Source organism: Urocitellus parryii, chromosome 4 (assembly GCF_045843805.1).
Source record: "Urocitellus parryii isolate mUroPar1 chromosome 4, mUroPar1.hap1, whole genome shotgun sequence".
NCBI lineage: Eukaryota > Metazoa > Chordata > Mammalia > Rodentia > Sciuridae > Urocitellus > Urocitellus parryii.
The window spans coordinates 66,677,472-66,819,605 of record NC_135534.1 but is presented as its reverse complement, the minus strand read 5'-3'; the positions used below and the strand labels follow the sequence as shown (position 1 = coordinate 66,819,605).

Below are 142,134 nucleotides of genomic sequence, written 5' to 3'. Positions count from 1 at the left end.
GAATGATAAATTTTTATGCTCCCTTATCTTTTTATATATATATATATATATATATATATATATATATATATATACTTTTAGTTGTAGAAGAACACAATACCTTTATTTAATTTATTTAAATGTGATGCTGAGGATCTACCCAAATGCCTCACATATGCTAGGCAAGCAACCCCAACCCCTCCCTTATCCTTAATAGTTTATTCCTTCTTTCTCTCTACTTTGTTTAGAAAACTTATCAATAAGGTCATCTAATCCATTAGGCACATTTTCTATTTCCATGTTATCACAAGTGACAATATTACTAGAATTTCTTCTTTTTTTCCCTTTTGCAAAAAACTGAGGATTTTTTTCCTTTGCTGTACTGAGGATTGAACCCAGGCTAGACAAGCTTTCTGCCACTGAGCTACAACTACCACCCCTTTTGTTTTTTGAGACAGTCTCACTAAGTTAATCAGGCTGGCCTCAAATTTGTGAACCTCCTGCCTTAGTAGCTGAGATTACAGGTGTGCTGTACTATGCCCAGCTGCTGACAGCCCTTTTGAAAACCTTTAGGTTTTCTCCAAGACAATCCACTAACACTGGTCACAAAACTATATCTTAGATATATATTATAAGAGTATTCCACTCCTGGTATCAAAATTTGACCTGGTGATCAATTGCTGCATAACAAAACAACATTTTCTGGCCCCAAATAGTAAGATTTATTTTCACCCAAGAATCTGAAATTTGATCAGGGCTTGGGAGGGACATTGGCCATTTTTAGGAAATGCAAACTGCAACAGTCAAACCAAGATTTAAACTTAGATCTGATTTCAAAAACACATGCTTTTCCCACTGTATCTGCATGATACAATTGTCTTGCTTTTTAGATGGATGAATATTAAATTTTAAAACCAAAATGATCTGTGTGCAAAAGAAGAATTAAAGGGGGAAAGATATAATCTGGAAACAAACTACACAGAGCTGCCAACCAACTCCATACTAATATGGTGAAAGCAGTTAGTCTCTGCTTTTACTTGCTGTAAAAAAGAATTGCATTGAATAAGCAAGGGAATAATTCTTTAAGGTTAGATGTGTCATTTCTCTCCTAAAAAATGATTTCAGTTAAACATTAAAGAATTTGCATATTAGTAAAGTTCATTTTTTGTTTATTATTGAGTACTCACTGAGTGAAGCAGTTTGCCTGACTCTGGAGAACAGATTAATAAACTGCCTTTTGAGATCTCATAATTTACAGAGGGGAGACAGATGTATAGATAATTGCCATAGAGATGGTGTCTGTGGTTTTATGAAGTTGTGAGTAAAAGAGTTAAGGAGCCACTCACTCTTCCTGGGAGCTAGCAAGAAAAAGTCACCAAAAAGACAACACATAAGCAGGGCCTTAACAGATAGGATTAAATAAGGAACAGATACTCAAAGCAGAGAAAGAAATAGCAATGGCAGATTCACAAGCATAAACACTGGAATTTGGGGAAACACAAGCATTTCAGTTTAGTCAGGGATTTTTGAGTCGCCTCATCACTAATCAGAGATGAAAGTTCTGACTCTCACTAAGCCTTATCTGATACCTTCCCACCAGAGAAGGAGAGGGGCACTACATTACCACCAGGTGCAGATAGAAATCCATGGTCTACATGTGGCATTTATTGAGAGGGAAAGGGGGAAGTATTGAGAGAAGGCCTTGCTACTGCCCTTTGGGGTTTTTTATATATATATATTTTAGTTGTAGTTGGACACAATACCTTTATTTTATTTGTTTATTTTTATGTGGTGCAGGGGATTTGAACCCATTGCCTCATGCATGTTAGACAAGCACTCTACCACTGAGCCACAGCCCCATCCCTTGCTACTGCCCTTTGAGAATGATAGGCCAAGCTTCCCTGTCTTCTCTGACATGAACACAGGAGTGGGGAGAGGGAATTAGTTTCATTTCAGCCTGGCTAGGGTTTGGCCTTTGTGGGGGAAGAGGGTGTTCTGTTGTATTCAGCTGGAGTAAAGCACTTTAGTCTTAGCAGTTTTCTGTCTTGTGAGGCTGCTCCTTTCCTAAAGTTTCTTTTACAAGAGAGAGCTAGACTTCTCGAGGCTTAAAAAAAAAAAATCTACCCATTGGGCATTTCTGAGTAGTAACTTCTTCCTTGCCCACTCCAGAATACATGAGATAAAAAGAAAACCCAAAGAACTCAGCACCATGGTATTCTTTGAGTATTAAGTTCTGCGCTGGCCAATCTGCTTCTCCACCTTTCATAGTTGTTGTTGTCGTCGTCGTCTTCTTTTGGTAATTATTTGTTCTTTTTAGTTATGCATGACAGTAGAGTGTATTTTGACATATTTTATTTATGAGTCAGTGTTATGTTTATGTGTGTTTTACATATAATATTTTAAATGTAATGTCCAGGATTTTTAATTCTACCTAGAAAAAGGAGTAGAAGTAAATAAACTACATCTTCCTGTAAATGAAAGTCTCACTTGATTTTTCATAAAGGTGTGAAGGCAATGCTGTATGCAAGAGACCTCAGAGAATGAAAAGGCAGGCTGCATGCAAAACACTTTACTGACAAAAATAAACAGCCCAATTTAAAAATAGGTTTAAAAAAAAACAAAAAACCTTGAAAAGACTCTTCACCAAAGAGAAAAATATGCACACAAAATGTGCTGAACATAAGTTATTAGAGAAAAGCAAATAAAAAATCACTATGTGATACCACTAATAAAATGGCTAGAATAAAATATCCTGACAATGCCAAATTCTAGTGAGGATGTGGAGCCACTAATTCATTGCTGGTGGAATGCAAAATGGAACAGAAGGTTCAAAAATACACTTATGAAATGCTATGGGATTAATGCCTATAATTCCTGCAGTGTGGGAGGCTGAGGCAGGAGGATTGCCTGTTCAAAGCCAGCCTTAGCAACTTAGCAAGACCCTGTATCTAAATAAAATATTTTTTAAAGGGTCGGTGATGTAGTTCAGTGGTTAACACCCCTGGGTTCAAAATCCCCAGTACAAAAAAAAAAATTCTATGGGAGCAAGAAAAGGATTCTTCCATCACAGAGGGATTCGTAGCACGGTAGCATTTAAACTGTGCCTCATAAAATTATCAGGTGTTTACCAGGCAGAAGTGAGGGGAGAATATCAGGAGTCTCAAGGCAGGGGAGTAAGAGATGCAATGCACAGAAACACAAGAGGACATACAGCACGGCAACCTCTAAAAGCAAAGTGAGCTGAATGTGATGGCACAAGCCTACTATTGAGAGACATAGCAAAGAGGATTGTGAGTTCAAGGCCAGACTGAGCAAGTTATCTAGACCCTGTCTCAAAAAAAAACAGCATAACATGAGGAATGTTAGATTCTTCGTAGTCCTCAGCTGGGAGTTTTTGCCAAATAACTTCAAGCCCTCTATCAAAAACTGTGATGGACACTCCGGGATGAAAATCTTAGATGTCCTCTGAGCTGGTTTCTATGCCCTAACAATTTCTGGGTCTGTAATTTCCATAGTACCTCACGGGAGAGCACAAGACTTAATAACACAAGTGATTGCTATTTAATCCATGTTGTAACCTGAGTGGCAAGAATTTTGCCTGTGCCTTGGACAGTGATTTGACACTGATTAATGACTTGATTATTAGGAAGCCAAAGAGAAGGCAAATGAAAACAGAAATAAAGACACAGTTTCACACATTGAGTTTTCCCTTAGTTCATTTTGGAAAAATGAAAAAAAAAAGGCATTTTTTTTAAGGTTCACCCAAGTGCTAAGATTCCTCAGATGAAGAGCTGATGATAATCAGTAATTATCCAAGGTGAGATCCAAGATATTTCATAAAGATGGAAATAATAACCCTGTCAGAAATGGAAATCAGCTATTATGGGGGAGGGACCTATAAATCCAAACATAATATCCAACTTGTCTTCACCTCAGAGAGTTTCCAGCTGTTTATGATGTTCTGCTATGATTTGCCAGAGATGAAATGCATTTTTTAAAACTCTGCTGTAAGCCAGCTGAACGTAAGGCTTGGAACCATATTCTTTTTCAAGAAGTGTTGAGCACTTGTGAAGTCTGCAGAGAAATGGTAGAAGGTGTCCACTTTCTTGTCAGTTCCAATTAAGATCTTTCCCTTGTGACCCCAGCGTTGATCATTATTTTCTAAGTGAGCTAGTAGAAGATCAGGTCAGGTCTCTCTTGGGTTGAAAGGGCACTTGTTGAGAAGCTGTGGGCTTTAAAGGTATCACTTCAAGGCCAGCAGTTCATATCCAACCCTTGTTGAAGGCAGAGGTAATAGAGGAACACACGCTTATGGAGAGCTCAGGGAGTATATTGTTGAGAAATGATTGCAGGAAGGAAATGATCCAAGTAATGCTTCTATGAGTATGTGCACATGCACACAAACATCCTGCATATAAGGCAGTAGTAACAGCAGTTATCTTACCATATTATGTTTAGTTGGAGACTCCTTGAGAGCAATGACTGAAGCTTTTAAAGCTCTGAATCCTCAGCAGTCCAGAATTAATAAATGGAGTGTTGAATCTGAGAAGGCATGTGGCAATGTTTTTCCAATAGTCACACCACCCTACCTGAGTTCCCCACAAACAGGCCTTGCCCTTCATGCCCTACCTTGTGGCTGTATCCCTCTCATTCATTCTCTTCTTAGAATATTTTACCACATCCCTTCTTCCACCTCTTTACCTTTTTAAGTCTTTCAGAATCCTTGTTCTGTGTAGTCATCTCACTGTCTTTTCTTTTTTAGATTTTAGATTTTTTTTTTACCTTTCTTTTATTTGTTTATTTTTATGTGGTGCCAGGGATCAAACCAGTGCCTCACGCATGCTAGGCAAGTGCTCTACCACTGAGCCACAACCCCAGCCCTGTCTTTTGAAAATAATTCTCTAAGCACAAATGGGAGCAGGGAATGTTCTTAGAAGTCAGAAAGTTCTAAATTTGAATCCCAGTTCCACCATTTTTCAAGTTCTTTACATCAAGTTCAAGTTACATAACCTCTTTATGCTTTAATTTCCTCCAGATGGGTTTTTTGGAATGATTTTATGTGATAAAATATGTAAAGCACCTTGCTCAGTGACTGATACAGGATAGATTATCAATGAATAAATGTTAGCCTTGCTCACCTTCCTGTATGAAACCCAGGTCAGTTTATTAAGTATTAGTTTCCTCTGCCTATACATTATTTGACACCTCTCTGGTTCCTATCTCCAACTTCTCCATTTCTTTATCAGATACATTTACCACTTTCACCATTCCAGAGTTCTTATTTATGCCTCTTTTCTGGAACTTACTTACTATAGGCCAACTTGTGCTGTAACTTATTGTGTTTCCCTCCCCCATAGACTGAAAATGTCTCAAGGGCAATATATCCAACATCTAGTATGGGGACTAGTTTAGGATAGACATTCCATAAATGATTGTCTAATTGAAGTAATATTTAATCCTACATTCCACAAGGCAAATGAACATGTAATGTGTCTTTTCCCAACAAGTGCTGCATGGTCTAAGTAGCAAGGAGAAAATTCCCTGGCAATTAAGTGGTTTACAGTTGATTGCAGTCCATTCAGACCAAGTAAGCAGAGCCTCAATTCCCAAATGTCTTTGTTTCTCTCACTTCTAACCTAGCCAGGCCAGGGAAACATTCCCATAAGAGTAACCCAAAATATCTTCTTTTGCTGATCTGATTATAGAAGAAATACTTTCTTTGGAGAAAATGCACAAGAGTAAATTTTTTTTCTGCACCCCCCACCCCAAGGGTAGAAAGTGGAGAGAGGAAAATTGAAGCCAGGGGAAAATCTCAACAGAAGAGATGAAGAACAGATATAGCCAAGATAACAGATATTGTTCTGGGTCAAAACTTCAGAGTCTAGCCAGGCATGGTAGCACATGCCTGTAATCCCAGCAGCTTGGGAGGGTAAGACAGGAGGATCACAAGTTCAAAGCCAGCCTCAGCAAAAGTGAGGCGCTAAGCAACTCAGTGAGACCCTGTCTCTAAGTAAAATACAAAATAGAGTGGGAGATGCGACTCAGTGGCCAAGTGCCCCTGAGTTCAATCTTTGGCATCCCCCAAACCCCCCTAAAAAAAATTAAAAGAGTCTAAGCCATAAAGGATTAGATCTATACCCTTGAATTGATCTTAGGAAAAGAAACAGAAGCAAAACAGAATCTTTCCCAGAAGCTATTCTTTGCAATGATATCTGCATTAACAACTAACTGGAAGTAATCTAAAACTTCAATTCAACAAATATTTTCTGAAATACCAAATACAGGGCACTGGACTTGTGGAAATGTAAACCTAATTTTAGTCTGTTATTTTGTGAACTCGATTATTTTCTTCATTGGGAAAGCACAGCGTTTTAGCCAGTGTTCAACTAAAGAAGCAGAACTACTGTGAGTTAAGGAATAAAGGGTTTATTATTATAAGAATTTGAACTTTTATGACTGTGAGAGTAGCTGGGGAAAGCATACTCTGAAGGTAGCTGGAAGCAAGGATCATCAACTAGTTAATTCCAGAAGAAGCCAAGCACAACCAGCTGTCATTTAAGGGCTATAAAAGAAGAGCTGATGGAAACATCTACAGAATCTTTGGATCCGTAGCCAAATGTCTGGTGGTGAGCTTGAAGCAGGTCAGGAGTCAGGAAAAGCTGGGTGAGTTGAGGAAAGTGAGGACAAGTTGGAAACTTCTGTCACCTCTTCATCTGTTACTATTACAAACTCCCATTATTGTCAGAGCACAATGGCTGTAAATTCACTTCTCCTTCCCAAAACTCATGCAACTATTGCTTTTTAGTCAATTTTAATCAAGAACCATACAGTTGCAGCTTACCCAAGATGACCACTTCCATAACCATAAAGTCATTTCTATAGTGGAAAATAATTCACTAAAATGGAAAAAGTCTGGACTTTTAAGTCCATCAGGCCTGGGCTCTAATCCTGGTTCTACTCCTCTAGCAGTATGACCACAGGTAAATTCTCATTTGGAGGACTTAATGGATCAGGCTTCCTTCCTCTATGCTGCCATAGTCCCTGTGCTTCTCTCTGTTGAAACATTTATATTGTTTTATTGTCATTATCTGTTAGTTTATATGTTCATTTTATAAGAGTTCATAGTTTTCTGTAAATTCAAGCACAGTGGTAATATCTGGCTCCTCTCTGTGTTTATCATGTTTGAGTGCCTAGCACAGTGTAAATATCCAATAGATAGATGTTTCCTTTGACAATGAGTTTTTAAAACAGAGAATAGAGGGGCTGGGGTTATAGCTTAGTTGGTAGAGTGCTTGCCTAGCATGCACAAGGCCCTGGGTTCAATCCCCAGCATCACCGAAAAAGAAAAAGAAAAAGAAAGAAAGATTGAAACAGAAACTCATCAGACTATGAAGCTGGTAGTGGAACCCAGTACTAAGACATTAAGGTAGTGAGACCCATATCTCTGTCACACTATCAGCACCCTATAAAAACAGGCTCCAGACACCCTCACCCCATCAGTAGCTTATGTCTTAAACCATTCACTGCATCCTACTTCTCAACTCATAATCATCCCATTTTCAGACTCCTTGGCTTGGCTTCTGTTTATGACCCATTATCACCTCTTAGACCTTTTACTTGAAATATTCAGGCCTTGGATCTCTCTCATTTGAGTTTTCATTTTCCTCTTTGATTAGCTATTTTTACTTTGTTGGCATATTTTCCACCCCCTACCTGAAGTTCTTAGGTTAAATACTATGAAAGTCCTTGCCTTCGTGGAATTCTCAGGCTGGTAAACGACAGAAAAGGAGGCCAGCAGTTTCAGGACAGTGCAGTAAGAGGTCGGGCTGAAGCATGTCCAGAGTACTGTGGGCAGATAGAAGAGCACCTAACCTCTCAGAGAGAAAGCTAGCCCTCAGAGGAGGGTAGTTTGATCTGAGTCTTGAGAAATTGCATAGGAAGTTCCCAGACAGAGAAAGGGAGGATATGCCTTACAGAGAGTAGCGATGCAGAGGTGTGAGGACAGGAGAGATCAGAGTTTGGGAGACCACAGATGGCTTGGTGTGGTGAAAGAACATGACAACATAGTTGGCAAATGGAGGAAGATGACTAAATTTCAGGTCATGAATGTCTTCGGTTCCAAACTAAGGAGTTCAAGCCTTACCCAGTAGGACAGAAGTTGTAAATTATCAAGATGATTTGGCCCAGAGATGTGCTTTATTTGCCCTACATAATTTTTGTTTTTTCTTGTTTTGTTAAAATTTTTAAATTGAAAGCTCTCATAGGAAGTTCTGGATCTCTACCTTCTGTAGAAAAACAAGAAGATCTGGCTAGACTCTCATACATTCCCACATGAACTGAGTGTTGTTTGTCTTTTTAGATCCCATATGTGTTTTGGAACTGCTACTCTTCACCACACCCTTTGTCATCATATTTGCACTCTTGTTCTTCTTTAAAGGGAGAAATAGTTCTGAGTACCACTGTCTCTTGAAAAGAAGAGAAATGGAGGTTTAGACCATAGGAGCCAGGCATTTCACAAAATGGGAAAGATGCATGTCTCTGCATGGAAGCAAAGAAACTCCCCGCTTTGAAAGACTTCACATTTCTCCTAAAACCAGTTCTCTTCATTTGTTTGTTATCTGAAGAGTGATGACTTCACAGAGCCACCTTACTTTCATAAGATCTTGCAATACTCAGACCATCAGGAAGGAATGTGTCGGGTGTGCTAGTCTTAAAGAAGGTGTAGGAGACATGTACATGTCTGGGCAGAACTTGTCGAAGAGAGGCCAGCACTTGCTCTCAGAGCCTCAAATAAGTGATGAATCAAATAGAAAGAAATTGAGAAGACACAAAAGAGCTTGTCCTGGGCCCCAAAGCAGCTAATGGCAGGAGTTCTCTGCAGCCAGCAACAGCCCAGAGGGAGTGCAGTACACTCCCAACCCCTGAAACTAGGGCCAAAAGACTGAGCTGCTCCCCTATAATTGGGGGCCTGGGAACTTCCCAGTTTTTCAGTAAGAGGGTTACTGAATCCTTCAGGCCACCGCCCACTCCCCCCAGCCACCCCATCCTGACATCCTAGGACTGCACTTCATTTCTAAGTATCCAGCCCCCTGAGATACTTGAACTCTTGCTTCTGCGCTCCAAACAGCTGGTGAGAGAAGGCTGCCTTGGGCTCCTTGGGGGCCTCCTGTCTTCAGTGATGATTCTCTGTAGCTCAGCTCTGGCAGTCTTACCTCCTGTCCCTGTGTAACTGATCCCAGTCCTCTGGTTCTGTCAGCGCCTCTGCGATGTAAACTATGACATGTGTGAGCCCCCAGCTGGGCGGGAACCCTAGAAGTGAAGTGTGAGTTTCCTCCCAGGTCATCAAAGCTGCCTCTCTGCAGCAAGCCAGATGCTTGGGATCCACTAGTCTTAGAAACAGTACTTTCACCAGGGGGATCAGGGAGAAGGGATCCCCAAGCTTTCAAATTGATCTCCCTGCTTCCCAACTTTTCCCACATCAATTCTGCTTATAACTGCAGAGTTAACATACATTATAGCACATGCTACATATGCCATGCTTCTGGTCAAAAGCCTTCAGCAGGTCCTCATTTTCTATAAAATTAAAACTAAATTATGTATCCTAGCATATTGGGCCTTTCCCAGGATGACTCCAAAATGCTTTATCTGGTCTTATCTCCCACTCTAAATGACACATGTGCCAGCTAGAGTGACATTTGGCATTCTCTGCAGGCATGGAACTTTCTTGCCCTGGTTCTTCTCTTCTTTCTTGCCCTATCCATCCTATAAATCTCATCACAATGCCACCTCTTAATGCTCCTAATAGCCTAGTCACATGTTACTTCTTTAAGCTTGACGTACCTGCAACACATCCTGAGTATAGTCTACTTATTTTAATTATATGGACTTATAATTATATAAAAATTATAATTTTAATTATACCTTAGCCTTTTTTTCCAGACTGAGCTTTGACAATGGGTCAGATATCATTTATCTGTATCACCATATCCTGGATAGGGCCTGGTGAATGCAAGATGCTCAGAAATATTTACTTGAATTGGTTGTGTTTCCCATTCCTGCCATATTTTAGGTGGATTTGAAAAAAGCTTTCATGGTACCTCTCATGTAACCCTATATTCTTTAGCAAAGGACTAGCTCCTAGGTGTCATTTTGTCAATCCTTAATATTAGGAATCTCCCTGGCATCCTTTCCAGGGGATGATGTCAAGTCATTTTCCATCAGGACACTCAGAAAGTGGTTTGATCCATCAGGTGGAAATAAATTCCTGGGACAAGAGAGGAATTTTGTGCAGAAAGGCTCCAGATTTAGTCCCAATGTGTCTCACTGGGGTCTAGGCTAGATGTTCTCAATCCCCAGTGCCAAGAAAAGCCCAGACTGCTAGCAATAGAGGACTAAGGCCAAACCAACTCATGTGTTACTTGCAGCAAAACTGCCCTGTGTCCTGTGACTGACCCGCCTCATCCTTATGGGGGGCATCATGTTCTAAATACCAAACATCAAAGATTCTATGAAGTTCATCCAGAAATCAGTAGGCAATGAAATGTGAAAGAAAGAGCATGGTCTTTGGAGTCAGCCAGACTGAATTCAGTTTTCATTGTCTTGTTCAGTATGATTGGTTAAGAACTCTAGGGTTAAGCAGAACTAGGTTAAAATGTTTTTCTGGTATTTCCTATCTCTGACTTTGGACAGATTATGCAACTTCTCTGTGCTTTCATTTTCTAATATGTAAAATAGAGATAGTGACACCATCCTCATTGACTTTTTTTAAAATAGAACTTTTTAAAAATGTTTTTTTAGTTGTAATTGGATACAATACCTTTATTTTTTTTATTATTTTTATGTGGTGCCTGGGCAAGTGCTCCACTGCTTAGCCACAACCCCGGCTCCTCATGACTTTTGGTGGCAATTAAATGAGAAAAATGTGTATCAGCCAGGGATGCCTCAGTTCCAAGTAACAAATGAGAACTCAAAATAGCCAAAACAGTAAAGACAATTTATTATTTTACATAACAAATTCAGAAATAGAGAATTCTCTGGATTGGCTCATTCTTTTTTTTCCAATGGCTTCTTTATCTTTATTTATTTATTTTTATATGGTGCTGAGCATTAAACCCAGTACCTCACACATTCAAGGCAAGGCAAGTGCTCTATCACTGAGCTACAGCCCCAGTGCCTCATTTATTGCTTAAGTCAGTTTTTTTCGCTGCTGTGACTAAAGGACCCGACCAGAACAAATGTAAAGGAAAAAAGGTTTATTTGGAGGCTCATGGTTTCACAGTTCTTAGTCCACAGAAGGCCAGCTCCATTCCTCATGGCTTGAGGTGAAGGAGGAGAGGGTAACAAAGGGAAGCAGAGAGAGTCCACTCCCCAAATACAACTTTACACCCAAAGCCACACCTCATTTCCCACCTTCTCCATCCATACCCTACCACTTCAGTTACCTCTCAGTTAATCCCTATCAGGGGATTAAATCACAGATTGGATTAAGACTCTCACAAACCCACCATTTCTCCTCTGAACCACCTTGCATTGTCTCACTCTGAGCTTTTGGAGGATACCACATCTAAACCATAACATTCATTAAGACCCAGGTTTGGGCTGGGGATGTGGCTCAAGCCGTAACACACTCACCTGGCATGCGCAGGGGCCCTGGGTTCGATCCTCAGCACCACATATAAATAAAATAAAGATGTTGTGTCCACCGAAAACTAAAAAATAAATATTAAAAAAATATTCTCTCTCTCTCTCTCTCTCTCTCTCTCTCAAAAAAAAAAGACCCAGGTTTGTTCCATGGTTATCCTCTACACTAACCTCAGTGTGAAGGCTTTCCTAGGCTAGATTTCCTCATGATCTTAAGTGTCTGTTACAGTTCCAAGCATTACATACAGACCCCAATATGCAACAGCAGAAAAAGGTCATTTTTTTCTTTTGTATCTAATAGTGAGAAAACCTTTTCCAGAAATTCCTTATTGATGTTTTCTCCCACATCTTTGACCAGAGCTGGGTAATAAACCTGACTTTAATTCAGTGACTGACAAAGGCGTGGCCAGTCATACTGGAGATAGAGTCAGTTTTCCTAAGGAATGAGTATCTGAACAAAATTAGGATCATGTTAGCAGAGGGCTAACAGAAAGACACCTAACAATGCCTGCTAAAACATTAAGTCTGGCACATGGTAATCATTGAATATTTGTTAGTTATTCTTGTTATTTATTCTTATTCACTATACAAACTTATTCAAGTCACAAATCTCCTAAATCCCCTATTTCCTCCTCTATAAATTAGGAATAGGATTATCTAATTTGTTGAATGGTTATAAAATTAAATGAAATCACATATGTAGTCTTTGGTGCTTAGTAAATAATAGCTAGTTACTATAATTATCTATAACTATTGTCAGAATACTTGGACTACAGATCTCCTGTGAAGGATCTTGGGGTTGGTCCCAGCCTGGAAAAAAACTCCGAAGAATGAGCACTAGTAACAATTTATAATTATTGTTCTACAGTTGTGATTCTGTATATTAATGTGCCAGACCCTAATCCAGTAGGTACAATTGTCCATTCCCAGTAGTTCCCCTTTGTTTCAGGAGGTCCAATGACACAATGATCTGTGCTAGGTGGTCCATTCCCCTGGCTTCCTTGCCCTTAGATGGTACTAGAGGCAATCCCACCTCCCCTACTAAAGGGTTCAATGGCCAAGACTAAAAAGCCAGATCACTTTGAGTCCTCAACTCAGGATGGGAACTTGATGGGCAGGAAGCATCTCCTGTCTCCTTTGCTTCTCCACAGCACCCAGGACCATGGCTGGGTGACCATGATCTGACCATGTGTCAGATCCCAGCTCCTATCCCAACTCTGTCACTTCCTGGAAGTGTGACCTTAGGCAAAGCATGTTATTCTAATTCCCAATATGTGTAAAATGGATTGGAGGGTCATCTTTTGTCACTTCCCCTCAACCTCAAGCCTCCAATCCTTGCAAAGACTTGGTGTTCCTGAATGACCACACTGCCTCTCCCCATCCTTTACCTATGCTACTTCCTCTGCTGAGATCAATGCCAACTTCATTACTATTCTCACCTGAGTCACCCCTCCTCTCCATTGAGGATGAGGTTCAGGAAAGTACTTCCTCTTTCTCCACTTCCCATCCACAACTTAAGTGATCCTAAAGCACCTTGCACTCAGCTGTATCACTGCATTGATCTCCCAGGATTGTAACTACTTTTCTGTCTTCACCACTAGATTGAGAGCAAGGTCACACATACACACACCCCTGACTTATTCCCTGCTTTACCATCTGATGAGTAAAGGGCATTATCAAGTATTATCACTGCACTGAAGTCTTAATAAGACTTCAGGGAGCTCTGCAGTTCCCAGTAAAATTGCCATGGGTGTTGCATGGAGCCCCAGATAGCACCCTGGAATCATTCCCCCTTCGTCCTTCTTCACTCCTGGAATCCCAACCACAGCAAAAAAGCATGATGACTTACTTCCTGAGGAGACTATCCCGGAAAGTGGAGCATTTCAATAAACAAATAATAAAAGTGTAGAACAAATGGAAGAGGGAAATATAGGCCCCCAAGAGGAGGATTGGAATCAGACTTGGCAAAGGGCTACGAATACATCCAAAGCTGACAGATTTATAATAGGGAATTTTGTGTTTCCACATGGACCTCTCCTGCCTCTAGTACAATAACAGGCAGGATGGGACATAGCAGCAGAGTGATTTGGAGGAGGTAGGACACCTAAATTCATTTTACTTGGAAAGAACTCTGAATTTTTACAGTACATCTTCAAACATACGAATCTTGAATGGTCTTAAGGGGATACAGATACCTTAATGCCCACATGTGCTCTCACTTTCTCTTCCTACTCTCTCCCCACCCCCCTTCTTTTCTTACACGCTCACTCTCTTTCTCCCCACCCCTCTCTTCCTTTTGTAGGGATTAATTTAAAAAAAAAAAATCATGATCATATTCCCATCCTTCTCCCAACAAATTAGAAAAGAGACACTTAGCTTATTTTTTATATTTCTGGAGCTCAGAAGGATTTAGGCATACCAGATTCTCCTATTTGTCTGAGTTGACCCAAATGTCTTCATTCCACATTTTAAGGTCCCATTCCTTCCAATCTGGTGCCTTAACTTCCATGTAAGAAGCCTGAGGAATTTATGATTCCTAATAACATTATAACTTTGTGCCCAAAGGATCAAAATTTTCAATTATATTAGTTCTACATAGCTCAGACTTTTAAAAAATATTTTAGAACTATAACAGAAGCTCTCTGTTTCTTTGAACACACTTAGAACTAAGATTTTAGAACTCTAAACATGTAATTCTTTTTATGAGATCTTTGACACAATCAGAAGCAGCCAGTCCATTTAAAATCCTTTTAATTAGCCAGTGCAATGATGCATGCCTACAATTCCAGTGACTTGGGACTCTGAGGCAGGAGGATTGCAAGTTCAAGGCCTCAGCAACTTTGTGAGACCCTGTCTCCCAAAAAAAAAAGAAAAAAAAAATGTCTGGGGATGTAGCTCAGTAGAAAAGTACCCCTGAGTTAAATCCCCAGTACCAAAAAAAAAAAAAAAAATCCTTTTAATCACAAAGACTTGCCTTCAACAAGCATTTCATCCTAGGTACTCACATGTGAGTTTAAATAACTTTTCTTTTATTATTGGTTCTCTTTAGTTATACATGACAGTGGACTCCATTTTGATATAATTATACAAGCATGGGTATCTTATTCTAGTCGGGATCCCGTTCTTGGGATTCACTGTGATGTTTTTATAAATGTACATAGCAAAATTAGGTCAGATTCATTTCACCGTCTTTCCTTTTCTTATCCTCCCTCCCTTCCCTCCATTCCTTATTGTCTAATCTACTAAACTTCTGTTCTCTTTTGATACTGCATGCCATGTCATGGACTATTAATTGTTGGGAAATGAAATTCACCAGAGGCTTCCAGATATGTCTTTGTATAGCCTCATAAAATGTGCCAAACTGCAAGGACTAAAATCCTCTGGCCCTAAGTCATTTCGGTATAGTTACAAAGACAATAAGATAGGTCAAGGGGGTCACAGCATGGCTGCTATACCAACTGTTCATTCCCCAGGGAGGAAGATGTGCTTGTTGACTGCTTGTTAAGCCCTTGGCCTAGGCTTTATCCTTAGGAAGAGCACAACCTTACTACATGTAGTTGCCATGTGGGCCATTGCATGCCCCCTGAGACTTATTACTCTTTGCTATCTTCCAGGAGGTTAGGGCTCTTCCCTGACACAGTGTCCCATTTTCCACTGCAATGAGGTCATCACTGAATTCTAGCTTGCTAAGGTCATATTACAATTCCAGATTCCCATCTTTGAGGGTCAGTTTCCCATGACCACTTTTCTATCAGTGAGTGTTCCATCAGGAAAACAATCATTCTAGATCAGTGTTAGCCAATATGATAGCCATGAACCCAGGGGCACTTTACCCCTGGACTACATCCCCAGGCTCCTCCCCATACCCTATTTAAAAAAAAATTGAGACAGGGTCTCTTAAGTTGCAGAGACTGGCCTTGAACTTGAGTTCCTCCTGCTTTATTCTCCTGAATTGCTGGGATTAAATGCATGTGTCACCATGCTCATCTACCACATGTAGCTATTTTCATTTAAATTATTAAAGAAAATGGAAAATTCAGTTCCTTAATCACATTAGCTACATATTGTTAAGAGGCACTGTATTGGGCTGCAGAATTAGGCTGTTTCTATCATCACAAAACGTTCTATGGGACAGTGCTGCTCTAGATAATTTCAAGCAGAAATAGATTTAATGCAGGAAACTGTTTACAAAGATGTTGAGAACTTGAAGGTGCCCACATTGGAAAGGGCATGAAAGGTTAGAGGAGAGATGAGGAAGGTGCTGCCACCCTGGGTGAAACGGTCTCCTGTAGATACTTGTTTACCAGGGACACGCTGCTGAGAAGGCATAGTGGCTCTGGAGGATCCTAGGAGCTGGTGCTGTTACCACTACTCCTAGAGTTGCCACCAAAAAGTAGAACAAAACAGAGTTTCTTACCCCTACACACTTTCACTCCCACCAACACCTTCTATCTAGCAAGGGGGTTCAAAGAATATAATTTGCAAGTTTCTATACTTCCTGTAATACTAAGGAGGGCAGAGAGGGTGGGAATGTATCTTACAACAAATAGACAAATAACTGCAAAGTGGGGATTTTATCGATATTATTAGGACAGGAAACAGGGTCCCCTACCTTTGCTTATATTTATTGGCTTAGCTTTAGTAACAGCTCTTCCCCTTCATGCTCCAGCATATAGAACTTCTTTCCATTTTTCCTATCACCTGGAAACTTGTTCCTCTTCAGATCTTACACTCTTCTTCTCTCTCTCTTTACATGGCTGGCTATCCATATCCTTCAGATATCAGTCAGATTTGACTTGCCCAGAGAGACCTTCCATGACTTTGCCAACCTGCCTAAAATAGCTTCATCTCTTGACCTCCTGTCCAACCATCTACCATCATGGCACTCTGTTTATTTTACAATTCTTGTTTTATTTTAAATTATCTTCTGTGTTTATTTTCTGTCTCTCCTTACTAGAATGTAAGTTCCAGGAAGGCAGGAAGCTAACTGCCTTATATTGTGAAGTTCTGTATTCTCAGCACTTATAATAGTTCCTGGTATATAATAGGCACTCAGAAAATATATATTACCCGAATGAATAGTTTTCATTCACTCTTCAGGTGTGAAATCTTTCCTCTCTCCCTAACTGGGTGAGGTATTTCTGCCATATGTTCCCAGAGAACCCACCCTTCTGTCATTATAACAATTATTACAGATGGCCCTCTGCACCCACAAGTTCTGCGTCCACAGATTCAACCAAATGAGATTCAAAAATAGTTGAGGAAAAATGCATTTATAATAAAAATGTACAGATTTTTTCTTGTCATTAGTTCCTAAGCAATATGGTATATAACTATGTACAGAGCACTTATATTATGTTGTGTTTATAACTAATCTAAAGATGACTCAAAGTATATGGGAGGATGCATGTAGGTTATATGCAAATACTAGTCCATTTTATATAAAGAGCATCTGTGGATTTTGGCACCTGTTAGAGTGGTCCTGGAATCAACCACCCATGAGTTCCAATGGATAACTGTGCTTCATATCTGATCCCTTGCTGGACTATAAACTCAATGAAATCAGGGGCCATGTCTGTTTTTCTCCTAGATGAGTCCCTGCTGCCTAGCATAGTATCTGGGTTATGGCTAGAAATGATAAATACCTGATACTGTTCCATCAAAGAGTTTGGAAGAAGATTTAGTGATGGTTATACAGAAACTAATCAAAAGAAAACAGTAAGGCAGTTATTAACTCTAGGAAAAAACTAAAATCTTAACAAGAATGAAAACTTAACTATAGAGCTTTACACAACTTGATTGTGACTAATATTCATAGAGTCATAATCAGAGCCAATAAGACTGTGCTAGTTCTGTTGGACCTTATTAATTGTTAAACAATTGAAATATTTCTATGCTGGTTAGTAGACACTAACTACCCTGAACTCTGAGTATTCTGCTGCCACTGCCCTGGCTGCCCCTGCCCACACTTCCCTATCTTAGAGCTCTCTAGAACTTCCCAGGATCTAGCACTAAAAATACAATACCAAGTATAGCCAGGGGCTCTAGAACCCTGCCCAAAAGGCCAGCATCTGTTTAGATCAGTTAGTACTTATACCATCAGCCTCTAGTCCCTTCTGGGCACTGCCTTTGGCTCCCTCTGAAGGCCTATGTCAGCCTTACTTGCTACACCTGCCTGCCCAGGTACCCTGCATGGGAAACATCTAGAGTCTGTTCTGGTGCCCCCTGCCAGTAACTAGCCTGCCTCACCTCCCATGCATAATCTCAGGTCCCGAAGTATTCTGCCTGCCCCCAGCAGGTTTAGACCTTACCAGGAGAGACAGTAATCCTAGAGGGGATGCTGGCATCTCAGAGAAAAAAAGATTTTTCATGGTAATTCTGCTTATAATATGTAAGTACTGAACAATTATTTAACCAAAAATTATGATATAATTATAGGTCTAGTATACTGGATTATAGGCAAGAAAATGAGAAATCTATTGTCAAAGTCAGCAGATAATGTTTGAACTTAAGATCAGGAGACAGCAGTATAAGTATCTTTTGGGAAAATGGAAGCATATACCAAAGAAACAACTGAATGAATTAAAAAGTATTTTGTTGTCTCTGAGGAGCAAAGTTAGAAGTGGAGAAGGATCGGGCAGGACTCTACTATTTTTATTATAAACCCTAGAGACTTTTGAGCTATGTGCATTTACTCTTTTAAAAAAAAATTAAATTTAGGAGATGGTTGCAAGAATCCTGATAAGAGGCAATAGCCAATAACAAAGGTAATGAGAAAGAGAAAAGTGGATCCAAGAATATTTAGATAATTCGGTATAACGTGGTGATTGTTCAGTGCAATAGGTTGAGGAAGCAGGGAGAGAAAAGAGACACAGATTGGTTACCTGGGTTGGAAATGATTCTTTCTCAGTGAACACTTGGATGCCAAAGGTCCCTCTAGGCATCACATATAGCAGAAATGACTAACCCTTTTTGGGAGAATTGGAACTAGTTCACAGAGAATCAGAGATTTGAGCTGAGTCTTCAGGGAGTATAGACATTCCCAGTTCCACAGGGGCTGAGCTCTAGGTGAGAAGGCATTATAATGGAAGTTATTCTTGGACAAGGGTGGTAATGATCAATAGGAAATACAAAGGCACAAAAGCTTCGGAGCATCATTTTGTGGGGGAAATAGTCAGTTGTCCCATGCAGTGTGGGTGTTTGGGAGGCAGTTTGGGAGAAAAAAAAATAGTATGAAACCAAGCAAGAAGAGAAGTTTGCAGCCAGAGTGGTCCTCTCCCTTGAACTTACGGCAGTGTAACAGGCACAAAGCTTTTGGGAAACAATTTAGAAATTTACTTTAGAGGCCATTAAAAATGTTTCTAACCTCTATGTTAGTGAATCTATTCCTGGGAATTGTTCCTAAGGAGATGCAGTTTTTAAAGGATGGGTGAGCACTATCCACTAAAATATTTATTGTATCATTATTGAAAATAGTGAAAGATTGGAAAACAACCAAAATTTCCATCAGTGGAGAATATGTAAGTAAAGGATGGCACGTTCACTCAATGAGCAATAAATATGCAGACCAATATGCCTGTCAGAATTTGGGTGAGCTTCCCAGGAGTCCTTTTGGGCCTGGGGAAGGAAAGGTAGTCAAATGTAGACAAGAGAGAAAAAAGCAAGGTGGATGCTGGGTGAACCTCTATAAGGGGAGCTACCTTTTTTGAGCATTTCCTTTTGGTATCACTTAATTCTTTCTGCAGTCCAATACAGGTGGTACTAAAACCATATTCATTTTTCAAATAAGATCCTAAGAACTCAAAGAGATGGAGTAATCCACCTAAGAGCTTGTAGATTCAAAGTAGAGGAGCTGAGATTAACTCAAGTCAATGTGGTGGCAGGGCAGTGTTTTTCCTTTGCAACATGATGCTAATCATCAATAAAGATCATGTTATCTAAGGGAAGTCCCTTTTACATGGCTACTGGCATTTTTGTTCAGTTTTGGGTAATAAGGGCAAGACTGCATGGACACTGGTGAATAACAAAATGGAAAATACTAAAATACAATGCTGAGCAGTAAAAATAGAATGTGTGAGGATCACGAGTTCAAAGCCAGCCTCAGCAACAGCGAGGCACTAAGTGAGACCCTGTCTCTAAATAAAATACAAAATAGGGGATGAGGCTCATAGTTGAATGCCGCTGGGTTCAATCTCTAGTACCAAAATCATCATCATCATCATCATCATCATCATCATCATCAAAATAGAATGTGTAGTTGTACCAGAGATAAAAGCAACCAAAAGCAATTATGTCCCAGAAAAGGGCAGAAATGAGCAAGGAGAAATGGGAACAGGTAATGTGTGAGTGTTCTTTTTCCTCTTTCTTTTATTTTTAGGGTTTCCATTCTTATCACTGTATCATTTGCACAATAAAAACCAATTTATAATGAAAGAGGGAAAGGACGGAGAAAATGTGAACCTCTGGGGTGGCCCACAGCATGCCTGGAGTCCATCTGTAGCTGTGGGTCTTCCAGAGTCATTCTGATGGCAGCACTGGTAAAGAAGCTGGCTCCTCCTGGACAGTGGAGGGAAGGAGAAAAATACAGCATGTGACCCAGGCTAAGAGGCTTTGGTTCTCTGCAGTGTTGGTGTCATTGCCACATTGACATGAATCTCTTGCCTGGCTGGGGAGGTACAGCTGGGATCCAGCACCATCTAGCCTAGGAGTGTTTTCATCTATTGGTTCCCTGTCATTTTTCATATGTCATTAGCTTTCCTGGCGGGGGCTTTAGTTAACTGCACTGGAGGAAGGGCCTGCTTGAGATTCTAATTGAGAGACAGCGGCCAAGGTGACATCAGCCAGAAAAGCAAAATGCAACAGCAATGCCCATGCCTGGGTTTCTTTTGTTCATATTCATATTCATACCTCACTTGATTTCATTCTGTCCTTTAGGTCACCATTCCTTTCCAGATGCCACACATTTGCCCACATTGTTCTCTCAGTCTGCAGTGCCTTTTCTCCTGCTTCTTGAGAAAGCTAAACCCTGTTCATGCTTTAGTACCATTTCCTTGATGAACCTTTTCCCAATGTCCTTTTGGGGAATGAATCATTCCCTCCTCTGGCTCACAAAGCGCTTGACTTGTATTTTTCCTATGGCAATTGTAATTTTTTTTTTTTTGCAGTACATTATAGTTATTTATGTCTATGTCTGTTTCTCCTACTAACTAGTGAGCTTCTCAAGGTGGCCAAGGAACATGTTTTATTCAATTCTGATTCCCCACACAGCATGGCCAAGTCTGGCATATGGTAGATGCTCAGTCAACATGTGGAATGACATTAAATTACAATGGCTGAGTTCTTCCTCTTTATATGTGATGGACTCTCTGGGAAAGCTATTGGGATTATAGGCAGATGACCAATTGGTTTTATATCCATTTCTTTCCTGTGCATTCTGAAAGAGGCAGGAAGAGGAAGAGAGTTATCTGTAGATCCATATTCTAGAGATTTCAGCCAGTGCTCTTTAGAGGGGGTGATAATATGATTAAAAACTAACATATACAAAGACTCTTATTCTGTCATACCCATTAACTCTGTCAAGTCTCACAAGACACTATAGGATAGGAAGTAGGCTGGGTGGGCAATATTTGCTTGTTCTAGTTTTACAGCTGAGGAAACTAAAGCTCAGAAAAATGAAATGATTTGCCCAAGATTATATCAACTCAAGGTAGGGCTGGGATTCAAATTCATATCTCTGATCCACGTCCCATTCTCCTGGCATTGTTGAGATGACAATGGCGTAGGCAACCATTCTCCCTGATAAAGGTTTGCAAAGGGAAGGAAGGAACCCCGTGGTTTAACCTTGATAGCATATATTTGCAATCCAGCCCCAGTTATTATCCATTTACCTGCTCCACTAGTGGTTTAATTTCCCTTTTCCTTTCTCTCTCTCTCTCAAACTCAGGTCTTTGGCAAGCCCCACACTTTTGCTGGGTCTTGGTTTTCATGTCTATAAATGAGGCTGAAGTTTAAATTGGGTCACATTTACGCCAGCGCCCAGCACAGATTCTGCCCACAATTTCCATCACCCTCCCAGTGGACAACTCCCAGTTCCAACACTAGAGGCCTCCAGGACTCCAGCTGACATGATGGAGTGTGGACCCTAAATGCTGAACCCTCTTCCCAGGCTGGCTGTGGAAACTGAACCTCCTCCAGACAGCAGGGCTGCTCCACTCACGCGGATCAAGTCCAGAGCCTCATTAGTCATGTCAGATGACATAGTTAACACTTGGGGCCAGCACAGCCAGTTCATCAAAAGCCCCTATGTGCCTGGCTCCATCACTGCAGCTGAGGAACTACTGTATGTAGAGCAGGCAGCACATCAGAGGAACAGCGCCAGAGTGCTTCCAAATTGGTTTTGATTAATTGCATAGACATGTCTTTAATTGATGCCAGGATAGCGGCCAGAGAACTTATGGGAAAGCAGGATGTTATGCTTTCATTCCCTGATGTCCCATAAAGCAGTGAAAGATGAGGAACAGAATCACTGCTCGTTGGAAATTTATCGACCGTGCAGACCCAGAAAATACAAATAACTATCTGAATCGAAACCTAACCTCATTTTCCCAACTCATTGGAAACCATGCATGTTCCCCTCTGCCCTGCCTGCCCGCCTGCCTGCAAAGATGTGCAGTTGAGCAAAAGGTGTGATTTCTAAGAAATGAGCTAGACCTGAGACAGTGTCCTCAGCTTTCTCCAGGTCCTCCTAGAGAAGACCTGGAGATATCAGCCCCTTGAGAAGTTCCTCTTCCTCCAGCTCAACACCCTCCCATGAACTGATATCTGAAGCATTCATTCACACGTTCATTCTTTCTTTTCTACCTCTTGTAGGTTTAAGACATATGTACTGAATATGTACTGTTCTGGTGCCAGAAGGAATATAGAATGGAGACAAGTACAGAGCCTTCCTTTGGGAAGTGGTTCTTTAAGAGAAGACAGATCCATGGATGAACTAATGCATTGCCAGTGGTACCACATAAGAGATGAAGCATTGGAATTTGGCATCAAGAGGACTTGGGCTTGAATCTCAACTCTGATTTATATTACTAAGCTGCCTCAGGTAGTCTCTTTGATGGTCTGTGTTTTAACTACAGAATAGAATAACACTGCACATGGCAGTTGTGAGGCCAGTAAAAGCACAAGGCCTGGCAGTGATCAATAAATGTTGCCATGTCTGAATAAGCACCATCAGGGAGGTTCTGATAGAGTGCTATGAGACATTTCATATATTCCAGAAACAAATGGTTACTGATCACAGATCCTGTGCCAGGCTCTGTGCTATGCATTGGAAATTTACATAGGAGCTCAGTGCTGTCCTAAAGAGTAGCAATGATTTGGAATGGTAACAATGGCGGAGCATTACACTGTGCACACACAAGTCACTCAGGATTAATGGGGAGGCAATGGTCACTTCTACCTGGGAAATCAAGATAGATTTGCCTGAAGAGGCAATACTTGAATTGAGTTCAGATGCATGATAAGATTTTCATTTGCAGATAAAGGAGGAAGGGTGTTCCAGGCATACTGCTATTGTTTTCTTCTGCTATGGTCTAGATGTGGTTTGTCTCCCAAAGGTTCATCTGACTGTTAGCTTGGTCCCTAGCATGGTGGTATTGAGAGGTGGTAAAAACTTTGGCTGCTTTGTGCCATGTATAACCTGATATTTTCATATTTTTAATTTGTTTATTATCTGTCTCTCCCACTAGAGTGACAGACAGGTTCATGAGAACCTGAGATCCTGGCTGTCTCTTCCTCCACTCTGTTAAAACATCTGGAGCATTGCCTGTAGGTGTTCCATACATGTCTGTTACATGACAAAATAAACAACTGGAGGCACAGGAGTACATGCTGCAGTCAAAAAACCTAACATAAGCATGGGGCCTGGCACACTACAAGCACTGGGTTTTTTTCATGATATTAATAAGGCAAGAGGAATTGAGGTAGGTGGTAACAGAAGATGTGACCACTGAGCTGCACCCTGAAAGCAGAGAAGTATAACAATGTGATGGGATTGTTGATGGGAGGACCAGGAGGAACAGATCAGAAAACTTTGAAACCCTTTCTAATCTCGAGCTTCCAAGAATTTCTCCAGAACAGATCATCTCTTACCACCCTTCCTGGTCCCCTCACTCACACCCCTTCTTTCCACTCCACCCTGTCTGGAGGCTGTAAGACATCTGACACATCATTTCCTGCCAATGTAAATCACAGACTGATGTGTGATACTCGTTCTCAGTTTTTACCATCCCCCAGGTAGAGATGGCCCCATAGTCAGGGTGGAGGCCCCAAGCAAAGCCAGTCTTTCCACAGGGTGGCAAACAGAGGGGAACTGTTTACCCACCAGCACCTTCCTGGCTCTGCTCCCAGATAATTTTATGTCCTTTGGTCCTGAATCTGGGCCTTAGTTGGATGCACCTCAGTTCACTTGCTGGAGCACTGACGTGTGACTGTTTAACTGCTGCTGCTTCCTGTCCCAGCAATCCTGTGCTTCAGGGACCATGGGAAAGAGACAAGAAAGAGAGCTTTATGTGAGGTAAGTCTTGGCAGTAATAATAAAGGCCAAAGACTAACTTCCACTTACATAGTGCTTAACAATTTACATAGCCTTAGAGAACTCCTATTCATCCTTCAAGACCCTGCACAAATGTTTTCTCTTTTTACCAAACTTCAACTCTATCAGGTAGAGCGTTCCCTCTATACTTGGTAAAAACTCTGTTGTTGCCGTTATTGCCTTGCAACACTCTTTATTTGTGTACCTGTCTGATTTCCTCCATTAAATCTTCAATTCCTTGGATGTAGATGTCTTCTCTCCAAGTAAAATATATTTCTTTATTTAAAAGCAATGTCAATGTTCATTATACATAATTTTCTAGTTATTAAAGTAATATTTATAGTCACAATAATAAAATTGTATAAAAGTATAATGAAATTTTAAATCCTCTATAATTTCATCACCCAGATAAAACCACTATTAACATTTTGGGTGTATCTTAAGCCTTTTTTAGCATATAAGAAGTAAAAATGAGACTATACAATGTATATGTTTTTATAGTGTGATTTTATTACCTATTGTGAACATCTTCAAACAACATGGATGATTCTTCAAAAATATCACTTTAAATGGCTGCATTATTTTATTCAGTGTGTATACAATAATTAACCTAACAATTTCCCAATTGTGGGGCATTTTCTTTTTACTCTTTTACAAAAAAATGCTGCAATGAATAAACTGCATATGTATACATGTACATGTCTTTGTTGGCATCTCTTTTCCTAAGAAGTATTCCTAGAAATGTTTTTTCTAGGCCAACTGGCTTAAACTCTTTTAAGGTTCATGATGCTCACTGCCAAATTGCTCTGTGAAACAAAACCAATTTATAATTCCCCCATTGCAAGAGCATGCCCATCTCTTAAAATAAAGTGTTGTCTGGTTTGCAGCCAATTTTCAAATAAAAGGTATAGAAATTCTTAAAGCAATGGAAGCACTATTCAAATAAATATACCCTTTTAGGTTGAAGTCTTGGGAGAAGGCAACTCTAAGCTTGGTATAAATGTTGCTAAGTTTAAGAAAATTATCCTCCTCAAAGGAGCTTGGAGATGTTTCTGGATAGTGGGGGAAATACCTGTTGGCCTCTACATCTTTCTAGAGGTTCTCAGGTTCATGAGAACATGGCTTCCCCTGTTTGCTTTCTACTCCACCCTCTTCTGCTCCCAAAACAGCCTTACCTAGTAAACAGGAGAAACCTCTTTCAGAGTATCTGCTCAGCAAAATGCCAGTAAAATTGTCCATAAAGACTAATGATGGAGAGAAACCAAAGGTACCAATCTACCCTTAAGATACCTGGAAGTCTTGCTTGAGATTTTATGGACAAACAGACTGAACACAAAACCTGTTTACCCACTTGAAGTCTTATGGCTTTGGCAATTCAGACAATCTTTCTGAGTGGTGAACTGGGTCTCCACTGAATACTAAAGCATAGAAGATGGAGCTTCATTTCCTGCCAAGTAAAGTAGCTAGAAATGAGATAAACTAGATTTTCATTTATATGAAATTTCCGGGATAAGCAAATGCACGAAACAAAAGTAGATCCGTGGTTTCCAGGGACTGCTGGAGTAGGAGAAATTGGGAGTGATTAGTAATGGTAAATGGGTATGGGTTTGTTTGTTATTTTGGAGAATGACCACAATGTTCTAAAATTAGTGTTGAAAGATACACAAAATTTTCTTTTATTGTGGTATTTGTGATTAAACCCAGGGGCTCTCTACCACTGAGCTATACCTTCAGCCCTCATTATTTCTTTTTTGAGAGAGAGTCTTACTAAGTTCCTGAGGTTGCCCTTGAACTTGTGATCTTATATTACTATGCCTGGCTAGTTACATAAATTTTTAAATATATTCAAAACTATAGACTTACATTTTAAGAGGGTGAGTTTTACTGTACATTAGCTGTATTTCTATAAAAAGTAAGCAAAGAAACTGATACACAGATTTGCAAATATAAACAAACATTGGTTGTTAAAACATCTAATTGTGGGGTAAGTGGGTAAATGGTTAAAGTAAGTTAGAACTAAAATACTGAAACTCAAATTGCTTAGATGTTAGAAGAGGGTAGAGATCAGAAATAAATAATTCTAGGGACTGGGGTTATAGTTCAGTGTTGAGCACTTGCCTAGCATGTATGAGGCACTGGGCTCAATTCTCAACCACTGCATATAAATAAATAAAATAAAGGTCCATCAACAACTAAAAAACTATTTAAAATAAATAAATAAATAATTCTAAAGCTCCTGAAATCTTTACAATGAACTAGAGATACTGATTAACTTCATAGTGCTAAGTCAAGTATCTACATTAATCATGTTGGAACACCCATAGAAAAAATAGAACTAGAATAACTTTCAAAACACTAATGAGAATAAAAGGGATTAAATAAAATAACCATATCAATAGAAGGCAGAATAAGAGAAAACACATGGCAATTAGACAAAACAAAATGAGGTGGAATATCCCCCAATATATCATAATAATAAGAAATATATAAACTTGCTTAAGAAAAAGCAAGTATTCTCAGATTGGATTTTTTTTAAATATCAGTGGTACATTGATTACTAGAATACATTAAAAAACAATGACACATATTAAAAGAATGGGGAAAATATACTAAGCAAAATAATGCAATATTAATCAACTTTATTACCCTAACATTGTTAATGATAAATGGTAAAAGAAAATTCATCAAGAAGATATGTCCTAGTAGAATGTGGTATGAAGACAGGTATGAAGACACAAATTGGTGTGAATATACTATGTATACAACCAGAAATGAAAAATTGTGCTCTATGTGTGTAATAAGAAGTGTAATGCATTCCACTGTCATTATATATATATATATATATATATATATATATATATATATATATGAACAGAAATACCAAAAAAAGTGCAGAGGGGGAAAAAAGATCATTCTAATATCATATACTCAGATAATAATAAAAGTGAAGTACATTCATTTTTCAAAGGTCACATTTACTATTCATGGACCCTTGCTAAATGACCATTAAAGAAATTATATCAATAAAAAATGTGTAATAAAAAAAAGAAGATATGTCCTAGAACCTCTATGTACCCACTGGCAACATTGCCTCCAAATATATAAAGCAAAAACTAACAGAATTACAAAAAGAAAAAATAGGTAAGTCCATATGATGAGATATTTTTTAAAAATATTAATTTTTTTCTTTAGTTTTAGGTGCACACAATATCTTTATTTTATTTTTATGTGGTGCTGAGTATCGAACCCAGTGCCAGGTGAGCGCGCTACCACTTGAGCCACATCCCCAGCCCCTGATGAGAGATTTTTAACATACTTCCCTCTATAACTGCTAGGGTAAGCTGACAAAATATTAGTATTGAAAATTTGAACACTATGACTATCAAGCTTCTAAGACTTTCCAAACTTAAGTTCCTAGATCCTGACAGTCCTTCTTCCCTTTGCCAAGGCGTGTGGAGGCTCCCTGTACAGTGCCATTATAAACCTTACCTCTGGATTCAGCCAGGGGAAATGTACTGCGATTTATCAGTTATGGTGAAATCACTTTTACTAGATTGAGCTCTGGTAGGAAGTTATGGGCTTATTTGAAAGGATGGTACAGAAAAAAATCCTGGGGAATGGATCTCCATACTGGTACATTATTCAGATATCATACAGTATCTACTTAATAGGAATCTTGGGAGAAAAAATTGCAAAATCTGTGTTTCTCATGAATAAAAAGTTTTGGTATAGTTAACAGGCACTAAATTCTTAACTAATATTTCTACTTTGCTAGGATCACTGGGAAACTCGCAGCCAAAATTCGGTGACTTTATTCAACAAGTTATAAAAAATAATAATAATACTTAATATCTATTGAATGCTCCACGCACTATTCCAAATACTTTGTATGTATTTAACATTCATCTCCTGCCAATGAAATAGGACTATTATTATTCCCATTTTAAGATAAGAAAATTGAGGTCCAGAAAGATTACATAATTGACTCAGGATATATAACTCATGAAGAACAGAACCATAATTTGAATCCAGGCAGTCATCCTTAAGCACTATTGACGTTACCTCTTTGGATCCTCCAATATGCACACCTGTGTTCCAATAGTGGCCTCTGGCTCTAATAATTCCCTATGCTTAGCTTTCACTTTTAGCCAAGATTTAGAAGTAGGAACTAGATTTATCTTCCTGCATGAAACAGCTTGAAATCTGGACAGAACATAAAATATAATGGTTTGAGCCAGCAACAGTGGTATATGCCTGTAGTCCCAGCTATTCAGGAGACCAAGAAAGGAGGATCACTTGATCTCATGAGTTTTGAAACAAGCCTAGACAACACAGTGAGCCCCTATCTCAAATATTAGTAAAAAATTATTATTTTTTATTAGTAGTAGTAAAAAATAATAATGATTTTTTTTTTTTAGCAGTTCTGGGGATTGAAATCAAGGCCTCACACATGCTAGGAAAGTGGCTTTTTACCATTGAGCCACATCCCCAGCCCTAATAATAATGATTTTTTTAAATATCTTTATTTTACTTTTACATGGTGCTGAGAATCGAACCCAGTGCCTCATGCATGCTAGGTAAGCGGGCCACCACTTGAGCCACATCCCCAGCCCTAATAATGATTTTTAAGACATTGAATATCATGGTCATCCCTGAGAACAAGGTAGAAATAAGGTCAGCTTTAAGATTCTACCTGTTGATTTCCTGGGGAGGGTTTCTAGAAGCCATGATGTTGGGGGTAAACCCAGAATGAGCCTGCCTGATAGTTTATGTGAGTTGAATCTGGGGAAATCAATGTGGCTAGAGTTTATAGGGAAGAACACCATAGAGAAGAGAATTGCACAGAAAGAAAGCTATGTCTATCTGCTGAGGATCCCCCACAAGTCTTCAGCATGTATAGGAGTAAACTACCAAAGGCCAGGGAAAGAACTAGAAGGGCCCTTCTCAGAGATAACAATGATTCAATTCCTGATTCTAACACTCAGCATGACAAGATAAGAGTTCACAAGAAATCAAGTGGGTTTTGCCACAACAGGTTACTCTGGTTCCATCCAACAAAGCTCAAGAGTAGTAGCCAAAAACTATTTCCAAAAAGCAAAAGGGCCCTGTTATGAGGAGAAAAATCAATCAACTGAAACTGAGGGAAATAGGTAGAACTGATAAATCAGGACATTGTCACGTTCCTCACAAGTAAAACACTCAGGGTCACTCCAAGTGAACTGGGCTGCATGAAATAATCACACAGAGACAGAGATACCTTTTTCTTCGGGATCCTGTGATAGCTCCTCTGACCCTGGGGGTCTGCAGAAGGAGAAAAGAAAGCATGTGCTGAACACTTTTATTGAGGAGAAGCCCAGGGTCAGGTTTCAGGGAGTTGAGTATAGCTTTGTGATGTCTGGTGTCAGCAGGTTGACTGACATCTAGGAAGGCCACACCCAAAGGCAGAGCAAGAGAAGGGGACACAAAAAGGGAGTTTCCATGGAACATTCTATCCCAAACTCTGCAAAGGGGTAGTATTACAAGGGAATAGGTGAGTGTAATTCAATCCATGGGGCGACACACTTACATCTTAAGACATGCCATCAACTTCCTGGACTGGGACAATGTCCAGGTCACTACAAAATGTTAAAAAAAAAAAAAAAAAAAAAAAAACGCTTCAGGATGGAAGGCGCAACTCATTCAGAGTGGCTCCCCACAGACATTAAAATAGTTAAAAGTATTACATGTAATCAATAATCTACAATAATCTAAAGACTGGACTTGTTAGTAGAGACACAGAACATATCAAAAAGACCCAAATCCTAGTAGCAACAGATACACACAGTGTCCATATCTTGGTGTCTAAAAATTTTCAAATAATATATTTAGATATCACCTCTTGCCTTCCAGGACATGAAACTTAATCCTTTCCCTTCCCCTGAGTGTGGGCTGAATGTGGTGATTTGCTTCCAGAGATGAGAAGGGGAAAAGAATAGCTTTACAGAAAGAAAAAAAAGTGGCAAAAATTTCCTTAAAGTTTTTATTAGCAAACTGGGTGCAGAGTGGCACAGGTCTATAATCCCAGTGACTCAGAGGCTGAGGCAGGAAGTTTTTGAGTTCATAAGCCATCCTCAGTAACTTGGACCTAAGCAACTTAGTGAGACCCTGTCTCAAAAACAAAACATTAAAAGGGCTAGGGATGTGGTTCAGTGGTAAAGTGCCCCTAGGTTAAATCCCTTATACCAAAAAAAAAAAAAAGTTTTTATCATCCAGTAACTAAAGTTAATATCATCAATGTTTTGTGGCTATTATACTTTCTATTATGATAATAAGAAGGGTATTTCAGCACAAGGCAGTGAGTTCAATGCCCAGCACTAAAAGAGAAAGGAGGAAACCAGTGAAACTCCACACCATGTACAACCACAAGAATGGGACCTGTTTCAGTAGGCTTTTTCACGGCTGTGACCAAGGTTCTGACCAGAATAATTGTAAGGAGGAAAAGTTTATTTGAGGGCTCATGGTTTCAGAGGTCTTAGTCCACAGAAGGCTGGCTCCATTCCTTGGGGCTTGAGATAAGGCTGAACATCATGGTGGGATAGTGTGGCAGAGGTAAGCAGCTTACATCAGGAAGCAGAGAAAGAGAGAGAGACTCCACTCTCTAGATACAAAATACATACCCCACAGTCATGCCCCTCAAAAAACCTTTTTCTCCAGCCACACCCCATCTGCCTTCAGTTACCACTCAGTTAATTCCATCAAGGATTAATTCACTGATTGAGTTAAGACTCTCAAAATCCAACCATTTTTCTTTTGAATCTGTTTGCATTGTCTCACTTGTGAGCTTTTGAGGAACACCTCACATCCAAACCATAACAGATCCTAATTGGAATAAGTTATACTCCATGTATTATGTATAATGTGTCAAAATATACTCTACTGTCATGTATCTAAAAAGAACAAGTAAAAAATATATATCCAAAAAAAAAAAAAGAAAGAAAGGGAGGAGGAAAAAGGTTACTTCTCTTCTGTTATTCTTTCCCCAAATCCATAACCTCAGTCTAATCATACCATAGTATCAGACAAACCCAAATTCAGGGATATTCTATAAAATATATGATCAGTATGCCTCAAAACATTCCAGATCATGAAAAACAAAGCCTGAGAAACTGTCAGATCAGAGGAAAATAAAGAGACATGACAATTCAATGGAAGGTGGTATATTCTCAATTGATTTTGGAACAGAAAAAGGACTTTAGTGGAAAAACTTTTGAAATGTGAATAATGTGTGGAGTTTGTTTTGTGTAACACAGTCAAAAAATAGTAATGTACTTTTTTGAAATATATTTTTTAGTTGTAGGTGGGCACAATACCTTTATTTTATTTTTATGTGGTATTGAGGATCGAACCCAGTGCTTCATATATGCTAGGTAAGCACTCTACCACTGAGCCACAACCCCACCCCCTAATATATATATATATATATATATAATATACCTAGGATTGAACCCAGGGGCACTTTATCACTGAACCACATCCCCAGCACTTTTTTTTCTTTTTTTGAGACAGGGTCTAAGTTGCTTAGGGCCTTGCTAAATTGCTGAGGCTGGCCTCGAACTTGAGATCCTCCTGCCTCAGCTTCCTGAGCTGCTGAGGCATGCACCACCACACCCAGTAGTATCTTACTTTTGATAATTGCGCCACAGTACTATAAGATAAAACAGAGAGAACTGGAACTGGAAGAGAAATCACTTTGTGATTGTGTGTGTGTGCTGACGATTAAGCTCAGGAGGGCCTCCATGTGCTCTAACACTGAGTTATATATCTCCAGTTATATTACCTTTGCAAATTTTCTGTAAATTTGAAATTATTCCAAAATTTAAAATATACTAAAAATCCAAATCAAACTTCCTTAGAGATGGAATCTACAATATTTGAGATGAAAAATATACAAGATGGAATAAAAATAGAGTAGACATTTCAGAATGAAAAATCAGTAAACTTGGAGACATAGCAAGAGAAACTATACCAAAAAAGTACAAAGAGGAGACAAACAAAATAAGAGCATCAGTTAGCTCTGGGACAACTTCAAGTGGTCCAAGGGGGTAACTGGAGTTCCTGAGAGGAGGGTGACAGAACAAAATTATGGAAATAATGGCCACAAATTTTCCTAATCTGATGAAAACTTTAGGCCTACAAATCCAAGAAGCTCAATGAAACCCAATCACAAAAAACAAGAAAACTATACCAGGACATATCATAATCAAGCTGCATAAATCCTTAGAGGGGAAGGAGACAGTGTGTACAGAGAAAGATAAGCATTTTACAGACTTTTCATTAGAAACAATGCAAGCCAGGGGACAGTGGAACAATTTTTGTGGTACAGAAAAGAAAAAAAAGGCCTGTCAATTTATAATTTGATCAAAAACAAAGGTGAGAATGGGGAAAGCATAGTGTTTATCAACAAGTGGTGCTTGGACAACTGGCTCTCTACAAGCAGAAACAAATGAATATGGACACTTATCTCACATGATATACAAAAAACAAATTCAAAATAGTTCAAAGACCAAAACTAAATAACTCTTAGACTTCATTAAAATTAAATTTGGGGGGCCTCAAAGAATACTATCTACTAAGCAAGGAAATCCACAGAGTAAAAGAAAACATTTGCAAATAATATATCTGTTAAAGGTCTCGAGAACACAGAACTCATACAACTCAACAACAAAAGACAAAAAAATAAAATAAATAAAGGACAAAGGACTTGAATAGACATTTTCCCAAATCAGATATACACTTGTCAAACAAGCACTGGAATAGATGTTCAATGCCATCATTAGGGAAATGCAAATCAAAATCACAATGAGATATCACAAGTGTTGAAAGAATATGGAGAAATTGGAACCCTCATGTCCTACATTGCTGTTGGGAATGTAAGATGGTACAGTGGCTATGAAAAATGATCTGTGAGTTCCTCAATAAGATAAACATAGGATTACCCTATAATCCTTCTAATTCCATTACTCCTAGGTATATCCAAGGGAACTGAAAACAGGTATGCAAACAAAAATGTGTACATATATGTTCATAGCAGCACTATTCACAATAGTCAATGGGTGAAAGTCAACGGAGAATAAAGCATTAATATGTACTGCAAAATGGATGAACCACAAAAACATGATACCAAGTAAAAGAAGCCAGCTGCTAAAGGTCACATGTTGTATAATTCAATTTATATGAAATTTCCAGAATAGCAAAACCATTTAGAAAGAAAGTTGATTGATGACTGTCAGAGGCTGGGGGTAAAAGGGAAGGGGAGTTACCATCTAATGGGTATGAGTTTTCCTGATGAAAATGCTCTGGAATTACATAGTAGTGATGGCTGAGCCACACTGTAAATATTCTAGATGCCAATGAAACACACTTTAACATGGTTAAAATGGTGAATTTTGTTATGGGAATTTTACCACAACAAAAAGCAATTACTATAAAAGTCCCTTCTTTCATTCATCCATCAAACATTTATTCAGCAGTTCCAGGCAAGATTAATCCTGGATGCCAGAAATACAGAGAAGAATCAGATGTGATGGAGAGAAAACCCATCATGCAAACAATTAAGTTCAGTTAAGTGTTACAGTTTTGGTTTTTGGTACTAGGGATTGAGCTCAGGGGCACTCAAGCACTGAGCCACATCCCTAGCCTCTTTTTGTATTTTATTTAGAGACAAGGTCTTGTTGAGTTGCTTAGCACCTCACTAAGTTGCTGAGGCTGGCTTTGAACTATGATCTTCCAGCCTCAGCCTCCCCAGCCACTGGAATTACAGGCATGTGCCATTTCACACAGACAAACATTACAGTTTTTTAACATAAGAATATGCATTGTGTACTGGGGATGACTGCTTTACCAATGGGGTGACAGGGAAGATGTATGGTAAGGCTGAGACTTGAGTGTTGAGAGGGAGTCTGCCAGGTGGAGGGCAGCAGGAAGGCATTCCGAGGAGAGAATGGGGCTGAGCCAGCTCAAAACACTCGTGTCCAAGTCTCTGGTTTTTAACAAACTCCAAATCAAATAGCACAAGTGAAACATAGGGGGTGGATTTCAGGACAGTATGGCGAAAGGTAGGTGATAGTAAGAAATGATAGAAGAGTGACACAGACCCACCCAGATGTAAGGGTGAAAGAAAATGTAATTCTGACTGGGTCACTTGGTGGGTGGCACCCACATAACAAGTTGAGTACAAACAATGTTGTGCTCTTGGGACACACCACACTAGAATAGAATATATAACCCCTTTCCCTACTACCTCACTTCATCTTATGTATTCTACTACTTGTAATAGTTTTAATTATTTTCTTTCTTTTTCTTCTTCTCTTCCCTCTCTCCTCCTCTCCTTTTCACTGAAACCTTCTCTTTTCTTGGGTTCTCTTTGTTTTCCTGTTTGAAACATGTTACTATGGAAATGTCATGGCACACTATACTGGCATTACAAGTGAAGTGTAAAGAATTTTTAGAACATGTAGAAATACAAGATCAGGGTATAGGGATGTAAACCTTAATTATGTGATAGCATCATGACTTCAGACATCGTATCATAAATACAAATACACTTGGAAATCTGAGATAGCACAGAGGAGATAGTCGAGAGTTTTATTAAGATTTATGGTCCCAGACTTTAAGAACGTATGTGAGAAATATTAAAAACCCAAAACATAACACATCACTTGGGAAGAACATCTGGAAAAAAAAAGAATGACAGAATTCCAACATTTACTTAAGAATACACACCTCTGGAAGAAGGACCAGGGGACCTAAACACCCCAAGAAAATTTAGAAAAACCCTCTACCATGTTGCCATAAATATACTCTTTAAAAATTGTGTATAAATCAACTGTTAGTAAATCATTTGTTAAATGCAAGGTTGAACATGATTTTAATGCAAGATTTAACGTGATTTATAAAGGAAATTATTACCAACGGTATAACAGAAAAAACTCACTGGATTGAGAAAGGCTTAAGGTCCTTCATTATTATGCTGGCTCTGCCACCAACTAGATGTGTGATTCAAGAAAAGTCACTCAACTTCCCTGAGCCAATTTCCTCATCCAATCGGGGTTATAATTCTGATTTTTCACTTATTAGCTTCTTCAAGCAAGATAACAGGGGTACTGACCCACAGCCTAGTGTCCATTTTCTTCTGAGAGATGATATGCTAAGCCAAATCCTTGTGGATAGAGTTCAGGTCCCTTCTAGAAGAGTTAGGGGTGGCACAACCAGAAACCAGTTATCAGTGTGCTATTCATTTCACCTGTTCATACCACAGATTTCTCATTTCCACAAGTATGGTAAGTATAATGATTCCAATTTTTTTGTTCCAAATTATTTACAAAAGCTTGTTCCTTAGACAGTCCTCTGGGAAAGATCTGTGGTTGGAGCCCCTCTGTCCCTTCTTCCCCTAGCTCACAAAGGTGGGTACTGTCTCAGGCAGGGGCTGTATCCTCTGTACCTAATACAGGCCCAGGCCTAATGAAGAAATTCAGTAAATTCTGTTTGCTGGATATTTCTGAAAGAGGAAACTAAGACACTGAGAAAGACTTGAATACCAGAGATAAACTTCTGGCTGATTGTTCATACATTTCTGAACTTTTCAATTTTTCTACAGTGAGCAAAAATACCAACAAACCACAGATGTTAAAGCTTCCTTTTCCTGGCCCCAGTCTCCTACAAATAATGTCGTAGCCAGTCTCGTAACACTGCAAGTTTTCCTCAGTTTTCCAAAGTCTGGCATAGGACACAGGGCACACGCTTCTCTTTAAGAGAAACAGTCATTAATATGTCTTCTGGTTTGTTTTGCTTAAAAAGCAATTATAGTGTGCATTTGTCTTTGTGGACTAACACCTGCCATTCAGCCCTACTCAAAGACTCCTGCCAACTAGTTCCAGAAAAGGCCATTTCTAACAGTATTTAGGCACCACCTTGATTATTCTGCCATACAGGGAGTACAAAAATAACTTAAGAATTTGTCTTTTTAGGTAAAAGCAGATTTAGGCTTATTAACTATCAGGAGACAGAAGGCAATAATTGCTCAGGCCTTTTGCAGATTGCTACAATCACGTAGAATAATTCAGGTGCTGGGAGGAAGAAAAAGAAGCAAAAGATACTATCTACAGAGCACTTATTACATGCTAGGTCTTGTGTCGTGTACCTCATATACTTTATTGATATATATTATTTAATATAAGCTTCACACTTAATAATCACTAACAAATATATGTATAATGTGTATAGTTTATTGTTTCATTTGCAGTACGGAGGACAACTTGGGGTGCTCTACCACTGACCTACATCTCCAGCCCTTTTTACATTTTATTTTGATAGGGTCTCACTAAGTTGCTGAGCCTGGCCTCAAACTTCTGATCCTCCTGCCTTAACTTCTGAGTGGCTAGGATTACAAGCCTTTGCTACTGCATTTGGTTAATATACTATATTTGACTCATTTATCTTATTGCTTGTCTGTCTCCCTCTCTTAAATGCATGCTCATGTGGAGAAATATATTTTGTCTTATTTATTGCAGTATTCTATGTCTGGAACGGTGTCAGATACATATAAACACTCAATAAATACTTGTTGAATGAAAAAATGAACAACTTCATGAGATAAATGGTATTATTTTACTGTCATGGATGAGTAAGCTGAGATACTTGGAAGTTGCAAATGAACTACCCAATCACCCAGCTAGCTAAGGAACCAAAACTAAGCCCCAAGTCTCACTCTTGTCCTTTATATAAACGAGGGACTTACACTTTAAGATTTTGAAGAATTCATCTAGCTTGACAAATTTATAAACTATGTCTATAAAACATGTATTTACCTTGTATACATATTTGAAGGCTTGAAACTTCACCAAGGAGATATATTTAACATTTTAATGATAATCATTTTTTAAAACAACAAGTAAGTACATGTTTTCCCACCAGAACAATTTCATCTATGGGTAGGCATTAGCAATATAATATCTCACTTTAAAATCCTACAATGTAATTATTATTCTTCAGACATAAATAAAAAGTACAATAATTTTGGACACCATTCAAAATAACATTTGCAAACCTTAAGAGTTTTGTAAGTTACATTAAAGATGATTAATGATTTGCATGTAGCATTCTCAATGCTGAACATAAATATTCCAGTATATATATATATATATATATCCTTGTTGCTTGAGTGTCCCTGTATGGGAGGAGGTAGACTTGGCACACTGAAAGCTATTCCTATACTAAAGAAATTATATGGAAGGCTCAGAATTCTTCAGAGAATAAGCTATAATAAAATCCATGTTAAGAATTCATTTTGTATGAGAGAATGTGAGAGTAAAATCCAAAAGAGGTTAATTTTACCCAGGAGAGAATTTCATATCCTTTTTCATTTGTCAGAATATACTTGATTCATAAGTGTTCTTTCACCTACCTAGGGCCACATAACAGGAAATTCCACTCATGGTATCTCCTAATAAAAACTTTGGTTTTTTGCAGGCATTTTGGTCACTTCCCCTTCTCCTCCAGGGCAGGTCCTTTTCCCTTCTGTTGCAAACCAACACAATATCATACAGCCTCCATGTTGACCCAGCCAATTAATTTGTTCATGGATCACACTGCGGATGTAGCCTTACTCTCTATCGCCAACTTTTGATGCTATTTTTTATTGATAATAAAAGTAACATTATTTGGAGAAATATTCTTTAGAAGTATAAAAAAAACAGAAAAAATTTAAAACACCCATAAAATTCAACCACCCAGAATTGGCAGATCCTTTCTAGCCATTGGGGGAAAAAACATTTTGGGGTTCCTATGTACAGTTTGTATCACTCTTTTCACTAAACATTATAAACACTTTTGCTGTGCTGCTGAATCCTCTTAATAAACATTTATTATGTTGACTGCATACTAGGTCTATTGTATAGTCATGCTATAATTTATTTAACCGATTTTCTCCTGTTGGACTTTTAGATAAGTAAGCATAAATTTTGCTCACATTTTAGACTATTTCTTTAGGACAGATTCCCAGAAGTGGAATTAGAGGATCAGAGGATATAAAAATTTTTAAAGTTCCTCCTAATAGATACTGCCAAATTGCTTTTCAGAAAGCTGTTGCCAATTTACACTTCCAACATTGCCAGCATGTTTTTCTACCAATATAGATCCATGTAAAGGATAATAAAATTTAAGTGGAGCATACAGTCCTCCCATTATTAATGCAGTTGGAGAAGCATCATGACCACGGCACAAAGTCTTGGGGCAAAAGTCATACCTATTTCCAGGTTTGCAGTTAACAAGAAGTTAGTATGAGCACATGGAACAGTGAAGAGTAAAGAGTCATATGATTAGATTTCAGACTGTCCAATGTAAGGCCTGTGTCTCTTTTGTTTATTGCTGTACCTCAGCACACAGGACAGTGCCTGGTACCTCAGCTACTCAACATTCATTGAGTGAATTAATACAGAATCTTCTTTCAGATAGCCTTTCAGCCTGTGGAGGGTTGATTTACTCCTAGTTCAAGGGAAAAATGATTGGCTGATCACTCTTTATAAAGTTCTGTTCAACCTTGAGATTCTATTGCAACTTTGGAAAATCAGCTTAAGTGAGGTGATACAATAAAGATCTCTTTAGAGGAAAAACAAGTATACTCATCTAAAAGTACATACTCTGGCACCAGTTACATGGTTAAAATATATATATATATATATATATATATATATATATACACACACACACACACACACACACACACACACACATATACATACATATATACACACAAATATATATATACACGTAAATATACATACATATACACACCCATATATAGTATCTATTTTTATAAACTTGCAAAAAAATTTGTGTTTTGCCACCTCCATAGTACACACTTTAATAGGTGATAACATATTCAAATGCCATGGTCAAAGTATTTTCAGAATTACCTTTAGTTCATTCCATTATTGCCAATTGCAACTTGGCACCATTTCTAATATTGCCAAAATATGTTTTGAGATATTACATGGGAATAACACAGGTGGTAGTTTGCAAAAAATCATTTTTAATCAAAAAGCACAAAATTCATTTTGTGAACTGGAATATGGTCAAGGTGAAATAGCCAATCATTCAGTCCTAGGTCATTCTCTTGGTCTCAAGATTCCACAATTTCTGTATAGTAAATCGTCAGACACTGACAGATCCACTTGGCCTTAACGATGTTATTGATGGAAAACAAGCTATCACCTGTCATACACACACACACACACACACACACACACACACACACACACACACACACTAGATCAGGGGTAGGCAAACTATGGCCCATGGGCCAAGTCTGGTACACCACCTGTCTTTCCATGGTCTATAAGCTAAACAATTTTTTTATTAAATATTTTTCTAGTTGTCAATGGACCTTTTTTTTTTTTTAAATTTATTGATACATGGTCTGAGAATCGAACCCAGTGCCTCACAAATGCTAGGCAAGCACTCTGCCACTGAGCCACAACCCCAGCCCAACAATTTCTTTTTTACATGTTTAGATGGTTGGGGGGAAAAAAATCAAGATTATATTTTGTAAAAACTATGTGAAATTCAAATTCTAGTATCCCTTTATAAAGTTTCATATGGAACATAGCCATGATCCTTTGTTTTCATATTAGCTTTGTCTGCTTTAGTACTAACATGTTGAGTAACTGCAACAGAGATGATAGAGCCCACAAAGCCTAGGATGCTTTCTTTATAGAAGTCTGCTGACTCTTCAGTAGACCCAAGTGGGTCCTTGGAGGTACTGAAGCTCCCCACTAGATTGTCTCTGGATATTTATACTGGGTGATACAACTTGCACAGTATTTGTAAAGATCTGATAAGGCAGAGACTAGAGAGAACATAAATATAGAAGGATTGCCTCCGATAGGATGTAAAAGCCTGGTAAAAATCTAGGAGGGCTGATTCCTGCAGCAGTAGTTGAAGAATGCAGAATAACATAGTTCAGGAGCAAAGGGAGGATCTCTAACAGATCCTGGTGAGACGTAATCCCAGGGAGCCTAGCAAGGCTTGCTGGTGATGATGTCTGCAAAGAGCAGGCAAAGTGAATCGTGTATGCAACTGAGTGACAGACAGTTCCCCAATAGTGATCCACTCCTTTAGTAGGTGTTCTTAAGTCATTTAGAATCCAGACTTATCTGGGCATCTCCCATATCAAGTGTGGACTTTGACAAAGAAATGGATCTGAAAGGAAGGCTCTGGAAAGTAGGTCCCAGGTATACATTCTCCCCAAAAGATAACATTTCAAAAAGGACTCAGAGCCAGGGGCAGAATTTAGAAGACTATAGAACCGTACTTGTGTTTTTCTCAGAGATTGGTGAAATTTTTTTCTCTTTTTAAAATAATTTTTAATGGGGTAAATGGAGCAGGGCGGATAGTGAGAGAATTACATAAAATTAATGATGGGATGATCTGCCCCAGGAACAATCTATTCCTCTTGGACTTTAGCTGTGGCACAGAACATTCCATGTGGACTCTGAATCAAAATGGGAGTGAGAATATGGGTGGGTAGGGGAAGATCTACCTAAATGCCAAAAAGATTCACTGATTGTGTTAAGCTTGAGAATTATGGTCAAGGTTTGCAGATTGCCAACTCTTCTCCTAATGTCCCACAGAGAGCCATGCTTGATCTGCAATTAGGTGAAACGTCTCCTGCCAGGCAGAATACAGTGGCTGGGAGAATGGGATTTGGATGTTATAGCTCTGAATACTCATGATTCTCAGGGCCAGAGATAAGGAGATTGCTTCCTTGAGAAACTAGTTGCATCTGGGGAGTACAACCAACAGTGGCTAAGAGAGGCAAGGACCTCCTCCCATCCTCCTGGGCACCGATGCCCCTTATAAAAAAAAAAAATCCAGAACATATATTCCCCTCGTTGCCCTACCCACTTCTTGAGAGGTGGGTAGGGGTAGAGCAGACAATTTCTGCTCCAATGGCACAGTGGCTAAAGCAGAGAGCTCAAAGAGGGACCCAAAATTCAGAGAAATAAGAGTAAATTAAGTGAAAGACCATAACAAAAGAGCAATTCAAGGATCAACACACCAAAGTGGCCAAAAGGTGCTCTTGGAGGTGTGGTCCAGAACCAGAAAACAAACTGGTGAAGAATAAATTGAGAGGGGTATATGCATGAGCCAAAGACAAGAGCCTTGAGTGTGATGCAGGCCTGGATTTGAGATTACAAGATCAGGAGCTCAAGAGACCTGGCCCACAAGTGCAGGCCAGGGTAAATGTGGGTCAGCGATGGAGTACATTTGGCAAGTGGGTACATAAGGAGTTCTAAGAACTCCCGTGGATACTCCAGGGCAATCATGTGGAAGTCTTGGGTTTAGCGATTTGAGTACTATGTGAGACTAGATTGCTCTGGATGAGTTTCAAGACAGAAATTTTACTTCTCAAAAATCTGAAGCATGACATCATCACTGAATATTTTATGGGAAGCCTTGCAAAGGGACAATGGGTTCAAGCAGTAGTTCAACTAATGACTATTTAGGACATCATCTAAGGATATAAGCTGTCCATTTCATGACAGACACTTGGAAAAATTTGAATTCACACTCCCAATTACCTTACTTCCAGGTGTTCTGTGTTCAAACCCTATCTGGGCCAACTTCGCTTCTGGTATCCTACACTCCTGCATGGGTCTTGGTCCGGCATCATCACCAGGGAGTGGCATCATTACCCCAGCCCTGCTTACAGGGAATGCAATAAAACCCAGAAATAAGTTCTTGCAGGACCTCTGTGTTATTATAGGTTGGAGTTAATGTCTTCAGGTGTTGTGGGATTCTAGCCTGAGCCCAGGAACATGTGATTGTGCAATTATTACAACAGGACCTGAGCAAGATAAATAAATTCAGCAATAAAACTGCAACAATGAGTGGTGGGGATTTGCTCCTGAAGTCCAGTGTGCTTTGGGGAACCGAGGACTTTGTCAGAGGTAAGAAGACTTAATGGTCCTAAAACAAAATGTCTAGAAATTGTAAGTACATAGAAATCTGCTAGGTTTAAGAGTTTTCTTATTATCTTTTCTTTGTAGCACAAGGTCTAGCTTTCAAAGTTTCTCCAAACTGACAGGTATTCGAGAGGAGTTTCTAACTTTTTGAAAGTGGTAGACAATGAAAGAACAGAACTAAAAGTTACCTGTGTGGAATGAATAAGTGTGGAACCTCTATTATTCCCCACTTTAGATTAGTTCCTTACTTGTTAAAGAGGAGCTGTTGTGTCAAAATCCTTGGGTAACACATAGACACCAACCAATGCTGCGAAATGCTATTACCCCCTGGCTTCTCCTGTTCCCTATCAGACATTCTGAGACGTTGCTAGTTTATGTGGTAATAGTTGGAAGCCCCTGGGGAAAAGTTCCGATCCATAAGTCCTAGCAGAGCAGCAGGAACACAGAAGACAATTTGGACACAGAGAGACTACTTTTTGAGGTTCAATGGGAAAATCAGATAACCAAAGAAATGCATTATCATAAACCTACACACAGACTCGGGGAAGTAATTTATAAACTACCAGCAGGCATAGAATTGAGGACAGGGGAGAGAAAGCAAATTATCTCCCATTATTCATCTTCTGCAATACCACCACCTTCCCCTTTAATCTTTGTTATTTTAGCCAAGTATCATCACTTTCTGCGGCCACTTTCAGGTTGCCAGCCTCATGCTGTTTCACTGGCCTGGGAAGTGTTCCCTAATCTCACAGCCCTTTGTCTCACCCTTCCTCATGAATCCAGTTCAAGAACGAGCTCCTTTGTGAAGCCCAACTGCACCTGGTGATCTCATTTAAGAACTTTACATTGTCACTGCCCAGAAGTGTTCTAAAAACAGCAGGTGCTCAAAACACACCAAATAGACTGCGGACTCCCTTAATTTAGGATCTGGAGAATCATCTGGTCTTTCTCCTCACATGTCAGTCTTGGCCTGCGTCCCCTAGTTTATATTTCCTAGGATCAGATCTTCCTCTTCCAGTGAGGGGAAACCCAAATAAATGGGGGGCCAAAACCCAAGACTAGAATGAAACAGATCCAGTTGTTCTGTGAAAGGGAGGTCCAAAAGAAGATCAGTATTGGTGGCCAACCCCCCCCCCCCCAGTTCTGAGGGGTTCCTACCCAGTCATTTGGGCCTTTGACCCAGATTGTTCAACAGGTCCACAGGCCACTGCCTTCTGTACCATACCTTAGGCTCTGACTGCAAAATAAATGAAACAGTAGGCCTTTTGGGGTCCTCCCAGAAGACATTTCTCCCTGTGCACAAAGATATGGATGATCCCCTGAGGCAGAACGTTGAGAACAAAAGAACAGGACAGCCACAACAAATTGACGTATGGGCAATGAAGAGATCCAAACTTGTTAAGCAAGAGAAATATAAAGAAGCAAGCAACAGAAGTCAACAACCAAAGCACTTCAAAGTGGTGAAAAACAAGGGAGATGGCCACAGTCCAGCATAAAATAGGAAGGCCATGCCAGCAAGGAGGAGCGGTAGAGAAGACCGAAAACAGGAGCAGCAAATGAAGCTGCCCAACAGTAATGCAACTTCCTAGCTCAGGTTCAGCTACCCTCAGATTCTTTTAACCAGGGTGTGAACCAATCCTGGGCCACTCTGATGGGAAAGCTGGCAGAAGATGATGGCTGCAGAAGTTGGTTGTCAGGGTAATGGATTCTGGGACCCGACACAGACAGAGGCATTTCCCCACCAGCTTCCCCCTGCAGATGACTCCATGTTTCAGAACTTGTTAACTTCTTCTTCACACATGAGCTGTTTTTCCTAGTGTCCTTTGACAGATGTGATCGCAAATCAAGTTTTCCATGTTTAGGCTCATCTTTCAAAATACCTGATATGACTTTGGCAGAAACCTTCCTCATGTTCAAGTTTTCTTTCAGAATGAGTCTAACGGTTTCTTTATCTAAATTTAACTCTTCAGCCATCATCCTCACGGTTAACTGCCTGTTTGAACAAACCAAGTCCTTGACCTTCTGGATATTTTCATCGGTCCTGTGGGTGACAGGCCGACCACTTCGTGCATCGTCTCGAACATCTTCCCGCCCTTCTTTAAATCGTTTGTGCCAGTCAAAAACTCGGGCCCTTGACATGACTTCATCCCCATAGGCTTCTTTTAAAAGATGGTGGGTCTCACTTGCAGACTTGTTCAATTTCACGCAAAATTTTATACTAATCCTTTGTTCTAAATAGCGGTCACTCATTTTGGCAGTATACACAGGAAAGTTAACAGGCCACAATTATAAGGGGAAGACAGAGGGACCAATCTCTATAGGGCTATAGGCATAATCACGTCGCTATTCTTTCTCCCCTGAAAACCCCGTCAGGAAAGAGTAATTGCTTTTCTGATTTTTCGCCCCTTAACGTCTGATCTGAGAAGCTAACGAGGCCAAAGAGGAGCTGCAAAGTCAAGAAAAATCAAATCCCCTGCAATCCACGTCTGCGTCCAAATCGTACACGCAGCTCTGCCTGGAGTTTACAAATTGGTAACCAAGATCGTCCCAATTCCGCGGCTCTACGACTTCTGCCACACACGTCTAAAGTGGTGGCAACTTGAACAAGCAAGGAGAGATGCAATGGTGATGTAACGTGCAAGCTCGCCCCAGATCTGCAGAAACCCGCACACGCGAAACCTACCGGAGGAACCTAGCGCCCGCCAGCTACAGAGTCCCGAGAGGATGTCCCGCATGCGCAACTCGCTCCCCGAGGGTTAGGCTGTGCGCAGGCGCACTACGGTAGCCTACGCCAGGCCCCGCCTCCGCCTTGCCGCACCCCGGCAAAGGCGCGCTTCCGTGCGCGTGCCCGGCTGCGGGGAAGTCGACGGAAAGGAGGGCGGGGGAGGAAGACTGAGGGAAGAGAGGGCACCCCCGGGCGCCAGGGTGCATTGTGGGAAGGAGGCGGCAGCGTCCCGGGCGGGCGGGAGGTGCACCAGCGGCGGCGGCGGCGGTAAATCCTCCCGGCCGCTCACAGCACTGTGGAGCCGCGTCCCCAGCCCGGCCTCGGACCGCGCGCCCCTCCTGCCCCTCGCGGCTTCTCGCGCGCCCGCCCCTCCCCGCGCGCCGGTCCTGCCGAGCCGGCCGGCCGGCCTGGCTCCCCTCCCCGGCCCCGACGGGCGGGTGGCTGCCCTGAGGAGGCGGGGAGGGGAGGACTGGGCCGGCCGGCAGGCGGGCGACGATGCCGAACTTCTGCGCTGCCCCCAACTGCACGCGGAAGAGCACGCAGTCCGACCTGGCCTTCTTCAGGTTCCCGCGGGATCCGGCCAGGTAAGGGCGCCCTGGAGCGGGCGGCCGGGCCCACCTGCGCGGTGCGCGCTGCCAGCTGTCGGCCGCAGGCTCTGGGCCGAGGGCCCTGGGAGGTACCGCACACTGTTGTCCGCTAGTCTTGGACCACAGAAGGGACTCGCTGCTGGCCGGCGGGTGGAGGGGACCTCGGAGCACGTGCGCTGGCTGGGGTTTGGCGCGGAGGCGGGATGAGGTGGGCTCTCACCCTGATTGACTTGCTGTGTGATCTCGGGCAAGTCGCCTTCCTCTTTGGACTTTCATTTCTTGAGCTGTCAAACTGGGACTTGGACTCCAGTTGTGGTCACCTGGGCCTTTCTTTCTCCTTGCCATCCCCCACCCCAAGACAGCGTTTATGTTCGGAACCCTGCCGCCCGTCTTTGATCTCGAGTCTGATGGCCACTCTTCCTTTCTTCGGACTTGTCATTACACAATGATAAAGTTCAGGCTTTGTCCGTTACTCATAATCTCTCTTGGTTATTGTGGGGCTATCAGGGAATACACGTGAGGGCGTGGGAATTGATTTTGAAACCTTTTTGAGGTAACCCACATACCGAACTTACATTTAGGAAGTGATAGAGTAGGGACTGTTGGAAAGATTGAGAATGTTGCATAAGCCTTTCTTGTTGATTCAGTCATTTAAAAGCATTGCCTACTATGTGCCGAACACTAATGTTAAGTGCTGGGAATACAGAGGTGAATGAGCCAGTGTCGCTGTCATTGGGGGGAATATATCAACAGGCGGTTACGATATAGCTATAGCATGCTATTTATTAATTCAACAAATATTTGTTGAAGGTCTATGTGCATGGCATTGTTTTGAGCACTGGTGGGTACAGTTGAAAAAAATCAAAAGTCCCTACTCAAGGAGATTGCGTTCTGGGGGTGGGGGGTGCAATCATGTAAAATATATACAGTAGTGTGTCAGATAGTAATAAAAACCATGGAGAAAAATGAAGCAAAGATTGGAGGGAAATTAGTGGTAGCAGGGAAGGCATAATTGCTATTTTACGTTTTTATTTATTTATTTTTGTAGTTGCAGATGGACAGCATGCCTTTTTTTTATTTGTTTATTTTTATGTGGTGCTAAGAATGGAACCCAGTGCCTCACACATGTTAGGCCAGTGCTCTGCCATTGAGCTACAGCCCTAGTCCATAATTGTTATTTTAAGTAGAGTGATCAGAGAAGGCCTTGTTAAAATGGGGAAATTGAGCAAAGAGCTAAAGTAGGTGAGGGGGCCAGCCATGAAGATATCTTGGGGAAGAGCATTCCAGACTCAGCAAACAATAAATGCAAAGACAGGGCATGCTTGTTGATGCAACCAGAAAGGGTGTGTATAAGAGTAACAAATTGTATAGGAAGTTGTAGTCCATAGAAAACTTTGGCGTTTATTCTAAGATAGGGTTTAGAGCAGAGAAATTTTAACAGGATCACTAACTGCTTGTTAACTTGTAGAGAGGCAAAGGCAAAGTGGTAAGACTAGTTAAAGGCTATTGCAATAATCCAGATTAGTAAAAGAGGAGATGGCAAATTGTTTCATTTGAGATAAGATTTGAAGATGAAGACAATAAGAAACAGATTTAAAAAAAAAAAAAAAGAATCAAGAATGACTTCTGAAATTTTTAACCTGAGCATTTACTGAGACAGGAAACACTGGGAACAGTAGAGTTGGTGGTGGGATATTAAAAGTTTGATTTGGGTCATGTGAAGTTTGAAAGGCTTGATATTAAAAAATAGATGTCTATCTTCATATCATATGCAAAAATGAACTCAAAATGGCTAATATTTAAATGGCCTAAACATGAAACTAATACCATTGAACTCTTAGAAGAAATTGTGGAATTTGCAACAGATTCTTAGATATGAAACCAAAACACATGAAATAAAAGGAAAAATACATGAATTGGGCATCATCAAAATAAACTTTTTTTTTTTTTTTGATACTGGGGATTGAACCCCAGAGGTGCTTAACCACTGAGCCACATTCCCAGCCCTTTTATTTTTTTGAGACAGTGTCTTGATAAGTTGCTTAGGGCCTCATTAAATTGCTGAGCCTGGCCTCAAACTTGTGATCTTCCTGCCTCAATCTCCCAAGTCACTGGATCATAGGCCTACATGACCACATCTGACTCAAACTTTTGTTTATCAAGAGACATTACCAAAAGGCGGAAAGAATGAAAGAAGAAGAATAGAACGGATGAGTCTAGAATACAAATATATTTTTTTAAAAAAACTCTTAAATTCAACAATCAAAAGACAAATAACCCAGTGAGGAAATGGGCAAAGGACCAGAATAGATATTTCTCCAAAGAGGAGATACAGATGACTAACATGCACTTGAAAAGATGGTCCCTACCAATAGTTATTAGGGAAGTTTAAATCAAAACCATAGTGAGGTGACAGTTAAACATAGAATTACCATACTACCCAGCAGTTCCATTCCAAGGTATATTGCCTAAAGAATTGCAGACTGGTGTTTAAATTTTTTTTTAAAAAAAAGCACATACCATACATTCACAGTAGCACTGCTTACAATACTCAAAAAAGATGGAAATAACCCCAAGTCTGTCAGTGCTTGAATGAACAGACAAAATATGTACTAATACAGTGGAATATTGTTCTACCATAAAAAATAATGAAGTACTGCTACTGTTGATATATAGAAGAACTTCAAACATTATGCTAAGTGAAAGAAGCCAGACATAAAAGATCATATATTGTATGATTCCATTTATATAAAATATAAATATATAGATTAATCCATAGACAGAAAGCAGATTTGTGGGTGCCAAGGAGTGAAGGACAGGAGGAATGGGAAACAACAGATTAAGGGATACTAGTGATTTCTGTCCATATGTAATTGAGTGCTCTTTTCATTATATTCAGGGAAATATGGTCTATTGGGGATTATATTCTCAGATTTGGAAGGAATTTTAGGTCTAGTGGAGTCTTCTTGGAATGCTGAAATTCCCTCAGTAGTCATGGCTTTTAACCTTCTTTGGAGTTATTGTCCCTTTTGAGGATCTAAAATAAGGACTCTTTCCTGAAAACAAAACAAATCCAGTTTTGCATTTCACCATAAAGGCACTCATGGACTCTGGAGAGCCATATGCATTCCTGACAGGTGGTATCTGCTTTTGCTAAAATGCTCCAGGTTTCTTTGTGAGAGACATCTAGAGGTCCTGGACAGCAGCAGCTATTGTTTCTACCGTGTTTTGAGTGCAGATCTGCCTCCTGTCATTTATGCTTTGGAGATTTAGTTTTGTCCCCAGATTGACACTGAGCAAGTCTGTTCCCTGTTTCATGTAAGAGCCCTTTGAATAGTTCAAGACCAAATAATAAACTTTTCTGAACTGTTTTTTAAAAATATCTTTATTGAGATATAATTCACATATAATTCACTCATTTAATGTGTATAATTCAATGGCTTTTGGTATATTACATTATTTTAAATTTTTTGGTGAAGTATATATAACAAAATTGATCATTTTGACCATTTTTATTTTTGTGGTATTAAGGATCAAACCTAAGACCTTACACATGCTAGCTCTACCACTCAACTATACCCCAGCCCCATTTTAACCATTTTTAAGTGTACAGTTAAGTGGTATTGATTATATTTACAATGTTGTGCAACAATCACCACCGTTTCCAAAACATTTTCATTATGCCAAAAAAATACCTCTGTAACCTTGAAGTGTCACTTCTCATTATTCTGTCCCTAGTCTCTGGTAACCTCTAATACACTTTCAGTCTCTGTAAACTTGCCTGTTCTGGGTACCTCAGATAGGTGGAATAATAAGATTTGTTTTTTATGTCTGGTTTATTTTATTTAACATAATGTCTTCAAAGTAACTTTTCAGTTTCCTTTTCACTGTGCCCACAGTTAATCTGTACAAAGAAGTAGTTCTTTTTTTTTTTTTTTTTTTCCTATAAACGGGTAGTAAGGAAGGTTGATAAAGGGTGTGTTACCAACCTACCTGTTGAAGTTAATTGACATTGTTAACTGACAACTAAGAAAATATATTTAATGCTATTAAACAGTGCATTTCCCATCTATCATATTTATAAATTCCATGTACACTTTTAGGAACAGATATTTAGAAATAATTAAAAACTCAAGAGCATAATCAGTAATGAACAAAATGTACAATTTTACATAGTTCTTATTGGTTTAGAAAAATGCCATTGATATGCTTTTCTTTTTTTTAAGTGAAATTATATGATCAGCTTAGCTTAGGGCAGGAGCATGGAGGTCACTGATTACTGAAAATTAAAGTTAAAAAATTATTGCCCGAAATTTTGGTTGTCTCAGGGTAGCTTGCCTAAGCAGAGTCTTGGCAGGAGGTACCAAGTTAATTGAGAGTTCTCTGTCTTGTAAAATTGTAAAAAACAGTGGTTTTCTGGGGACTCACAAAGGTTTGTATTTTAGACCAAGTAATCTGTTAATCAACAAATTTTATAACAAAATACCTTAGACTGGATAATTTATAAACAACAAATTCATTTCTCACAGTTTTGAAGCCTGGGAATTCTAAGGTCAAAGTGACAGCAGATTTATCTGGTGAGGGGCTTGCTTTCAGCATCATTGGTGGGTACCTTGTTGCTGTATCCTAATATGACAGAATGGGCAAACAAGTTCTTTTGGGTCCCTTTTATAAGGGCTCTAAACCCATTCTTGAGGGCTCTGCCCTCACGACCTAATCACTCCCAGATTACCCACCTTCCAAAAGCACTGCACTGGAGATTAAGTTTCAACATGTGAATTTGGGGAGAATACAGACATTCAGACCTTAGCAGTTCCCAAGACTCTCAGGGAGTCTGCAGTGTCAATGCTATTTTCATAACACTGATGTTATTGTTCTTTTTCATGCTCATGCTCTCAGGAATATGCAGTGGAATTTTGGGGGCTATATAACACAAAATGGCATTATTGCTTGGATGTTATGTATTGCGCTTTCTAGATTTTTTTTAAAAAAATTTTAGGGTAGTGGGGGGTTGAATGCTGGGGCACTTTGTCACTGAGCTACATGCCCCAGTTCTTTTATTATTTTGAGACAGGGTCTCACTAAATTGCTGAGGGTTTTGCTAAATTGCTGAGGCTGTCCTCAAACTTGGGATTACTGCTTCCTCAGCCTCTGGATCGTTGGGATTATAGGCTTGTACCACCACATCCTCCAGGGAGGAGGTTTTAATAGCCTTTTAAAATTGCATATTAAGGGACTGGGATTGTGGCTCAGTGGTAGAGGGCTTGCTTAGCATGGGCAGGACCCAGGTTCGATCCTCAGCACCACATAAAAATAAAGGCATTGTGTTGTGTCCATCTACACCAAAAAAATAAATATATTTTTAAAAACTGCGTATTAATATAAGGCTGGATTCGTGGACATATTAAAAACAGAAGCAGAGCTGAGAATGTATCTTTAAGTTATATATTAAAGAGAATTGCAGAGATGGAAAATATCATTCTCACTAAATGTGGGATTTTTTTGTTGTTCTAAATTAGTTATACATTTTGATACATCATAAATAAATGGAGTATAAGTTCTCGTTCTTCCATTGTACGTGATATAGAGTCACACCAGTCATGTACTTGTATATGCACATAAGATCATAATATCCTTCCAACCCCCACATCCTCTCCCCTCCCTTCCTTCCCCTCTGTCTAATCCAAAGTATGTGGTTTATTTTGAAAGTATATTTCCATTAAAATATTCATATGTTAACATGAAAGGAGGTTATTAATGAATTAATAAACATTTTTAAATTGTTCTCAGTTTTAATGTCTATAATGATATATATTGATAGATAAAAAGGTATTAGTGATGGAAAGAAATATGTGAATCCACTTTATTAAAGGAAAAGCCCACAGTCTGGAATACAGGAAGCAAAACAATGACAAAACTGGGAAAGGGGAGATGTTGGTAAAAATGTGAGAGGTACTTATATAACTGTGTGAATGTATGTGTGTGTACTACATGTACACACAAATATATAAATCATATATTAAGAATGTATACATGTATGTAGGAAAGACTGTGATCATAAATAATTTTTATAACTTTATTGATGTGAAAACATGCACAGATCACAAATCATAAGCCTACATCATGTTTGGACTTTCAGAATGACATGTCCATGAAATTTTTTTTAAAAATAGGGTATTGCTAGCACTCCAAACTCCTTTTCCTCTGTGGCCCTCCTAGTTATTATCTCATTTGCTCTAGCAATAACTACTTTAGATTAGTATACTTTCACATAATTTAGGTAAGCTAGGTTTTGGAGGCAGGGAGAAGAATGAGGAGAAGCTTTTTTATTTGAGATACAGAGCATTACTTGGATCCTAGAGGCTTCTTTTATGCCTACTGCCAGTTGTTACCTCTCTCCAGTAGTATCTACACTGACTTTCACTGTGTTGGGGAACCCTAAACCACTCCCTCTTTGGAGATTCATAGGAAGGACTCATGGGACTCTCCACGTGGTGGTACTCACAGCTAAGATATATTACAGCATTATAGTAAGGGTATACATCTGAATCATGAGTGGGAAAGACACCAGCAGAATTAAGAGGAGTTCATTGAGGCTTCCTTATACTTTATCCTTCCCATAGAGTTCAGAGACCATTTTCCCCCAGGAAATGCAGCAGTCTATGGGCTACGTTTCTCCCTAGAGTAGTCCGTTAGCGACTCAGTGCCCAGGGTTTTTATTAGGGCCTGGTCAATAAGCAATTTCTGCCTAGTATATTCAAAAGTTCCAGACTCCCAGAAGGAGGGCAGTTATTCATTATAAATCATATTGTTTGCACAGTGTAGGCACAGTGCCACCTTACCAGTTAGGAAGTATTTTATATCAGTGTGGACAACTATTTACCAGCTAATTTCCCAGACACTCTTTAACAAGCCTTTCTGGGGAAGGCAATTTTAGGCATATGATCAGTGTTAACTTTTTCTGAACAAAACCATAGATGAGTTTTGCCTGTTCACATAATAGGTATTTTTGGCTTCTTCCACTTAACATGATTTGTGTGATCCCAGGCAGTTTGTTCACTCCATCGGCAAGTCCCATTCCATGGAATAAACATACCAGTTTATCCTTTCTTTTGTCCATGGGTAAAGTTGTTTTACCTCCCCAACATTTGGTATTATGCCTTTTATACTATAGTCATTCTTTTGGGTATATAGTAATGTTTGGTTGTGCTTTTAGTTAGTGTTTTCTTTTTCTAAAAAAAATTTTTTTTTTTTTAGTTGCCAATGGACCATTTATTTATTTGCAGTGCTAAAAATTAAACTCAGCGCCTCACACATACTAGGCAAATGTTCTATCATTGAGCTACAATTCTGCAAATAACCTCTTAGCTAAGCACTTAAGAGGACATGGACTTTATCTTGTTCAGGATCTTAATATTTTCTGTGTGTTGGATGGTGTAGACACAGTTGCTGTATTCATGGAACTTGTAATTTAGTTTGTGTATCATTTTAGATTAAATATAGTCTTCATGCTTCCCCAGGAAACTCTAGTTATATATTGTACTTCTATCTGCTAATTTTCTGCAGTAATGGTGTTGTTTCATTTGCTTAATTTCTGAAAGGAATATTAGACTTTTGGCCTTGTACAACTTTTTCACTTTTACTGCTGATGGTTGAGTCCTCTCCAACGATGTTGCTGCTGAATTTGGACATAACTAAGTACATTACTTCTTAATCTTGTCTGTAATCAAAGGGTTCATACTATATGATGTCTAAGGTCCCTTCCAACTCTCACTTTGTTATTAATCAACTTCTCCAAATTATTTTCTAGGGGAGGGGAGCAGGAACTCATTGTTATTAATATGTATTTGCTTTAAAACCAAATGCTGAAATTTAAACGTTTAGCTCATGTTTTGTGATTGTATTTTGGTTTTATTTATAGATGCCAGAAGTGGGTGGAGAATTGTAGGAGAGCTGACTTGGAAGATAAAACACCTGATCAACTAAATAAACATTATCGATTATGTGCCAAACACTTCGAGACCTCTATGATCTGTAGAACTGTAAGTAATAGGAGAACTTGGTTTCTTTCTCTCTCTTTCTGTCTGATTGGAAATGTAAGTTTTAATAATTGAAAGGTATCCCTCTACCCCACAATTATTATTAAAAAAAAAATGAAGATAAATTTGGAGTGGAATAGCTTCTATTTTGTTCTAAAATTTCTGAGGTTTTCTTAATTCCCCTATTCCTGATGCTCCTTTCCCACTCACCAGAGGTGACCACTTTTAATCCTCTAGTCAGTTCTAGATAATCATAATACTGTGTTTAAGATGATGTTTTAACTTGGAGCAATTCCTCTAGAACTTTTTCATAAGTGATATCTTCATCTATGGGTAGTGCTCTTTGTTTTCATGTTTTTGAATGTACTCTTAGAACCAACACTTAATTAATTTTTACATGCTAGATACTGTAGGAAATAAATCACAGGTAATTTGGAAAAAACATTTCCATCAGCAATTTGAAGCTTTCCATTCAGACCTTCCCCTTTCTGGGCCCCAGTTTCTAATGAGATTAGACCAGACCTAGATTTTTAACCCTCTAGGATTCTGTTACTGCTGTGATGCATAAAGGGCACAAATAGGTCAGATTTGATTGAAATGAAGCAAAAGTGAAACACTTTATAATTAGTAAGGAACAAAGTTTTGGTAAATAATATATACAGTGTTCTTGTTTAGGTATAAGTAATGTAGCATCTCAGATATCGAGATAAACTTTATTTGAAGGTACACTATATATTGTTATGCAGCAATTTATTTTGATATTTTTTTCAGATACATTTTGCAGAGGCATCAGAAAACTAAAGAATGATTGGGTTATTTTATTTCTCAAAATTAATTGAAGCAGATACTTGTGAAGTCATTGGGAGGTGAGCCAATTCCGGTTCAACAGTTTAATCACGAATATTTGAGGGATATTTTTTTGCCTTGCTTTGTTAAGAGCGTAATAATGATCAACCAAAATAAGAGGTTTTATATGTTTAAAAGGCAAACTGCTTTTATGTTCTTGACACTAAGTAAAAATATCCCAGATTATTTAAATGCCCTATGCATTTTTATTTTAGTCATAAATATGGTTTTTTAATTGGATAATTCCAACCATATCAATGTGAGAAATTTAAAATGTAGTGTACTCTTGTATTCTTGTTTAGTCAGAGCATAGAACAAAAAGGTGAGATTTTGTTTTTATAATTTCTGAATGATTTGTCAGTCTCAAATAAATTAACCCAAATGTGAAAAATGTTCTTTATCTGTATGTATAAGATGATGCTGGTATTAAAAGCTGGATTATCTGATATCTGTATTAAAATGTTTAAGAGTTTTTGCCTCATTAGTTTGGCATTTATGTACTCATTAGTAAATATTCATGACTAATTCAGCCAAAGCCAAATGTTTTATTATCTTTGATGCTAGAGTTAAGATTAATATTCAGAGCATGGTGGTGCACACCTGTAATCCCAGTGGCTGGGGAAGCTGAGGCAGGAGGATCATAAATTCAAAGGTAGCCCCAGCAACTTTGCAAGGCCCTATCTCAAAATAAAAGGGGGACAGGCTAGGGATGTGGTTCAGTGATTAAGCGCCTCTAGGTTCAATCCCTGCCACCCTCCAAAGTAAAGTAAGATTAATACTGTTTGCACAAACCTTAAATCAGCTGGTAAAAAGATTAAATCTTGATACTGAATTAAAATAAATTGCATATAACTTTTTTATCATATATAATTATAAATAAATATTTATAAAATGTCACGTTTTTGACTCATTGTTTTCTGGTCTTTGCTTTAATTGCTAAAAAAAAATAGCAAATTAATTCAAATTTTTAAAATTCATTTACTGTTTTATCCCTTCCTTTACTTAATAATTGCTAACATATCAAGAGTTGACTGTATGTGTGTATATGTTTGTTTATTTTTAAGGCTTTGGCTCAATGGGAAAGATGGAAAGCTTAGGATATCCGAGGTTTTGCTCCTTTCAGTGGTTGTGTCTCTAACTGATTCCTGATCAACCTCCCCAGTAGACTCAGGATCACTAGCCAGGTGCTAGAAGGGTGTCATTAAGAAATCATATTTCCTTCTTTTGTGTTTTTTTGTGATGCATGGGATTGAAGTGGAAAATACTGTCTCTGAATAGAAATCCTTCTGAAGTGTAGTATCTTTTGGATAAAACCCAAGATCATTTGTTCCATTTAGATACATATTTTCCCTTCAGTCCTTTCTAACCTCTGTTCTCTGGATGAAAAAACTTATTTAGAAGGGTTATTATTTTTGCTTGATATATTTGAATATACTTCAATAGTCAGCTTTGAAACAATTACTGCTCCCAAGAAAGTTTTAAAATGGGGAGAGAGAGAGAGAGAGAGAGAGAGAGAGAGAGAGAGAGAGTGTGTGTGTGTGTGTGTGTGTGTGTGTGTGTGTGTGTGTGGTGTTTTCCATAGCAACTTAAGGGAGAAAGTAAAGTTAGTGTTTCTTTTGACTAGCCAAGGGTATAATAGAAGTTATTCATCTGTTACCCTCTTAATAAACTTCCTGTCCCACCTAGTTCTGGGGCCAACTGTGGAAAACTGTCACCATCTAGGTATGGATCCATCTTCTAGCTAAGTTGTATTAATTAACAGGAAGTAAAATAGAGAATAATCATCCTTCAATAATAAGATCATTGGAGCTAGAAGGAAATTTAAAATACCCAGTGTAGGGTTTGCAAAAATGATTATGTATGTGAGTTGTTGCTCTTGAGTCTATTTTTATCTTAGGATTTTATAATATGTATTTATAATATAAATAGCCTGTTAAAGGTTATTCTTACGGTTTTGGTTGCTTAAGACAGGGTTAACTAAATAGATTGTATGGAAGTGATAGTGGTACAACTGAAATGGCAAGCATTCTGATCACTAATGTGTGCATAGTTTCATTTTGAGAAATGTTGATCTAGTCAGTACCTGAATCAAAAGAGGAGGTCCACAAAAGGAAACTAATTTAGCTAAGGGGCTATTAGTGAGTCACTAGTTGATTTTGGATTAGTTCCTAGATCTCCTGGGTCCCAGTGCAATATTATTTTCACTGTGCCTTGGTGCTTCTCAGTAATATTAGCAAAAGTGATGTGAACAGCAGGTAAGGAGGGAAGCATTGTTGTAGGACATATAGGAGGGTAGGTTATTTGGGAGATTTGTACATCCTATAGCCTGGTGGGCTCATGGAAAGATAGAACAGATGAAGTGGCTGAGAAACTGAATTAGAAATATATGTACAAAATTTAAGTACCTTTTTTTTACCTACTATCAATTCAGATTCTTAATTTATAATAGTAAGATTACCAAAGGGGCAAATACAAAAACAGAAGTATAGACCAACTTAAATTGACATCAGATACTGCAAGTCTGTGTATTAGAGCTAAAGAAATACTGGAGAAATCTTTAATATAGAATTTTATTTTTTCTGAAGGACCATCTCTGAATTAACACATTTTTCTTTTTCAGAGTCCTTATAGGACAGTACTTCGAGATAATGCAATACCAACAATATTTGATCTTACCAGTCATTTGAACAATCCACATAGTAGACACAGAAAACGAATAAAAGAATTGGTATGTCTTTGTACTTTCAGATTTCCCACCTCCCCATAATACTTTGAAGTCAAATAAAGGTGCATTTATATTAAAAATTGACGCAAGTTGTTCTCTATTTCAAAGGTAACATAATGGGAAACAAATTCTATGATTACTAAGTAAAACTGGATGTAAGATAATTAATCTGTTTTGGTACAGTTGAAATTGGAAAACCTCCCTTGAATTTAGCCAACCAGTTGATACTAGTTGACTTAGGCTCAAGTGTGCTGCCACTTTCAGGCCACTAGTTCATTTTATTCTTGGGACTGGGGATAATCAGAAGAGCTACTTTTTCTTTGGTATTAAGGAAAATGGAGCTGAGGTAGGTTTCCAGAATCAAGCACAAAGGGATAAAGAGAAGGAAGAGATAAAAGTTGAGGCATGGATTGTTTTAGAGATGAGGATTCTGTCACTATTAAAATATTGACAAGGGTTAGAAAAGCTTTAAATCTTTGAATACAGCTTAATTTACATGTATTTCTATATTCCTTTGATATTTTTCAGTTCTGATCATTTTCGGTTTTTGTTGACCTTAAGTGAACAAAATTAAGCTATTCAGACTCCTTAAGTCCATGGCTTCTGTTTCTCATTGCCACTGGCAAGGCCTTTATTTTGTTTTACTGTGTTTCCTTCTTCCACTATTATTTCCATTTCTCTTAGGTAGTTAGGTAGTATATTTAATATATGTCATTATCAATTCATCTATTATATGTTTTTTAAGATAATATCTAATTTTTCTCATTTTCTTCTGTTTACATTTCATATTTAGATCTTTGGTCCATTTGGACTTTGTATGGTGTCCAAGTGAAATTTAACTTTATATTTCTCCTTATGAAAAATTAGGTTTTTTGATGTGGCTGTGTTAATTTCCCATTCCTATGACAAATATATGGGACAACTGAAAGGTTTATTTGGGGCTCATGGTTTCAAAGGTATTAGTCCATTGTTAGCTGGATCTGTTGCTTTCGAGCCTGTGGCGAAACAGTACTTTGGGAGGGAGCTCATGGTGGAGCAAAGCGGCTTACCTCATGGCAGTTTGGAAGCAAAAGGAGGAAAGGGCCAGGGTCCTACTGTATTTTTTCTAGAGCACGCCCCCAGGGATCTAGATTCCTATTACTAGGCCCTACCTCCTAAAGGTTCCACTACCTCCCAGCAACGCCTCAGACTGGCATGTGAGCCTTTTGGGGACATTTAAGATCCAAACCCTAACAATAGTCTTGTTAATGAATTCATCCTTTCTTTCCTCCAGTGGTATAAAAAATACCACCTTCGTTATATACCGGGTTTTTTTTTTTTTTTTTAAAGAGAATTTTATTTTATTATTTTTTTTTGAGAGAGAGAGAAAAAATTTTAGTATGTATTGTTTAGTTTTTTGGCAGACACAACATCTTTGTTTGTATGTGGTGCTGAGGATCAAACCCGGGCCACACGCATGCCAGGCAAGCACGCTACCGCTTGAGCCACATCCCCAGCCCTATACCAGGTTTAACACAAGGCTGCTTCTGGATCTGTTCCACTGGATTGTTTGTTTACATCTGTGCCACATTGTTTTTACTACTATGGTTTTGTAATATATCTTACTTTCAAATAGAGTGACTTTTAAGCTCTTCTTTTTCAAAACTTTCTTAGCTATTTGTGAACCTTTATTCCTCCATATGAATTTGAGAATTCTTGTGTCAAGTTCTCCTAGAAATCCTCTGGGATTTTCATTATATAATTGCTTTGAATTGACATTTTTATTATAATAATTAGTTCTATCCATGAATTTAAGAAACCCAATAAAATAGCTGCCAAATAACAGCAATCATTGATAAGTCTAAATGCTGGTTCTTTGAAGAAACTATTAAAATACTTTTAGGAACACACAAAGTCAAATTTTTGAAAATGTCGGATTTTTTTGGTGCTGAGGATTGAACCTAAAGCCTTATGTATGCTAAGCAGGTGCTCTGTGATTGAGCTATACCCCCATCTCAATTTGTGGAGGTGGGGTGGTTATATTTTTTTATTTGACATGTTACTAAGTGATGCATTGAGGGTGCACATAGTCAGTGGGAGAAGATTCTGCTTAGTTTTTTGGTTTTGTTTTGTTTTAGTTGTAGATGGACACAATATCTTTATTTAATTAATTTATTTATATGTGGTGCTGAGGATCCAATTCAGTGCCTCTCACATGCTAGGCAAGTGGTCTACCACTGAACCACAACCCCAGCCCTCTCCCTAGTTTTTTGCCTTCATTCTTGCTGTTGAAATCTGACACCAGCTTTATTTCTATTCTTTTTGGGTGATCTACCTTTTCTCTCTCAAAACTTTTATAATTTTTTTTATATTTGACATTTAAAATTTCATTGAACTATATATATATATGTGTGTGTGTGTGTGTGTGTGTGTGAATTTTTTTCTTATCCAGCATATTGACCATTTTCTGAAGTCTTATGTCTTTATTTACAATTTCTTTACGTATTTATTTTTTTGTGGAACTATGGATTAAACTGGGGCCTCATGCATGCCTGATAAACACTCTGCCACTAAGCTGCTTCCCCACCCTGGGACTTATATCTTTTAAATTCTGGGAAATTCTCAGTTTTAATTTCTTCATGCACTTCTTTCCTCTGTTATTTCTATTTTTCTGAAACTTCTTATACATAAATGCTGACATATTATTTTAATGAGTATTTTCAAAGGGCCTTTTCTTCTTAGTAATTTGTACCAGGGGTGAGGAGCTCAATCACTTCCTGTCCAGTAGCTGTCATGCCCCTGTAACTCTCCCTCTTAGGAAACATCAAATACTTCATAGCAGGCACACTTCCAGGTCTTCCAGCCTTGTAACTGGGCAGCCCACCAGTTAAGGAGGGAGTGTTGCAGGTTGACCTGCCTGGAGACATTCTTATCAGCAGAATGTCCAGAGCTGTTCAGTGGGTACTGTGTGGTCCCAGCTATAACTGGCACTGGTACTTTCCTTCCACAAAAGTAATGGGTGGGTTGTGATCTGATTATCACTGAGGTTTGGAGGGAGAGTAAAGGACTCAGCTGGAAAGTTCCTCCTCCATCTAATCCTGTGTAGGGGTCATAGTGCATAAACTATGCTATATGCATTCATTTCTTCTCCATGCTGGCACTCTGTTAATTCTACATCCCAGGGAATCCTCATCATTTTTGTTATTTCTACAATTCAGCAGCCTCCCTCTTAGGAGGCATCTCCAAGGTTAGATTGGGAAGGGAGATAATTTACTTCCTCTTGAATTTGATTTCAAGTGCCTTGGTATACTTTTCATTCCCTTTATTATTTAGTAAACACTTATAACCTAAAGTTAGGGTTTTTAGGGAGAAAATAAGTGATATATTTTTCCCCTCTAGGACTTTATTATAAGCTTGGAGTAATTAGCAAATAATTATTATTCTGGATTTCTTATCATCTGTTTGAAGAACATATTTAATATAAATTATGCTCTTGAAAGAGTAAAACAATTCAAAATAGGTTTTTATTTGAGTTTAAGATGATACACTAGAGGTCAATTTTCTAAAACATGGTTTTTTTTCTTTCTTTTGTTCATTTTTTTCTTTCTTTTTTTGTTATTTAGAGTGAAGATGAAATCAGGACACTGAAACAGAAAAAAAGTAAGTGATAGTGTTAATGACTCAGCTTCTGAATGCCTTTTTAAAAGGCCTTGATCTGGTAAGAACAAATAAATATGTTTTATGTCCACAACCTACCTTGAGAATGGATGTAAGAGTGTGTCAGCTTTGTCCTGTGGTCTGAAATTATCAGAGACTAAAGTCTTACTTTAGTTTGTCTTTGTTGAGTTCTGCCAAGCCACACACTTTGCCCTGTGCTGGCCTTGAAAATGTGTTGCTTTCTATGTGGTTCGGGTGTCAGGAACACAGACAGTATCCCAGGGCAGGGAAGGAAGGGCAGACATTTATGTCTACCCAACTTGTGCATAATAGGTTTTTGGTAAACATTTAAGAAATAAATGCTATGGGGGGCACTTGGTGTGTTGGATGTAGTGGCAGGTGCTGATGCCTAAGCTTTTGCCAAAGAATGGCAGCTAAAAGTTGTTTTTGTTCCTGTTATTACTATTATCTTCTTCGTCTCTCTCCTGTTGCTACAATTAACATAAACTATTATTGAGGTCAAATCATCATTTTAAGTACTTAATATTAATTCATTTAATTATCACAGAGCTCTGTGTTAAGTAATATTTTAATTCTTCCTTTATAGATAAGGAGACATGGACTCAAGCAAAGAAAAAAGGGAAAGATTCTATACAAAAGTAGAGTAGCATGAAATAGGGTGCTAGATTTGGGAAAGAGCCCTCACTTTGGTGGTATTAGAATTTCTGGTAAACCATGATACTTAGAAAATGAACCCAGAGGAGACCATAGAGGCCAGAATTTGTAGGGCGTGGCAGTGGGAACCATTGAGGAATTTGTAAGAAGGTGATGGCATGAACCTCATTTCATGTTATGTGGAACACTGTTGGAAGTAGGAAGAGTAACACTGTTGGCAGGGAAGCCAGGACTCAGGACTCAGGGAACTTGTAAACAGATGACTTACTTACGAAAGATGTCCAAAGGAGAGTGACTAGCTTTTCACCTTATGTTTTTGCTCCTTAATGAACATCCCTTTAAAAAAATAAAACAATAGAATTAATACTTGTTGATTGAGAGTAGAGAAGTATTGGAGGTCAGAAGGAATATAGGAAGGAGGAACGGAGACAGGCTGTCAGGCAGGCATCCAGGATAACCTTGCTTTCTGGATGGCAAAAACCTGCATAGTGTTGAAAACACTGTTTGCTTTGTAGTGTATGATGAATAGATGGCCTCTGAGCTGAGGAGGGGTGAGGAAAGAGTAATCCCTGCCCTTGCTCAACCCTGGTGTTGCTCTGGCAGGCCTGGAAGCACAGCTTACCCAGCCTCTAATCACACCAGATTTCTCTTTGTATTTGGGTAGCCCGCTTCTCTGTTTTATCTTGGTGCTGTTGCTGGAATACTTTCTACCAACTGAAGTGCCCTCATGTCTTCTTATCTGGGTCAGAATCAAATGCAACTTCTCTCTTCTGAACTTTTTTCCCTTCCCCCAGTGAAAATGTATAGTTTTTGGTGGCCCTCTCATAGTCTTATATAAGAGCTAGGTTCGATGATTCTTCAGATATGGATTATTTTCCTAGGGCTGCCACTGACTAGTATGACTGTTGGCAGGACTCTTAACCTATAGGGCCTCACTTTTCTCATCCAAATATGAGATTAGGTGAAGATTTCTAATATTAGCCCTAACAGTTACATGAATCTATATTGGATTGGTTTGTATAACTGTCTCATCTCTCATATAAAAGTGTGGCTTAATGGTTTGGTAGAAACAGCATCTGTATGGACCTTGGAGCCAGACAAGCTTGAATTTGAATTTCACTTTTATCCTTATAAATGCATTTGTGGCCTTGGGCAAGTAATTTATTGTCAAGTGGGGTTGATAACCATCTGCCTGAATAAAGATTAATGTGATACACACAAAATGCTAAACACAGTGTCCTCCATAAATATTTACTTTTACTTCAGAAGGCATGGACTGTCACTGTTCTGTATAATATATATGTTAATTAAAAATCATTCCAACTTTATTTACACGTATAATTAAAATCTGTTCCCAGTGTTTCTCCTTCTATTGTCTTTGTTTTATTCTGTCTTCCTCTGTGGTCTAGTAGATAGATGCTGTGAATGTTGGATGAATGAATTTATGGTTTTAAAATATTAGCCAATCCAAAAATGTACTTTGTATTGTGTGATTTCTTATGGGATTATAAAATTAACTCTCTGTTTTCCAGTTGATGAAACTTCTGAACAGGAACAAAAACATAAAGAAACAAACAATAGCAATGCTCAGAACCCCAGTGCAGAAGAAGGGGGTGATGAACAGGATGAAGATATTTTGCCTTTAACCCTTGAAGAGAAGGAAAACAAAGAGTACTTAAAATCTTTATTTGAAATTTTGATTCTTATGGGAAAACAAAATATACCTCTGGACGGGCATGAGGCTGATGAAATCCCAGAAGGTCTCTTCACTCCTGATAACTTTCAGGCCCTGTTGGAGTGCCGGATAAATTCTGGTGAAGAGGTTCTGAGAAAACGCTTTGAGACCACAGCAGTTAACACATTGTTCTGTTCAAAAACACAACAGAAACAGATGCTGGAGATCTGTGAGAGTTGCATCCGGGAAGAAACCCTCAGGGAAGTGAGAGACTCACACTTCTTTTCCATTATCACTGATGATGTGGTGGACATAGCAGGGGAAGAGCACCTTCCCGTGTTGGTGAGGTTTGTAGATGAGTCTCATAACTTGAGAGAGGAATTTGTGGGCTTCCTGCCTTATGAAGCTGATGCAGAAATTTTGGCTGTGAAATTTCACACTACCATAACTGAGAAGTGGGGACTAAATATGGAGTATTGTCGTGGCCAGGCTTACATTGTGTCTAGCGGATTCTCTTCCAAAATGAAAGTTGTTGCTTCTAGACTTTTAGAGAAATACCCTCAAGCTATCTACACACTCTGCTCTTCCTGTGCCTTAAACATGTGGTTGGCAAAATCAGTGCCTGTGATGGGGGTGTCTGTTGCATTAGGAACAATTGAAGAAGTTTGTTCTTTTTTCCATCGATCACCACAACTGCTATTAGAACTTGACAATGTAATTTCTGTTCTTTTTCAGAACAGTGAAGAAAGGGGTAAAGAACTGAAGGAAATTTGCCATTCTCAGTGGACAGGCAGGCATGATGCTTTTGAAATTTTGGTGGATCTCCTGCAAGCACTTGTTTTATGTTTAGATGGTATAAATAGTGACACAAATATTAGATGGAATAATTGTATAACTGGTCGAGCATTTGTACTCTGTAGTGCAGTAACAGATTTTGATTTCATTGTTACCATTGTTGTTCTTAAAAATGTCTTATCTTTTACAAGAGCCTTTGGGAAAAATCTCCAGGGACAAACTTCTGATGTCTTCTTTGCTGCCAGTAGCTTAACTGCAGTACTACATTCACTCAATGAAGTAATGGAAAATATTGAAGTTTATCATGAGTTTTGGTTTGAGGAAGCAACAAATTTGGCAACCAAACTTGATATTCAGATGAAACTTCCTGGGAAATTTCGTAGGGCTCAGCAGGGTAACCTGGAATCTCAGCTAACCTCTGAAAGTTACTATAAAGAAACCCTAAGTGTTCCAACAGTGGAACACATCATTCAGGAACTTAAAGATATATTTTCAGAACAGCACCTCAAAGCTCTTAAATGCTTATCTCTTGTACCGTCAGTCATGGGACAGCTCAAATTTAATACATCAGAGGAGCACCATGCTGACATGTACAGAAGTGACTTGCCTAATCCCGACACTCTCTCAGCTGAGCTACACTGTTGGAGAATCAAATGGAAACATCGAGGGAAAGATATAGAGCTTCCATCCACCATTTATGAAGCCCTTCATTTGCCTGATATCAAGTTTTTTCCTAATGTATATGCTTTGCTGAAGGTCCTGTGTATTCTTCCTGTAATGAAGGTTGAGAATGAACGCTATGAAAATGGACGAAAGCGTCTTAAAGCATACTTGAGGAACACTTTGACAGACCAAAGGTCAAGTAACTTGGCTTTGCTTAACATAAATTTTGATATAAAACATGATCTGGATTTAATGGTAGACACATATATCAAACTATATACAACTAAGTCAGAGCTTCCTACAGATAATTCAGAAACTGTTGAAAATACCTAAAAGACTTTTTAAATGGGTTTTCTCTTATATTTGATATTTGGAAGAAAAGCCGTAAGGTATATGTAGGTCACTTATCACTGAATATCTTTGCCTACAGGCCTCATGAATACATTAGCCATTGGTAATCTGCCTATGTACATGGTACCTGTTTGAGCTCTCGTGCTTTGAAAAATTGTCTGTTCTTCCAGAAGACTGCATTGGAAGTACCACATTTCACCTCTGCGTGACCTCTGCTAGTAGCACTCTGAAATTGTTTTAGTTAAGTCTTTTAGGTTATAAAATGTATTATTACCATGGATCCAGTTGTCAGGTATTATTATCAATTTTGAAGAAATAAATTTTGAGGAGGTATAAGAAAAGAATGCATCTTATGAAATGTTACAATGAAGCCTACTGTTGACCTTTGACTATTAGGAGTTTTAAGTGTGTTAAAATCTGTAATGGACAATTAAGGGAATTAACCAGAGTTGTGAGCTCACCAAACAGATTTCAGTATAGATTTTGTCTTTATCAAAAGAACTTAAAGAACAAGTTACAGTTAAAATTTGAGTGGAAGAGCTTGCCGTAGTTGTTCCACATCTGGTTGTTGCTGTTTACATTCCTTTGTTGAGCCTACGTCTTCATAAGCCTACACCTTCATTTTAGCGGGTAAATGGTGAACACTTCTGCTTCACGGTCAAGACAGAATCAGAGGCTGTGGATATGGGCAACTTGTCTGTTTTCTTTTTCCATGACTATATCTACTGCCTCGTCTTGATTTATAAGCAAAACCTGGAAAACCTACAAAATAAATGTTTCGCGGTTTATCTAGAAATAATACAGAAAATATTGCTGTTATTTTTGGTGAAGAAAATCAATTTTGTATAGTTTATTTCAATCTAAATAAAATGTGAATTTTGTTTAAAGTTCAGGTACATTATTTTTTGGGTCCAAAACATTCTTATGGTAAATTATTTTAAACTATATTTGATAACCAGCTTCATGATTTTCATAATTTCAAAATGAAGGGGCTGGGGTTGTGGCTCAGTGGCAGAGCGCTTTCCTCACACATTTGAAGCACTGGGTTCAATCCTCAGTACCACATAAAAATAAATAAATAAAGATATGTTCGTGTATAATTTTTTAAAAAATGAAGTGTTTTGTGGGGTTGTTGTCTTGGTATGTGTGTTTTCTACTTAGGGTATAAAAAAAGATGTTGATTTAAATTGAGAAATTACTTACCCTATGATTTGCCTGACTGTTTTTTTTTTGGGGGGGGGTTGGTTGCTGTTGTTTTTTGTTGTTGTTCTTTTGTAGTGTTGGGGATTGAATTTAGGGCTTCATGTTTGCTAGTTAAGCACTCTACTGCTGAGCCTCATCCTCATCCCTATTTTAGCAGGGTTTGTGTTATTGCTAGATAAAATGTAAATGGATGAATTTAATTGCAGAGCTGCCACTGGACTGTTTTGTGTTGGGATAAGTTATTTGAGCTTCAGAAAGCAGAATGGGTGCATTTGCTGGAGTGCTGAGTCTGAATTATAACCCAAAATGCATTTCCTGTCATGGGCAAGCCCAGTGAATTTATCCAGTCAGGACACATTGCCCATGTAGCTTATAAAAAGATAAGACTTATTATTATAGCCAGAGTGCTAAGAGATGAGATGCTGCTGTCCTTGGCAGAAAGAACTGATCAAGTTCATGACGGCAGGATGACAGTGAAGGAGACACAAAACTGACCTGTCAGTGCCTGCATCTAGTTCTTAGGGCCTCCTGAGAATGTTGTGACCTCTAAATAATTTTAACCCTGCTTTGTTTTAGATAGAAAACCTACCTTAAGGTTGTGCTGTGAGGATTAGGTAGTTTGTCATCAGTGACCTTTTGCTGCTTACCAGCATACCCAAACTTAATGGCTTAAAGAAACAGTTCATCATTTCTCTCAATTTTGTGGGTTGCTTGGTTCTTTTGCTTGTCTCATCAGGGCTCTCTGCATTCTACCAGCAGGTTGGCTGAGTCTGGGGTGGGATGACTTCATGTGACCTTTTTTCTTGGGCTTATGGATTGATGATCCTAGAGTACCATGAAATAAATGACTTAAGAAATCATGGCACATCACTTCACACACTCTTTTTTTTTAATATATTTTTAGTTGTAGGTGGACATAATACCTTTATTTTATTTATTTATTTTTTATGTGGTACTGAGGATCAAACCCAGTGCCTCACACATGCCAGGCAAGTGCTCTACCGCTGAGCCACAATTTCAGCCCCTTTACCACATTCTTAAAGCAAATCACTTGGCCAGCCTATATTCAAGGGACAAGGAGTAGATTCCCCTTGTTAGGAGGAGCTGCAAAATATGGCCCGTGTTTCATCCATTACAATCATATATCCCAAAGCATTCAAATAACAAGGATTGATTAAGCTTTTAAGGTACCCATTATTTGTGTCTGTCTATAATATATATACATACACACACACACACACACACACACACACACTTTCTCTAGTTTGGACATTTAATGAAAGCTTAAAAGTCCTAATTTTCAAAAATTGATCCTTGATGGCAATTTGAGTGAGTGTTAGGATCACAGATGAAAAAGATTGTTCTTGCAAGGTATTTGGAAAGAGGTACCTGGGAGTGTTTATTCCACAAATATTAGTTGAATGCTTACTGTATGCCTGACTTCTCAGCTAGCTGCTTTCAATACCAGTTACATCTGACTCAGAATTTATAGCCTAAAGTTGGGAGTTGGCCCCTGGGACTACACTCTGCACTTTTAATTTATTTATTTATTTGTTTTGGCACTACTGGGAATTGAACCCAGAACCTCACACATGCTAGGTTACTAGGCACAATCCCTGAGCTGCAATCTCAACCCTTTTTTTTTTTTTCATGTTGAGCCAAGGTCACACTAAATTGCCCAGGCTGACCTCAAACTTGCAATCCTCCTGTCAACAGCTTCCTGAGTTACTGGGATTGCAGGTATACATCATCATGTCCAGCCGGTTGTACTTTTATTACATACACAAATTAGATAGACCTTAGTAAATCAGATTTACCAAAATTAAAGGAAAGAACAATAACAGTATTCAGGAAAGCCTTGTGCATTTTGTTTTGTTTTTTTTTTTCTATGTAAGTTCTGCTGGGCATGGCAACACACCTATAATCACAGCAACTTAGGATGCTGAGGTAGGAGGATCATGAGTTCAAAGCCAGCCTCAGCAGTTTAGCAAGGTCCTAGACCCTATCTCAAATTTTTAAAAAAGTGGGGCTGGGGATGTGTCTCAGTAGTTAAGCACTCCTGAATTCCATCCCCAGTACCAAAATAAATAAATTCTGTATCATATCTAAACAGTTGTAAAGTCTAAGAATATACATTCAAGATTTAATGTGTCTAATTAGAGGAATCTTGGCTTTTTACACATTTACTCTCATCCTTTTTAAATTATCCAGTTGAAGCCCAATATGGGATGTGGTACTATAAAATGGGAACAAATCCTTTATAATGTGTGTAATTTTCACTTAGTTCTTAGGATATCTGATGAGGTTAGTAGTTTGAGATGAAAGAGTTCTCTGGAGGCCCACTCCTCTGCAGTAACTTAGCTGAATCTGGTTTAATTTTGTTTTACTTTAGGGCAGCCACTTTTAAAGAACTATTCAAAGTGAGTAATTCATAAAAGAGGGAAAGTGTACTTTGCAGTATTAGAGTTTACAAAGCGCCTTGATTATCTCATTTGAGTCCTCAGAAGAACTCAGGTTTTATTCCCATTTTTCAATTGAGAAGTCAAGCTCACAGTAGTAAATTAATTGCCTCAAATTATGTAGCTAATAAGTGCCAGAGCTTGGCACTTCAGTCCACTCCTTCGATCTTAAAATTGATTGTGAAAGCCACTTCATTCTTAAGGTTTGCAAAAGCAATATTTGCTTTGGGAATAGACTTCTTTTATGTTCTTGCTTTATCCATTGCCAGCTTTCAGCACAACATCTAAAATACACTCATTATAGTCGACATGGGCTCCTTGCAAAAAAGAGAAAAAGAACAACAACAGCAAAAAAACTTGGAGCCTGAGACTTTACAAACTGGGTGTAGAAATGCTGCCACCTTTGTTTGGCTGCCAAGACACTACCACAAAGGAGCGTAGATCCAGGTTCATTTATTTCACAAGAGTGGGTGCAGCTGTCTTCTGACCATAATCAAATGTTCTTCTGCAGCCAGCTTTTTGTGGCCAGAAAAAGCAAAGTAATTTTTAGTACAGATTAGCATAAAAATATCTACTAGATCAGTTTCAGGAAACAATTACTAACTTAGAAACAACAATAAGTGTGATCTATAGGTTGGTGAAAATGGCAGTAAATTTCCAGACCTTTTTAAATGCCCCTTATTTCTCGACATGAATACTATATAAATAGAATACACTACCTGCCACTGTATTTGGTCCCATAAATTATTTGGACAGTGGACAACAGACTTCAAAACTAAGTAGAGGTAGTAAATCTGCCTCCTTTTAATGAGTTTAAATTTACAGTAGTAGTTTAAACATCTGGAAGCTTAATGTCTTAATTCATTCCAAATGTTCGACAAGGATATACTGCAAAAGAGGATATTGTAATTGGGGATCAAGAAAACTACTGTGGACTCAATCTAAGACCTTTCTACTTTTCTCTGTATACATTAATCACATAAAACTTGAGAGGCTGACAGTTCAGAGAGGAGATGAGCCAAAATATCCAAGTTGGCATGCTCATATGAATAGCTTTTTAGAGTATCATTACAAGAAAGGTGAAGTTTAAATTGTTAATTAGCACAAGTAGAATATAACTAGATGGTGCTGCCTTTTTTTTTTGTAATCTATGCTTATAAGGAGGAGGTTTTAGAAATTTATTATTAAAACTGCACTTAAAGGAGTAAAAACTTTTGACTTGTAGTTTGTAATTTTGACTAATGTATCTTGTAACCCAAGAATCTGGCCAGCACCCAGCTCCTAGCACTAGACTAAGCATTCATCTAGTGCACACTTACCAAGTCCCCACTAGGTGCTTCTTAGGTGCTGATTTGATTTTCTTAAGGCAGAACAGTGTTGTGGCAATGGGGGGGGGGGGGCATTTGTCTACAGTAGCCGCAGCTGCTGACAGTGCTCCATATGCAAGTAATGTGCTGAAGCACTTCATCCTACCTCCTTTAAACTCCTCTGTCCTGTGAGGAAGGTACTCATCCTGCTTTTTCAGATAAAATCCTAAGAATCAGAAGGGTACATACAAAGATGAAATCAGGATTCCAACATGATATAAAGATTCACAGGTTTGATGTGTTATCTCTTGAATTTGCTGTTAATTCTGATTTCACACATTGTTTTGGACAACTGTGTTGCTCAATGTATTTACATCAGACACCAGGCTAAGTGGTGTGATACAAAAGTGACTGGAACAGCTTGCGAAGGAATTCAAAGGTGAATATGGAGTCTAGGCCCTTGGTGAGCTCAGTCACATGCAAGCCAGAGACTAAAAGGTAGGGTAACAGTGTAATCTATGATCCTAACTAGGGTACATCTGATTATAAAGGGGGCACCATTAATACTCAAGCAGAGGACTGTCCAGAGAAAAGTAGGACTTAAGGTCACTATAGCTAGAGGAAATCCCAGGGTATGTGGGGAGTACAGATGGGAGGGCCTTAACCAACTAGAAGAGGTGCCCTCTAGTTGGGTGTAGATAATGTGGCATGTCGTTACCCTCATACTCACTGCTCACTCTTTACCCCTTGGCTTAGATGTTACTTCCTCTGCAGGCCTCCCCATCCCTGGAATCTGGATCATAACCCTTACACATGCTTTCAGGTTTGCCAAGTCTTCCCCTGGTTTTATGAGTCCTGTGAGAAGCTTTGTGGTTCTGATGAGGCCCCCAGTTTGAAGCTCAGTAGTATACCACATTGCATGCAGGAGGTTAAAGGGGTGGGCTACAGGTTTTTCAGAAACGTATAAAAGCAATAGCTGTTCCCCAAGCATTATTAAGTTAATGAATAATTTTGGTATATAAAACTAAGCCGGATTCACCACCATCATTGTCAATATAAACCCAGCTGGAATAGGTTTAAAGCCACTGAGAAACTGATATTTGCTACGAATAGATGGACCTTTGAAATGGTACCAACTATGGGACTCATGACCCCAGATGTTTTCACGTTATTCTCTTATTTCCTTTTCAGTGAAAATGTGGCTGTTGTTTTCTTGGCATTAGAAGTACACCACATAATGTGTGATTTATTTTCCCCCAATAAGCAGTAATGATAATTAAGATATTAAGTATGCTATTTCAAGTTATCATGGTACCTGGTGAACATGTAATACTTCTTCCTCATACCTGTATTATACCTGTTAAACTAAATTTTGCATGATAGTAGAGTATGAGAACTTATTGAATGAGTCTTAAAGAAAACCCTTCTCATTTTATGGAAGACTAGAGAGGACACTTGCTCAGAATCATATTGCTTGGTGATGGCAGAAGCCAGGGGTGACCAGAAGTGTCCTGAATTGGTGCTGTCCCCTGTCATACCACACAGACGTAACTGAAGATGAAAAACCTGAAAGAATCATTTCTTGGCAGGTGAGCAATATCTACCCTTTATACTGTTATTAATGTAAACTGTAATCCCATACGTATGTCAGCTTTATAGGGGAGAGATTTATTAAACAGGCTAGGATCTGGGGTTAGTACTTGGCACAGTTCTGTTTTTTGCTACTATAAAATTTTGGTTTTAAAAATATTTGATATTGCTTACATCTTATTTGGCAAATTTACTCTTGGTATGATTATTTTTCCTTAGAGTACATATGACTAGATTGTAGATATGCAGATCCTTTTTCCTATGAAATGAGATGTTGAAAGCTTTCCTTATAATTGTATCTGTGATATTTGGACTTCTTTGTATTCATAACAGCTACCATATGTTGAGCATGTATTAAGTGCTTTGTATGAATCATTTAGGTTCACAATACTGTGACACAGTAGGTGCTGCTATCTCCATTTTACGGCTTAGAGAGTAAGTGACTTGTTCAAGGCCACTAGTGTTAAAGTGAGATTCAAACCCAAACCAACTGATTCCAGTAGACCAGGCCTCTTGTCAAAGTGGAAAAAATGAGCATGAAAAGACCAAGGGAAAAGTATTACACCAAATTACCAATGTTTGTCTCCAGGTGATGGGAGTTTAAGGAATTATAAATTTTCCTTTCTTCACATTTCTATTTTCCACATTTTATATATATGTTTCTCCTCTCTTGGAATGGATTAAATAGCATTCTGAACTAGAAAATTCAGTGTTACATATATGACACTTTTCTTCCAGAATATTTGATACTTTTTCCAAGTCTACTTATATCATTCCAGTTATTGTGCCACATATTTTGATTACAAAGATAAGACATTGACCCTGATGGCAAACTGTTAGATGCTAATTCTTCAAAGTCCCCTCAAATGTCTTCCCAGGGCATCCCTATGTCTTTCCCCCAGGTATTTACCACCCTGCTGCTATTACCCTAGTCCAAGCCACTATCATCTCGCATTTATCTTTCCCTTGAGTTTATTTCCTATCCTGCAGACAGAGTGATGATCATCTCCAGTGGTGTTCCCCTACACTTACACCAGAATCCACACTCCTGATCATGACCTAAGGCTTTTGAATTGATCCATATCATCCTCAGTTCTTGTCCTCTAGACTGATTCTTCCTCACTCTGCCCATCTGTTAATGATCTTTGGTTTCTCCTGGTCCCAAACTCATTTAGAGAAGCTTGTTCAACATGTGCCTTAAAACGTGTGGCCTCATTAGCTCTTAGCTCACTTTTTGCATCATTCAAGTCTTTGCTTTCCTAAGTTATCTCTACAGAGAAGCTTTTTCTGCCTATTCTTTCAGAACTAGCCGCCTACCTTTCTTAGAAATGGTTTGTCCTCTCACACTAGTATTTAAGTTCTACCAGGGCAGGGTCTTTGTCTTGTTCACTGTGGAGGTATCCCCACTGTGTGAAACTTCTAGGCAGGTAATAGTCCCTCCACACTGTTAAATGAATGACCAAATGATGTGTTCTAGGACCAGTGAGGAATTCAGAGTGGCTGGGGCATTTAGGGAGAGGAAAGCAACCAGAGGTGGAGAAGAAGAAGGGATTTAGAGATCAATCCATGAAAACCCTTGGAAGTCCTGCCCAGGTGTTGGCCAACATGTTCTGGTCAAGGGGTGTCCAAGAGATGCTGAACCTAGAGCTCCTATGTGAGCTGGCCATATAAGCAGTGTGCTTCATGTGCAGGATATATATGGCAGAGTGCACCCTACAGTTTCTGGGCACATTTACAAAGTGAGAGAGACAAACTAAAAAGCAAACCCTACCTTGGACATTGCTAATCATAATTAATAATATCTATGATTTGTATAATTTTCCCGAAATGTTCCAAGTCTTGAGACATGATCCCTTTGGTCCCCCCAGATCCCTACCACAGTAATGACCTTAGCATGTGACTAACCACCCTCCTCTGCAATATAATACTCTCCTATTTATCACCAGTCTTACCCTTTCCTTTCCAAGTCAAGTAATTCCTGCAATGTTTTTTTCTTCCTTCCCTTCTCAAACCACAACCCATATAATTTTCATGACCCTCTTTAGAACCTGCTTGTGTCTTGGCTCCTGCCTTTTTGCAGAGAAGGGGGACAAACCTGAAACTGGATAAAGAGATGTGCCCCCCTAAATTGCCCCTGCTACACAGAGGCATTTTCCTCTGGACTACAATTCTTTTCCAGTTTTGTAGCCTCCCTGCAAGACAGACGACTAAATGTAAAAGCAGTTGCTGGTGCTTTAAAATCATTGGCAATCTCAGTATTCATTTGAGGTTAAATCCCTGCCCATAACTTGAGATTTATCCACGTGCTTAAATAATAGAATTAAGGGTTTGAATTCTGAAATGTTTCATATAATGATGCTTTCTTAGGAGGGAATATATTAATTGAGTGCCTCCCATATGCCAGGGACTCATAATTTGATGAGCTCGATATACTATGCCCACAAGAGAACGGAATTTCAAAGAGATAATTTTCCTGAGATCACATGGTCCATGACTGTGCAAAGTCAGAGGCTCCAATCTACAGGCGTGTGTAGCCAACTTGAAGCCCGCCGTGGTACTTGAAAGTGCACCACAGACTTGCATCATCTCAGTCCTTGTTACATTTTGGATATGAGATGTCACGCAAAAGCTCCTGTGGCAACGCAGGAATGCTCAGATGTAAAATGATTAGATTATGAGAGCTATGACCTAATTGGGATTAATCCACTTGATGGATTAATAATTTGAATGGATTACTGGGTGATAAATGTAGACAGGTGGGCCTTGGCTAGAGGGAGTACGTCACTGGAGGCATGCCGTGAAGGATTATATTCGGTTCCTGACTTCTCATTCTGCTTCCCAGCTGCCCTGAGCTAACAGCTTTCCTCTGTCACACCCTTCCACCATGCTGCTCTGATTCACCTTGGGCCCAGAGTGGAGTCAGTTGACCACAGACTGAGACCTGTGAAATCATTAGCCTGAAATTAAGTTTTTATGTTTTTCTTGTGTATTTTGGCCCCAGCAACAAAAAGCTAATAGTCCTCATAATAACCTGTAAGAGGTAGAGTCATCCCCAAGGAACTTACTTGCCCAGATGTTGCACCATCTGGGACTAGACTTCCTGTCTTCCTCCAGCCCTGTAGGCTTTCAGTCGGTTTTAGTCCGGTCACTGGTTAGGTTTGGGACTTGAGCCCAGCTCTTAAAAAGTTAGAATATTGTTGGGGCATACTGGAGGGACAGACCACAACCCCTGTGACATCAGTGAGAGTCCTCATTTTCTTGGGGAGGCCTGGAACAGGCTGCTGTCCCTTTCCTGCTGGTGAGAGTGGAGGCAGGCCTGACCGGCTTTAGAAGCTCAAGTGAAAGAGGGTCAGGGCTGGGGAGCCCAGCAGTGAAGAGCCCCTGTCTGAATTTTGCTGAGGTGCTATGAGGCCTTAGTTGAGTCTCTGTACCTCTCTGAGCTCAGATGTCACAGTTTTTACCATAGATTCATCCTGTAATGCCACTTTCTCCAAGAAAAACCTTGGCAGAACTGACGGCTCACCAGCTGGTTGTGGTGAGCAGGGCAAGCATGAGGTGTCGATGTGAAGAACATGGAGACTCTTCCCTTGCTGGCCTGCCACTGACCTTGAGAGAAATGTTGGGCAAGTTGCTGTCCTTCTGTGGACCTCAGCCTCCTTTTCTACGAGGCAAAGATGCTAACATTGCCCCTGATGAAGGAGAAGGTGTTTAGTCAGTCAAACACTCTATTACAGCTGAAATGATTGGGTAGAAAAAGAAACTTCAAGATGGAATTAGAAAAACTGAGATTCACATCAATGACCTGGCAAAACTTACTACAGGGGTGTGGTATGAACTGGGTCACCAGAGCTGGATGGGGGTTGACAGGTAAGGATTCTGTGTGGTGTAGACAGTGGTACAGAGGACAGGTCTCACTCTTGAGGAGGAAGGACTGCCCTCTGCTCTCTCCTTACCACCTCCATCAGCATCTTCCACACTCACAGGCTGTAACTCAGCATCAGGAACAGCAGAGAGGAGGGGCTCACCAACACATTGCTCAAGTTCTCTATTCTCTTCTCACAGTTCTTTTCCTGAGGTACTAGAGATTGAACCCAGAGCCTTGCACGTGCTAGGTAAGCACTCTACCAGTGAGCTATATCCCAGCCCAAGCCCTTGATGCCCAATTCTAAGAGACTTGTTTGTTGAGATGTACTTTTAATTAAATAATAGCTTTTGGAGGAATTAAAAATCTTCTAGAAGCATACACTAGTTTTAAGTTGCATCCCAATTCTAAAACCATTAAATTGTAGGGAGAATGTATATCTTAGAATTGAGAAAATATAATTCTGTCACTTCAGAATGAATACTACTAAAAAAGCCATGTGGATTTTGAGACCAAGGTTCAAATTCCTGTTCTGTCACATACTGGCTTTGTTATTCTGGGCAGGTCACTTGATTTCTCTAAGCATCAATTCATTCTTAAAATGGCCTATAAATTGCATGGGTTTAGGTGGGGAGTGAGCAGTTAGGGTTGACTGAATCTGAATGTTAATTCATTTTGGAAAGAGTTCTATAGAAACATTTTGTCTAAAATTAGGTATTGCCATATTTTTTTAAAAAAATAACTATATGCTATCATTTAAGATAGTATAACAGAGTGGAGTTCATAACGAGGAGTGATTTTGCCCCCATGGGGTATTTGACATCTTTGGTTACTACAACCATGGGGAGGCAAGTGCTCCCATGCACCTTGGGAATAGAGGCCAGGAATGCCACTATGTATCCTACAGGGACTGGGGGTGTAGCTCAATGTCAGAATACTTGACTAGTGATTGCCAGGCCCTGGGTCTGATTCCCAGTACCAAAAATAAGCAAATAAATAAAAATGCTGTAATTCAGGACAGCCCCCATAACTCAGGATAATCTGGACCAAGTTGTTCATTTGGGTTAAGAAGCCCTGATACAGCTGGGCACAGTGGCACATGCCTATAATCCCAGAAGAATGGAAGGCTGAGGCAGGAGGATTGTAAAGCCAGCCTCAGCAACTTAGGCATTAAGCAACTCAGACTCTGTCTCAAAATAAAATACAAAATAGGGCTGGGGACATGACTCAGTGGTCGAGTGCCCCTGAGTTCAATCCCTGGTGCCAAAAAAAAGAGAAGAAGCCACCGCCTCTGATACAGAGGGGAATAAGATAGGTAGTAGAACTTGGCTGGCTGGGTTTGAACCCTGGCTCTGCTGCCTACCATCTGTGTATTCTTGGGTCAGTTCCTTCTGTCTGTCTGCATTTTTTCGAGGACTGGGGAGGTTGTGAGGAGTGTTAGGACATCATGTAGGTGGAGCATTTCAAACAGGCCTCAAGGAGGCACTCAGTGTCAGCTCTGGTTTAAAGTACTGAATGAACACTAGATTTAGATAAAATACCTAGTTACTGTACCAAGACCTCAGATAAGTTAATTAACTCCTTGAGCCAAAGTTTCTCCAGCTGTTTAAAAAAAATGCTGTGGAGGTCAAATGAAGTCAAGGATATTACAGAACTGTGGACACTGTAAAAATCTCACAGTACACTATATCACTATTGCCTCACACTCCATCCAGTAAGAGTGTTCTGGAGTGAAGCAATGAACTCTCCTGGGTCAGGCTGTAACTCAGCAGAGAGGAGGGGATCACAACACATTGCAGGCCCTGCAGCAGATTGCGCCTAAGTTCATCCTCAGCTATGCGTCCAGGAAGCCGCCTGGTTTGTACTGTCATGGGCAGACTGCCCCAGCTTTACAGACCACTTTCCCTGAAGGAGCACTGGGTGAACCAGCATCTTGCCCACTCTTCTGGCTCTAAACCTAGGAAACAACACGTAGATAGAAAGCAAGTGCCCCAAGAGTTCTTGGCTGGGTTCTGTTCCTGCTGCACCTCTGTGTTCCCTGTCCCCATTTTCTCAGCTGTCAGGTGACAGCTGGATTTCTGGTCTCACTTCCAAGGTCTGCTGGAGACTTTGCTCTAACCACATAGGACTGAATGAATATTATTATCTCTAGCAGTTGTGTTAGCAAAGAGTTATGTAGAAGAGACTATGTGGCAATTTATATAAACTCATGCAATCCTCAGAACAACTGTATGAAACATTGGGTGTTATGACCATGTTGCTGATGATGTCATTGGGGCTCAGAGATGTCAAGTAACTTGTCCAAGAATGCATAGTGCCAGATCCACATTCCTCTTATATAATATACTGCAGTACCCCAAGCCAGAATGTGCAAAGATCCAGGCATATGTAGATAGCTAGAACTTGTTAATCAAATTAATGAATGAATGCCCCAGAACAGGTCACAAAGTAGCTTGTTCGTCTCTGAGCTCCATCTGTCCTGCTTCTCACCTCCACCTCCCCTCTGTACCTGAGCCCCCAGTGCCTGCTTACTTTTGCCAAGGGCTCCTTGAGCACCCTCTCTGCAGCAAATTGTTCTTTTAGCTCCCTTCATTGACAACTGCAGATAACTGCCTTTCCAAACTTCTGTCTGGTAAGTGTGCTCTGTGCCAAGTCATTGAGGGCCTTGGGGACACAGATGAGCCATCCCTGGCACTTCACATGAAGGGAATTCACACCTATGGGAGGTAGATGGAGGTGAGGGAAAGACTAATAGGAAAACCAGCTAGTCACAAGACAGCAAGGTAAGAGCACTCTGCAGAGGGAGCAGCGTGGGAAAGCTGCCTTGAAATGGGCAGATCTGTATTTGGCATGAATTGGCCCACAGCTACCCTCTCATGACCATCCCAACTGATTCTTCAATGCCACACAGTGGAAAACTAAGAAGCAGTTTTTCTCCAGCAGCTCAGAATCAGCATTAGGGAAAACAGGAAGTAACTGCTGCTAAATATCTCCATGTGCCAGGCACTTTCTACTTTATTTATATTCATAAGTAGCCAGTGAGGTAGGCAGGCCTATTTTAGAGTTTGGGAAAATGAGGTTCAAAGAGGTTAGGCAATTTGCTGAAAGTTTCAGAGGGAATTGCTCTTAAGGAAACATTTTTAAGGTTAAGCAGGTCAACTGACCTCTTGCCATTTTGCATCCCTGGGGAGGCCCCTCTTCAGCGAGGGGGAGGGGGCAGTTTTGGTGTATTCAGTGAACTACAGAGTCTGGGTGGAAAGCAAGGACAGCCCAGAGTCCCACAAGGTTTTTTGGTCAAACCAACTAAGACACCTGCTCCATGCAGTGCCATGGTCTAAAGGGCAGAATGAGCCATGTGGCAAGTGACCCCCAGATCCATATCCAAAGGTGAGAAGTGTTCTTGGGACTTTAGACTGGGATGGGAGCCCTGCGGGGAGGTTTAAGAGCAAGGGACCTTTCTGCTGTCCCTGGAGGTTTCCCAAGAGCTGTTCAACAAGTGCTTTAGCTGGAGCTTGAGTTCCTGCACCATCTACAATAGGTAGAGTGGACACAGGAGCATACCTTTCTCCATGCCCCACTTATTAGCCCCTTCGCGGTCACCTCGTTAATCCTGCACCAAGCCTTTCTTGTCCCTTTTTTCCCCTCTTCAGTCACCCCTCAATTGCTCCCAGTAACTTCTTTCTTTCAGTGACTATCTAGGACACCTATAAGGCATCTTTAGTATCTTGCTAGGATCCAAAAGCCTTCCTCAGGAATGCAGAAAGCATGGGATCCAAGCCTTGATTCATGAGACAGAAATGGGTTGAAACAAAGAGCAGTCCAGATGGAAGGAATGGTGTGAGCAATCATTTGTCATCTACTTTGACAGAAAATTTCCCAAGAACATTTGACTGTGGAACCTATCATAGGCTCAGTGAGCCAAGGAATGTACTTCGGGAAGTGCCGAGGTATTATGTATGTGTGTTTAAAGTAGGGAGCAGAAAGTGTGAAAGCAGTTGTGCTTGCACCCAGAGGTAGCAACCCCAATATCTCCACATGATGCTAGACCCCAGAGATGCGCCATGGAAAGAGTCCCAGCAATAAGCTTGGGAAGCACCGACCTTTGGGTGGATTCACAAGGCACAGCAGCATATTCAAGGCCACCCAGTCCCAAATCCTGCAGCAAAGACACTTACTTTGCTTAACCCTGAGTGTACCAAAGTCTTTATTTTGTTTCAGGAAACAACTTACTTGGAGGATGGAGGGTTTTTTTTTCTTTTGTTTTGTTTTTTGTTTTTAACAAAATTAACATGTGCACCTGGTTTGGGGCAAGAACAGGAGTTCAAGAAACCTTGAATCCCTGAGGTGAACAGAAACTGCCCTACTAGGGTCCTGCAAAAGGCCAAATGTCTTCTCTAACAAAGGAGGAAAGTAGCTTTCAGGGATGAAGCCTCCCTGTCAGCAGAGACTTGAAGCAGGGCCCAAAGGATTAGGCTAGCCACGTCACAGATGAGATATTGCCCTAGGAGCAGCCTAAGGTACAGGGACAATGCTGACCTCTCCTGGAGCAAGGGCCTCTCCCTGGCCCTCCACAGTCCTCCACTTCAGAGGATCCAAGGGAGAGAGAACCACATGTGCAAAGAGACAGTGGCAGCCTGGGAGGGGAGGGGGCTCAGCAGAGTCTGGAGAGTGGCTAAGACCAGACCTTCTGGCCTTGAATGCCAGGCTAAGGCAGGCAGAGGTGGCTAGAGGCTTTGGGGAGCAGGAAAGCCTAAGAACTGATCCCTGCCTGGAGCTCCACCCCCAGGGTTCTCTGGGGGCGATGACAGGGATGAGGAGGGAGAGCCAAGAGCTCACAGAGGTTCCACTGTGCTTGGCCAGGGCCTCCATAGAGCCTGCTTCCTTGCTTGAAGGGGGGGGAAGGATCTAAAGCCCTAGGGCTCAGGGCTGGGCCTGCTTGGCTGCTGGCCCCACTCAGCACCCCCACTCCAAGTTCCCCATCCTAGGGCCTCCTCATTCCACTCGGGTGCTCCCAGTTAGACCTGAGTAGGATTCCACATCCTTGGAGTGAGGACTCCAGCTCCAGGGATGTGTGTTCCTGATTGGGACTGGCACAGGAACTCTTTGCAAGCAGAGAACTGCATGGGGGCTGCCTGCACTGAGTGTCTGCCTATGCCAAGCTCTGGGCAGAGCTCTTCATTTATAGGCTTTGAATTTCATCCTGCCAGCAACCCTCACAGTAGGTATTTTTTTCTTTTGGTAACAGGGATTGAACTTAGGGATGCTTAACCACTGAGGCACATCCCCGGCCTTTTTAAATATTTTGAGATGGGGGTCTCACTAAGTTATTTAGGATCTTACTAAATTGCTGAGGCTGGCTTTGAACTCATGATCCTCCTGCCTTAGCCTCCTGAGCCACTGGGATTATAGGCATGTGCTACCATGCCTGGCTACAGTAGGTATTTTTGTCTCTATTTTTCAGATAAGAAAGGAGAATCCTAGCAAGGATAAGTGACTTATTAAGGGTCACAGTGAGTCAATTGATGGTTGGGCTAGAATCCTAACTCAGGCTTCTCACACCTGTCCCAACCTCTACACTGCTCTGTGCAGAAAATAATCCTCTGTCTTGCATGTGTCTGGCCCAGGGCAGGGGTCCCATAAATGTTGACTTTATCATGCACTTTCTTGGCTGGAGCTGTGAGCCACACAGCAGTCCTTCAGGGTCAGAATTTTCTCACTTTTTGATGAGCAGGCTTAAGCTTCGAGAAGCTGAACAGCTGGCCTAGTCACACTGCTGTCTTGGTTCTCAGCCTCTCTCCCATGGAGGGGCAGAGAAGTTGGAGGAAGTTCAGTGAAAGACGGGTTTCAGTGGGTTCAGCCACGGAATGGCAGGTTTTCAAGAAGCTGAAGGCTGGGAGTGTCATTGGAAGCTGCAGATTTGCCATGGAGTGGCCAGCCCTGGCCTTCTGATGGACTCTCACAGTCAGGTGGCTGGGCTCAGGACTCCTGGCTGGTCCCCATGTGCTCCCATGATCTTCAGCAAAACAGCCCTTCACTGGGCCAGCTTCCTCTTCTGTCAGATGAGGACAGCTGGACTAGGTCTTTGATCTTATTGTTTAGTGGCACTCTTCTTTAAAAAAATCTTAAACTGAATTTTATTACTCTTTCATCCGTCAACAGTCAGAACTCCAAGTCCTTTCAACACGTAGTCAAAGGGATGTTTTTCCTGTTTTGAGTCTTTCTGACATGTGTTGAGGAAATTAAGGATTCCTACCCATTCCCTCAGAGTAGCATATACCACCTGGACTGCAGGGCCTGTGTCCTCATCTGGAAGCCCCCACCACAGTGGTTGGCATCGGCTTTCATAGGAACCTGAAAAATGTTCACATACTCACAACTGGCCATTTCACAGATTGTGTGGCAAAGGCCCAAAGAGTGGACCAGGCCCCTTGAGTTCCTTGAAGTAGCCTCTGTGGCATCATTAAGTAAAGAAGCATTGTGTAAACGGTGGAGACTGGGCATGTTTATGAAGAGAGAAGCAAGGAGGAGACATGGCTGAGCAAAGCCTTTGAAGCATACAGAGACCCATTTTGCAGAGGCCAAGCACCCCCTCCCCCAACCTGTCTGGCAGAGCATGCCTAACAACCTTCCTCTCCTCCATCACCCTCACTACCCTCTGCCCAGAGCCAGGGTGTCAGCTTGGGTTTGGTGACAGCAGCCCTGGAGGAGGTATTGGATGGCTGAAGCCCTCCATTGTAGCAGCTCTGGCATCCTACGTGGGCCCAGCCTCTCCAAGTTGTCCTCCTGCCAAGCTAGAGAGCTGCTGACTTTGAGGGGGCCTCTCTGAGCAGGTAACTTGACTCCTGTAGCCCAGAACCAGCCCAGCTCTGGCCACCAGAGCCAGGGTTCTGAAGAGTTTATAGCAACATGGCAGGACCTGTGAGCAATTTTCAGGATCTGGAGAGGGTGACTTCCAGGGCCAGAGAGCTGGTGGGTGGGGAGAGTACAGGGCTGACAGGCCAGAGACTGAGGTCCTAGCACCAGCTCTCCACTGAATTGCTGTGATTTTGAGTATATCAACTCCTCTCTCTGGCCCCAGTTTTCACATAAAGGAGCCTGACAGATGGTCCCTAAGTTTGCAAATGAGTTGCCTGGCCACCAGGTCCTTGGTCTCCAGCATCCCCTTCCCATAAAGGTGTAACTACTCTGGCTGAGTCCCCTGCGCCTGGCCTGACCCTGCAAGGGTAGGGAGAGTGTGGGTAGCAGTGGGGTTGGCAGCTGCAGTCTTGGTTCTCAGCCTCTCTCAGTGGTCAGAGAGTATTGCAAATGCAGTGGAACTATGCTGGGTGTGGCCTCCACTTCCCTCAAGATAACTAAGGGCAACTGGATTTTCTCAACAACAGTGATAGAGTTTAAGAACTGGCTAGATGGGCTGGGGATGTGGCTCAAGCGGTGGCGCGCTCGCCTGGGAACCCACAGGTGTCCGGCCCAGGTTCCATCCACAGCACCACATACAAACAAATATATAGTGTCCGCTGAAAACTGGAGGATAAATTTTAAAGGAAGGGAATTCTCTCTCTCTCTCTCTCTCTCTCTCTCTCTCTCTCTCTCTCTCTCTCTCTCTCTCTCTCTCTCTTTAAAAAAAAAAAAAAAAAAAAAGAACTGGCTGGATGTGGGACTCCACTCTGCATCCGAATCTAAATTGTTGAAAGCAATGTGTGAGTAATGTTGTGAAATAAAGCTTTTGATTGCTTTTTTCCTGAAATTTGTTTTGCTATTATATGTAAAGTAAATTTACTAATGTCCTTTATAGGCTGATCTTTCATTGAAATTATGCATTTTTCATATTTTGGCATGAAAATGAGTTTTTCTTAGATGAAACAATGGTGCAATAGTATGTGATGATATTTCAAGTAAACTTTTTACAAAGCTGTAACACATACTTGGAATACTCGTGCTCATTAATGGACAGCTTGATTCACTTCCACAATGCAAACACTGTGTAACCCCCATGCAGGTCAAGACACAACATTGTGATGGTTGGTTGGTTCGTTTTTGTGCAGTGCTGGGAACAGGAGCTTACACATACTAGGTAAGTGTTCACTGAGCTGCATCCCCAGACAATGACTTTGGTGTTTGTCTGTTTGACACTGGGGGTTAAACTCAGGGGTGCTCTACCATTGAACCACATCCCCAGCATTTTCTTTTTTCTTTTTCTTTTACTTTTTTTTTTTTTTTTTATTGGTCGTTCATAACATTACATAGTTCTTAATACATCATATTACACGGTTTGATTCAAGTGGATTATGAACTCCCCCTTTTACCCCGTATACAAATTGCTGTATCACATCAGTTACCCTTCCATTGATTGACATATTGCCTTTCTAGTGTCTGATGTATTCTGCTGTCTGTCCTATTCTCTACTATCCCCCCTCCCCTCCCCTTCCCTCCCCTCCCCCCTCCCCTTTTCTCTCTCTACCCCTTTTACTGTAAATCATTTCTTCCATTTGTATTATCTTGTCTTACCCCTCCATTCCTCTTATATGACATTTTGTATAACCCTGAGGATCGCCTTCCATTTCCATGCACTTTCCCTTCTCACTCCCTTTCCCTCCCACCTCTCATCCCTGTTTAATGTAAATATTCTTCTCAAGCTCTTCGTCCCTACCCTGTCCTTGTTAACTCCCCTTATATCAAAGGAGTCATTTGGTATTTGTTTTTTAAAGATTGACTAGCTTCACTTAGCATAATCTGCTCTAATGCCATCCATTTCCCTCCAAATTCTATGATTTTGTCATTTTTTAATGCAGAATAATACTCCATTGTATATAAATGCCACATTTTTTTTATCCATTCATCTATTGAAGGGCATCTAGGCTGGTTCCACAGTCTTGCTATCGTGAATTGAGCTGCTATGAACATCGATGTAGCAGTGTCCCTGTAGCATGCTCTTGTTAGGGCTTTAGGGAATAGACCGAGAAGGGGAATAGCTGGGTCAAATGGTGGTTCCATTCCCAGCTTTCCGAGAAATCTCCATACTGCTTTCCAAATTGGCCGCACCAATTTGCAGTCCCACCAGCAATGAACAAGAGTGCCCTTTTCCCCGCATCCTCTCCAGCACTTATTGTTGTTTGACTTCCTAATGGCTGCCAGACTTACTGGAGTGAGATGGTATCTTAGGGTAGTTTTGATTTGCATTTCTCTGACTGCTAGCGATGGTGAGCATTTTTTCATGTACTTGTTGATTGATTGTATGTCCTCCTCTGAGAAGTGTCTGTTCAGGTCCTTGGCCCATTTATTGATTGGGTTATTTGTTATCTTATTGTCTAATTTTTTGAGTTCTTTGTATATTCTGGTTATTAGGGCTCTATCTGAAGTGTGTGGAGTAAAGATTTGTTCCCAGGATGTAGGCTCCCTGTTTATCTCTCTTATTGTTTCTTTTGCTGAGAAAAAACTTTTTAGTTTGAGTAAGTCCCATTTGTTGATTCTATTTGTTAACTCTAGCGCTATGGGTGTCCTATTGAGGAATTTGGAGCCCGATCCCACAGCGTGTAGATCATAACCAACTTTTTCTTGAGATTGGGTCTCACTAAGCTTAGGGTGGCCTTGAACTTGGGATTCTCCTGCCTCAGCCTCCCAAGATGCTGGGATCACAGGTGCCACTGCATTCAACTGGTGGTTCTTTTTAACATTTTTCCTTAGCAAAATAAGTTAGTAACTTTATTTTGGTCATCATCTCTTTATTTAAATTTTATCAGCCCTTAAAATCTAAAATTTGGGGATCTTCCAGGATAGATGATCTAATAATATTTTGGGCAGGATGAGCATTCGGCAGTTCTACTGGAGCCCCTGAAGCAGTGAGGCACCAGCCAGAGAGAAGCAGGCCTGGGCCTGGGCCCCTGCCCACCCCATCCCAGGGAGTGGGAAGAATCTGGCAGAGACATCCCTCCAGATGAAGGACTCAGCTTGACTGGACACTGGAAGCCAGGGTCAGTGAGGAAGAGTGGCTCTGGGTGGGACATTTCCAGGGATGAATCATTCCTCCATCTAGGCCACTCTGCAGCGGCTTTTCATTAGCTTTTGCTCTTCCCTCCCATCTCCCCAGGGGCAGATCCCCAGGACACCTGTGGGTTCCCAGGCATACTTTGTGCCCCATCATCACATCCCAACTCCCCCAACTCAATTCCCAAGTCATGCCTTCCAGACCTGGAGATTATTTTCTACTCTCTTTTCTCTATTGAAACATAGGGAAGTCCTGGAACCCTTCTGAAAGGTTAAGAGATCTGTTCAAATCACACAGCAGGCTGGGTCAGGAGGACACACCCCTCAAGCAGGGAAATGCATTCATTGAGACTTGTTTCGTACCAAGAACTAAATTGATGAAAGCAATGTGTGAGTAATGTTGTGAAATAAAGCTTTTGATTGCTTTTTTCCTGAAAGGGTGATTCTAAGGAAGAAGATTCTTTCTGTTCAATAGTATTTTCCTATTCAGTAAGTATGTGCTCTCAGAAGGTGCTCATCATTTACACATTCAGCTAATGAAAAGCTTCTCTGTGTCACCAGGCTGAAGTCACTGTCTTTGGGGAGTTCATAGATGGAAGGGAGAGATGAGACCAAACCAAATTGCCATGGTTGAATTCATATAGTCATCACATTAATGAAAGAGGGGAAGGGGTGAGGGAAGGAAGCATTACATGAGATTGCAGGGACCACAGGTGTCTCAAAGGCATGGCACTTGAATTTGCCTTGATGGGTGAATTGTGTTCCACCTACTCAGCCACCAGGGTCCCCCACTCTGTCTCCTTCAGGATTGTGGAAGTGTCAGGCTAGGCCTTCTATTGAAAATGACTGCCTTCGTGCCACTAGTGCCCCAGTTTAGAAGCTTGTTGTCACTCAATTTAAAAATTAAATTATAGACATATGGCAGCACATGTCTATAATCCCAGTGAGTCTAGAGGCAGAGACAGGAGGATCATAAGTTTGAGGTCAGTCTGAACAATTTAAAGACTCTGTCTTGAGGGCTGGGGATGTGGCTCAAGCGGTAGTGCTCTCGCCTGGCATTCGGGCGGCCCGGGTTGGATCCTCAACACCACATACAAAAAAACAAAGATGTTGTGTCCGCTGATAACTAAAAAATAAATATTTAAAAAAAAAAGACTCTGTCTTGACATTAAATATATATATATATATATATATATATATATATATATATTTTTTTTAAGGGCTGGAGATACAGCTCAGTGGTAAAGTGCTCTTGGATTCGATCCCAATACCACACCAAAATTAAAAAAAACACAAAAATTGGTTATACATGCACATTGTTTAGAAAGTCTACAATGTTTGTCTTGGCAAAGAGCATTCCCCCAACCTCAGCACACACCGTTTTCCACTCTGCAGAGGCAACTAATTTTGATTCTAAATTATTTGCTTATATTGGCACATCTTGATTTTTCAGTTTCTCTCTCCACCCCCGCACCACTCTTTCCATACACATGTCCATTTTGTGTTTTCCCACCTCCTCCTTGTATCATCACATCACAAGTTTGGTTGGAAGAGCGTTCACTGTTCTCATTACTAGCTCATGTCAGAGCTGCTGACAACTGAGCCTCGCAGTATTCTGATTACTTTTCCTTCCCTGAGTAACAATAACAGTTACAGTTATGCAAATTTCTCAACATGTTGACATGCTCTGGCTCTTCCACCAGTCTCATCTTCCTGAAGGGAGCTCTCCCAGTTTTTCAACCTGTTCCAGGTGGCGTTAGTTGCCTTCAGGTGCATGACCATGCCTGAGGATTGCTCTGCGCCTCTCCTGGTTGAATCTTCCCTTAGATGCCCTGCCTTCCTCTTTCTTGATTTACTCTCATTTGTGCTGAGGCACATCCTCCAGTAGCTTCCCGAGAAAGTGCACAGAGACCTTACATGACTGAAAATATCCTGTCTTCACCCTTGCTAATCATTTGGCCAGGTACAAAATTCTGGGATGGAAATTATTTCCCTCAGAATTTTGGGGGCATTTTCCTATCAACTCCTAGTTCCCATCTTGCTACTAAGAAATCTAATGACATTCTGATTCTGACTCCTTTCTAGGAAGGCCACTTATTTTTATTTTCTACCTGGGAACTTTTGTGATCTTCTCTTGGTTCTCAGAGTTCTGAAATTTCGATGGCTTGGTATGAATCTGTTTTCACACAATGTGCTGAGTTCTCAATGAGTCATTTAAATCTTCAACTCATGCGTTTCAGTTCTCAATATGCTCTCCCAATTCTTTATTCTAGAATTCCTGTCATTCAAATGTTGAATCCCCTTGACTACCCTCTAATTTTCTTTATTTTCTCTTTGCCTTTTTGCTCTATTTTCTCAAGTTATCTACCAACCATGTTTTTTATTTTGTTTGTGGTAAACAATTTAATTTTCTACCTCAGGTGCTTAAAGGAAGTGCTGTCATTAGGAAGCAGAACAGATGAGCTATTTACAGAGTTGAAGAAAATTCACAATGGCTGGAGTGTTTCTGAGGCATGAGGTCAAGTTCAACTAAGCAAAGAAATTCATAGCAAACCAACATAAGAAGTTGGGAAAAACCATACAAATTTTAAAAATTCATGAAAAAGCTTATGAGAAAATCAAAGGAAACTAACCAATTTTTTGTTGTTTGTTTTTAACTTTTTATTATATATATTTTTAAAATTTGTTCTACTCAGTTATACATGACAGTAGAATGCATTTCAATTCATCATACACAAATGGAGTGCAACATTTCAATTCTCTGTACACATTGTAGAGATGCACCATTCGTACAATCATACATATACCTAGGGTACTAATGTCCATCTCATTCCACCATCTTTCCTACCCTCATAACCCTTCCTCACCATACCCTTTGGTAAATCCAAAGTTCCTTCATTCTTCCCATGCTCCTGACACCCCCATTATAGATCAGCATCCACTAATCAGAGAAAACATTCAGCCTTTAGTTTTTTGGGATTGGCTTACTTTGCTTAGCATAATATTCTCCAACTCCATCCATTTACCTGCAAATGCCACAATTTTATTTTCCTTTAATGCCGAATAATATTCCATTGTGTATACATACCATAGTTTCTTTATCTACTCATCTATTGCTGGGCATCTAGATTGGTTCCATAGTTTAACTATTAGTGAATTCAGCTGCTATAAACATAGATGTGGCTGTATCACTATAGTATGCTGATTTTAAGTCCTTTGGGTATAAACTGAGGAGTGGGATAGCTGGGTCAAATGGTGTTTCCATTCCAAATTTTCTGAGGAATCTCCATACTGCTTTCCAAAGTGGTTGCACCAATTCACACTCCCACCAGCAATGTATGATATACCTTTTCCCCCATATCCTCTACAACACTTATTGTTTGTATTCTTGATAACTGCCATTCTGACTGGAGTAAGATGAAATCTTAGTTTTGATTTGCATTTCTCTAATTACTACAGATGTTGAACACTTTTTCATATATTTGTTGACTGACTATATATCTTCTTCTGAAAAGTGTCTGTTCAGCTCCTTGATTGGGTTTTGTTTTTGTTTTTTGGTTGTTGTTTTTTTTTTTTTTTTGGTATTAAGTTTTTTGAGCTCTTTATATAATTCTGGAGATTAGTGCTCTATCTGATGTGTGTGTGTGGTAAAAACTTGCTCCCATACTGTGGGCTCTCTCTTCACCTCAATGATTTATTTCTTTTCCTGAGAAGCAGGTTTTTAGTTTGAATCCATCTCATTTATTGATTCTTAATTTTATTTCGTGTGCTTTAGGAGTCTTTTTAAGGAAGTCAGGGCCTAATCCGACATGATGAAGATTTGGGCCTACTTCTTATGCTATTAGGTGCAGGATCTGTGGTCTAATTCCTAGGTCTAACAAATTTTTTATATCAAGCATCTTTAATAAGATAAGCCAAGCTATACATATTGGCTGTCAAGGACACTGACCTTCAAAAATATGGATTTTCTCACATTGGATGCATCAAATGGAAGCATTCGGGTCACTTCTCACAAGCTAAGGGGTGACTCTTTCAGGCCCAACTGAGCTGAACACTATTACCCCAAGAGACTGAGAGTTTTTCAAAGAAGTCTTTCATAGGGGGGGTAAGGATCATGGGGGTGACCATCAGGGATGCCAGCCCTGAAAAGTGGTCTGATTGGGTGGTAGGTCCTCAGTGGCCCATCTCTTCCTAGCCTGGTGGAGCCAGTATGGGCAAGGAGGTGAGAGTATGAAGTTGAGAAAAAGCCTAGTATGGATTGGTGTCCATGTGCCAGCACATGGAGGTGCCAGGGAAACTGTGTTGTCTGCTCCTTCTCAATGATGAATGCTTCTTATGGTGACAGCCACTGAGAGACTGGCTTCAAACAACCATCAGATAATGTTTCACAGTTGCTCCTCAAGTTTACATTTCTCACATGCTTTTGCAGAGGAGTCCTGTGTGTGCTCATGAGAGAACATAGATGCTCCACGTCACACAGCCACAACCCTCTGGGCTACCAGCACTTAAAAGCTCACCCCATGAAGTGCCCCAACAAACCTGTTTGATCATTTTGACAATTTTACACCTTCTTCCTAGATCCCCCACCCCCAACCCAGCAGGAGTCTCTATGAAGTTTGTGAGAAGTTCCCTTGGCCCCATTACATTTTGGGAATTTGAGAGTGATGTTAGTCACAATGCATACTGGTGGCTAAATGGAAGGGAGCTGGAAAATAAGTTTAGAAAAAACACGAAGTGAAGGAATAAGGTATTTTCCAAGAATAAATATGAGAAAAAGAATATTCATTCAAACAGGCAGTGGGAACAGAGCTTCAGTGGGCATTGGCAGTAGCAGGAGTGCTCCCAGCCCAGACTGCATGGTGCCAAACCCCAATTTGCTACACCTCACTTAAGTGTTAGTTGATAAAAATTATACCTTGTAAAATCAGCAAATAGTCTGGAAACTAATAGCTGTAGCTAGGAGTGAATCCAGGTAGCCTTGGCCATAGGTTATTATAAAGTTGGGGTAGCCCAGCATTCTCATCCCAAGCATGAACACATCCATGTGAGAATGTGGCTTCCTTTGGCTAAGCTTTCTTATGTTCTACCTTTTTTTTAAGAGAGAGAGAGAGAGAGAGAGAGAGAGAGAATTTTTTAATATATTTTTTTTAATTTTCGGCAAACACAACATCTTTGTTTGTATGTGGTGCTGAGGATCAAACCCGGGCCACACGCATGCCAGGTGAGCACGCTACCGCTTGAGCCATATCCCCAGCCCCTGTTCTACCTTTTTTTAAAATTATTGATTTCAATGAATCAATAATTTATTAAATTATTGATTTCCTGAAAACGATCTCAGACTTTCTCCACAACATCTTCATTCTCAAAAGTGATGAAACAAACCCTCTGTGCCTATTAGTGATTTTATCAAATATCTTCCAATTTGCCAAACTGCTCAAAATATTGCTTTACATCTTCCACTAATGTATTACCAGATAATCCACCTACAAATATTTGTTTTTGTGAACATCTTGGATTGTGCTGGAAGAAGAAATGCAACCTTGGAGTCAATCATCTTGAAACATAACTCATGGTGTGGCTGACCTAACCCTTTATCTATACTTCTTGGGTCTGCAAACTTGTCAAAACCAAAGCCTCTGGAGCATTTCGTAGTGGGGTCTCTCATGACCAGACATTCTCTGATTTCTCCAAAATTTTTAAAATAGTCTCTGACCCTTCTGGTGAGGTCTGCCAGCTCAGTCCACCCATAAACATTTTACCAGAGTCGTGCTGGGAATTGTTGGCACTGTCTGAGGTTCCTTGGCTCCCACTTGCCTCCATATTTGAGCCCCACCCTCCCACCTCCCCACTGGAAACACTGGGCCCCACAGCAAGTGGAGCAGCAGCTGGATTCCAGCCCTGAGATCTCTGTTCTCTGCCCCCCAAACCATTATTTGTAACTTTTCAAATTTTGTTATTGTACATTTAATTCCCAATAATTCTTTTTTTGTAGCATCCTAATCTTGTTCATAGGTGTAATATCTTATTTCTTTGGATATTAATTATAGTTTTCTTTGGATATTAATTATAGTTTTCTTTTTTAATATTTCTGGATTTTGCAAAGTTACTCTTTTCTAATTTGTTTAATTTCTTCCTGCTGTTTGTTTTAATCTCTTTCTTATTAAAGGTTTTCCTCAAATCATCACTCATGCTTTGCTGTCTGCTTGTATTTAAGAATGAGGATACTAGATCACAGATTTGATACCCTGCAAACATGACTGGGGCTGTCTACAAACATCTGATTGAGACATTCCATGTCTCTTGAGCTAGTCCAGAGAAAAGCTCCTTCTGTCTCCTGCCTGGACCATACTGTATGTCTGCTACAGGAAATATTAGCATTCTGCAGAGAGGTGGGAGAAAATACCTGGGAGTCTGATTCTAAAATAGATTTCCAAGCAATCTTCCTGTTTTTAGCCTCCCCAATCCATCCAATTTCAGAAGTACCTGGTACAGCAAATGCCTGAACATGTGGGAGTTTCACAGTATAAACTGGGCTGCTTTTCAGTTTCCTTTATTGCCTGCTTAGGACTCAGTTATACTCATTCTTTGTTGGCTGTGTCTGGTTTCCAATATTTTGATAAATCCCCTTACTGTTATTTTAGTTGGTTTCAGGAAAGACCACAGTGCAAGTTCAACTTGCTGTCTTTATCCTATTTCAACTCTAAATGAATAGCAACAACATATTTCAGAGCAGGAATTCTCTGCTGCAACTTATAAACAGAGTGTAAACATAATGTGAAAGAGGACTTGGAAGGGCCCTTTGCCACCAGTTCTTTACTTGTTACAAACTTTCATGGCTCCAAAAGCCCAGGTCAAAAGCCAACCCTTGTGATGCCCTCCTCAGTCTCCGAGCGTGTCTTGTTTGACCCAATTTGGACCAAATGAGTTACCAACATTACAGTACCTTATAGACATGATTCCATTTAGGCCTTACACTTTAGGGGTATAGAGGCTCAGAGAGCTTGATCAAGAACAAGAGACCACAGCTAGTAAGTGACAGAACTAAGATTTGAACTCAGGTCTATTACCACCATCCAGTCCCTGTGATATTATTGCTGACTTTGAGGCACCCCCCAAAGGAGAAGCTCTCCTTCTGGTAAAAAAGTGGCACAGGTTCTTTAAAGAAGTCAGCCCAGGCATAGGAAAGCAGTATATACTTGGGAACAGAAGTGGAGCCATGTGTGGTTCAAGGAAGGAGCGTCTCATCCCAATCAGGGTGAATGTTAGGACAGGCATCTGAGCTCACCACCTCCACCCTCTGAGCCTAGAATCTTACATAATCACAGTGAATAATAACATGGTGGTGATGAAGTTTGCTAAGCCCTTTTACACAGATCGCTTATATTATACAGCCTGGTAGGCCAAGTGTAATCTCCATTTTCGCCTAGAGAAAATAAAAACAGAGAGGTTAACCACTCCGCTGCAAAGTGTTTGTCTTCGGATTCAAATCCATCCCTTCTAAGTGGAATTTCCCCAAATGTCGCCCTCTGGGCCTGTGCTTACTCTGTTCCTTCTGTCCTTCCAAGTCCAGGCTCTCTGACCCACCCTGTCCACCTTTATTTTATCCAGGGCATCCTTTGAAGGGCGACTTCCCATTCCAGTCTTTTCACCAATGCTTCACAATGTGTGACTTTGTCTGCTTGTTTTAAAATGCTGATTGTTAGGTCTCACTCCCGATCTTCCCGGGTTCTGGGAGATGGGCCCGGGGAATCTGCATTTTAAACAACTGTCCTGTGATTCTTGTGTTCCTCTATAAGCGAGCTCCACTGGTGCCTAGAGGCACAGTGAACAGAGGGTACCTGGAGTTAGCACCGCTCTTCCTAGATCTGGCCTCGGCACCACCTCAGTTTCCCACCTGTGGAGTGGGCCGTGCGCGCAGTTCTGAAGGAGAGGCGCCCCCAGCTGCCGGAGGGCTGCTCAGGCGAGCGCCACACCTGTCTCCTTCCCAAGCTCTTTTCCACCTCCATCGGCCCGCCAGCTCGGTTGGAGGAAACAGCTGGGGGCTCTTGGCTTCCAGGCTGCGGTCGCTTTCTAATCGGCTGCGGACAGGCCCCAAAGCTGGGGGCTCGGGGCCGCTTTCCGCACGCGCCGACCTCCCGCCGGGGACTGTAGGGGAGCCGAGTGCGCGGCGCTTCCCGCCCGCTGGGCAGCTGAGGCCCCTGCCTTCTCTCCAGCAGCCCATAAATATTCCCTGGGCCTGAAGGAAGCGGAAAAATGACTTTCCAGTGCGCTTTCTGGCCCCCACCCACTTTCGCCCGCGCAGAACCCTACGAGCAGGAGAGTCAGCGTCCCCCCTGCGCGGGCCGGGGGCGGGGCCAGGGACCCACACAGATCAGCGGTGGGTGTCTAGAGGAGGGCTCGGTACTCTACCCAGGTGGCAAGGAAGGCTTTTTGAAGAAGGTTAAGATAAGTTCGGAAAGATGAAAGAATATGAAGGACAGAAGGAACAGGATAGGCATGTCGGGAGGGTGACCTTTGGGGGAAATTACAACTATTTTGTGCCACTGAAACATTGAGTTAAAGATGAAGTGTCACCAGATGGGGATGGAGAAAGTGGCAAGGGTGGGTCCCAAGCAGGGTCTTGTACTACTGTGCTGGACGGGTCCTGGCAAGCTGTGGGACACACCAGATTCTTTGCTTTCAAGGAAGCCCACTCCAGCGTGGTGTGGGAGGTGGAATGGAGAGGTCTCTGGAACATGGGTGAGGAGTCTGAAAGCGAAGGTCATGGGGCCTGGGCCAGGGTATATAAGTGGTGAGAATAGAGAAGAGGGGCTGAATGAAAGAGAATTTCAGAGGTAGAATGGATAGGACCTTAGTGGTGACAGAGTGAGATGGGATCAGGAATGAGACAATGAATGGAAGGAGGGCCTTTCCGAGTAGGAAACACAGGGTTAAATGCTCCCTTTTCTCACAATATGTCCCTCCTGGAAATTCCTTTCTCCCTAACTGTCCAGCTTTGATCCTTCCTTCAGCATCCCCTCCCCCCACCTCAGGAAGCCTTTCCTCCTCCCTCAAAGGTTTCAGAAGGCAAAGCTTGTATTTGATTGTTTGCTGTCTGGTATTAAACAATCATCAGCCTTTAAGGTCACAGTGGCTAAGACCACAGGAGAATTCTACCTCTAGGGAAGATTTGTGACTTGAGAATGTCATTCATTCACTGAAAGTTTCTTCTCATATAAAATGGGGATCATGATCCCTCCCTTGGAGGATTCCATGTGCCTGGTGTATGGGGTGTGCCCAGTGAGTGGGCTTTTCTTCCACTAGAGCTGCTCAGCCTGGAAACCAAACTAGGACCCTTTGAGTGTCTCCTGAAACTTCTCCAAAGTTTTCTGACCAAAATAACAGAGTGCAGGAACAGAAAGATTGGAAGACCTGGGTTCCAGCTGTGGACTTTCTAAGTGACTTCAAACAAGTCAGGGTACCTCTGTGTACCCTGGACAACAAGAGGGTAGGCTCTAAAGTTCCCGATGCTGCCTTTGGTCATTCAGTTTCCAGTGGAGCCCTGAGCACCGTAGGATAGAAGTGCCCATTTCCAGGTGGTGACACTCCTCCCTCTGGCCTGGGAGTCTGGTTTCCCTCTGAGTCACCCTGATAGGAACACAGGAGTGTTGCCTTGTACAGGCCTCTAGAGACCAGACTGAGGCCTGTCCTCCAGAGGAGCTTGTGATGTAATTGGATTGGGCCTTGGTTTCTTTAGGAGGCAGAGATACCTGGAAGACTAGTTCCAGCTGCAGATCTAAGACAGACTGTCAAGGGCCTGGCTTGGCACACCAGGGCATGGGAGGCAGGCATCCTAGGAGCAACAGGATGAGACATGTGAGCAGAACCCCAGGATTTGGGTGGATCCCATCTGAAGAAGCCATAGCAGTGGTGATTATGCACCCTTCCCTTTGCTCAGATGAGAGTCCATGGTCATGCAGCAAGCTCATGGCAGGAGCAAAATGGTAAAGGACCCTGTGTTCAACACAAGTGAACTGAGTCACCATAATGAGGTTAATTAAGCACAGGAAAGCAGCTAGTCCAATGGCACATAGTAGATGCTTAATAAATACTGTTTTGCTCAACACCAGACCCTATGCTTGGAAACATAGGTCTGGAAACAGTGAGAAAAAATTGTCCCTTCCCTTGAGGAGTTCAAGCCTTGGGAGAGGAAGAGGTAGGTACACAAACATTGCTGGCCTATGCAGAGACAGAGGAAAACACAGGGGTGGTGGATCAATAGAACCTCTACTTCAGGGCAGGTTCTGTGCTTTGTGGAGAACTTGGGGATCGATGTCTGTTAAGGAAGCTTCATGGAGGGAGTGACATCTGCATTGGTCTTGATGGTTGTATAGGAGTTTCCTAAGCCAAGAAGACAGAAGGGTATTTCCAGCAGAGGCAAAAACATCTGCACAGCCATCAGGGTGGAGAAATATGAAGTATTTAGGGGACAGCTGAATATTTGCTGTGTAGGAAATGGGGCTGCCTAGATCAGGTTCTGGTGGGAAGACCTTGAACACCTGGCTGAGTGGTGAGTGTGGAATACAAAGGCAGTGAGGAGCCATGAGATGTTTCTGAACAAAGGTGATGTGGTCAGACTCCGTTTGAAAAGAAAATATCCTGGATCTAGTAAATGGTCTGGAAAGGCCTGGGGGAGCCCAGGGGGTAATGGGACCATCTAGGAACCCCTTGCTATGTTTCAGTCTATTGGGACTTAAGTCAGATCCAGGCTCCTGGGACTGGTCCCTCTTCCAGGTGGACAGTAGGTGGCGCTGCAGCTCTGTGCATTCAGCCTGCAAGGCGGGGCTACCTGTCCTCACCTGGGTAGGCTGGCCTCCTCATCCTGCTTGGCAGGCACCAGGGTCCTTTCCTCAGTGCGGAGACTGAGAGAAGGGCTGGGATGGGGTTGGGGAAGGCCACTTGCTTAATAGAACCACAGGTGTGTCATGTAAGCAGGGAGGGTCTCCAGGGCTCTTCTTCCACAGGTGGGGAAACTAAGGCCTAGTGCGTGATGGGTTGAGTCCCTGGGCAGGCTAGTAGCTCAGAGGGATTTCCAGTTGCCAGATGTGGGAGGTCATCTGTCCCTTCCCCCTCCTGAAACCCTCACCAGTTCACTGCCTTCCTGCCACCCCTGGGGTGTTCTCCACTAAGCTGTGCTGTCTGCAGGCCTGGACCACTGCTCCAGCCTCCCCATAGGACCAGCTAGCAGGTCTTTTTTTACACCTGCCTCTGCCCCTCCCCTCCTAGCCCAGGGATTTTTCACACACAAATTCAACAACCACCCTCCCCCCTGAAACCCTTCCCTGCTTCCCATCCCCCAGGGCTGCTCAGCCAGTGACAATGCCCCCCTCTTCTTACAGGGTTGAGCATGCAAATCTGCCCTGCATCCCTGGCCACTCAGTCCACCAGATCCTTGGCCTCAGCCTCTCCCCTGCTTCTGCTCCCTGTGCTGGCCTACTGTCAAACTCTGACCTGTCCTCAATGCCTCAGTGGGTACCTCTGAGATGGGGGCTTAGGTGTCCCTCCTGGGTTTCCACAACCATGAGTGCACAGTGTGCCTGAGCTTCCTGCACTTGTCTCCTCTGCTGGATTGCTGAGAGTGCCTCTGATTTACTACTGTCCCCTGGGTCCAGGCCCTGGCCCTGCACTGGAGCTCAGGGGCAGCCTTTTTTGATGAGTGATTGATGGGCACAGTCTGGGATGATCATGACCAAGAAGAGTGTCCCCTGTCCTGGGCTAGATTTTGTGCCAGATGCTCTCACATGCGGCCTTTCACATCAAGGTCCAGCTGGAACTATTATCCTTGTTTTGTTGAAGAGACTGAAGCCCAGAGAGGGGGGTGGCTCACCTGTGGTCACATGGAAGTGAGCGGTGGAAGCTGGCTCACAGGCGACCTGGCACAGCAAGGCCGCAGACTGCCACTGAAGGCACTGGCTTGGCTGGGTAGGCCACTCTCAGGCTACAGGACAGTGGGGACCAGGTCTCCCACAGGGTCTGACCAAGGATAGTGTGGGGCTCTCAGAAAGCTCTCTGGGGACCTGGGACAGAAGGCCTCAAGAAATAAGGTTCACACGGGGTGGAGGGGGGCGGGCTGGGGTTGTGGCTCAGCAGCAGAGCACTCACCTAGGACGTGCGAGGAGCTGGGTTCGATCCTCAGCACCACATTAAAATAAATAAATAAATAAAGGTATTGTGTCCAACTACAACTAAAAAATAAACATCAAAAAGAATAAGAAGGAGGAGGAGGAGGAGGAGGAGGAGAAGAGGAAGAAGAGGAAGAAGAAGAAGAAAGAAGAAGAAGAAGGAAGAAGAAGGAAGAAGAAGAAGAAGGAAGAAGAAGGAGGAAAAAGAAGAAGGAGGAAGAAGAAGAAGGAGGAAGAAGAAGAAGGAAGAAGAAGAAGGAAGAAGAAGAAGGAAGAAGAAGGAAGAAGAGGAAGAAGAGGAAGAAGAGGAAGATGAAGAGGAAGAAGAAGAAGAAGGAGGAGGAGGAGGAGGAGGAGGAGGAGGAGGAGGAGGAGGAGGAGGAGGAGGAGGAGGAGGAGGAGGAGGAGGGAGGTTCCCTCTCTGCCTGGGAGCATGGGGAGCCCAGGCTGTTCTGGAGTCAGGCAGGGGCTGGACAGATCTGAGCACAATGGTGTTTCTGTGGCAGCCATGAGGCAGGGACCAGTGGCTAGAGGCCAGTGAAGAGGCTGACCGTGCAATCTAGGAGAGGCAAGGCCCAGGCGGACCGGAAACTCAGGGTCTGGGATCAGGCTGGGCCCAAATACCAAGACTTTCTGAGGAACCCTGTGGCTGGCAGACAGGATGCCAAGCAGTCAGAGGTAAGCCACGGCAGGGCTGTCCACAGAAGCCAGGCAGGGTGTGGTAACGAGCTGCAAATATTTATTGATGGGGTCGTGCTAATGAGAGGTCTGCAGCAGTAGTGCCAGGCATCTGGGTCACAGCGTAAAGAACGGGAGGTCCCTCTGCGTGCTGAGTGATCCTGGCCCACTCCTGCCCCTCTAGGTACCACAGGTACCCCCAGGCGCTCTATATCCTGTGCCCAGACCTAAAACCACACAGAAGTCAGAGATAGAGGGGGTCAAAGCCCAGCCACTCATGATCTGAAGGAAAAACAGACCCAGAGGAGGACTGTGCCTGCCCAGGACCCAAGACAAACCAGGCCCAGAGCCCAGGACTCCTCATTCCTAGACTTACTCAGTGACCATGCAAAGCCACTGCCTCCTGTTCTTCCAAGACCGCTGCTCAGATCCTGTAGGAAGCCCTTTGGCGAATACTAGTGCAATGGCAGCTCCATCCTCATCCCTCAGAGGGAGCGTGCAGAAGCTTTCCTGGTCTGAATCCATCCAGACAGTGCTGGAGTCTACCTTGAGTCTACCCCCACTCCCTCTAGATGCAGCCTCCCTGCGTGGGGGAATGTTTGGCATAGAGGTGGTGGCTGGGGAAGGGAGGGGTGTCTGTTTGGTGGCAATACCTAACACTGCAGCCACCCACTCACCAGCCCTGTGACACCACTTGGTGAGGTCATCCTCTCTCTGGAAGGCTTCCCCAGAGGCTCGTGTGGGGTCCTGGTCAGGGCTTCTCCTTGATGCAGCCAGGGGTCCACCACTTTGTGAAGGTAGCTCTTCCTGGGTCATCAGTCTTAGGATGGGGGACCTCTTCTCCCCACTGCCCAGTTCTAGATGAAGGCCTCTGGTCACTACTGCCCTGTGTGGGTCTCTCTGGTTTCCTGGTGAGAAAAGTCAGACCAGCCCCTGGGACAGTGCCACCAATTCACCGCCAGAGACGGAGGGTAAAGCCTCATCCCAACCCCAAGTGGGAAACCAGGCGAGTCCCGGCATGCCCCGCGCCTCTCTGCCCAGCCTCCTGCTCTTCCCCAGGCCCTGCCTCAGCCCTTCCCTGCCCAGTGGAGGGCACTGGTCCCTTTTCAGCATAGGGGACACACTCTGTGCTTCTGCTCCATGTAAGGACCTCTTCCACCAGCCCTCATAGTCACTCTATGGCACAGGTGTCACCATCCCCACTGAGCAGCTGAGACCCCAAATTGCCAAGTCACTCAGGAGGGGAATCTATCCTCGAAGGTAGCTTTTCAAAACTACATTCATTCCTAAGTTGCCCCCCCCCTTGTGTACAGAGAAAGCTTGTTTACTTATTATTTTTCTTGAAATGACTATAATAGTGGGAATAACTCATTCATAATAGGGGCCCATCACTGTTTGTTGAATGACTGAAGTGGTACTGGGGGCCAGGGACTAGATGAGGTGACCTCCCATCTTGATGTCCTGTGCTGGTCCTACCGAGCAGATGGCTGTGCTGGTCCTACGTGCAGATGGCTACTGGGCCAGAGAGAATGTGCCCCGGGGCCTGATGGCAGAGTCCTGCTTTCCTCACAGCTTGTGGGCATGTGGTTCCCCCTCTAACCCCCCACTATTGAGGGTAGGCAAAGCAAGTCTGAGGAGAGGAACAAGGACTCTGGATTTTGGTGGGGAGGCGGAATCAGCATGGAGTGTCCCCTTGGTGGGTTCCTGTGCCTTGCCCTGGTGCGTGACCCTCATACCTCTGCTCCCTGCCCAGTGGGAATACAGCCCCAGGGGCCCCCTTCTGCAGGCTCAGCCTCCCCAGGAAGCTGTTTTGCACCTGAGCCTGGAGGGGGCCTCCCTCTGAGCTCCCCTGGTCCTTGTGGATTGCTGTGGCACAGGTTCCGTGTTGTCATTGACTAGTTCTGTGTTTGTTTCCCCATTAGACCCGGAGTTCCTGAGGGCAGGGGCTCCTCTGACTCCTCTCTGTGTCTGAGCTCCCTGACAGGGCCGGGAAGGAAGGTTGAAGACACAGAGACAGAAACAGAGAGAAGGAAAGAAAAGAAAGGGCCTGAGTTATTATCCCTGTTGTGCAAACTTTGGACCTCAGTTCTGCCACCAGCCAACTGGGTTCCATGGGCCAAAGCCCTGTCCCCCCTGGTTTCAAATGCCCCAGCTGTGGTTTAAGTAATGGGTCTTCCCACTGCCCCTGAGAATCGGGAATATGGGCTGGACTAGAACATAGGCAGATGCTCAGCATAAAGCTGCCTCCCTGTTCTGTCCCCTCAGCTTAAGCCCCCCTCCCCAGGAAGGCAGAGGAAGAGCCCATTAAGTTGCCATAGCTCCGAGCTGCTTCTCATGGCCTCATCTCACAAACCTCTGTCTCAGCTGATCTCTTGCCCCAAGCAAGCCTGCTTGGCCCACAGACCCACTGACATCAGCCAGAGCCTGCAGGGGCCGGCTGGGGGCAGGGCCTGCAATCCACCCACAGAAATGGAAAGTGTCTGAAATGCTCTGCAGGTCACCCAGCCTGTGCCACAGCTTGCCCAGCCCCCCCATGCCCCAGAGGGCTGGCATCTCCATCTTCATCTGGTCAATGAGGAAAGCGGGACCCACAGGGGGAGAGGCCAGACCACCCATGAGTAGCCCCAGCTTGGAAATGTGAAGTCAACGCTTAAAACTCCAAACCCATTTTTTTTTTTTTTTTTAGTTGTAGTGGACACAATACCTTTATTTGATTGTATGTGGTACTGAGGATCGAACCCAGGGCCTCACGCTTGCTAGGCGAGCCAGCTACCACTGAGCCACAACACCAGCCCCCACACCCATTTATTTTAATACCTAGTCCTGACTGAGGGTATGAATTTGGGCAAGTGGGTGATTTGCTGCAGGCCTCTGTGTGTCAGGGACCTAACTGTGGCCCGGCGATCCTTAGAAGTACTTGTAGGGATGCAGAGGCTCTTGGCAGTGCTAGGCTGCGAGCCGGCCTCGGCCACACCATTCTGGAAAATGGTACCTCAGCTCCCTGCCCGTTAGTGGAGGGCAGTGTCTATTCCCTGTTCCTCCCATTTCCTCCTCACTCTCTCCAACCTCCTCCTCACAGTGAGGGTAGTGGCTACAGTGGCATCCTGTGTAGTGGCTGTGTTTGAGGCCCAGGACAGGTTGTGAGCATAAAGAAAGGGTCCAGCCTTCACCCTTGGGGAGCCTGAAGCTCTACAGGGAGGAATACATCTATTTGTCTCTATCCATCCACCCGCCCACCCATCCACTTACCTATCCAGTCATCCCTCCGCCCACCCAACCACACTGACCCAGCATGGTCTCTGTGCCAGGTATAGGCTATGTGGAACTGCAGAGCAGCCTCTGTAGGGCCCTTCCCTCAGAGACTCACCGTCCGTCTCTAAGTTGCTCTCACATTTCTGTCCCAGCCTGAATATTTGTTTGTTTGTTTGTTTGTTTGTTTGTTTCACAGATGTCTGGACTTTATCCCTCAAAACCCTTTGCTCCTCAAACCTGAACACTTTAGCTGTGCCCCGGGCCCCTCTCCACCTGCTTCTATTTAAGGTTTCCCCAGGTCAGTAAAAGACCCCATCCTAGGGCCTGGCCTAAAATCTAGGCATCCTTCCTGACTCCTCCCTCCTCTCTCTCACCCTAAGACCAACAAGCAGGAAGTAAAGTCTGAAGATACTGCCCCCAGTAGGCCCCTGCCATGTGCCCCTCTCTCCATCACACCATCCACGTCACCTAGGTCATGACTGTTGCCTGACTGGTCTCCAGTCCTCCTTGTGGCAGAGAAATGTCTTTCCAAAATGCACACCTCACTGTGTCTCTCTCTACTTTGTAAACTCTTCCAGTCTCCCCATTGCCCTCAGGTGAAAACCATATTCTGCCGGTCAGTGTCCAGCTGGGCCCACCTCTTTGCCTCATCTCATGCCTCGGTGGGCTTCATACTCAGCCTTCTTTCACTTCTTTGAGTCTTTTCCTGGAAGAATATGTCTTCCTGCCCTCCCCCCCACCACTGCATGGCCACCGCTGCTGGCCTGTCTCTTCCCTCACATTGGCTCAGTCTAAACCTTGATTCCTTGGTCCTGTTTTCCTTAACCCTGAATCCACCTGTGTGCTCTCAGCTGCCCCTCCCCCACTAAGGTCACCTGAACTTCTGCCCTTTCTGCCCATATTTATCAAACATGGACGGTACACCAGGCCTAGTGCTACAGTGATTTAAAAAAAAAAAAGCAAACGTGGTCCTTGCCTCCTGGAGCTTGGAATCTAGTCGGGGAGCCAAAGAAACACCAAGTGGATAAGTATAAGTGGGGACCAGCACCTACCACTCCTCACGCAGCCTCCGTCACAGGCAGCTTCCTCTGCAATGGAGATTGGCACGTGCAGGTTGTGTCCAGAGTGCTTCTGGAGTTGTCCACTCTAAAAGGGAAGGGAAGCAAGTAGGACCGAGCCGGGGGGAGAAGCTGAGCTGAGGTGTGATCTCATGGAGGCCTCCGCTGGCCCCATGGGGGGCTCTGGAACTGGGATGAGACTCAGAGTTGTCTTAATTTGGGGTGAGAAGTCTGGGATGCCCCTGTCCACAAGTCTCCTGGTCCCTAGATGAAGAGTGATCTTGGGCAAGGCAATTTTCCACAGCAGAGCTAAACGCCCCCCACCCACCAAGGGACTAACAACTGAGGCTAAGGTACTTCTAGCACGTCATTCCTGAAGAGGGACGAGGAAAGCCCAGCACATGTGAGGTATGTGGCACCACCCGTCCATGGTGTCTTGGTCTATTTGGCATCGCTATAACAGAAGGTGATTTATTTTATTTTTTTATTAGATCTATAGATACAGACTTTATTCTTTTTCCAGTCTGTTTTTTTAAATTTTAATTTGTTATATATGACAACAGAATGCATTACAATTCACATTACACATATAAAACACAATTTTCCATGTCTCTGGTTGTATACAAAGTAGAGTCACACCATTCGTGTCTTCATACATGTACTTGGGGTAATGGCGACCATCACATTCCACGGTCTTTCCTACCCTCTGCCCCCTCCCTTCCCCTCCCTCCCCTTTTCCCCTTTGCCCTATCTAGAGTCATTTAATCCTCCCACCCTCCCCACTCCCCCCGCAGCATATTATGGATCAGCATCCTTAAATCAGAGAAACGATTCGGCATTTGGTTTTTCTGGGACTGGCTAATTTCACTTAGTGTTACATCCTCCAGCTCCATCCATTTAGACTAGGTAATTTACAATGAGCAGAAATTTCTTCGGTTCACAGTGCTGGAAAGTTCAAGGTGTCCTCTCCTTCCTTGGCACCTGCTTTACGTTGGGGAACCATGAGGCAGTTGGGGACCAGTGTCTGAGGGGTGCTGCAAAGAACTCAGCAGTCCAGCACTGTGCACAGGAGGATTGAAGGGCCAGTGGAGGGGGCTGGTTCAGGGAGCCACCAGGGATGCTTGGACGGCCATTGCAGAGGCTGCCTCCAGGAACACAGTCTGGAGGTGGGGGAGCTCTTGGGCCTCCTTCGGGAACTTCACAGCATCAGAACCGTCCTTGCTTGGCATCCCAGGCCCCATCCCCTCCAGGGACACAGCCCCGGTCCTGGCTGAGGGCCAGGGGGTGATGTAACATGTTTTAGGGGAAAGAAAGGTGAGCCAGAGCTGGGATGTGTGATTCCCAGGATCCTGGATCAAACAGGCCAAACAATAAAGCCAAACCAACACCCGACTCCCCAGCCATCCGTCACTGTCCACCAAGAGCTCTGCTGTGTACACTGCGGTGGTTCTCACAGCTCTGTGAGGAGGAACAGTGTGTTAATCCATTTTAAAGATGAGTCCGTGGGGCTCGCAGAGCAGCAGTGAGTTGCACCGTGATATCCAGCCGGGTGGTGGGAACCTGGATGTAGAACTCAGGATGGAGGGCAAGAGCAAGATGGGGAGACCCTCTGAATCGAGGTTTGAGCCACCACTTTTCCAAGTCCCCAGCCCAGGCCTGGTCAGGTCATCTCAGGTCTGAACTTGGAGGTGTGTTGGAGGTTTTTCTGCCACAGAACCCTATGTGAATGTTGTCTGAACCTTTTGGCCTGGATTCTGCTGAGTCCTGGGTGCTGAGGAAAAAGAAGAAACAGGGATCAGAGTCATTCCCCCAGCTCCAACTGCTCAGTCGGCCACTGGCTCCAGAATGAGGGAGAGTCCATCTTGGGTAATGAGGCTGGGATCCTGATTTCCCACTGCCCAACCCTGTGGGAGAGTCTCCTTTGGGTTACAAGTGGAGGGCAGGGGGTTGATTTCTATGAAGTCTCTTCTTGCAGAGGTAAGGGGTTGATTGAGCATTCTCCTGGCTTGGCACTCCTAGGGCTGAGTTCACATGCTGTGCCAAGCCCCACATGGGGTTTGTAAGCTAGTGCCCCCTCCCCCAATTTGCACAGCAGCCCAGCGGGAGGGAGGATCTCTCCCATTGCTTTGAGGGGGAGATTGAGGGTCCAAGAGGCAAAGGGACTCCTAAATCTCCTAACTCCCAACCCAGGGTTTTTCTATTTTCCCCAGTTTCATCCAAAAAGATCAGACCTGTTTCCTACCATCTCTGAGTCAGGGAGTCTGGCGACCCATGCCTATAATCCCAATCCCAGCTACTCGGCAGGAGGCTAAAGCAGGATCACAATTTCAAGGCCAGCCTGGGCAATTTAGAGAGACCCTGTCTCAAAAGAAGAAGAAGAAGAAGAAGAAGGAGAAGGAGAAGGAGAAGAAGAAGAGGAGGAGGAGGAGGAGGAAGAGGAGGAGGAGGAGGAGGAGGAGGAGGAGGAGGGAATACCTGGGATGTAGCTCAGTGGTAGGTAAAGCGCCCCTGGGTTCCATCACCATCCACACACACAATTAGAAGCATGGTTTGTAAATGGTCACAATTAGAAGCATGGTTTGTAAATGGTCTTTAGGATGCCCTGTGGCTTAGATGGCCAGGGCTGGCACAGGCCCAGAGCCTGGAGGCTTCCCACTGTTAGTTGGTAAGGGAGGGGCCAGGCCCATAGTGAATCCTCAGTCTCTCCAACCTCAGGAGGCCAATGTTCCTCACTCTCCTGAGGAGTCCTGGTGGCACCTGCCCCTCTGGTGTGTATGGGCACACTCGCAGTCACGCCTGAGTGTGCTGCTTCTGCCCTTGGGCCAGGACCCCTGAGGGCCCCTGAGGCCGTGTCTCCCCTTCAAATTTGGGCTCAACCAGTAGGTTCATGGTGCCTGATTGCTTAATGAGCTTGGCATCAGGGTATGAATAATTGCACCATAAGTTATGCAAATTGAATCATAACAACACCATCCTGGGCAACTTGCATTCTCTCAGCTCTCAGGTGCCCTAATCCTGGGACAAAACTTTCATGGGAACCACGCCATCCTGCTCCCTCCTGCTTTTCTGAAATTATAACTACAATGTGCACCTTGGTCTCCACAATTACAGTTCCACAGAGGGCTCCCTGCCACCATCCCATCTGAGTATCACAGTACTAACATGGGCACATGTACAGAGTGCTTACTGTATGCCCGACGTAGTTCCATCCTGTTATTAACATTAACTTATTGAATCTTTTCAACAACACCATTAGGTATTATTAGGTTCCCTGTTTCATTGGGGAGGAAACTGAGTCTTAAGAGAACTTGCCAAAGGTCATGTAGTTCACAGATACTAAAGAGAGAAGCCAGGAAAATTTACAAGGAAGGCAAACTGAGGCACAGAAAGGAGAAAAAAAAAATCTTACCCCAAATCTCGTAGTAATCTGGGGTTCACCCAGGTCTTCTGGGACCTTTGCATTTGTATTTTGGGTCTGTGAGGGCCCAAGTGTCGCCCTCAACATGTGTCTGTGTGGCTGAGCGTGTGTTTGAGGGGTGGGCGTGGGCTGGGGCTTCCTTCTGGGAAAGCCAGGGGAGGCAGCCAAGGCAAGAGCTATTTTTAAGGCCTCCCCTGCCCGCCCTGCTCCCCGCATGGCCCCTCCGCTGAGCCAGGATGCAGTGGCCCAGGGCCGGGGCCAAGTGTGGAGAGGTTTGTTCCGTGAGCAGAGGGAAGTCTTGGCTCCAGGACACTTCACACCCAATGAATTACTTCAACGCTAGATTAGACTTGCAGGCCCGGAGCAAAGTGATAATAGGGCCCAATTAAATTAATTTATACGGACTCTGTGCTCCAGTCTTCCCCAGGCAGCAGTGGGGCAGGCCTGACCCACCGCACTTTGGCCCCCAGGCCTGGCCCACGCTGGGAGTTCCGGATAACGGTAGGGAAATGGGTGTGGGGGCTGCTTTCTACCTGGTGGGAAAATCAGTTCCAAGCATCAGAGGGAGAGGTCAAGATTGTTGTTTTGTTTTTGTTTTTAGCCTGAAACACAGGAGAAAACGAGCCTAATTAAATAAAGACTTCAGGAAGCTGACTTCTGGCTAGAGAAGACTGGCAGGACTGGCCAAGGATGAGATTCCCAAGGCCCCAGAAAGGGGACCTTGAAAAGATCATGGGGTGGAGGATGACCTCAGCCTGTGCCTGGGCAGATCTTGGTGCCTCACGATCCCAGGCCGGGGGACAGACGGCTCTTTGTAGTGAGTGAGAGAGCTGGGCACCTGGATGTTGGTTTGGTTCTGCCACAACCAGCTGTGTGGGTGAGGGATGGCCTTGAATCCTGTTGAGCTCAGGGGACTGCCTAGATCCGTCACTTGGCCCACAAAGCCCTTGCCAACCCAGCCTTGCCTGCCTCTTCTGCTTTATTTCCTGCTTCTCTTCTCCCCCCCACCCCAACTCCACTCTTTACCTTACTGTGCAGAACCCACCTGTTCCCTGCTGGGTGTGCTGTCTGGGCCTTTGCACATACTGGTTCCTGCCCAGGTCTCCTTTACCCACTTTCCCTTAAGGTCACCTGATTTTGTCCCTATGCCTGCATTTAACATTCTGGTGGGGTCTCTCCCAGGGTCTATCTCACCAGGAAACTACCAGGAAGGCCCTGGGCACATCTGATAGTCCTAGGGCCTCAGGTCAGGCCTGGGCTTGGCACAGAGATGGTATCAAGGGAGGTTGGGTGAGCACTGCCTGTTAGCTCTCCTCCTGGGAGCTATGTCCTCACATAGACAGGGGATCACTCGGCTGCGCGGACCACCCTGAATGAAGACCCAGTTCACCCCTTAGCTTGGCTCCCTCAGTTTCAGTTTCCCATTCTGCAAAACGTGGGCTTTTGGTGTCAGGAACCCTGCAGGCCCCCCCACCTCAGGGATTCAAAAGCAGTTTATGGGGTGTCCTGCCTCACGTACTAGAGGCCAGTGTAGGTGCCAACTTCTGAGAGCAGGAAGCTGAGGAAGACTGAGAAGGTCTCAGGTGGCCCTGGCCTGCTCCCTGCCCTGGCATTCCCCAGGGCTGTTTTCTCCTGGGGTAATCCCGAAATCACTGATCACCCCCTCGGTGGGTCCTGGTAGACCTCTCCCACATTCACTTAGGGGTCCTGGCTGTGGTCTACAGGAGTGGCCTGGTGGATTGGGGTGCGAGCAGTGTCGTCCTGTGAGGCCCTTGTGGGCAGGCCCCGTTTCCCCGAGCCAGGCCCAGCCTTTCCCCAGCATGGATGAACCACTTTGTCTCAGATTTTCCAACAAGTCGTGGACTCTGTAGGGCCTGCTGGCCGGCCATGGAGCCCCTCCTCCGCCCCAGCAGGCAGGCCTTTTTTGGGGGTTGTAAATTTATGGTGGAAGCTGAGGGCTGGCGCCTGCTGCAGGCAGCCTTTGAACCTCAGGCTTACACACGACACCCACAGGGGCCTTCCTCCAGCCTCCAGCAGTGCAGGAGCAGGCCCATGGCCTGGAAAATGAGAGGCCTCTGTGGGGAGGCAGAGGCCTCAGTAACGCCCCCTGACCCCCAGCTCACCCCTCCTGGGCCCCAGAGGCAGCCTCAGGAACTCCTCGGCAGTGTGGCTGACTTGAGCCTTGAGTGGGGGTACCTTGGGCCTCCATGGGCCTCCTCTTTGTCCTGTTGGCCTCCTTCTTTCTTCGGTCAGGACATCTAATGGGATGGTAACTTAGTGCTTGGATCCCCATCCTCTCATCTCTTTCCTCTCTGGGCCTCAGCTTCCTCTCCCGGAATAGCAGGGGTTTAGACAGGGTCATTGTGATGTTTCACCGGGGGTCCACTGTTGCCTGGCGTTCCACATTCCTTTCTGAGCCCCTCTTCTGTGCCAGGGCCACCTGGGAAGTGTGTGGGGACTTGTGTGTGGGGAGCAGGACTCCAGAACTAGCCTCACCCTGGAGGCAGCAGGCAGGAAGACTCCATGGTGGGGAGAGTTGAGTTGAGGACTGTCTTTATGGACGCATTCATGTATTGATTATGCAAACACAGAGCGCCTACTGTGTGTCAGAACAGAGTAGGCACAGGCGCTGGGGGTGTGTGTGAAACAGCGATGAAGAGAGACATAACTGAGAAAGGAAGTGTTTCCTCTCCTGGATGTGGAGGAAGAACATTCCAGGCACAAGGAGGTTGCAGGCAAAGGTGGTGGCTCCTGAAGAGCATTGCAGACGAGGAGAAGGACAAGAAGTTCCATGTGGCAGCAGGAGAGAGAATGATCTGTAGTGTAGATGGCTTTGTAACCACAAGACCGAACCCCAGCTCTTTTGTTAGCTGTGGGACTTTAAGGGAGGGATCTGACTTGTCTGAGCCTCAGAATTTGTAGAAATTAGACATCATTTCTCATCGTTGTGGGAATTGGATGAAGAAAGGATGGTGAAGCATCCAGTCCAGCATCTGACAGAGGTTGTGCAGATGTAATAGGAGGGGCACCACAAATAGGCAGGACTTCCTATCAGCCAAAATTTTGTTACCATGGAAACACATGGCAGGTGGGAGGAAGCTCCCTGTCAAAGGAAGTGTGGGTGCTGGACTAGAGTTTGACCATCAGGGAGCCCATGGGGAGAGACTGAGTCAGAAATCTCTGAGGTCTTCTAGCTCTCAAGTCTCAGCACATGTGACCCTCTGTCCCAAGATGCCCTCAGAAGCCTGGAGCTGGCAGCACCCTTGTCTCCTAAGTGTGCTTTTCTTCCAGCTGACCGGGCCCAGCTACCTCAACATTCTCCGTGTTCTAGGTTCCAGAACTCCTGCCTTCCTGGTCGCCTCCTCTGATTATACTCAAAGTTCTGCTCCCACACTGATCACCCCTCTCTAGGAATCTAGTTGTATGGAGTAAGTTGGGAAAACTGTCTTTCTGGATTTGGGTCCAAGATCTCTATTGATGTGGCAAAGAGGTCATTGGGTGTTTGGCAGCTTATCTTTCTTTCAGCTGCTGCGGGGAGACCCACCCACTTTGGCTAGATCATCTCAGACATCCTAAGATTTATAGAAGAAGCACGGTGCATTCCTGGGAAGCAATAAATCCTTGTGGGATGAATGAATGAAGTGTCTGGCTTTTGGCTCAGGCTAGCCCTGAGGAGGGAAATCTGGAGAATTAGGGGGCACAGAGGGATCCTCCAGGTTGGGGGGGTGTTACAGTTTTTCCCTGAGAGCTCAAAATACTTCCTGTCTCCCCATTCATCATGCCCCCACCCCAATGCTTGCCTTCTGCAATTCCTCTCTTTGAGGAACAGAACAGCTGGCTAATAGACTCATAGAATCACAGGTTGTCAGCACTGGAAGGGCCTCTATGAGGGTCCAGCTCAAGCTCCTCACCCAATAGATGGTGAAACTGAGGCTGGAGTGGCCAGAGGCTGGCAAGGGTTCTAGAGTCACCCAGGGAACCCCTTTTGGAAGGTGGTGCAGGTGGAGGACAAGGGCCACATTGGATAGTGCCTATACGGGTGGTCTCTGCCCTACTAGGTCTCCATGCTAGCCCCATCCACCACTGCCTCCCAGTAACCTGAGTTTCTGCGCTCAGTGACCCTGGCAGAGTTCCTCTTCCCTAGACCCTGCTGGGATGTAATCACGAGGCCCATTCAAGAAGAGAGCCTCCACCTCGGTTTCTGGTTCCCACATTGACCCTGCTCTCTAGGAGACCCCACGTAGATGCACTTGTTTCTGGCCTCAGTTTCCCCCACTGGGGAAATGATGGCCCCCAAACAAGACTAGAGGCCTCTAAGTGCTCACCTGTGCAGATGCTTTAGCAGGGAGGAGCCCGTGCTCGCTTTCATCACTTCCTGCCTTGGCACACAGCAAGCCCTCTGTCCAATCCTGAGGTCCCAGGCCTGCCCTCCAGGGAGAAATTGCTGTGATTTAAGGTTCCAGATTTCCTGGACCATTAGTGTCACGATACTTTATATCTGTGCCTCTATTGCTTTTTAATTAAAAACGAATCCCCCCCAATCCCTGGTTTTATGTCCATCTCCGGGAGCCTGCAGAGGCCCTGCTCTACCTGAGGCTCAGGGGTAGCCCTGCTCTCAGCTCTGCTGTTTCCTCCCTTGAATCTGTATCTCTTTCTGTTTCAGGAAGAGTCTGGAATCTTCTTTGGACATTTTCTTTGTTTTAGGTGCTGAGGCCCCAAACCACACACCACAGATGCCCAGGAAGAAGAAATGGCCCTAAACTAGTTCTGTGACCAGCACCACTTCCAACCTGGTTTAAGATGAGACAGAGGACAGACAGAGGCCGTGTGTGCAAGGACTGTCCCTCCCCAGGGCAAGTCCAGGAGTTGAGGCACAGGGATGCATATAAAGGCTTAGTACTGGAGGGATTGCTTGGGGGGCTATAGGATACACCTCTGCCTGGCCAAGGGGTGGCAGGCAAAGAAACAAGGTTTTTTTTTTTTGTGGACCAAAGTGGACACTCCAGAGTCATTTAATAAGAACCAGTCCAGGGAATCTGCTGCCTGGCAGAGTCAGGAGACCCCAACTAAAGGTATCCACATGGAGTTGAAGGCAAAATGGAAGACATTGGTGGGGGTAAGAGGAAAGGTGAAGATAGCAGGAGGAGGAGGCCTCACTTGTGTCAATGAATTGCAAGTCAGAGAGTCACTGAGAAGGAGAGGGTCACTGAGAATCCCACTGTGGGCTTCCCAAAGAAGAAACTGGTGTTTGGACTCTGCTCTCCTGAGAGAGGCCGCCAGACCAGATTCAGCAGCCCAGGAAGGCCCCAGGTAAGGTTTTCTGCTCCCCATCCTAGACCTGACCAAGGCGGAAGTCTGCAAGGAAGTGAGGAAACAGGAAGCCAGCTAACCCCTCCCTCCCAGCTGGGGATCAGGAATGGACTGCGATGGAGGAAAAGGAGCTTTGAGTTGGGGGTCAGATTAACCCACTGGAGTCAGACTCGATGCACCTGCTACCACCTGAAAGTGAGCCTGTCTGTTAAACTGAACACAGAGCAGGGGCTGGGGGCCCACCTGGCTCTCTTTCAGAACGAGGAGAGGGATCCAACAGGGAAGGTTTTAAAGATGGTAGTGAAAAGGAGTTTTCATCCCCAAAGTACAGGTGAGAAATTGGAGGCTCAGAGAAAATTCTTGGCTTGTCTTATGCACCTGGATTTAATATTTGAAGGGATTCCTACATCCACAGAGCTCTCCTTACCCCAGCATTCCCTCCCGGCTCCTGAGCTTCTAATTCAGCAGCTTCACCTGGGAACGTGCCTCCACAGGTGCCCGGAGGCGCTCTGTGGTCCAGCAGCTCCTTCTGGAAAACACCACTCTCACCTGATGCTTTCACAGAGGGATGATGTCAGGGGCAACCAGGAGCAGGGTCCTGAATGCCAGGCTCTGAAGACACCAGGCCATCCAAGAGCTTTCTGGGCCCTTGAGTATGGGGTCCCGGGGTCCTTCACTTCCCTTCTGTGGGCCTGAGCTGCACTGCTCCTTCCCCTCTTTAGCCCCAACTGCCCCCCCGCCCTGGGAACTGGGGTCATGGTTTGAGCAGAACATCTGCATTTGGACTTTGTGACTGTCCAGACAAGAGGACACCCCTCTGTTCCCCTGTTCCCATGGTCCCTGTGCCTCCAGTCTCTATTCACATCTCATGAGGGAATGTATGGCCTGGTCATTTGGAGGCCTGGAACCAGGCTTCACAAGTCTCGGTCCCTGTTCTGCTACTTGTGAGTTTGGAGCAAGTTACTTCCCTCTGTGCCTCCGTGTCCTCATCTGTACCACGATGAGGCTTAAGTCAGTTACATATATGAACATGTAACATGTAGTACATCTAACGTGTAACATGTACATGGAGAATGAGACTCGGCAAATGCTAGTTGTTGTTATTGTCACCATTAGTGGTAGCATCGCCTATGAGACTGAAGCACATCAGGCCCTGTAAGGATGGACCAGATAAAAAATCGGGTTAGGGACCTGAGGGTACTGTTGGGTGAACAGTTTTGTGGCACATCTTTGATGGGAGGTGGGTCCTGGCTGGGCTGATATATTATTTCCTCTGAAATTCAGATACCACTGAAGTCACTGCAGGTAGAAACTCTCTCACCCCCTCCGCTGGGAGAGTGTTCTGTGGGATTTATCCCAGTCCCCAAGTCCCCTTGGCTTATCTTCTGGTTTGGGAACCTCGTTCCTCACTATCCAGAGAGCTCAGGGTTCCCTGGGTCAGGGGATCCCGGGCGGTCTCAGGGCCTATAAACTATCTAAAGCAACTTTATAGACGCCCATAAAACACATGGCGTCTGAAGCCCTCAGAGTTTCCATGTGTCCCAGGCGATGGGCCAAAGCCAGAGGGGCAAAGTAGGAGAGCGAGAGGAAGCAGCCCTTCGTGGGCAGCGCCCAGGCTCCCGCTGCCTGGCCTCCCAATGGCATCTGCAGGGCCCACTGGGGCCCAACATGTTTGAGGCTGCGTATCACTCCCAGTAGCCCCAAATCCAGTGGGGGAATTCTTTTATTTTAATAACTTTGTTCAGTTTATTTTGATTGTGCATGATAGTCTTACATTCTCAATCTGTAGAGGATGAAACTGAGACTCAGAGATGTGAAAGGACTGGAGGAAGGAGGTGGCCCTGGGGTAGATAAAGAGGAAGAAGAAATGACCCAGAACAGACCGTTCTGGGGACCCCACCCCCACCCCCCACTCTAGCAGGAGGCTCTTGTACCTAAAAAACTCTATCTGAGTATGAGGTCCTCCCACCCCATGTATATAAAAAAGAAAAATGTAGACAAGGTCTTAGTTTGCAAAGTGGGGGCAACGGGAGTTCGTTCCTGTCAGAACATCCCTGAGAGCACTGAGGAGACGCCCTGTATGTAGCCATATGGTGAAGCCAAATGGCCCCGCCTCCTCCCACTGTCCCAGGGGTCACCTTTCAGCTGGCTGGGTCACTGGCTCTTGTCCCTGGTGGAATCTGGGAGCCAGAGACGAGATCTTCAGGGGGGAATCCTGACTCTGGCCCTCCTGACCAAGGGCCCCCCAGGAAGTAACCTCCACCCCTCCCTGATGGAGTGCTCACTCCTCCCAGGGCAGCACCTTCATGTGAGCTCATCTGCCCTGGAGAAATCCTTCTAGGATTCCAGTTCCAACATCTGGTTTCCTGCGCCTCCTTTACGTTGTCCTCGCTGTGCACCCTGGGACTTACCCATTCTCCCATTCGCTTGTCCAATGTGTCTGCCATTCCCTCTGTTCGGACAGCCCCTTTGGGAAATGAGTCTCCCACTGTGTCCTCTTGAAGCTGTGCCAGGCTAGTGGTCAGTTCTTCCTCTGCTCCCACCTCCTTGCCACTTGGCCACCCCCCTGAACAGTGATCAAGGACCCTTGGGAAGCTGTGGGTAGAGGGTAAGGCTGGAGCCCTAGGCCGGGTGTGAGGGCCTGGGTTACAAGCCCAGCTCTCTCTCCCCCTGCTCCCTGTGTCCTTCTGTGTCTCTTCTGCATCGCGGGGGATTTGAAGCAATGGCCAGAGGCTCATCTCTCTGCTCAAGACTGCACAGAGGCCACTCTACCCTCCCCTCCAGCTCAGGTTCCTCTCTGGGAATGGCTCCCCCTCTTAGCATTGTCTATGTGGATCCAATGTGCCCTGGCAGAGCCTGCAGTTCTATGCTGTCACCCAGCCCCAGTGCCAGGCTGGCACAGAGCAGGGCTTGGTACCAGGGGCCTGGTATGGGGAGGCAGGGTGTGCCTCTTGAACCCTGGCCACAGCACATGCCTTCTTTGTGAACTTGAGCATGTTTTTAACTTCCCAAGCCTCAGTTTCCCCACCTGTAAAGTAGGGCTAATCCTCTGAGAGAGAGTTAAATTATATAAATGTTTTACATATTCTTGGCACTCAGTAAGTGGCTAATATGACCTTATTTTACTTTGCCCGCATGAGGCCAGAGGTTTCTGTCTCTCACAGAGGTACTTGCTTTCTATGGGGTCCCCACTCACCTGGGTGCCCAGCCTTGCACCTTGAGCTCCTAACCATGCACACCAGGCTTCAGGAATTCCACAGGGTGGGGAGCCAAGCAAGCTGTGTGGCCAGTGGCTGGCCGTGTGGCAGACAGGCCTTGGAACACCCGTTGTTGGGGGCCTGGCAGCCGACACAGGCAGACTCGGGGGCCAGGCTGCCTGCCAACATAGGGCAGGCTTGATCACCTCCACCCACCCACCCTTCAGGCCTGGCCCAATTAAAAGGTTCTGCCCCACTAGACTTGGAGCCAAGGAGTTCATGGGAGAGAGGAGGCGCCTGCTTGGGATAAGCTCTTCTCAGCCAGTTCAGTTCCTTCTCCAGCCCTTTCCTGATCACCTACTATGGGGCAGGTGCAGGTTGAGTGCTTTGCACATATTTTCTCACTGGTTCGTCACTGATTTGCATCCTAGGGATCATTGAGTCTATTTTAGAGGTGAAGCTCAGAGACAACTAGTGACTTATCCAAGGTCACATAGCTGGCAGACACTGAGCCAAGATTTGAACCAAAGTGTGTATGACTCCACAGTCCCAGTGTTCCTGCTACGTGCCATGAGTGATGGGGTTACCCTCTAGGAAATATCCTGCTCCCCATACTTCCCTCTCTCTGTAAATATGGAGTGAGAACTGGAGCCATCTGGAGAGAGCCTGGGTGCATAAAGCCCTGGCCTGGAGGTTCTCTTCCCTAGCAGGGAAGATAGGAGCTGACTGCTACACTATGAGAGACCAAGAGCATTGTGAGCAGGGTGGGGCTCAGGGGAGGACATTCTAGGATCTATCATTCAACCACTTTTAACTTTTGTTAAACCCTTAATGTCTCCCCAGCTTACCTCATTCCAAAAGGGCGGGGCCCACAGACATATGTAATACATGACCAGATTTTAAAAGGAGAAGGGAAAATCAGATCAGGGAAAAAGAGATACAAGCATGAAAGGTAAGGTGAGCTCACAGCCCCTCTCTGCTTTCCGAGTGTGAGCCTCCATCACCATTCAGAGCTTTCTAGAAGCTGCACGAGGCAGGAGGAACACCATCATTTTTCCAACCAGTTTTGGGGATTGTATCACACTTTCTGAGGGAACTCCCTCAATCAATAAGTCAGATAAAAAGGACGGTGCTCTGATTGCAGGAAGGTGAGGGGGACTTGGAGCCCTGCTGACTCAGCTGTCCCTTGGCCAATGAGGCTGACCCCACCCCAGGGATCCTGAGGGATCAGTTGAAGACCACCAAGTGCACTCTCGCTCCATGAGATACAGTGGAGGAAGCCAGGAGCAGCCCAGCTGTGGCTGTCACCAAGCCTGATTCCCTTGGTGGGTCTGCCCACCTCCTCCAAAAGGGGCCTGCTCCCTGGGGACACAGAGGAGTCACACACAGCCTTGACTGGGCTCATTTATGGTGGGAGAGGCAGGGACATTGGCTGGCTGAGCTGGGCTCAGAGCAGCCATCACTGAGCTTGTATTTGTCCCTGTGTTGTCATGTATCTGTTTATACCTACCTAGGATTTTCAACCTCATAGTGGCACAGAAGCAATATACATGGGGCCCCCCTATGTTGCCCAGGCTGGTCTTGAGCTTGTGGGCTTTAGTGACCTCCCATCTCAGCCTCCTAAATAGTTGGGTCTACAGGCAGGCACCCCCAGCTCTCAGAATTTTGAAGGTACATCTTTTCTGGGGTAGCAATAGGCTTATATGATCTTCCCTGGAGATGCTGGGCTGTGCGGGAAGTCAGCCAAGGATCACCAGGATGAACATCCTCTTCTCCAGGTACCGTGTGGCTAGGTGGACAGCGGGTTGCCAAGTTCACTGTCAGGTGCATTATTGACTTACGATAGGTTCATTGGGATGTAACCCTATTGTGTAAGTCAAGGGACATCTGCAAGTGTGAAATGTTGGGGGGCACGATGGGAGGAGGGGGACCTCAACTGGAATCCTACCACGATGAGGACCAAGTCAGAAGGCTCTAACTGATCAATGAATGGGGCCAGCAATTAATGGATCCAGTTTGTTGGGGTAGGGGGGTCAGGGTTAAATTGTCTTTCTTTAAGAAGAAAAATACAAAATTACAAAGCCAAGTGCAAAAGTGAATATTTTTTTAGAGAAAGATCACAATTACAAAATTTTAAAGCCAAATATTACCACAAATATCACCAAAGTCAGTAAAACAACACATTTTCATATGCTAGACATATCCCTATAATACTTTTGAATTCTGTGATTTTTGTTTCCTCATATTACAATAACTTTTGCAATATTGTCTGTAGAAAGAGTAGAAAGTAATTCAGTCTTTCTTCTCATAGGATTTACTAGTTTATTATTATCGATAGTTGGGATGCCTAAAACATGCACCTTCAGACCCAAATATATTTGCTATTTGTGGTATTGCTCTAGGTTTGTGCCTTACAAATATAGGACTTCTGGTAAATTCTATTTCACATGATTCCTATCAAGGGAAAAAGAGCTTTTATAATTTATGATTAGACTGCATTGTCAGTTATATTCTTGACAGGAAAGGTTTTGTTTTGTTTTGATAGAGCCCAAATTCTTTGCCAACAGTGGAAAACATCTGATGCCAGGAAGAATATTCCACAGACCAGCTTCTGGCTCCACACACTTCAAACTTTGTCTCTCACTATCCACAGACTTCCAGGGCCAGTCGCAGTTATGAGGCCAAATGAGTTGGTTCGGTGGGCAGCAGGGGTGTTCATTCTGGAAGCTGTTCCTACACCAGGACCTTTAGTAATAACTGTACCCACAAGTGACCGCAAACCATATAAGTGTACACCACTAATCCCAAATTACTGTAAAAGGATCCTCGACTAGCTCCCCTTGGCGAAATCCCCCAAATGCCTCAGCCACTCAACACCCCTTGACAGGAGGGGAAGATGGAGGGGGAAGTCAGGGGGGAAAGAAACAGTGGTACCAGAGCTTTGTGGCCGACACAGCTTACTTTTTACAAAATTTTACAAAAGCATATGACCATGGGAACACACTACTGGGGTCTGTTCCAGAGAAGGGGCAAGTGCAGGGAAGGGACCAGGAACTGGAGACTTGATCCACTTCCTGGGTTGTCTGCCTCCATGTCAGGAGCTGTCATGATCTGTGTATCTGCATCCTCTCAGATGATATAACTGACAGAAGCCAAAAGTCATACGGTGGGGGATAGGTTTAAAGTCAGAGTCATGTGATCCCAGAGTCTTCACTGGTAGCTTTGCTCCCTAGAAGCTGATGGAACTGTTCTCAAGAGATGGATGGGTGGATGGGTGGAAGGATGAATGGAAGGATGGATGGGTGACTGCATGGATGGGTGGGTGATTGGATGGAAGGGTGGGTGGAGGATGGATGGGTGTTTGGATGGATGGAATTCTTGCTATATGTTCTAATTCACTGGAGACCCAGCTGGTTTCTTGGCTAGATTAAACTCCCCAAGGTCAAGCCTAAGTCTGATGGTTCCTGGTCTGGAGAGCTCAAGGCAGTGCATAGAAGAGCTCCAGGCCCAGGCTGCATGACAGAGGATGAAGAGACCCAGGGCTCTGACCTCAGAGTTCTCTATAAGTGTGGGGAAAGAAGACATAGGCCAGGCAGAGGTGACCCGTCACGGAGCCATGTCCCCTGGATACCAGTTGAGTGTTCTGAGGGAAAGCCCAAGTCGTCCTTCCCTTGGGTCTTTATGCAGCCTGCAGAGGATTTTTGCTTGTGGCAGGGGGCTGGACAAGTTGGCCTCTCAGGTCCCCAAGCCCTGCAACCCATCTCTGTCCAGTTTTCACATCCAAGGCATTCCCAAGCTCTCCTCTGGAGTTTTCCAAGGTGTCTAGGGAATGAAATGCCCGCCCGGGTGGTCCATTCCAAGGCTCCGCAGTGGAACGGACAATGCCCAGAGCTCGAAGCCGAGTTCAGTTCCGCTTGAGGCATTTTATGGGCCCAGCCTGGGTAAACATGGGCCCCATTAATGCAGCGGGCTTCACCTCTGCTGCTGTCAGTCTCACCCCCCCAGAGCCACAGGCGCTGGAGCGTGAGGCCCAGGGGCAGCTTGGAGAAGACAAGCAAGGGCTGAAACGGAGTATGGCAAAGACTCTCAGACACCTTCCAGTCTCCCCAGCCCCCTTCACAGCCATTAGTTTCGATGCCACTTGGAAGAGTCCCTTAGAGCATCTCTTCTCAGCTCTGCCTTCAGTGACATCACCATGGCAGTTTGAAGTGGGCTTGGGGAGGGGAGGGAGCAGGGGTCCACTGAAGCAGAGGCAGAGCTAGAACCCCATCCCTGGCTACCAGCCCACTATGCACCCCACACCCCAGGCTCTGGCCTCTCTGTAGACAGTTGGTGTTTTCTAAAACAGCAGTGAGACCCGTGGTCTGACCATAGCTGGGTTCTCGAGGGAGCACTTGCAAAGGACCTGCACTGGAGCCATGAAAGCTCCAGGGCTGCTCCCCACACTCCTGTATCAGCCATTCCTCCACCTGCTCCCGCTGCCAGCTCTGCTCCAGGACTTAGGGGGGCTAGGGACCTCAAGATGAGTCAGACCTGGCCTTTGTCCAGAATGAGGTCACAATCTGGTGGGGAGACAGGTGTGGACGTAGGCAATGACAATGACCAACCAGTATACTCAATGCTGGGACAAAGGGAAGCCCCAAGAATGGCCCCTAATACAGCCTGGGGGCAGGAGGGTCAGGGAATCCCCTGGGATGGCAGAGGTGGGGGGAGAGGGGAACCTTACCTAAATGTTGAAGATGAATTAATTGGGCAGCTAAGTTCTGGGGAGGCTCCGAGACAGAGGGAAAGGCACCTGCAAAGTGACAGTTCTTTAGAGGGACCCTTTAGATCTACGGGAGAGGGCTGACGCAATGAGTGCTTGGTCAACATGGTTTGAATGAAAGAATGAGGGAGTGTAAAGAACTTGGCTTAGGGCTGGGATGTGGCTCAAGCGGTAACGCGCTCGCCTGGCACGCGCGGGGCACTGGGTTCGATCCTCAGCACCACATAAAAATAAAATAAAGATTTGTGTCCACCGAAAACTGAAAAATAAATATTAAAAAATTCTCTCTCTCTCTCTCTTAAAAAAAAAAAAATAACTTGGCTTGGGGGGTTGAAAGAGGTTGGGGCTGGCAGCTGAGAAAGTCCTGAATGTCACATTTGGGAGTTTGGTGTGTTCCATGGCCAGGGGCAGCTGGGGTAGGGGTTTAAGCTGTGGGTAGGGGTTTAAGTAGGGGTTGGGGGGAACTGAACTGCCTTTAAGACCTCTCAGGAGGCTGGCGTAGAGTTTTCAGGTGAAGCAGGATGCCCAGTTAAATCCGCATCTCAGATGAACAGCAAGTGCTGCCTTTGGCATGAGGTGAGGCGGAGGCCAGGGCAGTGGTCCAGGGGAGATGACGAGGGCCGTGGGAGGAGTGAGGGGAAGTCAAGGTCTCGTTGTGATCTTTATAAATGAAAACTTTTTTGAATTATAACATGTGTACCAGAAAGTGCACAAGTCATAAATACTCCCCTCAGTAAATTATCCGGTGAGCACCTGTGCTAGCCACCTGGGAGGCCCAGAAGCAGAACGATGCATTGCCCTTGCCCTTGCCCTCCTCCTCCTCCTCCTTAGTTCCTGGCCTTTTTGCCTCGGTGGAATCTCACAGCTCTGCCTGGCTTCTCCGTTCTGCGTTGGGCAGTGAGCTGCGATAGGGCTGCGGGCCCTGGAAGCTCAGGTCTCACTTCCATTGCTGCATGGCGGTCCTTGTGTGAAGAGACCACAGTTTATTCCCTTCTTGTGTTTGGCAGGCGTTTGGGTAGTGTCCTGTTGGAATACCGCTGCTATGAACATTCTAATATGTGTGTGTTGGGGGACATTTGGGTACGTGTTTGGGACACTCAGCCATTTGTGACTCTGTCTTCGGTGACATCACCTTGGAAGTCTGAAGTGGGCCAGCATGGGATTATTTACACCACAAGAATTGGCAACTACTATAAATCACAGCTTCTTTTTTTTAAAGCCAGTTTTTAAACATGTACCCACACCTGGGCTCAGAGGACACAGTCAGCTTCAACTGCAGCAGCTTCTCAAAGCGTGTGTAGTGACTTCCACTCCCCCCAGTAGTGTGTAAGCTCTGGGCTCAGCATCGTCACCGGGGTCCATACCGATGAAGGTTCACTGTGAGGAGGGGAGAGGCGGGTCATGCTCACTCTCTGGCTGTGGTTCTGAAGGGCATGGATGCCATCTCGGGGGGGGGGGGGAGAGAGAGAGAGAGAGAGAGAGAGAGAGAGAGAGAGAGAGAACAGAAGGAGAGTTGGTCTGGGGGTGGATGGGCATGTTGAACCTGCAGGGCTTGTGGGATGTCAATGGGTCACCAGCCATGTGTCAGCAGCCAGGACGAGGCCTGGGCTTCCTGGGGTGGATGTTCATCAAGAATCTAGTGACCTGCTCCCCCCACCCACACCTGGACTCACCTCACACCTTCTGGGGCCTCATCCTTGCCACAGCCTCTCTCTCCTGCCTCCATCTTCCTCTTTTCCTTTCTCTAGGGTTGGGAACACCCCCAGTGACCCTAGGCTCCATGGCGCCTCCCACCCCAGCCACTGCCACACCTGGGTGTGGACCTAAGAAAAGGTCCTGCTCCTCTCTGGACTTCCCCTTCTGTACAGCAAGAGGTCTGGGATCCAGGACCATGACGGAGACAGTAGGGGCAGACTTCCTGGCTCTGGCCCCTGGGGACTCGGGCTGCCGTTCTCATCCACACCTTAATTTGAAAGCTCTTCAGCCTTTCCAGAGGCAAGTGCCTGCCCAGCTCTGAATACCTGGCCTTGCCACCTGCCTGTCAGGTAAGGCTTGCCAGGGGCTCCACAGTGAAGCACCTCTGTTCTCAGCCCTGCGTCCTCTGCATCCAGTAACAAAGTCCAGGAGTGGCTCAGCCAGGATGCAAATCCAGTTTGGAGTGACAAATCTGGCTTCTTTTCTCTGGACCTCAGGGCATGGGCAGGGCATGCTCACCTGTCAGCCCGATGGCCAGCCCAGGCCCTGGCATAGAGAGGGTGCCCGTGGAAGTCTGCTGAACTCTTCTTGCCCTGCCCCCTGCCCAGGGCCACTCTGGCAGGAGTCCCTGATGAAGACTGCGATGGGCTGATGCCGTGTGTTGGGGAGGGGCCCATCTCTGAGCAGCTGGGTGGGGGGCTGCGTAGGCTTCTCTCCGACCATGGCCCATTTCACCCAGGCAGTCCTCTGCGAGCCAGGAAGTGGTTTGTATTTTCAGAAGGAAACGAGTGGATTTTGCTCGTGGGTAGCAGGCAGCTCTGGAACAGGCTCCAAGGGAAACAGGCCACCGGAGGGGAGGCCAGAGCCGGCTTCTCCCTGCAGGTTGGGCAGGTGTCGGCCAGCAGGGCTGACAAATGAGCTGATCATGTCCCTCCCCTGATGCTGTTGAGAGACGCCTCCCCCCAGGGGTCTTCTCTGGCACGGAGTCTGCAAGAGGGACATGTGGGCCAAGTAGGAAGGGGAAGGGGCCCAGACTCCTTTCACCATCTTGGGGGACCCCCGAGATCAGAGTTGGCAAGAGGGGGCAGGGCCTACTGCTGTCCAACTGGGAGGCTAGAGCAGGAGGTGCCAGGGACCAGGAGAACTGCTCGGGGCTGCGAGAAACTGGAGGCTTCCTCTAATCCTGTTGTCCATCTGTCCTTCCTCCCACCCTCCATCTATCTGCCCCAAATCAAACCCAACTAAGGTCCCAGGGCTGGGAGTAGGGGATGTGGAGTGGGCATGCACGAGGGGGCAGGCCTGGACCCTGCCTCCCAGGAGCTGCAGCCCCCATGTCCTGTTTGTGGGCGGGTGGGGGCAGGGTGAGGACTAACTGGCAGGCAGCTGATGACATGTGGGTGCTCTGAGATGGGTGACCAACCCATCTGACAGCATCAGCAAGGGCTTCAGGAGAGGGAAGATGCCAGGTGGCTCTTCATGGCCAAAGGGGAAGGTGGGCGTCTGGCCCTCCTGGGTCTGTGGGTGAAACTCCCTAGGATCTCACGACTTCAAGGAACTGTGAGGAGAAAGTGTGGGGGCAAGGGTGGGAGGAGGCTCAGGCCCAGGCTGGCACAAGGGGCTGGCACCGGGGTTCTGCTGTGGCTCCTGACTCTTGGTGTGAGGCCCAGGGGTGGCTCTGCCCTGTCCCACCTGTGAGGTAGTGTGGGACTCTGGATGCAGGGCCAGGAGAGGGGCTCCTCTCCCTGCCCGCCTTGCCTGCCTCTGGGATCTGATCAGGAACTGCCCCCTGGGCCTCTCTGAGGTCCCTGCCCTCATGGGACTTACAGCCTCAGCCTCATAGGTGACCATGTGGAGATGGGACTGTAGGGATGGGAGCTGATCTAACTGGAGGGTCAGGAAGCGCTGTTCTGGGGTAGGGATGGTCCTAAAAGGCAAGGCCTGAGGGAGAGCTGAGATGGTCAGAGGAGGGGTGAGGAGGGGCATCCCAGGCAGAGGGAAGAACCCATGGAGGCTGGGGAAGGAGGGGTGGGTAGGCCACGGTCAAGGCCAGTGTGGCTGGAGGGCAGGAGCCTGGGGGTACAGGCTCCTGCACCCTGGGTGCAGGCGCCCCCTCTGTATCTGAAGAACTGTACCCACCATTCACAATCCAGCTCTGTGCCACCTCCTCTGAGGAGCCTTCCTAGGTTAGTCCCTGTTCTAACAAGGTTAAGTCCCCTCCTCTCCTCTGGGTGGTCCCTGGCCTCCTACATGCTCTGAGGTCTGTGTTTCAGAGGGTGTCAAATGTCTGTTGTCCCCAACAGACTGGAAGCAGGCTGCAGGCAGTTCACAGGGAAGGAGCTCAGGAAAGGGGCTGAATGGTAAAATGAGCAAGGGTCCCTGTCGGGCCAGGAATCTGGTCAAGGGATGTGTCTTATGGGAGGGGGGCATGGTGTGTGTTCAGTGCCAAGCACAACGGGCACTTGACAGAGAGGAGAAGACGTCCAAGTGGTGGGTGGGAGAAATGGGCAAGTCCCTGGGGAAGACAGATGCCCTTCCCCATTGGCATCCCCCAAGGCCTCCCCCACAGGATCTGAGGATTGAACCCACTGAACTACATCCCCAGTCCTTATATTTTTATTTTGAGACCGGGTCTCACTAAGTTGCTGAGGCTGGCCTCAAACTTGCAATCCTCCTGCCTCAGTCTCCCAACCCTGGGGGCATTTAAACTCAGGTGAGGATCAGCTGAGAGAAGCTGGGCAGGGACAGCACAAGGAAAGGCAAGGGGCAGAGTCCCCCAGGAGTCAGTGCTGGGAGCAAATAATGGCAGAAGCGATGCTGGGGAGGCTGCCAGAAGGTGCCTTAGGAATGGCTGTCCCCTTTAAGCCTCACCAGGACCAGGACCTGCCCTACGGGTGTCTTAGTCAGTTTGGACCCTATAACAAAATACTAGGCTGGTGCCTTAGCCAGGGAACTGGCTGGAAGACCCAAATGGAGTCACCAGGGGAGCCAGAGTGTGGCGAGGGGCTGCTTCCTGGGACACAGATGGCTGTGAGCTTGCCAGTGCTCACGTGGCAGAGAACAGACAGGAAGTGATCTCTCTCCAGTCTCTTCCTACAGGAACACTAACCCCATCTTGAGAGCTCTATCCCATGACCTAATGACCTGCGAAGTCCCCGCCTCCCATCACATTGGGATGAGGGGTTAAACGAATGGCTTTGCAGGCACAGGGTTGCTGTGAAGCTCCTCTCACCCCATAACCTCCTGTGAGACGGGCTGGCATTGCCCCCATTGAGGGAGGAGAACACTGAGACCTGGTGGAACCTGGCAACCTGCATGGGTCAAGGCTGGAAGCAGAGCCCCGGGGTGTCTGACTGCGAATCCGGGGCTCATGACCCCGAAGCCTCTGGTCTCTCTTTACACAGGGGACAACTGAGGTCCCAAGATGGCAGTGGCTTAACCTGGGCTGCCCAGCCTACCAAGGAAGGGGCTGGCCCGAGTCCAGGCAAGCCAAGCTCCACCTCACTGGTCAGGCCCTGGACGCACCCTGCACCGCAGGGTCCTTCCTCATCACCATCTGGACAACTACAGAGGCACTAGGCCTTGAAAGGCGGGAGGTGCTGGAGGAACACGCAGTCTGGCACTTATGCTGGGATAGACCCCAGCCCCAGCCCAGCGGCCTCTTTGAAGGAGGCTGAGGGCAGGGGTGGGGGCTGTGGAATTCTTGGAATGGAATGTGCATTGTCCCCAGAGTTCCAGGCTGGGAGGGTGATCCTGGAGAACAATTAGGGTGCCTGGCTTTTGGGACAGATGGGGCAGGGCATGGGGGGAAGGACTGGGGAAGGCCAAGGGTGCAGGAGGCTCCGTGAAGATGGGAGGGGCTGCCTGCCCCCAGCACCAGCTCCCAGGAGGATGCTGATTGGCAGCCTCCTTGCGCAGGACGCCTACCTGGGCCAGAATGCCCTGGCTGTCCACAGCCCTAGACTGAGCCGCTGGGACTCAGAGTCACAACTTCCTCACAGCCGCTCTCATCAGCGTGGGGATTATGTTCCTGAACCCTGCTGAACCTCCATCTGTTGAACCTGCCAATGTGATTGGGGGGTGGCCTGGGAGGTGCTCAGTCTTGCGTGAGCCACGTGGGGCTTCCCTTTGGACACCTCCATGGCGAATCTCATGCCCCACTGTGACCCCACAGAACTCGGGGAGGCCCATCACTTTGTTAGGTGGGTTAGTTAGTGATGAACAGGTGGGTGGAGGGAAAGGACAATGAAGGACAGACATCAGACCTATGGAACAAGAAGAATCCAGGAGCCACAAACCTCAAACTGTGGGCCACCTTCTCTGAACAGGCAAGCATTGGAAATGCGATCCGGAATGCCTAGCCTTCCCCGGGCTGCAGAGAACTGGAATCCCCCGAGGGAATTAGTACTTCAAATCCTGGGACCCTAACTAACACAGATAAATGGGGTCTGGTCCATCAAGAGCCCCAGCTACAGCTAATTATAACTCCTCAAGGGGCACTGTGGTTCCAAATAAGTGCCATCATGATCTCTCACAACTGACCACGTCACACAGCCCCTGTCAACCAGAGTATCCAGGCCCTCACAGGGGAAGTTGCTGGAGGCCAGCCACAGGGTAATAAGGCAATTTAGGGGAGGCAGGGAAATCAAGGCAAGAGCCAAGGACTCGGTTTCCTTAAAAGCTCCAGCCATGTGAGCACTGCACCATCCTCTCTCCTCTTCAGTGTGGTCCGTGCAGTCAGTGCTGGTGCTCCACGTGTCCTTCTCCTTTTGCTCTATTAAACTTTTGCTTCCTACTCTGTGTTTCACTCAAATTCTTTCTGGGGAAGACAGATGCCCTTCCCCATTGGCATCCTACCAAGAGTCACAAGAACTGGCACCCAAGGATTGCGTTGGCTGCCCCAGCTCAACCCAGTAGATTCCCAGCTCTGTAACAACTTAGGACAAAGACACATCAACCCTAGAAGGGTCCTGGACCAGGGTGGGCGCCAGGCAGCCAAGGAGTGGCTCTGGCAGATACTGACTCTCCCCTCCCTGGCTGGGCCCTTCCCTCCCTTTCCTCCTCTCCTGGGACTTACAGTCCACTTGCTTGATCTTCCTGGGCAACTTTGCAGACTGGGAGCTCCGGTGAGACTGTGGTCACTGCCTCTCACTTCCCAGTTTGGGGAAGCAGCCCACAAAGCGGGAAAAGATAGGTGAGGGCTTTGGGGGTGAGTCCAGCTCTGCCAACTCCTGCAGTGTGACCTTAGGCAAGTCACTTTACCTCCCCTGTCTCTTTTGAAAGCTGCTGGGAGGATTTAATGAGATGCCTTGCATGAAATCTCCAGGCCATAGGAAGCCCTAGTTGTGGTGTCCCTCCTTGTCCCCACCAACCTCATGTCCTTTTCTCCATGCCCTCTGCCCCTGGGGCAAGGCAGCAGAGCCAGGCCAGTGGAGGGCCCAGCTCAGGCTAAGGCAGAGAAGGGTCCTGGTGTTGCTTCTAGCCTGTTCCCAGAGTGGGTGCCCTGGGAATATCTGTTGGGTGTCCCCAGTGGGTTTTCTGCCACAGGGAGAAAAAGGCCCAGAGCCCAGAGTGTGGGGTAGAGCTAACCAGCTGCTCCTTGGGATTCTGATGCACCAGAGGCTGAGTATACCCTCATTCCCAGCACTCAGCCCCTCTTACTTCATGCATATGATGTTCAGGTGCTCTCCTCCAAGTGTCTGCAGAGTCACATGCATGCTCCCTCATCACTAATTTTCCCAGCCACCCACCAATCCACCTGTTCACCCGTCCATCATTCCACCCATCCACCACCCATCCATCTATCCATCCATCCATCCATCCATCCAACCATTCACCCACCCATCCACCCACCCATCCATCCATCCATCCATCCATCTATCCATCCATCTACCCACCAACCCACCCACCCATCCACTCACCCATTCATCCACCCATCCTTTTCCACATTTATTGAGAGCCAATAGCTCCAGGTCCAGTGTTGGAGTCTCTGGACATAGAGGAGTCATCTTCAGGAGTCCCAGACCTCAGGGTGTCCCTGGGTTCATAAGGTAATGACCTGTCCACAACCCAAGGTGCCCTGGGCACTACTTGCTGGAAACCTCAGGAAATCCAGAGGTCCAGCGAAGGCTCCAGCCAGAGGGTGGGCACCGGTTGCTGGGCCAGCCCAACCCTTCCGTCAAGGCTGGGGAATCCTCTGCTCCCCACCCACCCACCTCCAGGCTGCGGGCCTGTCTCTCTGTGCCCTTTCCTGGCTCTGTGCTGTTCCCTCCATGCTGAGGTCCGGAAGCTTCTTCCCCCAGCAAATGTGACCTGCACAGTGGCTCCCATCACAGCCCACCTGGCACACAAATGTCCCCTCAGCCCTTTGTCCCCACCCCATCTTAGTCCTTGAGCCACATCAGGGACACCTTGCCATCCAAATGAGCCAGGTCTCCTCGGGTCTCTGCCAGGTCATGCTGTTCTCTCTGCTGCCTGGACAAGCTCCCTGAAGTGGCCATTCCCAGGCAGGGCCTCCTGCCCGCCCCCACTCGACTTGCCCTGGAGGAGTCCCGCTTATTTGTTGAGGGGTGATGTGTGCACCCCTCTGGGAGGAGTGAGATGGATGCAGGAGGCAGGGAGCCTGGGGAGCACGGGGCTCAGTCCAGATGGATCAGGACCCTGAAGGAACAGGCAGACAGAGGTGGGGCCCTGGGGTGGGCTGCCTGAGCCAGAGGCCCTTCTCTCCCTGGGGCCATTCAGCCACAGGCTCTGTGGACAACCCCCAGGTCTTGATCCCAGAATCAGAAAGACACCTGAGCTGGGCACAGTCAGCACACACCTGTAATCCCAGCAGCTCAGGAGGCTGAGGCAGGAGGATTGCTGTGAGCCTCAGCAATTTAGCCAGGTCCTAAGTGACTTAGGGAGACCCTGTCTCTAAATAAAATACAAAAAAGGGCTGGGGATGTGGCTCAGTGGTTAAGTGTCCCTGGGTTCACTCCCTAGTACCAAAAATAAATAAATAAAAGAGAAGAAAGACAGACACCCCTGCCGTCCAGAGAGAGCCAGGGACCTCCAAGATCACATGGAGGCAGGGACTGGGCCTTCCCAGAGTCCCAGAGCAGATAGATGCAGGACCACAGGCCTTCCCACCCCACCCCCCAGCCCCTGTACTTCCCATCTGTCCCCTCTGGGAGCACAGAGGCGAAGGCGGCAGGATTATTTGTTGTTCCCCGGGTTTGTCTGTTAGGATGGACCCTACAATCACAGACGGTGCCACTGCCATCCTGTTTGGGAGTGACAGGCCCTTATCTGAGCAGACCACACTGCTGCCTTCCACTGGGACACTGCCAGGACAGCCAGGCCCACGTCCTGAGCTGCACATCAACAACAAGAGAAAGGCCCGCAGGGGACTTCACGCCCATCGCCTTGCTGGACACTCTGCCAACCAAAGAGTCCTCTGGGCAGCAATTGAGGCTCTAGAAACTGAGCTCAAGACCACCCCATGGCTCCCAAACTTCCAAGCCCTGGCACCCTTTCTTCTGCCTCCGCCCTGGTGGGACGGGGAGGTTGCAGTACCGGGGCCTTCCTGCAGACACAGCTGTCCCTTCTCCCTGCTCCTCCTCTTTCAGGGCAGAACCCAGCCAGGGTCCAAAGCCGGGGTCCTCACTGGGCCTGGATGTGGCAAGCCGTGGGATGTTGGACTCCTGCCTGCTGAAGCCCTCTCCTGGGTAATGGCGGAATTCTCACTCCCCTTTCCCAGGACCCCTTCTCTCCCCAGGACCCCAGGGTCCCTAGGCTCTCCCTGCCCTGAGAGGGGGCTCAGCAGGCAGTGGACAGCTCTGCCTCTAGGACCAGCAGCACCTTCTCATGAGCTGCTCTAAGGTCAATAGGGGGCAGGAGGTGGTGGTGCCAGCTGCGTGGCCAGGTGGCAACTGCAGAGGGGGAGTGGCCGAGGGACCAGCAGCGCCCACAGCCAGGCTGGCGTGACCCTGAGTGGACTCGTGTGCTGGTCTTGCAACAGGGAGGCCTCTCAGCTCCCCAGTCTCAGGAGCACCGGGCAGCTGCCACTTCTACAAGTTGCTGGGAAGGGCCACATGCAGGGCATGGCTCTTGGCCCAGGCCTGACAGGATGCAGCTGCGAGTCATTCTGAAGCAGAGGTGGACGGGCGGGCGGACTTCCCAGGAGCAGCCGGGCTGGACCCTACCTGACCGGACACCGCAGCTCCTCTACCCAGTGCCCCTGGGTCAGCCTCCACCGCCCCGCCCTGAACGGCCCCAGGGATGGTGGCACTGTTATCTCTGCTGGACGGGGTGAGATGCGTGGGGGCGTGGGAGGGGACCCACAGAGGGGAGGTGTCCTGGCTGAGGCTGACAGATTCAGGGTGGCAGTGGGACTCTATGGGGTTATGAGTCCAGCACACTGCACAGCCAAACCCGTCTCCAAGCTGACCCCGATGGGCTCCTGTCCCTCAGCCTGCTTGGGGACCTGACTTGTCTTCTCATGCCAGCTCAGAACAGTGACCCTGAAGCTGTCTTCCCTGCCTTTGATGACATCTGTTCAAGTGTCTAATCTAGCCCTGGTCTTTTCCCTCAGCCTTTGAACTTGACCCCGGCAGGGGCTGGGTCCCCACTGGCTGGGCCTCTTCACAGGTGTGGGACTTATTCTTTCCCCAGTGATTGCCCCCTTTCGCCTCCAGCAAGCCACACAGACACCTGCTGAGTTGTCTTTGGTGACAATGCATTCCCTCCATCAGCAAATATTTGCCGCCTGTGTTTCAGCCCACCGGCAGGCCACCCAGAATGGGAGCAGAGGCTAGAATGACCATGAGCCAGCAGAGGGAGGCTGCAAAGGAAACCAGTATTATTTCTGGCTGCATCACTAGAGGCGTAGGGGCTATAACCAGGGAGAGGATGGGTGTCTCGGAGAGAACGAGCATCTTTGTGCTCCATGGAATAACTGGAGATAAAGTTCAAGTCTCAAATGTGTCCGGGGAAGCCAGGTTGAAGGTGGCATACAGGTGTGAGTATTTGAGATGATTTTGGGTGACTCATGAGAATTAAAAACTTTAATTCAGGAAATATAAAACACAGGCAAAATAATTACACAGAACAGTGTAATGAACGCCCAATGTCAACAATTATGAAAAAACATTGTCACTTCCATGCCAACACAAAGCCCTTGATTATCCCAACATTTTTGGCCACAGCATTGGCTTCTCCAGTCACCCTTGAGCCCAATTTCAGCAAGACCCAGGCTGGTCTGTGTGGGGCCCCCGCCTGCACCAGGGCCGGCTCCACTTTAGGAGCACCAGGGTGGGTGGACGGAGTCACTGAAAGGAGGGGAAGGAGCAGCATCTTCTAGGAGCCCACTCTGGCTCCCACACGCCATCACCTGTGACAGGGGTGCCATTAGCTCCATTTTACACAGAAGGAAATGGAAGCCCAGGGAGAGTGAGTATGTCACCCAAGGTCACACAGCATTCAGGGGGAAAAGGTGGGCTGGGAACCTATGTATCTCCAGTTCCAAATCACACAGCAATCTTTGTCAATGCACACCAAAGAGAAAAACTGAGCCTTTCTTTTTTCTTTCTTTTTGGCTTTTGAAAGATAACTGGATTGGGGGAGCAGCGAAGTGCCCCAATCTTCATCCCCTTCCCACTGCCTCAGGGCCCTGGCCTGTTAGCTGGGCAGGTGATGTGGGTAAAATAGTCGCCACCCACCTACCCACCCTGGGAACACTCCCCAAACTCTGCCACCACCGCCTCCTTCAGGAGACCATCTCTCCTTCCTGCCTCCTGCCTCGTGCTGTGACCTACGCAATCTTACAGACACCCTCCCCTCAGGGCTCGCGATGGCAGGAGTGGCCTACCCCTCGGGACTCCATCCTGGGCCAACCCACTCCCTGCAGACAGACAGACTGAGCCCCAGAGAGGGGCAGGGAGGCTGGAGAGGGGCAGCCGGAGTTGGAAGGAGACCTGGTGCTCAGCCAGGGCGCTTGGGTGGCTGAGATGGGAACCAGGATATGGCTCCCAAGTGGCCACCCTTGACTAATCTGCAGGTGTCAGGTGGGGGAGGGGATGCTGCCCTTGGCTCCAAGTACCCGCCCCCCTCCAGCCCACTCCTCAGAAGCCCACAGCACAGGGGACCCGAGTGGCCTGTCTGCCTCCACACTCCAAGGGGCAGGGAAGCAGGAGGGCCCAGGCAGCGCTGCCGGCTCCCCAGGCTCAGCCGAGGGCCCCCAACCTACCCAACCACCTGGGCCCTGCCACTTCATCCGCTGGCAAAGCCAACAGACCGTGGCGTCTGCAGACCGTGACCCCCTCTCAGCAGACGGCAGCTCAGTCGTCACCACCAATACCAACGCCTCAGTGCACTTGGCAGGACGGCCTCCTGCCTCCCCGAGCCCACCCGTGTGAGCCAGAGAGAGGCTGGCGGCAAGGGAGGCCTGTAATGGAGAAGCAGGCTGGTGCTCAGGCTCAGCGGGGCTGCGGTGTGGCTGTGTGACCTTGGGCAAGTTACTGAGGCTCTCTGAGTCTCCCTTGCCTTACCAGTCTTTTGTAGGATCGGAGTGAACTAGGTCGCTAGGATGAAGTTGGGCAGATGGATGGAAGCACTAGCTGTGCTCTGGCTCCCTCCCAGGACCCATTTCTCCCGCCCTTTCCAACTGACCCCTGCAGTCACGTCACATTGACAAGGAATGCTCTCCTGGCTTCAAGGACCATTGCCCTGGCTCGAGAGCGAGTTTGCACCCCTCGCACAAGAACCCAGGCCTCCCAGGGAGGCGGATGCTGGGGACCCCTCCCCAGCCCCTGCTGTGCCTGGAGGAGCCCGCCCAGGTGGAGGCGGAGCGAGCGCTGGGTGGCGGCAGGGTGGAGGCGGGGACTGGGTGGACCTCCAACAGTGGAGAAGGCACCGGCTGGGAGCCTGGGAGAGCTCTGCTCGGGTTTTGCCCTGGGGATCTGGGGTGCAGCCGAGCCAGGCAGGTGCAGCCCTGTGCCACTCCAGGGCGCCTTCAGGGGCCGTCCTCAGGGATGTGTATGTCCAGGGAGCAGTTTTCTGCCTGGAGGAGGAGGTGCCTTTGTGCCCAAGGGTCAGCTCCCTGCATTTTGTCCTTTTTCTCTTCCTGCGCCTCCTGCACTGGCCTGGGGACTGCTCCAGGGCAGACCTAGGTCCAATTATTCCTGTCCCCAGAGCCAGGACAGGGCCTGACACCCTCGTGGAGGGACTGAGTGCCCCCCGTTATGATTTGGATATGTCCTCCAAAGACCGCAGTGTGGAAGCTCGGTGCCCAGAGCAGAGTGTTCAGAGGTGGGCGCTGGGGAAGGGGCTGTGTCGCAGGGCGCTGCCCTCACCCAAGACTAATCCACTGACAGCTGTGGGGGCAGCGGTGATGTAGGGCATAGTTGGAGGAAGCAGGACTCTGGGGGAGTGTCCTTGGGGACTGTCTTGCCCCTGGCCTTTCCCCTTCCCCTTCTGCTTCCCAGTGGCCACGAGCTAACAGCTGGCCTTTACCTGGCCCTTCTGCCTCTCTCAGGCCTGGAGCCATGATGCCGGCCCACCAGGCACGGAAACCCTCCCTTGAAATTGTGAGACAAAACAAATCCCTCCCGTTCTGAGTTGTTCTCCTCAGGTATTTTGTTTGTTAACAGTGACAAAAAGCTGGCCACCCGCCTCTGCCTGTGCCCTGCAGGTGAGGCCTGCACCTCAAGAAGCCCCTGAGGCCCCAGACAGATGGGGAGACTCAGAAACGCACAGATAGGGGAGTGTGGGGGTCAGGAAGGGTGTCCCCCCCAGGATCAAGGCCCAAAGTGCAGGGGTGCCCTCTCTCCCACTCTGCCCGCCCGAGTCTCCAGGTCTTCAGGTTGTACACTGCACAGGAGACAACAGAGGGGCGGATCCGCCTCTACCCCTTGTCCAGACTCGGGCCTCCCCCTGGAGCCTCCTTAGCTCCCAGTCACCTCCTTGGGTCTGCCTTCAGCAAGCTGGAACAGGGTAAGGGAAGAGTCTGCACTGCTGACAGGTGACATGGCAGTCATGAGAGGTGGCTCTGCCAGTTGTGTAAGCTTAAAAAGCCATTGGACCTCTCCATTTCTTTTCTTCTTTTTTTAAACTTTTTTTAAATTTTAAATATTTATTTTTTAGTTGTAGTTGGACACAATACCTTTATTTATTTATTTATTTTTATGTGGTGCTGAGGATTGAACCCAGACCTCGATAGTGCTAGGCAAGCGCTCTACTGCTGAGCCACAAACCCAGCCTTGTGAGCCTCATGTTCACAGCATTTAAACAACCAATCTCACATGCACAGCTCAATTATTTTTTCCATATGTATGTACCTATGTAACCACCACCCACATTAAGATATAGCTTTTCAGTTACGTGTGATGGCACATGCCTGTAATCCTAGCAGCTCGTGAGGCTGAAGCAGGAGGATTGAGAGTTCAAAGCCAGCCTCAGCAACTTAGCAAGGCCCTAAGCAACTCAGTGAGACCCTGTCTCTAAATAAAATACTAAAAAGGGCTGAGAATGTGGCTCAGTGGTCAGTGCCCCTGGGTTCCATCCCTGGTACCAAAAAAAAAAAAAAAAAAAATACAGCTTTTCATCCCCTAAAAAGCTCCCTTGTTGAGCCTTAGTTTCATCATCTATCAAGTGGAGGAAATGGCTTCACAGAATGTTTTGACAATGGAATGAGATGAGACTTGTCAAGCTAAGTTTAGCCCAGTGTCTGGCCTGCAGCATGCATTCAATCTGCAGCAGGCTGTGATTATTTCCCTCTCACATTTACTTAGCAATTTCTGCCTCACTTGAGATCCTCAATTAGTCTGCGTTTGAACTCTAGGAAACTGAGACTCCATGAGGCAGTCGTCTTTGTTTTACTGTGTGACCTTAGGAAAGTGACCTCCCTTCTTGGGGCCAGTAAAGAGGTCAGATTAGATGTTCCCCTAGGTCATCTGACCTCGAGAGTCTGTTTATGTCCTGGGACCCTTGACTTCCCCCCACTGGGTCAGGGGGTGTGGGCCTGGCCTCTGGGTGGCTTGTATGTATTGGGGATGGAGGAGGCAGTGTTTGGGGGCTGTCAGCTGGCCGGCCGGCCCTGAGGTGCACCCGCGGAGCCCTATCTCTATGTGAACTTACTCTCAACATCAAATTGCACACAAGGCATTTCGAGGATCTATTTTCCTCCCCTGGGTCCCCCAACCCATTTCACATTTGTCAGGAAGAAACGGGAGGAGCCTGAGGAGCCCTTCCTCCCCTCAGCCACCTGTGGGACCTTCTTGGATCAAGTAAGAGTGGGGGTGACAAGAGTGAGAAGAATAAATCCTGGAAGACAAAGCCCCATGGTTCCTCCACTGAGTACAAGGCCATGCAGTCACGGCGTCTCCATGGAGCCGGAGACGGGATGAGAGCCCAAGTTGAGGACTGACTAAAAACAGCCTGCTCCCCTGAGGGTGAAGCCCAGTTTCAGCCAGCCATCAGCGGCCTCAGGTCCCAGATTCAACATTCAGCCCCCACCGTGGGCTGTCCCTGACACCAGAACCAGGCAGGGAAACTGGAGCCTCGCAGGGTGGAAGCCCCCTGTAGCCAGAGGGTCTATGCAGGGACGGCAGTGCGAGCTGGGGATGAAGATCTGCCTTTGGCTCCCTATCTATCTATCTCCCTATCTATCCCTATCTGTCTATCAGCGGCTGACTTTGGACAGGCTGGCAGGAACTCCTCCTCTGAACTGAGGACGATCACACCCATCATCCAAGATTGTCCTGAGGACCAACAGTGCAAGTGTCTTTAAAGCTCAGCCAGAGGCTTCAAAGGAACACCAGCCTAGAGGGATTTATTCTGCAGTTTTATTTTATTTCATTTTGTCCAGCAGGTCATTTCTTTTCATCACCAAATGATTCTGCACCGTATGGATGGACCACGGTGTCTCTATTCATGAGGCAGTGGATGGATGTTATCGTGAATAATGCCACTGTGAACGTTCATATGCAAATTTTTGTGTGAAAATATGTTTTCATTTCTCTTGGGTCTGTATCTAGGAGGGGAATTGCTGCGTTGCATGATAATCCCGGGTTTTATCTTTTGAAGAGCTGCCAGCCTGCTCTCCAGGGCGGACACGCCCTTTAACATGACCATCAGCAACGCACGAGGGTTCTGGTTTCCCCTCACCGGCACCTACATTCATGCCGGCCTTCTTTATTAGAGCCATCCTAGTGGGTGGGAGGTGGTGTCTCATGGTGGCTTTTTATTGGTAGCACCAATTATACAGAAGAGTCATCTTTATTTATTGGCCTATTAGTACATTCCCATAACATAATTTGACAGTCTCACTCCCAGCACCTCCTGTAGCCGCCCCTCCTTCCTCGCCCGTGACCTTCCTCTCCCCTAATCCTCTCCCTTCAGCTTTTGTGACATGCTGGGTTTTTAAAAAATTTTCCCTTTTCCCTCTCCAGCTTCCACATATGAAATAAAACATACAGCACTTGTCTTCCTGAGTCTGGCTTATTTTGCTTGACATGACGTTCTCCAGTTCCATCATTTTCCTGAAAAGGACACGGCTTTGTTCTTCTCTCTGGCTGAATGAAGCCCTATCGTGTACATAGACCCCATTTTCTTTATCCAGCCATCTGCTGACCACACCGAGGCTGATTCCCGAGCTTGGCCATGGGGAGTCCCGTAGCAGTGAACTCGGGCGCGCACGCGTCTGTTTTCATTCTCTGCGGCTGTTGGAATGAATTGCCACAAACTTAGTGTGGCTTTAACACCACACAATTTACTATCTTGCAGTTCTACAGGACAGAAGTCCAAAATAGGTCTCAAAACCAAGGTTCAGCAAGGCTGCGTTCCTTCTTGGAGGCTCTGGGAGGATCCATTCCCTGAGTTTTCCCAGCTCTCCTAGAAGCTGCCTATGTTCCTGGGCTCATGGCTCCTTTCTCTCTTCAAAGCCAGCCATGGCCACTGCGTCTTTCTCATGTGCCGTGGCTCTGACATCGACTCTTCCTCCCTCTCCCCTTCCTGCTTTCCTCCTGATCACAGTGGGCTCGTCCAGGTGATGCAGGATCACCTCCCTGTTTTGAGGTGGGTTGATTAGCAACTCGCCATCGTTTGGATGTGGCTTGAGTGCTCCTGTACCGAGGGCTGGTGTATTGGGAGCTTGGCACTGGGTCTGCTAACGTCAAGACGTGATGGAGGTGAGGCCGGGTGGAAGGCCATTGTTGGACCTTCTCCTCTCTCTGGCTTCCTGTCTGACCACAGTATCTCCCCCTCTCGCAAGTGCTCCTGCAGTGAAGCCAGCCACCATGAGGCGAGGCAGCCAGGGGTCTCACCAGAGCCCGCCTGCTCCTCCCCTCTGTGGAGGGATGGCGTCGGGGGGCAGTTACTCGGGCACAGATGGCAGGACCTCAAGAACACGCCTAACTCTGAAGGAAAAGAGCACAAGTCACCTGGAGACTCTGAACTCAGTAATTATGACTCTTTATTTATCTTTTGTTTTGGGGTGGAGAGAATATGGGAGGGTACTTTTTTAGGCAAATAAATTCACAGGTGGATGTTAGCCCATCAGAGGGATGGACTGTGGGGGGAAGTTATCATTTTTGCCATAGACACTCTCTCTGCCTTTGTTCTGGGAAAAGCACTCTGATTTTGCTCTAGGAGCGCCCTTTTCCTCACCCTCTCTTCCCCACACTTTTGTTCATGTATCAGAGAGTGCGATCCCAGCCCCTTCAGAGCCAGCGGTGAGACCTCAGAGGGACCAGTCGGAGCACCACATGGTCCTGGCCACAGGAAGGGTGTGTGAGCCCTCAGAAGCAATGAGACTTGATACTTGAATACTTGCTGGGACCACTGAGAAAAGAGCACTTCCTTTCTTTCTTCTCTCCTCCGCCTCCTTCTTTGGATTCAATCCTAAGATAACTTCACAGTTATCTTTCCACCCCATGAAGCCTAAGAATGATGTCAGCATGGAATCCAGGAGAACCTAGAGAAGGAGCAAACAGGTCCTGGGGACAGAACTTGAGCCCCTGAAAAAAGCTATGGATTTCAGTCCTCATGCCCTTGGACTTTTAAGTTACATGAGTCAATACGTTTTTTGTTTTGTTTTGTTTTGTTTTTTGGCACTAAGGATTGAACCCAGAGGCACTTTGCCACTAAGTCACATCCCCAGCCCCCTCTTTAAAATGTTTTCAGTTATAGATATTGTGGACACAGTATCTTTATTTTACTTTGTGTGGTGCTGAGGATTGAACCCACGTATAGCTCACGTATGCTAGGTGAGCGCTTTACCTCTGAGCCACAACCCCAGCCCCCACCCCCAGCCCTTTTTTTATTTTGAAACAAGAGTCTTGCCAAGTTAATTAGGGCCTTGCTAAATTGCTGAGGCTGGCCTCAAACTTGTGATCCTCCTGCCTCAGCCTCCCGAGTCACTGGGATGACAGGTATGTGCCACCGCATCCGTTCATACCTTTTTGCTTAAGCTAATTTTTGTCATGACATGGTAATGGGGTCATAAATGATCTCCTGACTGCACTCTGACATTTACAAAGAACTGTTTTATCCATACCTCATTTAACTGTCATACCAAGTTCATGAAGTTAGGATTATTAGCCCTATTTTTATGGATCTGAAAACAGCCTGTGAGAAGAAATGCCACTGCTTCTTGGTGGTACACTAGTTAAATGTTAGGGCCAGGTTTTCTGAGAACTTGGGCTTCTTCTCCCCTCTGATGTCACCTTCCCAGAAGGTGAAGACTCGGGACGTATTTCAGGCAGAAGTTCAAGCTGAGCCTTGAAGAATGGATAGGAGGCCAGTGGAAGAAGCTGAGAAGGGCATTTGGGGGGGAGAAATAATGTGAGTAAAAGCCTGGAGGTGGGAGGGGGTGTGTGGTGAAGATGTGGGCTGTCTGGGGCCCTCAGAGCCTTGAGGTGTGAGGACAGGACAGGCAGTGGACAGGCCTTACCTGCCAGATCAAGAACTGCTGCCTAGAAGTCCCCTGGGTCCCCTTGGGGATGCAGGGGGCTGGAAGGGCTGAAGAGGACCAGGCTCAACAGAGGGGCAGGGCATCAATGATGGACGTTCAGGTCCCTGACCTCTGAGAAGACGGGACTTGAATGAAGCTGCAGGGTCTGTCCTGAGTTCCCAGATCCCACACTATACTGTGAAATGACGCCCACTGCGCTCGGTGTCCAGGGACGACGCCTCTGTTTCATGGTCCCATCAGGAAGCGTCGTCCCTGGACACGTCCCTGGACACGTCCCTGGACATAGGTACACGGGTTTGTACTCTGGGCTTCCATGTCGCATTCCTGCTCCCAAGAGTGTGACGTGGGACGCCTCCCTCCACCTCTCTGAACCCTGGTTGTCCCCTCTGTAAGTTACAGAGTCCTGATGGGGATTCACAATCAGAAAAGCAAAGCCCAGTGCTTGGCGCTGAATATGTGCGCTGTGAATGGCAGCTGTCACCTTCCTCCTCCTGCTCTTCATGGCTGTCATTGGGCCACATCTGGACCCACCCCTCCTCCTGTTGCTGCTCCCTCTGCAGCTCACATTCCGGAAGGCAGATTCTTCTCACCGGTGCCTTTGGGCCTGGATTTCTGTTTGGCTGCCGCTTTGGGACTGGAGTCTGATCCTTGCCCCGAGGAAGGAAATATTCCATCCTTTGACTCAGGGACAGTGCAGTTCTTACTGTTACTGCAATTCATTACTTAACCTTTCGTGTATATCCCTCCTTCTCTGATCACTCTTTTTTTATTTTATTTTATTTTATTTAAAGAGTGAGAGAGAGAGAGAATTTTTAATATTTATTTTTTAGTTCTCGGTGGACACAACATCTTTGTTGGTATGTGGTGCTGAGGATCGAACCCGGGCCGCACGCATGCCAGGCGAGCGCGCTACCGCTTGAGCCACATCCCCAGCCCCCTCTGATCACTCTTTCTGGGGCGGGTGTCAGTCTGTCTTGGTCAGTGTCTTGCTTAGAGCCTGGTGTATAGAAGAGGCTCTCTAAATATTTACTGGAGGAAAGACTGAATGGGTGACCTGCGATTGAACCCCTGCAGTGGACAGATAGTAGCACCTGGAGCTGTGGCAAAGACCAGCCTCTGAGGTTCCTGGGAGGCCCCCGGTGGCCGCATGTGAGGGTAGTGGGCCAGGGGAGCTTGTCTGGCAGCTGTCTGAGGAAGGGAGGACTCACCCCATTCTCAGTGGAAGAACTGAGGTTCACAGTGGCTCACTCGGGTCAGCCTTCCAGTAAGTGGTGGGCTGGCACTTGACCCACGATCTGTGTCCAGGGCCTCTCCTTTCAAAGCCCTCTACCGCTCAGTTCAGTGCCCACAGATCTGCATGTTTATTTTCATCTGAGTGCTTTATTTATTTCACCAGTGATTTCTGTTTGCAATAGAGCTTTTTGTTCTTCAAAATGATGTTAGACAAGGATAGAAAAAAAGGGGCAGTCATTCTTGAAGTGTTTTCCAAAGCCGATTATGATGGGGAACTCCGTGGGGGTGCCAGCCCACACCATTGTTCTCAAAGACCCTAATGAAAGTCATTGCACGAGCGCGCTGCTAACCTGTAAGCAAATATGTCAACTTATGAACAATCCAGTCATTCCCTGATCCCTGCTGGATATTAGCCAGGAGCTGGATATTAGCCAGCACAGAGAGTTGCTAAACATTCTCCCTGGAGGGGGATCGTTGCATAGGAGGGATTTTCCTGCTCGTGACTTGGATGAACCTGAAGTTATTTCCCTATTGAATGGCCCCAGCCTGAGAGGCACCAACAGCCTCCACGGAGGGTGGCTGGGACAGAGCAGGGGTGGGGGCCAGCCCAGTCTGTCCACGCCTGGCTCCACGGCGTGGCCCTCAAAGTTTGCAGTAGGATTTGGGCCTACCCTCACCACAGCAAGAAGAGCCCCCTGGAAATCCAGGAATTGGGTTGAGGGGGAATGATTTCCAGGGAAATGGGGGGGTACCCTCTGTCCAGTGAGGAGGGAGGGTGAGAAACCGAGGAGAAAACCAGAGCGCCCAAGGAAGAGACCCTGGCCCTTGGAGTTGAAGGGCCCAGGGTGGGTGGGGGAGGAGGAGGTTGCACAAAAAGAGGGCAGGAAGGGGGATCTGGCACAGGCCTCTGCTGCCTGGTCTCAATTTACTTGTGAGGAGCCTCCTAATAGCCGGGTGAGAGCCGTGCACGCTTTCCTGAGAGCCTGCTAAGTGTTTATGGAATGATTTGTGAGGAGAAGTTTCTTTGGAAGCAGTTTGGGGAAGGTATGTTATTAAGAGCTCTTTCTCCAAGTTCCCCTTGGCCCGCTTCCCCCAGGCCCCTGGGGTCTGGGCAGCCCATGGTCACAGCAGCTGTTTGCTATTTTGTAGGCTGTGGGGCTGGGACATGCTAGGGCTGGGGGGAGATGGGGAAGTGGGGCAATTTCCTCCTCCCCGAGGGGGCGCAAGGCAGCCAAGAGCCAGGAGCCTCCCCCGGAGGGGGTGTGGGGTCTGCCACAGGACCCCAGGACTGGGGCGCTCCACAGGGCCAGAGGCAGCCCAGAGTCGGGGGATGACGGGGACTGGAGTGTGTCCATTAGCCATTAGCCATCTAGTCATTGGTGAGCAATGTAGGCAAGCCAAAAGGACAGGGAGGGGCCGGCAGTGTGTTTGCCTGCTTTACCAGACGGGAGCTTCCTGGAGTCAGGAACTGTCTGCTCATCTGAATATCCCCCGTTAGTGGACACTCGGAATTCTGGGAGTGGCAGCCACTGCAGGGCCTCTGAGTGGCTGCTGATCCTCCCCCTAGGTGGGATCACTCTAGCTACCAGCAGGATCACACTGAGGGCACTGGCCAGTCTGGCAGTTCAGGTAACTGTGAATCTCCATTTGGGGAGTCCAGGATGATCTATGAATTGTCCCATCAGCCGAGATCTGCCCAACCTCGCTGCTACAGTCTCCTCACTATCAAGGTCAGCAGCTGGCTCTACCGGTCCACTAGGAGGGAGCCAGGGGCTGGCCATCCAGGCTCTCTCAGGCCTCTGTCCCCATGTCTGAGCACAACAGCCCTGGAGGACAAGCTTTTATCTGCCCTCATTGTATAGCTGAGAAAACGGACACCAAGAATGAAGCCATACTCCCGAGGTCACACAGGGAGCACCTGCCTAGGAAGGAATCAAAGTGGGGTGTTCGGGACCAAAGCTCGCGCCCTCACCTGTAAGCTACGCTGACTGAAGATGCTCCTGTGAGCTCACTGGGCACATGACTTTGTCATGGTCTGTGATGTCTGTCTGTGTCTGACTTCCACTTACCTGGGAGCCCCCTGAGAATGGGGTCAGGGGGGCTTCCTCCTGAGCTCGTAGGCCCCAGTACTGGCCTGAAATAGAGGAGATGGATGGATGGATGGATGGCTAACGTCTAGGTCAGAGAACTGCATGAACAAAGGAACCAGCTCCCAACCTACTAGCCATCTTGGAAAGCCGCTGCATGGGGTAAAGGTTGGAAGCCGTGAATCTCAAAAGGTGCCAAGTACCATAATCAGGGGCTGTAATGGAGATTTCATACTTGAGATTTAGGGAATTGAGTTTTGCATGTCACAATGATTGAGGGTCCCCACTAGCATTTTGTGAGTGGGGGAATTTGAAAATCTTGTGGGACATTTTGGTGAATGAAGAGCCTATTTTAAATTACCTGTGGCTTGAAACTGCTTTTCATATAAGCACATTTTTTTATTTTTTGTATAGCTGAGAAAATTGACACCAGGGGCACTTTACCACTGAGCAACAACTCTCGCCCTTTTTATTATTTATTTTGAGACAGGGTCTTGCTAATTGCTTAGGACCTTGTTAAATTGCTTAGGCTGGCCTCAAACTTGTGACCCTCCTGTCTCAGCCTCCTGAGTCCGTGGGATTTTAGGCATGTGCCACTGTGCCTCGCTTTTATTTATTTATTTTATTTTTTAAAAAAATATTTATTTTTCAGTTTTCAGTGGACACACATCTTAATTTTATTTTTATGTGGTGCTGAGGATTGAACCCAGCGCTCTGTGCATGCCAGGCCAATGCATTACCGCTTGAGCCACATCCCCAGCCCCAGCTTTTATTTTTCATTCTGAGGCAGGGTCTGCTAACTTGCCCAGCCTGGACTTAAGCTTGCAATCATCCTGCCTCAGCCTTCTGAATTGCTGGGATTATAGGTGTGCACCACTGGGCCTGGTGCCAATCATTTTTTGCAGGATTTAAATACACCCTGAATTTTCTTTTTTTTTTTTTTTTTTTTTTTTAATTTTCTTTTATTTTATTTTTTTTAGTTCTCGGCGGACACAACATCTTT

The 142,134-nt window shown here is 44.7% G+C and overlaps 2 protein-coding genes and 1 pseudogene across 4 annotated transcripts; 1 reads left to right on the top strand and 2 right to left on the bottom strand.

Moving 5' to 3' along the window:
* Positions 1-21,936: 21,936 nt before the first annotated feature.
* Positions 21,937-44,918, bottom strand: Gvqw3 (GVQW motif containing 3). Of its 2 annotated transcripts, XM_026387328.2 has the most exons (2): positions 43,989-44,918; positions 21,937-22,193 (listed from the first exon to the last, which is right to left on the bottom strand). In XM_026387328.2, the coding sequence occupies exons 1-2, from the start codon at positions 44,458-44,460 to the stop codon at positions 21,937-21,939; spliced, it is 729 nt and encodes a 242-aa protein (XP_026243113.1). In that variant the 5' UTR covers positions 44,461-44,918. The 2 variants fall into 2 exon arrangements, with proteins under 2 accessions (XP_026243113.1, XP_026243111.1); XM_026387326.2 differs by lacking the exon at positions 21,937-22,193 and having other exon boundaries at positions 43,679-44,918.
* A 242-nt stretch (positions 44,919-45,160) lies between these two features.
* Positions 45,161-65,935, top strand: Thap12 (THAP domain containing 12). Of its 2 annotated transcripts, XM_077797628.1 has the most exons (5): positions 45,161-45,519; positions 53,444-53,564; positions 57,028-57,135; positions 60,735-60,771; positions 62,976-65,935. In XM_077797628.1, the coding sequence occupies exons 1-5, from the start codon at positions 45,431-45,433 to the stop codon at positions 64,907-64,909; spliced, it is 2,289 nt and encodes a 762-aa protein (XP_077653754.1). In that variant the 5' UTR covers positions 45,161-45,430; the 3' UTR covers positions 64,910-65,935. The 2 variants fall into 2 exon arrangements, with proteins under 2 accessions (XP_077653754.1, XP_077653755.1); XM_077797629.1 differs by lacking the exon at positions 57,028-57,135 and having other exon boundaries at positions 62,976-65,934.
* A 24,289-nt stretch (positions 65,936-90,224) lies between these two features.
* LOC113181731 (RNA-binding protein Musashi homolog 2-like) lies at positions 90,225-91,149 on the bottom strand (annotated as a pseudogene).
* Between the last annotated feature and the right edge of the window lie 50,985 nt (positions 91,150-142,134).

What these genes read in the sequence shown, in the direction of transcription:
- Gvqw3 (XM_026387328.2), bottom strand. Translation starts at nt 44,460, where the DNA reads ATGAGTGACCGCTATTTAGAACAAAGGATTAGTATAAAATTTTGCGTG. An exon ending in TGTGAAGAAGAAGTTAACAA is followed by an intron (nt 22,194 to 43,988) that starts GTTCTGAAACAT and finishes CGATTCAGATAG; the next exon opens with TTATTTGTATTTTCTGGGTC.
- Thap12 (XM_077797628.1), top strand. Translation starts at nt 45,431, where the DNA reads ATGCCGAACTTCTGCGCTGCCCCCAACTGCACGCGGAAGAGCACGCAG. An exon ending in TTCCCGCGGGATCCGGCCAG is followed by an intron (nt 45,520 to 53,443) that starts GTAAGGGCGCCC and finishes TTTTATTTATAG; the next exon opens with ATGCCAGAAGTGGGTGGAGA. An exon ending in GACACTGAAACAGAAAAAAA is followed by an intron (nt 60,772 to 62,975) that starts GTAAGTGATAGT and finishes TCTGTTTTCCAG; the next exon opens with TTGATGAAACTTCTGAACAG.